The sequence below is a fragment of the Homarus americanus genome, unplaced genomic scaffold, assembly GCF_018991925.1.
Source record: "Homarus americanus isolate GMGI-L3 unplaced genomic scaffold, GMGI_Hamer_2.0 scaffold33468, whole genome shotgun sequence".
NCBI classification, from domain to species: Eukaryota; Metazoa; Arthropoda; class Malacostraca; order Decapoda; family Nephropidae; genus Homarus; species Homarus americanus.
The window spans coordinates 8,336,033-8,452,427 of record NW_024714177.1 but is presented as its reverse complement, the minus strand read 5'-3'; the positions used below and the strand labels follow the sequence as shown (position 1 = coordinate 8,452,427).

Below are 116,395 nucleotides of genomic sequence, written 5' to 3'. Positions count from 1 at the left end.
ATCTAAACACAAATACGCTAATGTTTTGTTTGCTGGTGTTATTGTGCACATATAAATGTACGTTTTTTTCTGAGGAACAGCAAGGAACCTCCGGGGTTACGTTACGTTACGTTATTAGGTTAGTCATGGGTGGCAGTTTGTTGACCAATGGGTTTCCCGATTGTACAATCCGCGGTTGTCCACTTAAAAATTACCGGAACCTTAATGTTGCGGGATTTAGCTATATACTGTATTCTGAAACGTCTCGCCGCCTAGCCTAGCCTAGCCTCGCCCGCCCGACTCGGCCCTCCCGGCTCCTCGCCCTGCCTTTTGCTCCTGCCTAGCCTCGCCCCGCCCGGCTCCCTACAACACCTCGCCTCCCCCGGCTCCCTACCTCGCCTAGCCTCGCCCGGCTGCCTACCTCCTTGATTCCTCACTCATGGGCTCACTCACCTCAGCGATTCCTACCTCGCCTCACCTCGCCCGGCTCCCTACCTCCCACCTCACCTGGCTCCCTACCTCCTCGCCCGGCTTCTTCCTCCACCTCCACTTCGCCCGGCTCCTCGCCTCCCCGCCTCGCCAGGCTCCCCTACCTCACCTCCCACCTCGCCCCGGCTCCCCTACCTCACCTCTTGGCTCCTGCCTCCACCTCACCCCACACCCGGCTCCCCCTCACCTCCCACCACGCCCGGCTCCTACCTCCCCTCACCCGGCTCCCCTCCACCTCCACCACGCCCGGCTCCCTACCTCTCCCACCTCCCACCACGCCAGCTCCCTACCTCCCTCACCTCCTTGTCCCCTACCTCACCTCCCCTTGGCTCCCTACCTCACCTCACCCACGCCCAGCTCCCTACCTCCTCACCCGGCTCCCTACCTCACCTCCCCTACGCCCGCTCCCCTACCTCCCACCTCCTGCCCGGCTCCCCACCTCCCCCTCCCACCACGCCCGGCTCCCTACCTCACCTCACCACGCCCGGCTCCCTACCTCACCTCACCACGCCCGGCTCCCTACCTCACCTCACCACGCCCGGCTCCCTACCTCGCCTCGCCCGGCTCCCTGCCTCGCCCCGCCCGGCTCCCTGCCTCGCCCCGCCCGGCTCCCTACCTCGCCTCGCCCGGTTAGAACCCTTAATAAATTGTTTCAACTCCCAGAAATCGTAGCTAAAGAGTAACCAAAGAACTAGCCATTAAAAAATACATATTAATTCCGCAAAAAAATACTTATATTTGTTAAATCTAGTCAATGCGGCGCAGTTTTCAATGGTGAATACAGTGGTGGTGATGAACGTTTGGGGAACTACGTAGTTATTGAGTTATGACCACCCGGCTCCCCCATAAGTGTGTTGGGCTTCGAAGCAATAAATAAAAATTAAATAAAACCGTAATCTAACCCAATCTGGTCATTGTACTCACTTACTGGTTAATTATTACCTAAATACTGATGAACGGTTTACGCTCGTTACTCACTACCGGCTCATAGTTTAGGCTCGTTTGTCAGGACTCATTTGGCGGTATATTTGCCTAAAACATTAAGAAATTACTGGTTAGACGTTAGAGAGCCACTTAATATAATACTAAACCATATTAATGTATTTGTTGAAGCTGCAAAGTAGGTACCATGGGCCTTAGAGCCCAGTGAAACTTGGGGATACGACCCTATGAGGCAAGTGAACTGTAACAACCGGCCGGCAGGTTTTTTACTTAAATCAGCATTTATTACGCCATAATTAAGTATATTAAACACTACTCAAAAGAATAACCATTTCTCTTGGCCATTTTGACTGTAGGATGTCGGGCAAAAAATGTACACGTATATAAAGGAGACTAGAGGAGCGGTGCTTACCTGCCTGTCAGCTGCAGTCAGTGAGTGGCGAGTGGTCGGTGAGGAAAGAGACGGAGGTGAGTTAGTCGAGGCCTTTTATAGGAAGGTTCAGAGTGACGTCACAGAGCTTCATTGAATCATTTTTTTTGCTTCATTGAATCATTTTTTTGCTTCATTGAAGCATTTGAAGCTTCGAACCTGTATATACGTTAAAATACGTAAAAACGTCAAATTTGTGGCCCGATTTCACTTTTCATTAACTTTAAGGGTATAATACAACGTAAATAGTGTCCCAGAAGGAAAATCAGACCCCCCTGTGCCCCTAAAGCCTACTTACTGAAGTACTTTTGGGGTAACTATTATATTTAATCACAGAAAACGGAGCAGGGGTAACTATTATATTTAATCACAGAAACGGAGCAGGGGTAACTATTATATTTAATCACACAAAACGGAGCAGGGGTAACTATTATATTTAATCAGTGTTCAGTCGCAGCCAATATATTAAATATTGACCTCATACATAATTTTTATAATTTTTCTATTAAATTTGTTTATATCTTGACAGTCTCGGTCTGTCCTTCACTGCCGACAACAGTATTGAAGTAGTTAGGTTGGTTGGTGATAGTGAGATGAACGCATTAGCTCAGAGGTTAAGAGTACTGCTTACTGTTCATGGTGGTCATATACTCCTATTGGTATTATTTTTGGTTATGTGTGTATTCTTAGCCCTTATCAGCCGCTTTAACAAGAGTTTTATTGTGTATATAATGTGCTTTATTTATTAACAGCTTTTAGGAGTATTACAATATTGAAAACGATCGTATTTTTATTATTATTAACAAGTCATTATTTTATGCTGTCAGTCCATTAATTTACATATGACGTCTCAGTAAGGTTAAACTGGAACAATTTCAACAGTTTTATTGATCTTTATTGGGAATTTATCACATGTTCAGGAAAAATACATCATGGATACTAGAGTTGAACACTTGGAGGCTTTATTAATACATTACACCATAAAACAAGAGAAACAATATTTGTAATACAATAAAGTACACATTAGGGTATGAACTACACATACAAGAATATTATATAGTACATAATGTAATAGACCTAAGAGGGTGACACAAGAAGCCAGAAGAAATCTGCGGTCAGGTTGTATTAGGGTGATTAATCTAAAGTTTGTTCACTGAAATTTTAATGAGTGGTGCTTACCTGCCTGTCAGCTGCAGTCAGTGAGTGGCGAGTGGTCGGTGAGGAAAGAGACGAAGGTGAGTTAGTCGAGGCCTTTTATGAAGGTTCAGAGTGACGTCACGAAGCTTCATTGAAGCATTTTTTGCTTCATTAATATTGCGAAGCATTTAGCTTCGAACTTGTATATACGTTAAAATACGTAAACGTCAAATTTTAGGCCCGATTTCACTTTTCATTAACTTTAAGGGATAATACAACGAAACAGTGTCCCAGAAGGAAAAGCAGAAACTGTGCAAAAAGCCTACTTTCTGAAGTAGTTTTTGGGGTAACTATTATATTTAATCACAGAAACGGAGCAGGGTAACTATTATATTTAATCACAAAATGGAGGGGTAACTATTATATTTAATCACACAAAACGGAGCAGGGGTAACTATTATATTTAATCAGTGTTCAGTCGCAGCCACTATATTAAATATTGACCTCATAGATAATTTTTCTATTCAACTTGTTTATATGTGTCTGGTCTGTCCTTCACTGCCGCCAACAGTAGTGAAGTAGTTAGGTTGGTTGGTGATACAGAGATGAACCATTAGCTCAGAGGTTAAGAGTACTGCTTACTGTTCATGGTGGTCATATACCCTATTGGTATTATTTCTGGTTATGTGTATTCTAGCCTTATCAGCATTTTAACAAGAGTTTTATTGTGTATATAATGTGCTTTATTTCTTAACAGCTTTTAGAGAATTACAATATTGACGGATCGTATTTTATTATTTATTAACAATGTCCTTATTTTATGCTGTCAGTCCATTAATTTACATATGACGTCTCAAAAAGGTTAAACAGGGACAATTTCAACAGTTTATTGATCTTTATTGGGAATTTATCACATGTTCAGGAAAAATACATCATGGATACTAGAGTTGAGCACTTGGAGGCTTTATTAATACATTCCACCATAAAACAAGAGAAACAATATTTGTAATACAATAAAGTACACATTAGGGGTGAACTACACATTCAAGAATTATAGTACTAGTAATGTAGTAGACCATGAGGGGTGACAAGATGTCTGAGCGGGGTCAGGTTGTATGAGGGTGATTAATCTAAAGTTTATTCACTGAAATTTTAATATTTAGAAAAATTTTTTTTTAACAAAAACGAAGCTACTGTAGTTTGTGGTTCAGAGCTGGAGCTACTGGAGTATGTGCTCTACAGAGCTGGTGCTACTGTGGTTGTGGCTGAGCTGAGCCACTGTAGTATGTGCTCTACAGAGCTGGAGCTGTAGTATGTGGTCTACAGAGCTGGAGCTACTGTATGTGGTCTACAGAGCTGGTGAGTATGTGGTCTACAGGTGTAGTATGTGGTCTACAGAGTGATGGTAGATGTAGCCTCCTCTCATCTGGTGTGGTGGTGATGTAGCCTCCTGTCATCTGGTGTGATAGCCTCCTGTCATCTGGTGTGGTGCCTCAGTCACCTGGTGTTGATGGTGTTAATGTAGCTTCCCTGTCATCTGCGGTGATGTAGCCTCAGTCATCTGGTGTTGTGGTGGTGATGTAGCCCTCAGTCATCTGGTGTTGTAGATGGTGATGTGGACTCAGTCATCTGGTGTTGGTGGTGATGTAGCCTCTCATCTGGTGGTGGTGGTGATGTAGCCTCCTGTCATCTGGGTGGTGGTGGTGGTGGTGGTGTAGCCCTCTCAGTCATCTAAAAGGGTGGTGGTGGTGTAGCCTTCTGTCATCTGGTGTTGGTGATGTAGCCTGTCATCTGGTGGTGGTGGTGGTGATATAACCTTCTGTTATCTGGGTGGCATGAAGCCTCCTGTCATCTGGTGGTGGTGGTATTGTAGCCTGAGCTTCACCCAGTTGATGGTGGTAATGTAGCCTCAGTCATCTGGTGGTGGTGATGGTGATGTAGCCTCCTGTCATCTGGTGGTAGGTGATGTAGCCTGGTTATCTAGTGGTGGTGGTGGTAATGTAGCCTCCAGGCAACTGCCTTGCAGATGTATTTTCTGTCATCTGGTGTTGGTGGTGAAGTAGCCTCTAAATGTTTTGGGACAGGTGATATAGCCTTCTGTCATCTGGTGGTGGTGGTGATGTAGCCTCTGTCATCTGGTGGTGGTGGTGATGTAGCCTCTGTCATCAGTCTGTCCCTTGCTCTTCACTTCTGTAAGGTTAGATGATATAAATAGTTATATAGATTTAATGATGAATACAGTTGATAGATTCACAGACTTAATAATTGGCAAAGCCAACAGATGCTTATTTACAGCAGGGTCCTTTGCTTAGGCTAGGTCTCTAATCAGTAATAGCATGTCAACAGGAGAAATAGAGAAAGTTTTCTGATCAATTTAACAAGCATTACATTGCACTTGGACTAACTGAGGTTGGCAGATCACTTCAACATTATATATTTTGTGGTTAATACAGAAACATCTTCATCTGTTATGTATTTTTTACTTTTAGCTATGAATTGTTTTACACTATTAATGGTTTTGATGTACTGTAGTTTGGTAGCTTGTTTTAGTCTTTTATAGCTGTGAAGAAGAAAGTGTTTTTTGCTTGAATGTAAACACCAGGTACGGTATACCACAAAATTATGTTCCCTCCCTCTAGTGCCTGCCGGTTCATATCCCTAATCCTTACAAAATTTGGTGTTAAATAGTCTGGCCACAGTTTGTTGAATATCTAATAAGAGCGATTCAGACTCAGTTGCTTCACTCTATCTGTCACACTTAACATTTTCAGTGATTGAAGAACTCTGAGACCAATATGATCTCTTGCATTCATGTCAAGAATAAACCTCGCTGCCTTGTTTTAAATAATTTTTAATTTGACTTTTAGCTTCTGTGTTAAGGCAGAGTGTAGTGATGATCAGGAATAGTCTAAGTGACTTTGTAGAGTGCCAAGCAAAGTTGCTATGAGCATCAGCTGAGACATATGGCATTTCCATAAACAAATTGTTTATCCTAACATTGGTTTTACTTATTATATCATCTACAATTTATTCTCCAAATGAAGAAAGTCAAGAGGAAATCCAAGGTATTTCACTGAGTTTACAGATGAGATGGGTTCATTCCCACATTGTAGTAAAACTCCCCAAAGTCGGACTCAGTCTGAATTACCAGTGCACATGCCGAGTTGTAATTGGCAGCGTGGCGCAACACCAGTCTCTCACCAGCTGCCAGATAATGTGATGGCATCCAGCCAGTGCTGGATTTAGGCACAAGGTAAGTAAGCTACAGCTTAGGTCCTCACATTATGAGAGCCCTCTAAATATGTTTGAGATACAGTAGGTAAAAATTATTGTTATGAATCAAATTGCCCTGACTTAAATAGTAACTTATTTCATTTGCAGGTCACAAAATTCAGTCTAATAATGTTTATAATTTTAAAGTACTGTATAATTTGGAAACCTTATTAATTAGTTTTTCAATTCACCCATTCACTGACTCATGTTAGCTGTGTGGCAGTTGATTGCTGCCTAGATGCAGTAAATTTTGTTGTTGTTGTGTAATAAATACTGTATATACTTTCTTCTCTGCCTCTACAAAACCCTGGGCAATACTCAAATTATTCTTGAATCCTGACTCTACAGTACCAAAAAATCTTCTGACACTAAACTAGGTGGGAAGCACATGCAAAGGCTACTTCAGCCATAGGCCCATAGGTGAGTTATACAGTAATTCAATTATTTACTGTACTGTAATGATGCTTTTACTCATGTCCACACTACTGTACTAATGCCAGCGAAGAGGGTGAAACAAGAAGAAAGATGATATTCTTCTTGCGAAAACTGAGGAACTGGAATGTGTGTTCATGTTCAGTGGTTAGATCATTTCCACAAACCAACAAGACCCTACAGGATCCACAGATTGGCCTTAGCACATGTACAAAGCCATACACATTGCTCAGTGAGCAATGTGTATGGGGTACATCAATTCCAACACTTAGACACAATTGTTTTGAAACAGTCTTTCCCGTCCTTAAGACTGCCCCCATGTACAGCCTTAAAAACGTATCATAATGGTTAATAGAGTGTCAGAAGGAACATACAGTTCACCTCTGTTTATTTCTTTTCTCCATGTTTTGGTCATGGATGTGCAGTCGGTGACTTTCTGGCCTAAGTGAGGGTATTTCACGCAAAACTTTCCTACAATATAGCCACCAACGTACCTAAGAGCTTCCTCTTCTGTGACTAAATCTATTGCTTTACCTGCATTTTTGTCAGGATTTATACACTCTCCTAGGTTTTCATTAAACTCATCACTTAACTCTTTTTCTACTTCTTTGCCAATATCCAAGTCTTTGAAACAGTGATTAGTTATATAGAGTTCTACTGCCAGCTCTGTCATTGAAATGTGTACCTTTATGCTTGTAGAGAAAACTAAGAAAATAAATAATACTATAAATAAAAGATATATATAATTAAATAAAAGGTTGTAGCCTCTTTTAAGATACTTACAATAATGATAAGAACATCTGTGGAAAAAAATTAACGAAATCGAACAACTTCTGGTGGTAACAATGTTCTCATAAATTATCCAAGATATACTTATAATACATACTGTATAGTCTCACCATTTTATCCGTGGTAATATTCTAACACTGGTCATGTATAAACAAAAGGATGCTATGTGTTGCTAAGGGAGCTGTCAGCATTACAAATGACTAATGTTTATACACTGAACTTCAAATAAATTCACCCTGGATTCATCATATTTATAAGCTGTATAGGTCGTCTAAGATATCCATGAAGGTCTTCCATTGGACATTAATGAATCCTTAAATACCAATGGAGGTGTGTATGTTTTTGCATTCACAATGATTCGTTCACTAAAAATGTCCTCCATTACAGGAATATATGTGGGTGAGGGACTGGGCACGATGGGAGGATTGTCTAAGGAACAGGGGCCCCCAACCATTATTTTGCACAGGGGCTCTCGGAAACTAGACCTGGCCCTGGTGGGATATCAGTGTGTCGTGGTGATACAACTAATGGGATGTCATTGTCGTGGCAATACAACTAGGTAAACGGCGCACATTTCTCGTATCGATATTATTAATCATTATCAAGACATTCCTGCAATGCATGAACAAAATCGATAAGGCCTTTCAGGTGGTTTACGTCTTCTACACCTTTACCTTGACTTATCATTCTTTTACTCCCATCAATAATTAATCAATTCCTAACATACTACTTCTTACACATACCTGTACTTACCACAGCCATCTTTGATAGACTACAGAAAGGGTTAACAGTTTTTCAGCATTTCTCTCTGGTAAGCTGGTATTGTTATCTGCAAATAAAGATGCTTTATTAGTTATGGTCATAATACTGATAATGCCAAACAAAATTAATTACAATAAACAGATTTATTTAAACATCCTTGATAGGCACACTTAGAATCACTTCAGAATCAAAATATTTTCAACCTTAAATTTTCATTCATATAAGCTCTGATAACATGTACATTTTAAAAAAGTACTGTAGCTGATAAGGAAAATGTAAGATATGCCTGCTGCTGGGACAACTGTGCCAACAAAATGTCCACTGACTGTATTGATCTGGAATAAAGTGGCTGCTACTTAACATACCGCATGTTTGACACATTTAACAAAGAAAGTAAGAAAAAAAAACAAAACAAAGACAGTAGACAAAGTTTACAAACAGCCAGACAACACTCGCCTTTGTAGACACGCGCCACAGCAGTATACAGGTATTGGCTTATTCATTAACTATGACACTACCAGCGCCATCACACTCATTATTGTATCATCTTGCTGTAAGAGAGAGAGAAAGAGTGAGACAGTGAAAAGAGAAAGAGAGAGAGAGAGAAGGGAGAGAGAGAGAAGGAATAGAAGTCGGAGTAAACTGCCATGTTCGGTATTTCACACTGAACAACAGTATAAACATAGTAGACCTCGTTACATACTGACCATACCTGCCGTATCTTGGTGGAAATGTGCAAACCCTTTCTCGAGTTATTTTTGCGAGACACACAGACAGGAACGAAAACAAAGTTTCGGACAGGATAATTATGATATACCTGTCTCTGGTCCAGCTACTGTATGCTTGACATGTGGAGACAGGAATGTGAGAAGAACCTCCAGTAGTGTATTTTAATTGGTAATATCACTAATATTTTTAATTACAATGATTAGTATTACTAACCTATTATATTTTTTACAATATAGTCATCAATAACTTGAAGTGAATCACAAAAGTGATTATGTTAATAACTTGCTATCGTCTACTTCTCTCCTTGCTCTGTTTCTCCATTTATTTTCTATGTACAATATTTATGGCTGTCTCTATTCTACATCAGTTATATTAATATACATGTGACATGTGTACTGTATCCTGTATCTGTGCAGCCCTTGAAGGCTCTTACTGCTGGGGGTGGGGGAAAGAAACTCTTACTTGAAAAATAAGTTTAATTACATAAGTCTTACAAAGGATAAGAAGTAACTTGAAAACGAGAGCACTTGACAGCATTTGTTTGTTTGTCAGAGAACAGAACACGGGTGTACACACTGTGTACAATGTGTATAGCTGGTGACAATAATCAAAGTTACTATTATTTACACAAGTATTGGAGATCCAGCTCCTTCCATCACATACACCTACTGGTGGACGCTAAACAAGTTGTCCAACACTTGTATTTGTAAACGTGTGCCACTAGGCGCAGTGCACATTACACACTTATACCATTAACATCTGCAGCTGGACACTTTAATAAGTGCATATGACATACTTCCAATCATAACAACTGCAGATGGACACTCAAGTCCAGCTGACACACTGATTGGCTGGTACAGTATAACAGGATAAACTTACGATAAAACTGAACACTCAAGATACCTTCCCTATCACAGCTAAATTCTTAGAAATCAATACAAGGGAACGATAAATATACGACAATACCTCCTCTTAAAAAATCTGGTCTAAAAATTAAATATTATTATTATCCACAAAACACATCCCTGACTTAGCATCTCTGTCTCACCTGTGTGTTCACAGAAAGCTTTTTTTAATATAACATAAATAGATTTTAACATTAACAAATTAACACTAGAAAATTTTCCGATCTACAATAGGAAATATTCTAAATACATAGATATACTCAGGTGCGTATAACTCTGTGGATCCAGTCGGAAAACATGGCAATGTTAGTATAGACTCCAGGGAGGTGCCGGCGAGCACATCCAATACCCCAGCTGACCAGACCGATCAGGTGACGACGACCTCCAGTCATGAGGGTAAGTGGACTACCAGAGTCCCCCTGGGTGTCCAAGAAAATAGGTTATGCATTATATAGAAAACAAGAAATTAATAGGTTATGAATTATATGGAAAACCAAAAATAAGTAATTGCAGGAAATGCGTTATGAAGTAACTAATTAAAATAATGATCAGAACGATACAGTAAAATGACAGAACTACAAGAGGGAAAAATGAATACAGTAATAGTAAGTCATGACTATTGTACAGCACTAAATTACACCAATTTACTGATATGACTTCAAAACTAAATCAAAAGCAAGCAAGATAACCCATGAAAAATAATCTTTCCCTTATTAGTAAACTTGTTGTTGGTTAAAAACTTTTCTTATTTAACTAAGGTAGAAAATTCTGTAATATAATACTCAGTAAAACACATTAGGTAATTATCTGCTTAACATTCTTATAAATGCCAAGTTATGATCATATCCTTTGTAAAAATTATTTCTAAGAGAGAATAAATACAGTTAATTATGACTCTATGGTGATTGCGATACATGCAGTGCAATAACAAACAAACAAACAAACAAAAAGCAAAATATGAGATCAAGTGCTGGAAGTGGGTGGGTGAGTCAGTGAATGTGTGTGTGTGTGTGTGTGTGTGTGTGTGTGTGTGTGTGTGTTAAAACCAAATCTATCACCCTTATATACTGTACCACCAGGACAGTATGTCAAGATGTCACATTCAGTCTTATTAGTGATACGACTGAGGTTTTACTCGAGACATTTCTCTTTAATATATTGTACACTACCTGCTAATCCCTGTTTTTAGTAATTAGTCAGTTAAACTCTCCCTGTCTCTATCTGCCAATCTTACAATAAGGAATCATTACTTTGATGCTGACAGAGACATCTGATATAGAGTATTCGTATGGCTCCAGCTAGGTGTTGAAGTGAAAGTTATTTTGAGAACTAACTGATTCACTGTAATGACCCCCTGAAGGAGCGGATGTTGTTCAGGCCATTGCTCTAAGCATTGTCTGTTGTCAGCGACACAGTAGAAACATATATTTCACTAACTCCTATCAGCTGAAATCAAACCCTCGACCAGCGACATGGGAGTGAGAAGAGAGACCAACAGCCTTCACATCCTCGCGGGGCAGCCCTCGTACCCTTACGGGGCAGCCCTCAAACCCTCACGGGGCAGCCCTCACACCCTCACCGAGCGGTCCTCACACCCTCACGGGGCAGCCCTCACACCCTCATGGGGCAGCCCTCACACCCTCACGGGGCAGCCTTAGCACACAAGTAACTCTTTCGTTCGTAACTTATGAGTACAGTATATGTGGTAAAGTGTAATGAAAAAGTTGACATTAATGTGACTTCTTAGTGTCTAAAATCTACAAGTAATACTGATATCCACAGCATGCTCTCGGCTGTAGTAAGAGGTGCATCATGCCTGTGTTTACTGGAAGACAAGATACTGTACACTACAGGAAATCGTCATCAGGAAGCAGATAATGTGTGATGTTGTCTTCACATTGTCTCAGACCCACGATGTGGTGAACCCTAGTTATGTCTACTCCACTAAAAACATATATGTCAGTTCAGTCATATTTTTCAACATATATGATAATAGTCATCTGGGTCTTAGCATGCAGAGTTGTGTAAGCACATATATGGGCCCCCCAAGTTAGCGGATTTTTCTTCGCGGTTCTCTGTTATTCGCGGATGACACCCTAAATGTGCCCAAGAATGTCTGTGGGTAGTTTTAAAGTTGCCGTCATTTTTGCGGCTAAGACAGGGAGCCATTCGTTCTAGAAACAGTAATTTCCTTAACCTGTATTGTAAATATGTGTCTGTGTGTGTAGACACACTCACAAAACACATACAAATAAATAATAATTGGAAAATAGTCTCACAAATAATCAGAGACAAATTTATTAAAAATATGTGAGAGGATTTACCAATTATTATTTATTTGTATGTGTTTTGTGTGTATGTGTGTCTACACACACACACACACACACATATATATACAATACTACATGTATGAGAAATAATTGTCCTAAGGGCAAACACATAAAGGGAAGACAGCATACATTTCTTTGTACATAAGTAAAAAAAAATGTACCTCTCCCTCTCCCCCGGGTCCGCAAATGTTTTTCGCAGAATTGGCGATTCGCGGCCATTTTGAGAACCTAACCCTGCGAATTTGGGGGACCCCCTTATGTTAAAGTAAACGAGTCTTATCGTACCTATGTCCCAACAAACATGTTTAAGCACACACGTCTAAGGATATATATTCCTAAACTCACACACACATATCTATATGTGATAGAAAACTTGTGTCTAAGTATCCAAGTATAAGTACAGAAGCCGTGGCAAATATTCTGAAACACACACATGGCTACCGGGTAAGCACAACCATGCCCAAGAAACATAGGTCAAAGCACACAGATGTCTTGAGCACTTGCTTGTAAGCACACATAATTATGTCTTAGCACATACATATGAAATCACACATATCTTTGCATAAGTTAAAACATACACACACGTCAACACATGGACCTCAAAGCACATTTTAATGGCAATAGGAGACTTACATAAGGCTCGGGAAATAAACATCTTTAAGTCTGATGGTCCATCTGCCAGCACGCTTTTGGTCCAGTCTACGTCTACCTTCAAGAGTTTGGTTAAACAAAAGACTTCCTTCACTTATTACGAATAGATCAAAACTTAATACAGCAACTTGATCCTGCAGTACATTTTTTTTCAAGTGAGGAAACAGTCATTATTAAACTTTAAAAAACTCCAAAGCATTCGTAAGGAGTTTTCAGTTGTTTTCTTTTTATGCTTTAATATGATGATGTTAATATGTTTAATATTTTTATATCTCCAGTACAGAAAAAACAACAACAGAATTTATCATAGAAAACGTATTAACTTATTTACCAAGGCTGTGTAAATAAACCACATCTCTCTTACCAAAACTGAATAACAATATTCTGTTGATATTTTGTTGTACCTTGAGCGAGAAGATCTCAGCTGTGACATGAATACTTTAACTCTCAAACACCAGCAGCACCAGACATTTTGCTAAGGACCAATTCAGTAAATTTTTTGAGATACATTCCGAATACCTTGTCCTGTATAAGTAAAGTTTCTCTCTTAACCAGACTCCTGAAGGACTGACAGAAGTGTAAAGTAGACCAAGTAATATTTTACAGAGTGCTGAAAATTTTCACCCCAGACTTGGTCCTCCTGATTACAGTGAGGCTCTCAAGAGGAACATCTACTCGTAGTGTGTGGTCAGTATACAGATGTCTGAAGTACATGTAATGTCATAATTCGAAGATCTAAGCAAACACAAGTCGAGACACATATGCATATTTGTATTAAGATCATACATGTAAAGGCACACACACATGCAAAACATAAACATGAATATGTGCACATGCGTTAAAACACAAATGTCTGAAACTTATAGATGTCTAAGCCTATATACAGTATGCAGTAGCAAACATACAGATATATGTTCAAGATAATGGACGTTTTAGCTCATACGTATATGCATATGTGTGTAAAAGCTCAGATGTCAAAAGTACAGACGTCAAAGCCGACACATAGTTGTCTGAAAGCACGTATGTCTGAGATCAGTCGTGTGAAGTTCAGTATTCCTAGACTTTCATCTTCTCTTGTAACCAGTCCAGGTACATAGTCACGTTTGTGTACACCCCGGGCAGGTTGGTTCGTCCACACGCGATGCCCCATGACACAAGTCCAGCCAAATTGGCCTTGCCGTCTTTAATGACAGTCAGCGGTCCTCCAGAGTCACCCTGTAATGTGATTGGTCGAAGCCGGGGAAGGAAAGGAGAGTGAGATGATTTCGGCCTATTGGACCGAGATCAATAGTTTGACTAAAGGCAATTGTTGGAAGACCTTTTGGACGACTTAAGTAACCAACCAGAAAAGAATATTTTGCCAGATTTTACTACAACTGTTGGAATGTCTAGACCCGGAAAAGAGGGTAAAGGCTGGAGGTACTCATGAGGTTACTGGAAGATGTATACAGTGTAGCTGAAGAGTTTGGGAAGCCATTCAAAAGCCCAAGATATTAAAAGTAAGAAGATAATAATTTGATTGGAGGTATTTGGGAAACTTGCAAATAAGTTAAATGACAAAGTAAAGTAAAGGATGAAGAAGAGAAAATTGACCAAGACAGTGAAGCAATGAAGGAAGATGGAGGAAGATGGAGGAAGTGATGATGTGTTGTCTCTTAAATGCTCGAGATACCAGGGTGAGAATAATTGTGTTTCCTTTTAAGATTTTTCTGCTTGGAGATGGTTAGGTTAAGTGAGGTCAAGCAAACAGGAGGTTGAGTTATAGAAGGTTTAAACAGGAGGTTGAGTTATAGAAGGTTTAAACAGGAGGTTGAGTTATAGAAGGTTTAAACAAAAGGTTGAGTTATAGAAGGTTTAAACAGAAGGTTGAGTTATAGAAGGTTTAAACAGAAGGTTGAGTTATAGAAGGTTTAAACGGGAGGTTGAGTTATAGAAGGTTTAAACGGGAGGTTGAGTTATAGAAGGTTTAAACAGAAGGTTGAGTTACAGAAGGTTTAGACAGAAGGTTGAGTTATAGAAGGTTTAGACAGAAGGTTGAGTTATAGAAGGTTTAAACAAAAGGGTTAGTTATAGAAGGTTTAAACAGAAGGTTGAGTTATAGAAGGTTTAAACAGAAGGTTGAGTTATAGAAGGTTTAAACAGAAGTTGAGTTAGAAGGTTTAAACAGAGGTTGAGTTATAGAAGGTTTAAACAGAAGTTATAGTTGAGGTTGAGTTAGAAGGTTTAAACAGAAGGTTGAGTTATTGAAGGTTGAGTTATAGAAGGTTTAAACAGAGGTTGAGGTTTAAGACAGAAGGTTGAGTTATAGACAGAAGGTTGAGTTATAGAAGGTTTAAACGGGAGGTTGAGTTATAGAAGGTTTAAACAGAAGTTTGAGTTACAGAAGGTTTAGGCAGAAGGTTGAGTTATAGAAGGTTTAAACAGAAGGTTGAGTTATAGAAGGTTTAAACAGAAGGTTGAGTTATAGAAGGTTTAAACAGAAGGTTGAGTTATAGAAGGTTGAGTTATAGAAGGTTGAGTTATAGAAGGTTTAGACAGAAGGTTGAGTTATAGAAGGTTTAGACAGAAGGTTGAGTTATAGAAGGTTTAAACAGAAGGTTGAGTTATAGAAGGTTTAGACAGAAGGTTGAGTTATAGAAGGTTTAGACAGAAGGTTGAGTTATAGAAGGTTTAGACAGAAGGTTGAGTTATAGAAGGTTTAGACAGAAGGTTGAGTTATAGAAGGTTTAAACAGAAGGTTGAGTTATAGAAGGTTTAAACAGAAGGTTGAGTTATAGAAGGTTTAAACAGAAGATTATTATTTACCTTTGACTTAAAACATGGAGAAAAAACTACTACCTATTAAAAGCTTTTATCTTTATGTATATTATAACTGATTATATATCAAGACTTCTATTAATTTTTTTACGAAAACAATTTATAAACATCTACAAATTTAATCGTTTCTGTTAAATAATCAAACTAGTTAAGTAAATTAAATGAAATAAATTAATTTTATATATTTCTCAAGGAAGCTTAAGAAATAGACTAGGAGAAGGAAGATAGATAAAAGATGACCTTAAAAAATATTGAAATATATTGTCCTATCTACTAAGGTGAAATACATTTGAAGTAGACAGGAAGAGATGTTGTGTGATAAGATAAAGGAAGAGAAAACAGGGATAGAAGGTGTAATGTGATAATTGGAAGAAGAAAAAGGAAGATGGCAAGAAACAGATGAAACACGACAAGGGAAGCAAAATGGTTTTACAACAGCGACAAGAAGACAAACACGGTATAGATGTTGTGTGTTAAGATAGGAGACTATGAAGACAGGTTACAGAAAGTCAAGTCATTCAAATTCGTCATAAAGAGGAAAGAAGAAACATACTGTATTCATTCAGACAAATTTCCACCATTTAGGGAAAGACATTTTATGATCAACCAATAAGCTCATGTGACTTAACACCAGCGGACAGTGATTGGCTGAGAGTATTTCCTAACCAACCAATGAACGCTGGGGTTTATTCTATTAATAAATATTAAAATTTTATCTAATTTCTTTATCCATAAAAGTCTGAGAGGTCAAGAATATGTCTGTTGAGATAGACATCAGCTAATATGGTATTCTAACTATCTAAGTCAACGTAGTTTAGGTTAACAAATGTCTGTCTGTCTGTTTGCAAGCATGATAATACAACCTGATTGCATATTGCACTTCAACTGATATGATGTTGCAACTCTGTATATTGGCCCCTTTGTTGTTATTATTATTATTATTATTATTATTATTATTATTATTATTATTATTATTATTATTATTATTATTATTATTCCTTCCTCGACAAGTGTGACGCCATTACTACACATTGCTATACAGAAAAACAAAAACACTTCATATTCAGCTCTTTTTTTGACAGAGTTACAAACACCAATCAGTAGTAGTGTTTGCTGTACACAAGCTAACAAAACACATAGAAGCTGCTGTAAACACTAGCTTAACTACTCATTTACATACTGTATATACAAAGACTATTGGAGAGCTATTTACATGAATACACGTGTCTGGGAGTTTTAAAGCTTGAGTTATTTACATTATAATTCACTCCTTTCGTTATTAATCATCGTATTATCTACTATACATCTACACTTACACTCTACACCACCCATCTCTATCCTGTACTACCCATCTACACCCAGTTACACTCCTCTACACTATCTACACCTACTCACACCCACCTACACCCCTGTACACTCACCTGAACCAACCTACACACATCTACAACCTCCTACACCTACCTAAACACACCTACACCAACTTAAACTCTCCTACACCCACCTTAATTATCCACCACCCCCAAACATACCTGACAGCTGTCCTTCCCACCGTTCTCGTAGCCAGCGCAGAGGAATACATCGTGAATCGTCTCCCGTCGTCCTGCCGCCTTGAACCACGACTGACACACGTCGTTTCTCAGGACCTCTACCTCAACCTCCTGCAGTACCTCCGGGGTCTGTGATATACCTGAAGGACACACGAAGGAGGTGTGAGGAAGGAGGAGAGACAAGGGGTGAGTAGAGAGACCAGAGGGGGGGGATGAGGAGAGAGAGAGAAGACACATAGAGGGGGGTAAGGAGGAGAGAGACATAGAGGGGGTCATAGAGGGGGGTGAGGAGAGAGAGGGGGGTCAGGATATAGAGATAGAGAGAAGGGGTGAGGAGAAAGGCAGAGGAATGACAAGAGGAAGGAGAGGGTGAGGAATTAAGGGGGGGGGGGGAGGAGGAGGGAGGGAGGGAGAGAGGGAGGAGGAAGAAGAGGGAAGGAGGAAGAGATATCAGGAGGGAGGGAGGTAAGGAAGAAGGGAGGGAGGTAAGGAAGGAGGGAGGGAGGGAAAAGGAAGGAGGGAGAAGAAACATCAGAAAGAAGGAGGAAGGGAAGTCAGGAAGGAGGAAGGAAAGAAGAGAAATGCTAGGAAAAAGGAGGTAGAGAGGAATAAAGGAGGAGCCATGAAAGAGGAAGATAAGAAAATAGGAAGATGGTCCAGGGAAAAAAATAGAAAGAATTAAAGAAAGAAAGAAAGAAAGAAAGAAGTGGAATAAGAGGGGGAATAGGAAAATACAGATGGAAGGAAATAAAAGAAAGTAAAAAGGGGGTTTGGAAGGATGTGGGAAGGAAGGAAGGAAGTGCAAGAAGGGAAAATAAAGTAGAAAGCCAGCGAAATACAGACAGACAGACAGACAGACAGACAGACAGACAGACAGACAGGCAGGCAGACACAGTAACACAAGTAGAAAAAAAATTCAAATAGTAATAACATTACTTACACAATTATACAAGAAATAGACAAATTAAAACATACATGACCTGATTTTGCCTTGTGTATAAGGTATGGCATCTGTATGACAGGTGTAACGTGTGTCTGGCAGGTGTAACGTGTGTATGACAGATATAACGCGTCTGGCAGGCATACCGTGTGTATGACAGGTGTAACGTGTGTATGACAGGTGTAACGTGTGTATGAGAGGTGTAACGTGTGTATGACAGGTGTAACGTGTGTAGGGCAGGTGTAACGTGTGTAGGGCAGGTGTAACGTGTGTATGACAGGTGTAACGTGTGTAGGGCAGGTGTAACGTGTGTAGGGCAGGTGTAACGTGTGTATGACAGGTGTAACGTGTGTATGACAGGTGTAACGTGTATGATGGTGTAACGTGTGTAGGGTGGTGTAACGTGTGTAGGTGCACGTGTGTAGGGTGTAACGTGTGTAGGGGCAGGTGTAACGTGTGTGTGTGTGGGGCAGGTGTAACGTGTAGGCAGGTGTAACGTGTGGCATGACAGGTGTAACGTGTGTAGGGGGCAGGTGTAACGTGTGTAGGGCAGGTATGTGTGCGTATGACAGGTGTAACGTGTATGACAGGTGTAACGTGTGTATGACAGGTGTAACGTGTATGACAGATATAACGCGTCTGACAGGCATACCGTGTGTGGCGACAGGTGTAACGTGTGTATGACAGGTGTAACGTGTGTATGACAGGTGTAACGTGTGTATGACAGGTGTAACGTGTGTATGACAGGTGTAACGTGTGTATGACAGGTGTAACGTGTGTATGACAGGTGTAACGTGTGTATGACAGATATAACGCGTCTGACAGGCATACCGTGTGTATGACAGGTGTAACGTGTGTATGACAGGTGTAACGTGTGTATGACAGGTGTAACGTGTGTATGACAGGTATAACGTGTGTATGACAGGTACAACGTGTATGACAGGTGTAACGTGTGTATGACAGGTGTAACGTGTGTATGACAGGTATAACGCGTGTATGACAGGTGGCCAACGTGTATGACAGGTATAACGCGTGTATGACAGGTATAACGCGTATGACAGGCCAACGTGTGGGCGATGGTATAACGTGTATAACAGGCATGGTCATATGGCCTGGGAGTACCTAGAGCCTGGAGTACCTAGGCGTGGAGTACCTAGAACCAGGAGTACTTAGGCGGGAGTACCCAGCCTTTGAGTACCTAGAGTTCGTGGAGTACCTAGGCCTGGAGTACCCAGAGCCTGGAGTACCTAGAGCCTTGAGTGCATTTGTAGAGCCTGGAGTACCTAGAGCCTGAGCACGAGCCTGGCACTAGGGGCTCTGGGAGTAACACCTGGGAGTACCTAGAGCCTGGAGTACTAGGCCTGAGTACTTAGGGCCTGGAGTACCTAGGGGCCTGGAGTACCTAGGCCTGGAGTACCTAGGGGCCTGAGTACCTAGGGGCCTGAGTACCTAGGGCCTGGAGTACCCAAGGCCTGAGCAACGAGCCCTGAGCACCCAGAGCCCGGGGAGTACCCAGAGCCTGAGTACTGAGAGCCTGGAGTACCTAGAGCCTGAGTACCTAGGGCCTGGAGTACCATGGCCTGGAGTACCTAGGGGCTTGGGAGCACCTAGGGCGTGAGCACCTGGGAGCCTGGAGTGGCCCAGGGGCCTGGAGTACCTAGGCCTGGAGGCCTAGGCCTGAGTACCTAGGCCTGGAGTACCTATGGCCTGGGAGCACCTGGCTGGAGTACCTAGGGCTTGGAGTACCTAGGCCTGGAGTACCCAGGGCCTGGAGTACCTATGGCCTGGAGCAGCCTAGGGGCTTGAGTACCTAGGGCCTGGAGTACCTATGGCCTGGGAGTACCTAGGCTGGAGTACCTAGGGCCTGGAGTACCTAGGGCCTGGAGTACCTAGGGCCTGGAGTACCTAGGGCCTGGAGTACCTAGGGCCTGGAGTACCTAGGGCCTGGAGTACCTAGGGCCTGGAGTGAGGTCGAATTCTGTATGTTACATAATAGTACTTGTCTCAGTTATCATATTACGTAGTTCATTACGAGATCATTAATGGCCTCAAGTCCTTTAACCCCTCAGTGATCTAGTTACAATGCAGGTGGTGAGACTATCTCCCCTCCCACCACACACGGGCGGGCGGGCGGGCGGGCGGGCACGCACGCACGCGCTCATGCGCGCGCGCGCGCGCGCACACACACACACACACACCCTTGGGTGATATGCCAATGTGAAGTTACTGTATACCTTCATCTGGTCTCATCTCCTATTCATGTTGTTTCTCTCCCTCTAGCAAGTGTGACCTCTACCGTCCAAGCGATCCTTACCTCCATGACATCATTTCAGTGACGACAACCTTCTGTCTAAGTAGCTCTTCTGTCCAAGACAATTCTGTCCAAGGCATCAATCTTTTCATGACTCCCAGCTGAAGGACAGTGACCGTGGGTAAACGACCCAATGTACAAATACCCTTTTGTCCAGAACTTCCTATTGTTCAAGACAAACCTATTGACAGGAACTGACCGTGGTTGAGACGTCCCCAGCCCGTGACGGTGCCATAGTCCCCGACGAAGCTTTCTCCCTGCTGGGGTAGACACACTGGGATGATGTGCTCCTTGAATTTGACCGTCCTCTTCACCTTCACCAGAGCCACGTCGTTCCGGAAGTCGGCCGCCTGGTAATTCGGATGGACCTCTTTCCTCGCCACCTCGAAGTCCTCGTGCGGTAGTCTTTCATTCTGCTTGTGTACGTTCCACTCTCCAAGGCGCACCTTCATGCTGCTGATTGGCGTTCTGTGGAAGGTGGAAAAGACTTAGTGGAGACTTAAAATGAAGCACCGAGAGCCTGGGAAGGGGCCTTTAAGAGACATGGATGATGCCTTTAAGGACTGTTAATGGTTGTTAAGTAGTTGGAAATGGACCTCTTGGGCGGAATAGGATGTTTTTAGCGTGGAAGGAACGTTTAGGATCTGGAGAGGGCCGTTTGGTACTGGGATGGGGCGCTTACAGCATGGGAAGGATGCGTATCCAAACCAGCATAGAAATATACAGCTGGAAAAGATTGACTCTTATTAGTTCTCTTCAGTGACCATCCGTCAAGGTGAGTGGCGCCATGCCGAGTGATGAATGTTTTTAATCAATACCTCTGTCAGTAACGATAGTATGTAATGTACATCACGCGAGTCATCCATGTTACGTCACGCTCCTAAAGTGACGTTGCCGTGTCATGCATTAGGGTGAATAATGTCGCATCATAGCTCACGATAAGTAGGTCGTGGTATATAACAGATATCTCCTGGAGTGGGGAGGGAAGGAGAGGAAGTACAGGGTAACGGAACTTAACACGCAAAAAAAAAACCCAAGAGATACTATTCTCTAATAACCTAAAGGAGAAACTAATGCATTTTGCTGAAGAACAAGAGGCACGTTCAGAAACCAGGAAGCATTAGTACTCACGTGGCGACGCAGTGGGCAGCGGTGATGACCCAGTGCTCGTTGACAAGAGCTCCGCCACAGGCTATACGCTTACTGAGGAATGATTCTTTGATGATGGCCACCTGCCATGGGTGAGTTCCGAATGCCGTGTCGCTTCCTCCGACGATCCTGTTAGTCCTGGCGTAAGTTTCCCCGCACCCTGCAAGACACATGGGAGATTTAGACAAAGGTGTGGGGGCGTGGTGTGGGCGGAGTCAGGGGCTGTGTGCAGAGTCAGGGCTCAGGAACAATAGGGGAGTTAGATATGCGGTGTAGCCAAGTGATGGAGGTGTTGTAGGCAAAATAAAAATAAAAGCAATAAACATGAGCTCAGCCATGGGTTGTAGGCAGAGACAGGTGGTAGTGGGTGGAGGTAGACGGTGTGGGTGAAGGTACATTACGTGGTGTGGGCGCAGCCAGGGGTCGTGGTCAAGGGGTGCGACAAGGAGGTAGTCAGGGTATAGAATGCATGACCTTCGACAGTGGTTGGTGGCTTATGTATGTGACCTTTGACCTAAACAACATCATTGACCTTCAATGCACTACTGACGTCAGTCAACTCAATGACTCCAGCAACATCAAGACGTAAGCACGCGACCTGTGGCCTTCACAGCGTATGAAACACTTAATATTCACACATCACGCATTATACAATTTGCTGCTAGAGAGAAATTTCGCATAATATTGCATTCGAGGTCATGAGAGTATACATATATATATATATATATATATATATATATATATATATATATATATATATATATATATATATATATATATATATATATATATATATATATATATATATATATATATATATATATTTATATTTATATATATTAGGGTGGTCCAAAACTATATGGTAAAAAATATAAGTAGTAATATATTGCCTCCAGAAGCCTTAAAATTGTCCATTTGGTTCATAGATAAGGTCTATAAAATTTTATCCATATTCATTAACATTTAGAGGTCAATCCATTTTGCATATTATACTTGTAGTGTAGGACTGAATTTTCTTGTCCGCATGATACAGTCTTAATATACACAACACATTATATTGGGTATATTTCAATGTATATAGCCTAGTTGCCTATTTGGAAAGGGCAAAGAGTCAAGTATTGAGTCATAGGGACTGACAATGACAGGTTGAAACAGGAAACACAGACAAGGGTTACCATTAATCAGATGAAGTTACTTATTTCATTTATATCTCATCAGTTCTACAATTATTTCATTATCAATCTAAATAGTATATTTTGCTGAATAAAGACAATGTGTTTATAATGTGTTTATCTAGCCCCGAAAAATCCTTATTACGTACTAAATGGAAAAAAGAGGACATTGGATTGACCTCTAAATATGCTTTAAATGATCCAATTTTTTTCTGGGATGCATTTTGTACCTAATGGACAAAAATAAACCTTGTGGAGAAAACGTATACAAATATGTGATATTTTGGACCACCCTAATATATATATATATATATATATATATATATATATATATATATATATATATATATATATATATATATATATATATATATATATATATATATATATATATATATATATATATGACGTGCTCGTATATATGCAATTAATACTCACAAAACAAATGTAAGAGAATACAGTATTAAGGAACCGATCACGTCAACATGACCATCATGTTAGTGGGTGACATCACTCAACTCTGGAAGGTGTTGACTGATTCATTTAAAACTTGACTGAGATATATTAGTCGCCCTCTCTGCCCCTCTCCTCTGCACACACGATCCAATTAATCACTTTAAACCAGAAGACTGAAAACTTTCGAGGTTGTATCGCGTATTCGAGTTCTTCCTTGCGAGGCATACAGTATACTGTACGTGGAGTCTACGATCGTTTAATTTATCTTTTTGGTATTTAGTTTTTATTCCCATCGTTTAGTTCCCGCTTGACTCTGCGTTACTAAAAAGTAGTACGATAAACGTTTGACGAGTCGGAGAAAAACAACATTGTGTAAAAGTGAAAGTTATAAACAAGTCATCCGGTCGAGCGGCAGGTGGAAAGTGAACCACTCACCTACTGCTGCTCCCCCTCCCTCACCCCGGGCTTCACCCCCTCTTTCACACTTCCCTCTCCTTTCTCTCCTCCCTCACACTTCCCGCTTTTTTCCTCACTCCTCCCTCTCTACCTCTCCCCGGGCTTCACCCCCTCTTTCACACTTCCCCCTCCTTTCTCTCCTCCCTCACACTTCCCCCTTTTTTCCTCACTCCTCCCTCTCTACCTCTCCCCGGGCCTCACCCCCTCCCTTTCTCTCACTACTTCCCTCACCCATCCCTCCCTTACCTCTTCCTCTCAATCTTTTCCTTTCTCAACCCTTTCCTCCCGCATACCTAGATCCCTTTCTCCCTCTTCACTCTCTCCCCCTCTCTCTCCTTCATATCCCAGATTCTCTCGTACCCCTTTCCCTCCCATTCCCCCCACTCTTTTCTTTGCACCTCTTCCTCCATTCTTTCCCACAACCCTTTCTCCCTCTTTACTCCCTTTCTTACCCTCCTCCTTCCATATCCACAGTTTACCTCCTACCCCTCCCTCCCTCCCACTGTTCCGTTGACACACCACCATCCCACTTCGTTCTTTTCCTCACATCCTTCCTTCCTCTCCTATTTTCCCTCACATTCCTCATTTCCTCTCCAGACTTCACTCCACCCCCCCGTCTCCCCTCGTCCTTCTCCCCTACAAGCCTCTCCCTAGTTTTCAACCCCTCTAATCTCGCCCACTTCCCTTTACTCTCTTCACCCCAACAATTCTTCTACTTCCCTCCTTCACCCTTCAACCATCCCGCGAAGAAGAATAGAAAGTGTCAGAGAAACAGAGGAGGACCCAGGAACGGGGCTCTTACCCTGGTGGACGCCGGGTGACACATTCTCTCTCTCTCTCTCTCTCTCTCTTTCTCTTGTCAAGAATATTACAAGAACCAAGGACGCTCCCGGTGACACATTTCAGACAAAACAGCCGCAGTGTGATGGGAAATACAGTTACTGTAATACATTCTTCACCAAGGATGCTTCTTTCAGTGTAATTATACACGTGGCCTCGGTGGGACACTGTTGTCTGTGTTCAAGTTAGTACAACTCTATATATCACTATTTAGAGCTCAAGGTTGTGCTGCATCCACATTCAATTACGATTTTGTCGACGTCTACTTTATGTATGTATGTATGTATGTATGTATGTATGTATGTATGTATACGGTATTATCTCCCTTGTGTGTGTGTGTGTGTGTGTCACACCTTTCTCTTTACAAAAATATATCACAAAATACCAAGGTCAATTTTCTCCTCAAGATCTGGCAGGTGGCGGAAGAACTTGTCTCACGTTTAAGGGAACATCCGCTGAAAGTTTGAACCAGAAGAACACATTGACCATGACCTTGTGTGTAGAGAGGAGGGGGAGGTTCTCACAGCCAATAGGACGGCGACACACAGCTGGATGTGATCAATTCTGGAATCACCTGAAGATTTACGTTCCCCAGCTTATTCCACCTCATGATTGAACTACCCCATAACGTTACCTGTGGGGTGTTAGGTTAGGTTATTTTAGCCTTAGGGTGTGTATTTATCAGGTAAAATAAGCAAGGGTCTCTAATATTCACGTGCTCCCGACACACACACACACACACACACACACACCTGAATGTGATAAAATTTGTACCTGAGAATTGACAGGTGTGAACGTAAACAGCACTTACGTTGAAGTGATCCAGAGGAGACAGACGTTACCACAGGAGCCAACAGAGGAGAGAAGAACGGAGAAGTGAATGAGAATAGAAGAAAAATGAATAAGAGGAAAATAGATGAGAGGATCCAGGTCGTAAGATGGCATCAAGGAGGGAGAGAAAGTAAGTTGGTGTGGTACGGTAGTAAAAGAGACAGACAGACAGAGAGAAGATAAGGAGAGAAAAAGACAGAGACAGAAAGAGGAAAGCAGCATAGTAAGAGATAGAGGAAGAAGTAACAGGAAAAAAAAGAGAAGGAAGAGAGACAGGAATGAAGGGTGGGAAGGAAGTAGGATGTACGATATTTTGTTGTCATCACTCTATGAAGGTGAAATATATTGTATACATCAGCTATTTCATATGCAGGGACCATTAACATATATCCTGGTTGTTTCCTATACATCAATGTTTCCTATATGTACGAGTATCTGAGAGTCACGGATGTTTCCTAACGCTCACAATAGCACCAATTACACACACACACACACACACACACACACACACGAGAGACGCCTCTTTATTTACGCACCAGTTACGTCATCAACAGCTAGGCTCTGTTAACCATGCGTATTGTTATCAAAAATAAAGAGGTCAAGGTGGATAACGAGAGAGAGAGAGAGAGAGACTCTTCACAACTCGCCACCACAGACAACACTGAACCATTAAAACAGAGGTGGACAATTACCTTCAGGAACGCCGCGACTATTGGAAGACTGACCACTGAACTGCAATATACATATCCTTCGAATACTTATACAACATCTAAGTCTTGCTTAAGGGTTACTGGGTTCTGTAGTGATTTCTGTATGATGTTATTACAGCACTTCAACAACAACTAAGGTCTTTAAGCGAGTTACTAGTTTTCTGATGGTTCAAACAGCGAAGCAATAACACCATGTACTTAATAATACAAATAATGGTGGCATCCGGAAACCTTTGTTCGTATGTGTTAAAAATTGGAGGATGTTTATTTATTACGAAGTTATTAATTTCCCCCATTATCGTGAGGCCCAGAATGAGTTACGGTGCAGTTACAGTGAGTCAGCGATACGGTACAGTTACAGTGAATCAGCGATACGGTACAGTTACAGCGAGTCAGCGATACGGTACAGTTACAGCGAGTCAGCGATACGGTACAGTTACAGTGAATCAGCGATACGGTACAGTTACAGCGAGTCAGCGATACGGTACAGTTACAGCGAGTCAGCGATACGGTACAGTTACAGCGAGTCAGCGATACGGTACAGTTACAGCGAGTCAGCGATACGGTACAGTTACAGCGAGTCAGCGATACGGTACAGTTACAGCGAGTCAGCGATACGGTACAGTTACAGTGAGTCAGCGATACGGTACAGTTACAGCGAGTCAATGATACGGTACAGTTACAGTAAATCAGCGAAGATTAACCACACTAGCCTAACCTAGACAAGCCTAACCTAACCAAATCTAACTTTACGTAATTTACTTTAACCTAACCCCATAAGTAGCACTGGGTAAATTAAGCCAAGGGTTTAATCATCAAGTGATCCAAGTAATTAATGTATAATTCAGACGTAATCCAGGTTATTGTATACTGCAATTTAATTCTTTCGGGTAATCTCTCACAAGGAACGTAAAACGATAACAATTGGCACTCCGTTATAACAATTGACACACACCTTTATGACAATTGACACTCCGTTATAACAATTGACACATCTTTATGACAATTGGCACTCGTTATTAGACTGTATAATGATAAAACTGACACTGTTCGATGCTAAGTGACACTAATAGATTCTCGCACTACAACGAAAAGTCTCTTAACATCCATGACGCTGAGAAAATAAGTGTTTACGTCCGAGCTGACCAGTGAGTTCGTACGTACATAACGCCCACACACACACACACACACACACACACACTTCCTCGTTCCAGTTTCCTCCTCACTCTCACGCCCAACGATGACATCATATATCTCTGCTCGAACACAAATGATTCTCCCCCCCCCCTCTTTCTCTCTCTCTTTTTCTGGGTCTTTTAAACCTGGTGTTCCTCCCACGCCCACTGTGACAGTTTCTCTCTTTTTAGCCAAGCTAATTCATATAATGATGCTTATCGGTGTAACGGTAGGTGGGGTGGAGTGAGTGTGTGTGTGTGTGTGTGTGTGTGTGTGTGTGTGTGTGTGTGTGTTTCACTGACCATAACAGTAATGACCCACATTAGCGAATGAACAAAAAGAAAATATACCTTGCGGGAAATACAACGTCACTGTTAAAACAAAGAATCGGGCAAATATCTCCTGGAGGCTATGTGGTACAACGGCAACACGAGCAACTCTCACCATGGTGTCCTGGGTTCCAGGTCCAGCTGGGGATACGTATGAGAAGGGTACTCCAGTTTCCTCCTCTACTAACACTGGGTAATAAAGTCTGTAACGAATAAACAAAAACTAGACCAACCGCCAGAACGGCGAGTAAACTGATAAATAGTGAAATAATAAGTTAAAATTCTTATATTAAAATAGGAAAATTATCCCAGGACAAAATTCCAACGTATAAAATCACACACGATTACTTCCCTCCCACTGGAGAAATAAAAACCACCGCCTCAAGGTTCTCTGAGTCGTAGGTAACGACTCGGAGAACGCAAAACGCAAAATATCACTTCAAATTACGAGCGTGACCGAACCTTCAACGCCGTGAATGCGTATATTTGTAACGCAAAAAATCCCGTCAGGGTAGAAGCCTTCAACGCCATCACTCCACCAGCCAAAAGACGCCTGAACCTTCAACACGAGTTTATTCTACAGGAATCCTTTTAAAATCACCAGCTTGACCATACCTTCACCGCTGTTGCTCTGTGTTGGTAGTCTGATTACCACTAATTCCACCACATCATCATCATCTCAGTGCACCGGCTTGACTCGTACACCTTATCGTCATTACCATTAACGATGTAACACGTCCAGAGTCAACGACGACAGAACCTAACTCACGTGGATGTAACTTGAGGATGCAACATTACATTCTCATGATTCATCTACAGGTGATGATGAGAGTGTGTCTGTAGGCTCTTGATTGCAACACCCACGTAAATGACACCACCTTATTTTCCCATGAAAAATTAATATCAGTCGCCAGAAGTCACTATTCGGTACTACACAAGAGTCTCGGTGTGTAGGTTGGTGTTAAGTTACAACAACTCGGGAAGAAAAAGTCTATATTATTTTGGGTGAACAGTTTTGTAGCCACTGACAGTCCTTGTCCTTGTTAAGTCTAGCGTCTCACACCTGACAGTCGTCGCGGTAAAGAACTTTTTCGTGGAGAGTGAAGGTGACGGACTCCACTGAGGCACTGACTGTCCTTCAGGTCGAGTGAGTGTATCCTTCCCAACACCTATCCTTCGTCACGCTGCCTGAGAGAGTGCTCTGGATTTTCTCGGTGGTTACTGGAGCTGTGCTCATCTAAAGGACACCAGAGATCTAAATATCATCGTAAACAACGCTTCAGCAGACGACGAGACAATAGTCAATGTTTCCACACAGTACCTGACAACAGCGAGGCGTCATAGACACTGCTCATGTGGACTTGTTTATCTCACTCCATCGAGGTTTATTGTGCTCCAGTTATACCAAATAAACCACCAAGAACATCAAGTGAAAGTCCCAGTTATCGAAGCTTCCCTATACGTAAGAGATTAGGTAACGATTCAACGAGGTACTGAGAGGTTGTATGCGGGAGGAGTGAAGTAACTTGACAGGTGTACCATATACAGTAAGTGCACCCGCCAGGCAGCGGCACGTGTGGGTGTAGGTCCTTCCCTCTCTACACTGCTGTTAAATAATACACCCAAAATAACACCACCTCACTCCTCCGCCAACCCTCACTATTGGTGAAAAACTAGAAAAAACAACTCGGTAAAATGACATTAATTTTTAGTAACATCAAAAGAAACTCGATAATTATTAGTCATACACGAGCCAGACTGCAGCCAGAGGAAAAGCGAACGAGACTCACAAAAAAATAATTATCCGGTATAAGCTAAATTTTTTGGGTGTTAAAACGACTCAAAGGAGAGAGAGCAAGAATGGCGGCGCGAGCATAACGATGGTGTGTTAAGTTAACAAATTATAGTGCTTGAGGATGGTGTCGACGCTTACCGTACAGTGTTAGCGATCACTTACAGGAGTTTCTTTCGTGAACAACTGAAATATACCCCCAATAATATACAGAGATGGATTTCATGAATAAACTTTAGCGTAAAACTGACGTGAGGTGAGCGGCGAGGACCCCTGAGAGACGGGCGGCAGTACGGTAAGATGCCTCATAATACCCGCGGCAGCTGGACCAGGTGGTCAGGGAGAAGAAGACAGTGAGAGAGAGAGAGAGGGAGGAGGGAGAGGGGGGGGCACAGGAGGAGGAGGGGGGGGGGAGGTTGCTTAACACTGTATTGCCTCTGGGTAAACAAGGGTGAAAGTGTTCTTAACAACCCCCTATTTATCTTCTCCAGCATCGAGTCGTGCAACTTTTAATATCACTACTATATATATATATATATATATATATATATATATATATATATATATATATATATATACTGTATACATGTGTGTGTGTGTGTGTGTGTCCCTATGCAATGTATTCGTATACAGTATAAAGTGAGGAGACTCAGTATTGTACATGAAAGAAAATTTAGCCTGTCTCCACTACGAAATTATTGTACCTGTACTTCTAATTATCTGGTAGTAGGTATTAGGCAGCTACCAAACAGGGAACATGACACACACAGAACTATACAGGGTACGTGACACACACACAGAACTATACAGGGTACGTGACACACACACAGAACTATACAGGGAACATGACACACAAAATTCTGCAGGTGCACATGACACACACACAAGAACTATACAGGGTGCAATGACACACACACACAGAACTATACAGGGGTACATGACACACCTGAAACTATACAGGGTGCGTGACACACACAGAACTATACAGGGGTGCATGATACACACACAGAGACTATGGGGAACATTTTACACACACAGGAACTATGCAGAGACATGACTTTTTACACACACACATAACTATACAGGAACATGACACACCACACAGAACATACAGGGGTGCATGACACACACACACAGAACATGCAGAGACATGACACACACACACACACATAACTATACAGAGACATGACACACACACAGAACTATACAGAATTTTGTGACACACACACAGAACTATACAGGTTTTTGAGCTATGGGGTGCATTTTTGAGAATGTAAGGGTACATGACACACACAGGAACTATCTGGGGTGCATTTTTACACACACACATAACTATACAGGGAACATGACACACACACACAGAACTATGGGGTGCATGACACACACACCAGAACTACAGGGTACACTGACACACACACACACACACATAACTATACAGGACATGGCCCACACAAGAACTTCATGCAGGTGCATGACACACACAGGGGTGCATGACACACACACAGACTATACAAGTTACATGGACACACACACACACACACATAACTATACAGAGATTTTGTGACACACACAGAGACTATACAAGATTACACTTGACACCACACACACAACTATACAGAATTTTTCAGCACACACACACAACTATCAGTTTTTGTGACACACAGAACATAGAGAGTTGCAGAGGGTGCATGACACACACACACACACACCCTTAACTATACAGGGAACATGACACACACACAGAACTATGCAGATTTGCATGACACACACACACACACACACACCAGAACTATACCAGGGGAACATGACACACACACACACACACACAGAACTATACGGGGAACATGACACACACACAGAGACTATGCAGAACTTGGCGACACACTGAGAGACATACAGGGAACATGACACACACACAAGTTTAACAAGTTGCATGACACACAGAACACACACCAGGGACATGACACACACACAGACTGTGGGGAACATGACACAGAGACTATACAGGGGAACATGACACCGGAACATACAGGGAACATGACACACACACAGAACTATACAGGGTACATGACACACACTACAGAACTATACAGGGTACATGACACACACACAGAACTATACAGAATTGCATGACACACACACACACACACACATAACTATGGGAACATGACACACACAGAACTATACAGGGTACATAACCCTACACAGAATATACAGGGAACATGACACACACAGAACTATACAGGAACATGACACACACACACAGAACTATACAGAACATGCCCACTGGAGACTATACAGAACATGACACACACAGAACTATACAGGGTGCATGACACACACACACAGAACTACACAGAGACATGACACACACAGAACTATGCAGGAACATGACTTTTGCCCCTGGAACCTTAGGGAACATGTTTTTACACAGACATACAGGGGACTCTGACACACACACAGAACTATACAGAGACGCAACACACACTACAGAACTATGCAGAGACATGACACACCAGACTATACAATTTGTGACCACACACACAGAACTGTCTACAGAATTGCGTGACACAGAACTATACAGGGCATTTTTGAACTATACAGGAACATGACACACCTGAGAACTATGCAGGAACACAGCACACACAGGGCCTTACAGGGTGCAGAACTATACAGGGTGTGACACACTGAGAACATACAGGGGTGCATGACACTGTGAACTATACAGGGAACATGACACAGACTACAGGGAACATGACACACAGAACTAACTGCAGGGGAACATGACACACACAGACCTGGGGTGTGACACACTGAGACTATGCAGGGAACATTTTGCAAAACTATGGGGGAACATGACACACACAGAGACTACAGAGACATGACACACAGAACTATACAGGGAACATAGCACACACAAGAACTATACAGGGGAACATGACACACACACAGAACTATACAGAGACATGACACACACACAGAACTATGCAGGAACATGACACACACACAGGTATACAGGGAACATGACACACACACAGAACTATACAGAGATTGCCTTGACACTGAGACTATACAGGGAACATGACACACACACAGAGACTGTCCCCAGAGACATGACACACACACAAGTTATATGAGAGACATGCTGGGTGCATGACACACAGAACCTTGGGGTTGTGACACACACCAGGAACTATATACAGAACATGACACACACACACACACACACACACACACACACACATAAGCTTCTCCCTGTGCTCCAAGTCTGTTCCAAGCTGTTTGTCCTTCACTCCTTATTATGATTTCCACTGTCCAAGGAGGTGACAGGGGAAAAATTTTCCACATGGCGCAATGGCAGGAACCTGTCCGACCTGGCCAGGTGGAAGTAACTAACTACTGTAGTAACAATCAACAGCACTAAACACACTTATTAAATTTAATCCCATATTTCCTCATTTCTTCCTTATTTCCAGATTATGAAGAAGTTAAATCGTATCAACTTAAAAAAAAAAAATCACTTTTCTTCTCTATGTTACGTATAATTAGACCACAAACGCCTCCATATTATATTAACTTACATAATCAACACCTTACTGTATCGCCAGGTAAACATGACACCTGTAACGTACAAACATCACAGGAACACACAAGACTTGAGATGGATATAGAAGCGTTTGAAAGCCTAGCAACTCTACCTGTAATGTATCGCGTCCTCAACTATCAACTTGTGTTAAAGAGCTTATTACATTGTTATTGTTAGGTAATACAAGTTATAATTACTCTCGTGACGGCTATTAGGATTACTATCAGTGCGCGTTAAAATCTCCAATGTCGTAAAACACAAACCGGATGTCGATTATGCGATGTGCTAATGTATCACACTTAGCTGAACGGAATAATACACGGGTGATAAAATAAACTAGAGAGAGAGAGAGAGAGAGAGAGAGAGAGAGAGAGAGAGAGAGAGGAGATGAAAATATTACGCAATATGAGATCAATGTTGGTAAATAGAAAGTGTTTGGTTTTTTACGAAATTAAAACGGAAATGCCATCTTAAGGTTGTCGGAGGCATGAGAGTGACTACACACCTCTCTCTCTCTCTCCCTCTCTCTAACCAAGTGCCTTTCACATAGGCCATCTGAGAGACGTATACGTTACACCTCATGTAAGCGAAACTTGCATTGTGTAACCTAAACACTAAATAGAATGTACATAAGAAAGTATTATTGACATATATGACTCAACGAAACACGACTTGTATCCCATAAACAAATGAATACGTAAACAGTCATTTGTTTTTGTGTGTGAAATGACTGTGTTTTGTTTCTGTTTTGTATTTCGCTGCTTGGTTTTCTATACATGACTATATACGGTATCTCGTCTCTATTAACCATATCTCGTCTAACCTAACCTAAAACTAACCAACACCTTCACTACCTGCTTCCACTCCCTCCTACGCGAATGAATGTCAACTGCGGGCAATATGACTCGTCCATCTGCACCACATTCACTTTTCTTGTTACTATAATTTTACCTCCCCACCCCACCCCCTTCCCCTCCCCCCCTCCCATTATTTTTAAAAGTGCAGTCAAAATTTCCCTAACGTTATGACATGTGGTTGAGTTCTAGTGATACTTAACTAGTATTTTTTTTAATTTAATTTCGGCTCCTGACGGATTGAATTCTAGAAGCTCTGCAATTACCTTCAACTTTTTGCTCTCTCTGACTCTCTCTACTGTACCCCTCCTCAATTATTTACCTTTCTCTCACTCCTATCTCTAAAACATTTCCTCCGCCTCATGTGATTGTTATCCACTTTTTTCTCTCTCTCTTATAAACGACTCTGTAAATGAAAGTCCAGAGAATTCACACCTACGATCACTTGACACTTACAACTTAACCACTTGACACTTACAACTTAACCACTTGACACTTACGATCACTTAATCACTTTCTCAAGACATTGTCGAACCTACATTAACAAAGGCTTCACACTTACGACAATTCCTACTCAACTGGCCGTAAGATTTTAATATATTTAGCGACAATTGTAAGTGTGTAATTATGACACCGTATTATTCGTTACATATATATACTGCCATAGTGACCCTGTTAGATGCGTCGGATTTTTGAGTCATTAGTAAAGCATAACTAGAGGTAAATAGAGTTAAACTAATCAAAAATACCCTAATCTAACCTACCTTACATTGTCCTAACCTAACTTCACCTAACCTAACCAACCCCGTCCTCACTTACCCTAATCTAAACCAACCTGTCCTGTCCTGTCCTGTCCTAACCTAACCTAAACTAAACTAACCTAACCTATTTAACCTAAGAACATTCCACATAGCTCGTAACACTGTTAATAACAACAGAATAATATCAGGGATAATGTATTATTGCGTTACACCTACACCTATTGTCACAGCGTGTAGATGGGCGTTGCTCTTACGTCACGGGCGAGCGGGGGGGGGACTGTGCTAATAACACCAGTTGAGTAACGATGGTAACGTTTGTGCCACCGAGGACGTCACGCCGAGATATTTACCAACAAACGCGTTCACTGTTACAGAGATATGAGCCTTACCTGACGCTGTAACGGAGCCTTATAAGTGTTACACCCTATAACTAACTCACTTTACCTATGGCACAGAGGTCACGGCCAAGATGGCGTCGGATATACACTGAGACCTTACGATGTTTATTATTATTAGTACTAGTTGAGTTACCCAGGTGGAGGGACAGTACCTGACCCTCCCCTAAGCCACCCGCACCTCCCTACCAAACTTTAACTCGTAAAAAATGTGGAACTGCATAAGGAACGAACACACACACACACACACACACACACACACACACACACACACACACTACTCACTACCTAGATACTTTAGTTGTTGAGTTTGTACTTACGATGTCATCTATTCTAAGGTTAAAAATGATAATTCCGTCTAAAAAAATCAGCTGGGGGCACTGCACACACACACACACACACACACACACACACACACACACACACACACAAGATCACTCAACGGAGGTATGAACAAAGTCAAGGAAGCCGAGGCTGTGGTCCGTATGCACATCATTAAATAAAACTATAAAACATATGAAATACATTAAAACATGAAATAAAAATAAAACACAGGAAATATAGATAAAACCATATTATGGAAAACATTAACTAATATCTAGAGTAAACAATGAGAATCACTGTCACGTGCAAACAGCTGTTAACGTGTAAGTTATACGAAGAGTAAAATGGACAGGAGTGAGGTACAGTGGTAAGTGAGAGAGGTACATTGGTAGGTGAGAGAGGTATAATGGTAAGTGAGAGAGGTACAGTGGTACGTGAGAGGTACTAAAACATAAGGTACAGAGGTATAGCAAAGTCAAGGCCGTGTATCCTAGGAAGACAACATAGGAAAGTGATTCATCTACTGTACTGTACGGTGCATCGACTAAACTACTGTTGTGTGTTGATGTGAGCTGACAACTACTGTGTGTATGTGTGCTGACGCCTCGTGTGCTTTTGTGAAGTAATAAATGCTGCGTGGGCTAAAAAAAATACTTCGTAGGCTGACTCATAATGCGTGGGCTGACAACTGTTGTGAGGGCTGACTAATACTGAAATATCACTTCAATGCAACACTGACCAAAGCTCAGGTGCAGTATCTCAAAATATTGGAGGACAGAGATGCAAGTTTATCTCCAATAGGGCAGTCTAAAAAACCTAGTGCCTCTATAGCTGCAGTGCCTATAACTGCAGTGTCTCTAGCTGCAGTGCCTCTAGTTACAGTGTCTCTAGCTGCAGGGCCTATAGTTATAGTGTCTCTAGCTGCAGTGCCTCTAGTTACAGTGTCTCTAGCTGTAGTGCCTCGAGTTACAGTGTCTCTAGCTGCAGTGCCTCTAGTTACAGTGTCTCTAGCTGCAGTGCCTATAGTTAGTGTCTCTAGCTGCAGTGCCTATAGTTATAGTGTCTCTAGCTGCAGTGCCTCTAGTTACAGTGTCTCTAGCTGTAGTGCCTCGAGTTACAGTGTCTCTAGCTGCAGGGCCTATAGTTACAGTGTCTTTAGCTGCAGGGCCTATAGTTACAGTGTCTTTAGTTGCAGTGCCTCTGAACTGCCTCAAACTGAACTACCTCTACACACAATGCCTTACGGTTGGCTACTCATGTGGTACAGGCGGCCTAAATCAACAGGTGTTCTTATGTGTATTTCTAAAGCAATTTATGTGCACAGGTGCTCTCATTGCCACACTCCTCCGTGTTATTAGACGGGAAATAAAAGCTTTGTTGAGGATTTCTCCATCATGTGTAGACAAGCAGGGAGGAGGAGGAGGGCGGCTATGGGTGGGTGGGTGGGTGGGTGGGTGGGTGGGTGGAGTGGGTGGGTGGAGGTGGAGTGGGTGGAGATGAGTGAGTGTGTGTGTGTGTGAGATGATGTGTGTGTGTGTGGTGGAGCGCGCGGTGCCAGTTGCCGAGATTATAGTGTGGATACCAGGGTTCGATACCTCATTTTCTTTCTCACTGTGATTTGTGTTTGTTATGCCTTTTTACATGATTTATCAAGTTGTATATTTTCAAAATTTTTTTCCTAGTTCATTACACTGTTTGGATTTAATCTTTCTTATTCATTTCCTGGAATGTTATACAATTTTCTTTTTAATTTTCTGTGATTTTCCTGATTTATTAGATTTTTTCTCTAAGTTGAAATATTGTTTTATTCTCCTTAGTCCCTTCTTCTTCACTAGTTCTCCAGTTTCATTGATCCTTCTTTTATTTCTCCTACTTTATCACTATATTAAATAATTTCTTCATTTTATGGTCACTTTACACAGTTCTTTGGCGTTATTTCTATATTCTTCAGTTTTTTCTCACTACTGTTCGTCTAACTTTCCATAAACATTAGATCAAATACGTCATTCATTCTTCTTCATTTTTTACAGCCATGGTAAATCACTTATTATCTTCACTTCTAAACTACCAATTACTGTAAATCACTTCACATTCACTATCAGGGTCAGCACAAAGAGAATGTCCAGTTTTAACACAATCCTTTAAAATCTGGGGGGGAATCTTGACCATTTATACAAAATCCATCAAAAAAAAATCTGAGAGAGAGAGAGAGAGAATATGGATTTACAAGTGAGGGACTATGGTAGGACACTCATCCACCTCCCTCACTCATCCACCTCCCCACTCATCCACCTCCCCACTCATCCACCTCCCCCACTCATCCACATACATATTCCACCTCCCCTCATCCACCTCCCCCACTCATCCCACCTCCCCCTCATCCATCTCCCTCACTCATCCACCTCCCCCCACTCATCCACTCTCGCTCATCACCTCCCCACTCATCCTCCCCCACTCATCCACCTCCCCTCTCCCCTCACTCATCACCTCCCCCACTCATCCACCTCCCCACTCATCTCCCCATATCTCTAGGGGAAACAGGACTAGGAAATAAATGAGAGCTTTGATTATTAAATTTACAGTTAGGCGGGGGAGGTAGAGGTCAGGTGGGGGTGGAGTAGAAAGGTGGGTAAAATTGAGTAAATGAGTAGTGGTGAGTAGTAGAGGTTGGTGGTGGCAGACTAGATGCAATAACTGGGATGGTGGGATCAGAGGGAATGGTAGCTAGATAGAGCGGGTCGTGACACAGCAACAGCCGCCCCCGCTTTTGGGTGTGGTAACGCAGGCAGCTGAGAGCACACAGATCAAATCACATGTTGTAACGCTAATGGTGTGAAAATGTTGTGACTCGCTGAGATTATTGTCGTGGGGGCTTGTGACGTTTATAGAGGGAGGGTCGGGGTGGTGGTCCTCCTCCAACCCCTCCCACTCTTCCTCCAACCCCCTCCTCCTCCTCCTGACCAACCCCTCCTCCTCCTCCTGACCAACCCCTCCTCCTCCTCCTGACCAACCCCTCCTCCTCCTCTAGCAGTGTATAGGATAGGTGCTTTAACGACGCAAATAAGGCTAGTTAGAGTACAGGTGATTTGAGCAGAAGCAACTATAGACAAATTTTGGAGGGATAATCTACTATGTACAGAAGGTAAAGAGGAACTTGAATTAATACACACACACACACACACACACACACACACACACACACACACACACGAGGGAAAAACAATATAAACTACTAATAATAACACTAAGAGCAATAAAAAGAGAGAAAGAGAAAACAGAAATTAGTGTAAAAATAAAAAATATACTCGAAAAAAAACCAGATAAAATAATAAAATAGAAAACAAAATGCAACCATAATAAACAAACAAACAAACAAACAAATAAACAAACAAACAAACATCAAACAAACACCAAACAAAGACAAAACACAAGACAAAGAAATTACCTGGGAATTGGACTTTTCTCAAACCTTTTAAAAAACAATTAACTCTTTCATAACACTATAAACTCCTAACTGTAAACTCATAACTGTAAACTCCTAACTGTAAACTCCTAACTGTAAACTCCTAACTGTAAACTCCTAACTGTAAACTCCTTACTGTAAACTCCTAACTGTAAACTCATAACAGTAAACTCACATCTGTAAACTCCTAACAGTAAACTCCTAACTGTAAACTCCTAACTGTAAACTCCTAACTGTAAACTCCTAACTGTAAACTCCTAACTGTAAACTCCTAACTGTAAACTCCTAACTGTAAACTCCTAACTGTAAACTCCTAACTGTAAACTCCTAACTGTAAACTCCATACTGTAAACTCCATACTGTAAACTCCTTACTGTAAACTCCTTACTGTAAACGCCTAACTGTAAACTCATAACTGTAAACTCCTAACTGTAAACTCCTAACTGTAAACTCCTAACTGTAAACTCCTAACTGTAAACTCCTAACTGTAAACTCAGAACTGTAAACTCAGAACTGTAAACTCAGAACTGTAAACTCAGAACTGTAAACTCAACTGTAAACTCCTAACTGTAAACTCCTAACTGTAAACTCCTAACTGTAAACTCAGAACTGTAAACTCAGAACTGTAAACTCAGAACTGTAAACTCAGAACTGTAAACTCAGAACTGTAAACTCAGAACTGTAAACTCAGAACTGTAAACTCCTAACTGTAAACTCCTAACTGTAAACTCCTAACTGTAAACTCATAACTGTAAACTCATAACTGTAAACTCAGAACTGTAAAGTCATAATTGTCAACTCTAACTGTAAATTGATAACTGTAGACCCATGTAATTGTCTTCCCTGCCAAGTCACTATTCTGAGGCAACACAACCTATAGGTACAGTATGTACTAAAATCTGGGTACTGTACTAAAATCTGGGTACTGTACTAGAATCTGGGTACTGTACTAAAATATGGGTACTGTACTAGAATCTGGGTACTGTACTAGAATCTGGGTACTGTACTAAAATCTGGGTACTGTACTAAAATCTGGGTACTGTACTAAAATCTGGGTACTGTATTAGAATCTGGGTACTGTATTAGAATCTGGGACTGTACTAAAATCTGGGTACTGTACTAAAATCTGTGAATTCGCTTAATTTAACCTCCACTTATACAATCTCACTTTACCTCCACTTATAAAACCCCACTTTTCTTCCACTTATAAAACCCCACTTTACCTCCACTTATAAAACCCCACTTTACCTCCACTTATAAAACCCCACTTTACCTCCACTTATAAAACCTCCCTTTACCTCCACTTATAAAACCTCACGATAAACAACAGATGGTGACTCCAGTGGTAAAGGTTGAGTGGAGGAGGAAGAGGGGAAGGAGGGTGTGTATTCGCCCAAGGCCGTGTCACTAGCGTTTAATGACAGGGTGTTCCGTGCTGCTTATACCGTGTCGCCTTTGACATCACGTTTAGAATTCCTTCTGTGTCATGGCATACACATTGTCTCGCCACAGAGCACACAGCAGACACGGAGCAGACATTGAGAGGATAGTGGTGTAAGGATAAGGAGAAACAGACACGGAGCAGACACTCAAAGGATAGTGGTGTAAGGATAAGGGGAAGCAGACACGGAGCAGACACGGAGAGGATAGTGGTGTAAGGATAAGGAGAAGCAGACACGGAGCAGACAGCAGCAGACATTGAGAGGATAGTGGTGTAAGGGTAAGGAGAAACAGACAGCAGACACTGAGAGGATAGTGGTGTAAGGATAAGGAGAAGCAGACACGGAGCAGACAGCAGACACGGAGCAGACATTGAGAGGATAGTGGTGTAAGGATAAGGGGAAGCAGACACGGAGCAGACAGCAGACACTGAGAGGATAGTGGTGTAAGGATAAGGAGAAGCAGACACGGAGCAGACAGCAGACACGGTGCAGACACTGAGAGGTTAGTAGTGTAAGGATAGGAGGAAACAGAGACGGAAGGAAGCTAACTGATGAACCTATCCTTAAAGCTAACACCAAGCCAGAAAGCTAACGTTTGACTGATTGGAGAGGGGATTGGTTATTGCGTCTGATGGGAAGGAGTTTATCTTATGTAAATCAATGATATAAGATTCACACAATTATCAGGAGAGAGAGAGAGAGAGAGAAAGGAGAAGAAAGGAGAAGAAAGGGAGCAAGAGAGAAAGAGGAAGAAAGGGAGCAAGAAAGAGAGAGAGAAAGAGGAAGTGAGAGAGAGAGAGAGAGAGAGACCAGGCGATAAAGTAGGAAAAAGAGAAAGCGTAAGAGGAGAAGCAGATAAACAATGAGAATAATATTAACATAAACAAAGAGGAATGAGGAAGTATGAACAAGATGTAGCAGATGACAAGATAATGCAGGAGAGAGCGTGAGAACATTGTCAGTGGCAATCAATACTCAACACACACACACACACTTCATGATAACAAATTAAGAAGAAATTATAGAAGGGAAATACTGGAAATTATAATATATCTTTGAAGAATTAGTTATCTTTGTATTGCGGAACACTTCACATTATAATCGATTCTGATTATTTGATATTCAGAATACATATAATGGTTTCCACACACTGGCCACACGTCACGAGGCACAATATTGTCTGGATTTCCGGGAGTGGAAAACCCAAGTCGATGTTATGGGTCATTTACTTGCCAACTCAAGTAATTTGGGGGAATACTCTGGTTTTACATTTGTTTTTCATTTTTACGCAACACGCTTTTCAGGAATCTTCTCAACACTCAGATTAACACAGTGTTACCATGAGGTGTGTGCTGGCCCATTGTTCGATGAGTCTGAACTAATATTTCATTCATTCAGGTGCAAAATATCGTTTAGGTTTTGCTATTGTCAATGTTGCAACACATCTATTGTTCTTATCTTATGAAGTAATTCAGTATTGTTTCATACATTCACACGAGTGCCAACACACTCTTACTTTCTTGTAAATTATTAGAGCAATCAAAACCACCTCTTATGAGACGTCTCTTACACGAACACTATTACTGGCCGCCACCATGAACACCACACTCACGTAAAACTGATTTTTTTTCTCACTTATCACAGGCACATCTGTTCTGTATTTGGTAGATCGTCAGGCAAAACAATTTTTCAAAAACTTCTCCATCATAGTTAAACAAATGGATTAAAACCTTGGTACAATTCTTCCACTGTTTTCCACACCATAATCTCAGCTGTGCAAACACGCGCTATGAAGCATCAACAACAATAAGGGTGGATGTGACACACTGGTGATGATGGACGAGGCGACACACTTTCCGTACCCGGTGGAATAACAGCCGACTCGGAAGATCCCGTCGATAAAAACGGCGGACGAGGGCCACTAGATCCTGGCCGAGCAAAGTCGTGAGGTCGATTGTCGAACGAGTCAAAGTTATTAGGGCGGTTATTAAACGTATTGTGAGGCCTTTTGTTGAAAGTATTGAATTCATCGTCAAAGTTGTGGTCAGGTCTCGTGCTCTCTGGTCGACGGAAAGGTGGTTGTGGTCTGTGAGGCGGCCTCTGGGGTCTACCGTGAGGTCTGTGTGGTCTGAGGATCGAGGAAGGTCTGTGTGTGTGAGGAAAAAAGTTATCGTCGTCATGATCAAAGTCAGAATCAAACTGTGGGGGTCTAGGGAGGTCAAAAGGTCTGCTGCTTTGGTGGTGGTGGTTGAAGGAGCTGGGGCGGCTGCTGACATCACCGAAGAACTGGTGGTGACCTGATAAGGGTGAAGGGTGGGTCAGCGGGGGTGTGAAGAAGGAGTTTGTGACCCGTACCAAGAAAAGGCCTGTCAGTGAGGACAGTCGGCAGCGCTATAGGCCCATCCTTCCCTCGCTACACTACACAGGGAGGAGCTGGTCTAGCCTCCTGCTCACACTCAGGCGTTTTAGTGGTACTGGCCTCAGGGTCTACCTGCTAGATTTTTCAAGTCTTATCTTCTAAAATTTAAGTGTGTCTTAAGACTACCTTCTTAATTATCTAGTGAGGGAAGAGTGTAGCCTGATGGTACTTGTGCGCGATAAGAAGTAGATTATCAGTGCATCTTATGATGCACTCATTAAGTTACTCAAGGGGTATGTGTCTTGTAAGTGTTCGTGCCTCTTAAAATATTACTTACGTGTTTCGTATTTATTTCTGGCTTGTAAGTACAGGGTGATCAAAAAGTCCCTGTGCACCTTTAATAACTGACTACATAGTTGCACTTATCAGACCTACCTTTACTGTAAGTAGAACAATACATTGTGAAGTATTGCGGGGACTTTTGGATCACCCTGTATTTGTGCACCTCAAGGTTGTCCAATAAATTATGGCACCATCTAAGGCGAGATATTCCGCTTGACTGTATATATCTGACGTCTACGATACAGCCTTTAGAATGTTCCTCCTTACAGATGTGATACTGAAAACTACTGTATACGACTAACATTATGTAGCGACATCCTCTATTGGGTAATGGAATGGAGGAGTATTGTGGTTAAAATATTACTCAGTTGAATTACGTTAATATCATGAGAGAAATAGTGTTGGTCAGACTGAACATACAGACACAATAGTTCTTAATGATTATAAGTTGTATTTTTCTGAAACTAAAACTTGGTGAACTGGGATAATAACCTCTAGAAGTTGAACACCAAGTTAAAAAAACAAACCCACAAACATCACTGAATCTTCGGAAACTCTGAAAAATCAAATACCATAAAAACAGAGACTAATCACAACATTTCAGTTCATCTCTCTGGTACCACTAAACTTATTGTTAATATGCCAGAGGAAACGAACCTATATATTTCTTTAAGGTGTTCCAGTGTTTAAGACAGGGTGGTGATGTAGGAGTGGTGGGAGTGAAGAGAACAACAGAACTTAATAGCGTAGACAGAGGCATCGATCATCATTATAAACTAACACGGGCGTCTGTTACCTCCAATAAAAGAAAGATACAGACATCCATGAAGTACAGTATAAAGAATAAGTCGTCAGTCATTCTACTTAGTGGCAGGCCTTGAGGATAGTGTTCTAAGAGTGAATAGCCCTCATAACATCAAACTAACAACGCTAAAGGAGTATAAAACATTATAGAGTGCATCAGTTTATAAATACAAGGTTAGATCAGGACCAACAGATGCGGCAGAATGACTCATGACTCACACATCAACACGACACAACATGGCTCCTACTCACCGACGTCGTTACCGATGGCTCCCAGGTTCTCGTCCACAGAATCAATCTTGTTCCGGGGGACACAACACGTCCAGATCATTCCCCCGGAGCACAGGTCCATGGGCTTCGAACCCTGGAATACGCAGGAGACGGAGAGGCCGCAGTCATACTGGTTGCTTTTGTACCAACAGTTCTGTGGTATAGCTGTTGGATGAGAGGTAGAAGGCTGTTAGTTATTGTAGGTGACTGTGTGTTGGTGGGGTGGGGGGGTGGTGTTGGTGGGGGTGGTGCTATTGGTGGGGTGTTGGTGGGGGTGGTGGTGGTGTTGTGGGGTGGTGCTGCTGGTGGGGGTGGGGGTGGTGGGGGTGGTGGTGTTGGTGGGGTGGTGGTGTTGGGGGGGTGGGGGTGTTGGGGGGTGGGGGTGTTGGGGGTGGTGTGGGGGGGTGGGGGGTGTTGGGTGGTGTGGGTGGGGGGTGTTGGGGTGGTGGGGGTGTTGGGGTGGTGGGGTGTTGGGAGGTGGGGGGGTGTTGGGGGGGATGGGGTGGTGTTGGGGGGGTGGGTGTGGGGGTGGGGGTTGGGGGGGTGGGGTGGTGGGGGTGGGGTGGTGTGGGGGATGGGGGTTGGGGGTGGGGTGGTGGGGGTGGTATGGGGGGGGGGGTGGTTTGTGTTGGTGGGGGTGTTGGTGGGGTGGTGGGGGTGGTGGTGTTGGGGGGTGTGGTAGGGGTGGTATGGGGGTGGGGGTAGGGGGGTGTTGGTGGTGGTGTTGGGGGGTGGTGGTATGGGGGGTGGGGTGGGGTGGGGCAGGGTGGTGGTGTTGGTGGGGGGTGTTGGGGGGTGGGGGTGTTGGGGGGTGGTATGGGGGTGTTGGTGGTGGTGTTGGGGGGGTGGTATGGGGGTGGTGGTGTTGGTGGGGTGGGGGGTGTGTGGGGGTGGGGTGGTGTTGGTGGTGGTGTTGGTGGGGGTGTTGGTGGTAGGTAGTGTATGGTGTGAGTCAGGTGCTGAGTTGGTTGGTTGTGTAATTCCCGTTCCAAGAGACTTGGTCACTGTAACGTGTGAACCTTGGGGCTACACCAACATTACGCTCGCCTTAACTTTATCAAAAAATTCCCCACACAATCATATGTGGGGTTAAGCTTACACCTGTCATACTACCGAGAACATATGACACAGAGTACACCACTAAGGTCAGTAACACACTTGTTCACACCTCCGTTACTGTTGTGTTGTTTGGAGCCAGACGAATGCGAGTCGTTCATTATTATAGTATATAAGAGTCTCAGGTCGACATTACTGTGGAGGGGAGCGTTGCCTTCAGACTCGTGAATAAACTGGAAGTCCGGAGATCCTATGGAGATGGAGGAGTCCGTAGGATGACTTATCTCAACTTGGACGTCACCAAAGGGACCTGGAGGAAGATCCTCGTTATCCGTTAATACTGTACCAGGACTCACGCCGGAGTTCGTCTCGCCATAGAAGTCTTCCGGGAACTTCTGCTGAGGGTTAGGAGTCGCCCGCGAGAGACTGATCATAAGAAGGTAAGTTGATACCACCAGACGCTTCATGATCACGTGTGTGGGGAGGGGGAGCACAGAAAGGGTTCAGAAAAGCAACGCTAAAACCCACTGTTGCATTTCTTGTTGACGCCACGAGGCGGAAAATAAAGTGAGTGGAGGTACTAAAGGGTCTGTCTATTCTGGACTGCTGATCCGCATATTCAGCCGAGACCTGCAACAGAACGTTCGCACAATTATAAAAGCCACATACGATCACTGTGATGTTCAGACGTCAAAAGTTACTGCCTGCCACTCAAAGGTTGTATCTTGTGACTTTAGTCTTAAATTATTCGAGTTTGAGTCTAGTAGGGATATTATGAACACTGAAATAAGTACAATGAAAGCAAAAGTATTATCGGAACTTTCCGGGTAACTTAAGTTCCATCAAAGTTTCAGCTCGTCAGGGACAACATGATGCTGAAAACATCAAGGAACGCGAGAGTATCCTGAATATTGTAAACCTCGAGCGAATCAAATTTCAGTGCATAAGTGAAACTAAAACGTTGGACACTTGAGAAAAGTTACAAGAAAAACGAAAGCTGTTCCAGACGACGAGGGTCCTCCTCCACCTTCCAAGGCTCCTCAGCATCAGATATGCAATGAATACTTGAATCAGAAGTTATAACTTGAGAGAAAGACTCGCATCCAGTGTCTGTGTAAGGTCTCGTGGACGTCGGGTGCGGGGCGAGGTGGATGAGGTGTTGTCACCTCGGTGGCTGGACGCTTGTGACTGAGCCAGGCAGGAGTCAGGCACCCACACCCTCCTACCGCTAGTTGCCACCACGTTCACTACACCACATAATATTACATCATGTCTCCAATATTTCTCAAGGTTGTCTTGCTCTTTTTTGTGTGTTTTTGGGTGTAGAAATGATCGTCTAGAAATTGAATAACGCTGTTGCGACAACAAATATGAGCATTTATCAGGTTATACCTGGTGTTAAAGAGCAGCAGTAGAGAGCACAGCATACGGGGTAGACAACACAACTTTCACTTGCTACAATGGACTCACTTGGCCGCCCAGCACGGTTGCCCTACCTCAATGCGTACTACCGCTAACACTTTTTGAGGGTAGCTGCACCTCATTAACGGTTCCGCACAATAAACACATTTCACTCTCGTTTACCAACACAGAAACAAGTGCACATCGTAAGCCTTAATTAATGGTTATTGAGCTAGATTGTACGACTCATTTCAAGTAATAGTTTAGTTCTCACCAGCTTATTACACATGATAAATGCTACCTTTGGCGTTAGGTTAGATTAGTGTTAAGGTTAATAATCAGGTCATCCCAATAATATTAATCGCGGGTATTGGCTGTTGTGACACGTTACACAAGTTACCTCAAGTAATGTATACAGTTCACAGAGTAACACTGTATCACCGTCAGTGTTGTCATCTCCACCATTATACTGTTGTAACATACTATAAAAAATACCCCAGTTATAATACGCTTATTGGAGTACATAAGAACATAAGAAAATAAGGAGTCTGCAATTGGCCGGTTGGCCTGTGCATGGCACCTCCTGTGGAGAGTTACTACCACTCTCTATCATCCATGAATCTATCTAGCCTCCTTTTGAAACTTTCCAGAGTTCCCGAACTTACTACAAAGTTGCTAAGCTTGTTCCACTCGTCCACCACCCTATTTGTGAACCAGTTTCTTCCTATCTCCCTCCTAAAACCTAAACTTATCCAACTGAACCGTTGCTCCGAGTCCTATCCTGCTCGGATATTATAAGAACTTTATCTATATCCCTTTATTGATTCATTTCACCCACTTAAATATTTCTATCATATCTCCCCGCACTCTTCGTCTTTCTAGGGAATGCAAGTTAAGTTTCTTTAACCTATCCTGATAAGGAAGGTTTCTAAGTCCCCGAATCATTTTTGTTATTCTTCGCTGCACCGACTCTAGTGAATTTATATCCATTCTATAATAGGGGCACCAGAACTGAACCGCATAATCGAGGTGCGGCCTGACTAGCGCAAGATATAGTTGCAATAAGACCTCTGCATTCTTGTTACTTACACTTCTAGATAAAAAACCCAATACTCTGTTTGCCTTATTTCGAACATTAACGCACTATTTTCTAGGCCGTAGGTCCGGGCTTACAAGTACCCCTAGGTCTCTTTCACAAGTCGACTTCTCTAGGTTGATGTTGTTAAGGCTGTACATTATCAGTATTTGTTCTTCAATATTAAGTACTTACTTGCTGGTGTTGAATTTCATTTGCCATTTTCGGACCACCCTGCAGTTTATTTAGATCCTCCTGTAATGCATTGCATCCTGCCCTGAATTAATCTGCCGCCCTATTTTGGTGTCATCCATAAACTTGCTTATGTCACTGCTGATCCCAATATCTAGATCGTTTATGTAGATTATGAACAAGATTGGACCTAGTACTGACCCCTGGGGAACCCCACTGGTTACACGGCCCCACTCAGATTTAACACCATCTACGCTGACCCTCTGCGTTCTATCGGTGAGCCATGATTTTATCCAATTTATAACTTTCCCCTCGATACCATGATTTAATTATTTACCTACTGTAATTTTTCTGTATGGTATATTTTGTTCTTGTGCTTTATGTAGTATACTAGTGAATATATTATAGTCATAATCAATTGTTGGCATCTATGACCTCACCCCTTCCTACTGGGGACTGACTGTACTCCTGTATGACTACCACTGTATCAATATATCACCTGTAACACTGTATTCCTGCATAACTACCACTATCAATATTCTCTTCCATAACACTGTATTCCTGTATGACTACCACTGTATCAATATATCACCTGTAACACTGTATTCCTGTATAACTACCACTGTATCAATATATCACCCGTAACACTGTATTCCATAACTACCACTGTATCAATATATACCCCGTAACACTGTATTCATGTATGACTACCACTGTATTAATATATCACCCAACAACACTGTATTTCTGTATGACTACCACTGTATCAATATATCACCCGTAACACTGTATTCCTGTATGACTACCACTGTATCAATATATCACCCGTAACACTGTATTCACATGACTACCACTGTATTAATATATCACCCATAACACTGTATTCCTGTATGACTACCACTGTATCTATATATCACCCGTAACACTGTATTCCTGTATAACTACCACTGTATCAATATATCACCCGTAACACTGTATTCCTGTATGACTACCACTGTATTAATATATCACCCATAACACTGTATTCCTGTATAACTACCACTGTATCAATATATCACCCGTAACACTGTATTCCTGTATGACTACCACTGTATCAATATATCACCCGTAACACTGTATTCCTGTATAACTACCACTGTATCAATATATCACCCGTAACACTGTATTCCTGTATGACTACCACTGTATCAATATATCACCCGTAACACTGTATGACTACCACTGTATTTTCGTGTTTATTATCTCTCCATGACTCAGGTGTGCAGTTGTTCCGGTAGAAAGTGGTTTAGGAGTGGGGGATAAACCCGACCTCCAGTTTTCAAGGACATATTCTAAACACACCCCAGACGAAAGTACCACAGGATTCAAATACCATTGTGTCAGCTGGGGTATTGTTCTCGTGTTGACAGCCACATATTGTGTCACCCATACATGAGAATACGACCACGTCCAAGAGGCATAATACCGGGAGAGAAAGTGTGGACTCGTGTGTGTGTGTGAGATATCCCTCACTTACGCCTTCAGTATATGATAGTAGAAAATAATATTGCACAGTATGGAAGAAAATAATCTATCCCTCTCCTCACACAACATTTCTTTTCCTCTTTCTCTTCCCTCTTGGTTACTTAAGTTACTGAGTTGTTTCTTAATGCATTTGAGACTTTCACAGAGAGAGAGATCAAAGGAATTCTAGCAAAAGTTTGTCTTCTTCAGTGTGTGTCGGCGACAGATTTAGGCTGCCCTCACTCACAGCTGGAGGTTGTTTTGGGGGGAAAGCAAATCTACTCCTGAGAGTTTTCTGAGTTCGTGAAACTTACTATTATCCTCCTTCTTAAAATGGACCATGCAAAGGTTAACCCCCTAGCTTACGTCACTTTAAATCTAAGCTTCTAACCTAAATAACCTAATCTAAAGTAGCCTTACCTAACGTAACATGGTAACCCAACCCAAAGTAGCCTAGCCTAGCCCTTGGTAGAGAGTCAGGGTATTTAATCATCAGGTGAAATAAAGAAATAAGGTGAGAATGAGTTAAAAACCTAATTGTTCCCTTCAAATTCCACCACCTTGAAGAGCTGTAGCCAAGTAAGAGTGAAAGTAGCATAGTATGGTGGTGGTGGTGGTGATGTGGTGGTAGTGGTGGTGGTTGGCCCTAGTGAGGCAACTAAAACCATCCATCACCCATCATCCTTAAAAAAACCTAAGTGAGTGAATCAGAAAGAGAGACAGACAGAAAGAGAGAGAGACAGACAGACAGAGACAGAGATAAAGACAGACAGAGACAGAGATAAAGACAGACAGAAAGTAACAAAAAAGAAGTGAACAGGAAACTTGTGGCTAAATGAGTCAAATGTACTTTCCATCCTCATATATACAGTATGTATTGTGAGCCCCACACCATCCCCGGCATCCTTGTAGTGCAGAGACGGTGAGGTGATGAGGCTTTAATGGGTGTTTGTCTTACTCACCACCGGGAGGATCATTATAATGTTTACTCACCACCGGGAGGATCATTATAATGTTTACTCACCACCGGGAGGATCATTATAATGTTTACTCACCACCGGGAGGATCATTATAATGTTTACTCACCACCGGGAGGATCATTATAATGTTTACTCACCACCGGGAGATCATTATAATGTTTACTCCTACCAGGAGGATCATTATAATGTTCTCACCACCGGGAGATCATTATAATGTTTACTCACCAGGAGGATCATTATAATGTTTACTCACCACCGGAGATCATTATAATGTTTACTCACCAGGAGGATCATTATAATGTTTACTCACCACCGGGAGGATCATTATAATGTTTACTCACCACCGGGAGGATCATTATAATGTTTATGACCAGTAATGAACGGGTTTCGATCAAAAGCTAGTTTACCTCGGTACTTCACACGAGAAGCCATTCTGAATGTTAGTTTTTGTTAATGTTTCTTAATTACTTGTTATCATTTTTGGTTATTATTTTGTAATGTTGTGAGATGACCCAGCCTTATCCCCGTCACCAAGACATATATTAAATCTCCATGACTCGACCAGCTACAGACAGACAGATAGACAGACAGACAGAGACAGACAGAAAAATCGCTGTCATGCTCCATCGGAATTGGTTGGTGGGGGTTATGGTTGTATCACGTAACTACAGGGGTGGGGGCAGATGGGAAGGGTGGAGGAGGGAGGTGAGTGGGGTATGGGTGGGTGGAGAGAGGGAGAGATGGAGGAGTGGGGAATATGGGTGAAGGGGAAGGTCCATTTTGGGGGCAGGGATCGTGTTAGTGTACAGAAAGTGAAAGGAACGAGAGAGAGAGAGAGAGAGACAGAGAGAGTCGTACGGTTGGAAGAAAGGGGTCGAAGGTGAGGTGGTGAGAGAGTGAATGGAGGATGGCCAAGAGGATATACTGGTGCTAATGCTGGTATTTCCTGGTGGAGAGAGAGAGAGAATGAACAGATAGGGGAATAACAGTGCCGTATGAACAAAAATGGCGTTGAGGGGGGTGGGCGGACAAAGTGTGAATGTGAGTGTATGGATAGGCATTTGCTGATTACGTAATACTTGTTTCTCTATGACGTCACAGTACAATTATTTTGGCCTCTAACGTTACTGTACAATTTGTTTACCTATGACGTCACATATCGCCACTCCTTATTGTTCTCTCGTAGTTAAACACACGGCGAACAGTGACGCACGCATTACCTAACAGTGACACGCATTACCTAACAGTGACGCGCATTACCTACTGACTTACTAACGTGACCGCTTACTACGTGACGCGATTACCTAACAGTGACGCACGCATTACCTAACAGTGACGCAACCAAAGCCGTCAAATAACGGGAATCAACATAAATGAAACAGAATAACAATGGATGTCAACAGTCGTGAGTCAGCAGAATAACACATTAACATACAGGTTATTTTGCGCGCGAAGGAAGAGATATCCACGTGTTTACATAGATTTAATGCCGGGGATGGATAATGTTGATCACGTGGTGTGTGTGTGTGTGTTTTAAATAAGTCAGACGTCCACAGCCAACTTCCTGAAGCAGTGACCTGAATCTTTGCCCCTCCCGTTTATCTCACCTGAAAATTAACCACCCTAACGCTAACCTAACGTAAACCTGACGTTAACCCTTAACCTAACCTGTTGACCTAACGCTAACCTGACCTGACCTAACGCTAACCTAACGTAACCTAACGCTAACGTAACGCTAACCTGACGTTAACCTAACCTGACGCTGACCTGACCTAACGCTAACCTGACCTGACCTAACGCTAACCTAACGTAACCTAACCGATGATATAAATACCCAGCAGCTGGCGCAATACATTCTGAGAAACCATAGTTTGCGTCCTGCACCAGCGTGTCCTACATCTGGCGTCCTGCACCACCAACAGTGTCCTACATCTGGCGTCCTGCCACCAACACAGTGTTACCATCTGGCGTCCTGCACCACCAACAGTGTCCTACATCTGGCGTCCTGCACCACCAACAGTGTCCCATCTGGCGTCCTGCACCACCAACAGTGTCATCTGGCGTCCTGCACCACCAACAGTGTCCTACATCTGGCGTCCTGCACCACCAACAGTGTCCTACATCTGGCGTCCTGCACCACCAGCACAGTGTCCTACATCAGGCGTCTACCACCAACACAGTGTCACCATCTGGCGTCCTGCACCACCAACAGTGTCATCTGGCGTCCTGCACCACCAACAGTGTCCTACATCTGGCGTCCTGCACCACCAACAGTGTCACCATCTGGCGTCCTGCACCACCAACAGTGTCACCATCTGGCGTCCTGCACCAGCACTGTCACCATCTGGCGTCCTGCACCGCACACAGTGTCCACCATCTGGCGTCCTGCACCAACACAGTGTCCTACATCTGGCGTCCTGCCACCAACACAGTGTCTACATCTGGCGTCCTGCACCACCAACACAGTGTCTACATCTGGCGTCCTGCACCACCAACAGTGTCTACATCTGGCGTCCTGCACCACCAACAGTGTCTACATCTGGCGTCCTGCACCACCAACACAGTGTCTATCTGGCGTCCTGCACCAACACAGTGTCATCTGGCGTCCTGCCAACAGTGTCCTACATCTGGCGTCCTGCACCACCAACAGTGTCTGGCGTCCTGCACCACCAACAGTGTCTACATCCGTCCTGCACCACCAACAGTGTCACCATCTGGCGTCCTGCACCACCAACAGTGTCCTACATCTGGCGTCCTGCACCACCAACAGTGTCCTACATCTGGCGTCCTGCACCACCAACACAGTGTCCTACATCAGGCGTCCTGCACCATCAACACAGTGTCCTACATCTGGCGTCCTGCACCACCAACACAGTGTCCTACATCTGGCGTCCTACCCCATACAGTTTTCAGCGGTAGAAACCGTTATTTCTCATCACCAAGAGAGAGAGAGAGAGAGAGAGAGAGAGAGAGATTTACCAGAAACAAACTGATATGAGGAGTCATTTTATGGTGGCTAAACGTGAGGTGGTGGTGGTGGAGAAGGTGAGGTGGTGGTGAACTAGTATTGGTGGTAGTGACCGAGAGAGTGTGGTAGTGGTGGTGAACCAAGGGCGCCTCCAGGAGGATGTCCTGGGGGTCTGGACCTCTCCCTTTTCATCAGAAAATTCCAATACTTTTTTCTTTAATGTAGAATTGTACTCAGGCATTTTTGTATAGTAAAAAGTAACAGACTATTGACATCAGAATATCTCCTAATATCACGTGCACATGGTTTCAAAATGGCCTCAAAATGCTCGCTTTGAGCACCATGTCCCCCCCTCACCCCCCCCAAAAAAAAAAAAAATAAAATAAATTCTTGGACCCTCCCCCTTTTGATATTCCTGGATCCTCCCCTGTGAACTAGTGCTGGTAGTGGTAAACGAGGGATTGTGGTGGTGAACGACAGGTAGAATGACAAGTTCTTGTTGTGGTCACGCCAGCCATACCAGTAACTAGGGGAAACTTTATCACTGAGGTGTTAACATCATGCTGGTCGGTGAGGGAATGTTCAGGTGTTCCAGAGGTTAAAATCAACTTGGTAATTACTGTTCACGGTGTGTGTGTGTGTGTGTGTGTGGTGTGTCCCAACATCTAAACGCCTCGTATATTCATTAAAATAAATAAAACCTACGGTCTTAACACGCTACTTTACAGCTCCAGAGATCAAACCTACGGGATAGTGACTTCCCTGTTCACACCTAACCTAAACTATTCTAACCTAACCTAAACACACACACACACAGTCCAAATGTCAGAAGCAGACAAACACAGACAGACAGACAGACAGACAGACAGGGCCGGATTTACCAATAGGCCAAGTGTGCCATTGGCCTAGGGCCCACCGGTATATGGGGGCCCACTGAAACCAATTTGTCGCGCAGCGTGCCAGCGTATAACCTTGTTTCAAGTGTACACCGAGTATTTCATTATACAATATATTCACAACCATAAGGGCCCCTGTACAATAAGTATAGGCCCACAGTGGTCTTCAACTGGTGGGCCATGGGGTGGTTCTCAGGTGGGCCACGGATTAGGCCCTATAGTAAAATGAAGAAAATAAGATAAAATAAGATAATAAAAAAAAATATACAGTATATACATTTTTTAAATGTCCGTGTCTCACCATCGATCTATCTATCTATCTATACATACATATATGCTGGAGAGAGAGGGAGAATAAAGTTCAAGAAACCTTCAGCGCCTTGACGTGTGAAGGACAGGATCGTTTCACGTTCAGTACGTGTCAGGGTTACCGTTGGTTTGCTGACAGCTCGCTCAGTCAGTCATTATCTTCTCAGCCTCAGCTCAGTGATAATTTATATTGACAACTGCCTTTCCAAACATTAGTATCTTGGTAAGAATTTTCCTTACCATCCCCATTACAAATTGTGAAGGAGAGAGGTCTTTCTCTACTCTATCTAGGGTGAAAAATCACCTGAGGTCTACCATGGGACAAACCAGATTAAACTCACTTTCATTATTATGCATTGAATGTGGCCTCCTACAATCCCTTGACATAAACAGTATCATTGACAAATTTTCCATGAAAAAAAGTAGGAAAAATTTATTTTGAAATTCACACAGTTTGCTGTACTTCATGTGCTTGCAAAATTGATTATGCATCAAGTTAATTGTATTTCTTTCATTAATCCCATATATAAGATGTACATGATATAGAACTAATTTGATTAAAAGTAATGATGTGTCACATTGTGTTGAAATTCTTATTTCTTACATTATAATATTATGATATTATGTAATATTTGATGACATTTGGCCATTGCAAAATAATTACAGTAATATATATATATATATATATATATATATATATATATATATATATATATATATATATATATATATATATACATATATATATATAGAAACATGCAAACATTTCTATAAATTTGGGGGCCCACTGATGAGTTGGCCTGGGGCCCACAAGTAGGTAAATCCGGCCCTGCAGACATACATGGATAGATAGACAGACAGACCGGAGGGTTTCCTACCATCCTTAATGGATCAAAATAAACACTTACGCTGTATTTGGTCAGGATTTTCAATGATTCGTATTTTAAGTTAGGTTAGGTTTCAGTCACAGTGACATTCTGGTGCCACTGTAGTCGACAGGTTTGATTCATTGGTAAGGTAAGATAGGGTATAGTCTGGACCACCGACTCGTGAAAAGGAACAACTTTAAAACAAATTTCTAAAGAAATGCGGTAAATTTACAGTTTCATCCACAACTACTGCTCGACCATATTTTTTCCCCATGATATTTGGTGATTCATTCGAATTTGACCTTTATTTCCATCAGAACTGAGTCGCTTTGGGATTATCATCCCCCAAACAACATGACCTAACCAACCAAAGTAACCTACCTAACCTTACCTAACTTCCTAGCCGTCACCGCTATATTAAACAGAAAGTACTTATTTTGATATCTGGTACTAAAAAAAGCAACTTTGTTGAAACATCATTATGTAATTTTAATTTTTTTGTGGACGTGAGATTATGCTCAGACCGAACAGATCAGCTGTGAACTAACAGACGACACACGGTGACTGCAGATTTACATTAATTTGCGACGGAAGTGGTATTACAAAAAGTTGTTCCTATTGACAAAATACAACTAATGATAAACATAAAATTGGGTAAAGGTGTAAAATAGTGCTAACACCAGAAGTTTTTGTTGGTTTTCTTTATTTTTGGTATACTTATTGTTTTGATGATTTTATGTATATTAAAAAAACGATAACTTTCAAGTATAATACAGTAGGCTCTCGCCAATAACGACTTCCACAATAACGTTTTCGACAATAACGGTAAGTTACAATAGGTACCCATTTTCGATAATAACGTCTGGATTCTCTTGAATAACGGAAATTTCGCGGAAAGCGTCCAAGCGCATCAATGATAGAGCTTGTTTGCCGCCGTGTTGATGACGTAGTTGTCCACTCCCCCTCACTCTCACTCTCACACACGTTCAGTGGAATACAACGCTGCGCCCACGTGCGAGATTTTCGCCTCCATAACCAGTGGTTGTTAGGGTCGGTGATCAATAATGGCTTCCGCAATTTTGCCTATGGGGACTAGGGGAGGTGGTGGAGGGAGTGATTTGCCACATGAATGACTGGGAACTTTTAAAGTGAGGAAATTGAACTGTCCTGAGTCTACAGTGCGAAATATTAAGAGGAACTTAGCGGGGACCAAGAAGAGTATTGCGCTGGCTAAAAATATTTCGGTAGTGATGGAAATGCGAGGCGAGCTATGAATGATAAAGGCAATAGAAACAGGTTGTTAGTGATAACAGAGCAAATTCTTGTGAAATGGTTAGCTTGTAGAATGAAAGACAGTGCAAGTGTTAGCGGCCCTCAGATACGGAACAACCATCACACCAAGCACCTCAAAAACTCCCCCAAGCTAAGTGTTATATTACTCAAACTCTTTATTTTGATGATTGAATAGCAATTCTTTTTATTTCAGCTCACAAAAAGTGTTAGGAGGGCTTCAAGGGGAAAAAATGGGTGAAATTCTTGTGGCGGCGGCTCCAGTAAACCCATTTTACATGTATTTTAATGTCACACAAATAACGTTTTCGCTACTAACGGTGTTTTTCAGGCACCTATTAAACGTTATTGGTGAGAGCCTACTGTATTAAGTATTTTATATTTTTTCTTTTATTTTCTCTTTCCCGCTTCACAGTTCTCCTCCCGGCGCCATTTTTTTGTTTTGTTTACCTCGCTTAATCCCTCTTCAAGAGACGTTTCCTATAAATGACGGTGAACGTCTTCACGAATTTCTCCTCGCCATTGCTGATGTATGTCAACCTCAATATTAAGGTAAGTTGTTTAACACGATAATGCATAGAACTTAATAAAACCTGACCTAACATACCCAACTTATGGGTATGTTAGGTCAGGTTCTATTAGGTTCTATGTATCGTCGTTTCCATTTCTGTGTTTAATATCATGCTATTAGCGTGTAGATTTTTTTTTACCAAATCAACAAACAAATTTTGGTGTTAGAGCTATTCTACACCTTTACCCAAAATTGCTCTTAAGTGAGTTGTGGCTGAAACTGCAATACCGAAAAAAAATAATCTCTTACCTTTAGAATGTATTAAGAAATTGGGGGATTTTCAGCTGTTTTTCTCGATGTTTTTTGTTGTTAACCCGGATCTACGTGTACGCACTAGCTCCCTCCGACGACATTATTTATGTTCATGTCAGCGCTAAAAGACAAAAGTTTCATACACATTAACGCTTAGGTTCCATAAAAAAAAATCACCAACAGTATTGGAGCATATTTGTAAGGTTCGTTATAATTTAATTTTAATATTAATAATTTAGCAACAAATAACACGTCTTTACAATTTTAAGATTTTGCACTAAACGTTTCATCGCACCCACGAACGGTTCCCAACTTCCCAGTGACGATGATTTACCGTAGAAAAGATAAACCAACCTACCCTAACCTAACCTGCCTATCTTTAGTTGGAAGTGCATTATTTTTGGGTTAGGCAAAGAAAGTTAGGGTGTTATTTTGTTATCTTACCTTTTTTCAACAGGAATGTAAACATGGCGCCATTGTGAGCATTGACTGTACTCTCACAAAAACTAAGGAAAACAAAAGTAACAAAGGCGCAGTTCCAGTCCTTTCTTCTTATCCTAAACACAAGAAGTAATAAAGACGTTTTATTCTAAAACTTTTTCCCTAAAGGTGTTCCTTCTAACGAGTCGGTATTCTATAGACTATAAACGGGTAAGGTGTGTGTGTAGTTCTGCAACACCTTCACATCATAACAGTGGATCATGGCCATTATTTTCCTCACACAAATCAGGACTGCCATTGGAGAGTTGGAGAATTAATAAAATGATTTTCAACAGCCGGAACTAGGAAGTAACACCATATAGATGTGTCCGACCGTGTGCCTGTCCTCTCATGTGTATTACAATCACTATCGCCATATATCACTCAGACCTTGTTATCTGTGTTAATGTTGTTTTCTTCTATAAAGTATAATATTTATTTTACCAATGCTTTTCACTTTATTTCTTTGCATCTGTTACTTCTTGATTGTGTTCGTAAGCAAGTTTTGAGGACACTATTACGGTGTATATCGTCTGCAGGTAACCTCGTAACATCCACACAGGTCTGTAACACCGTGAGAACTAAAAGCTGGAACAATCTTGAACTGGAATTGTTACACTCTGACCCGCGTAAATATTATCATATCCTCCGTAACTTATAATGAGTAGATGCATTTCATCATGATTCCAACACTTGTTCAACAACTTTCCATCACAAAGGAAGGAGAGGGAAGACCAGAACAGTGAACGTATACAGTACGTACCTTGACAGGCTGGGTTGTAGTAACATTGGAGAAACGAGTGGGAGACCAGCAGGAAGACGATCGCTAGTGTGAACACCACCAACATGACCCACACACTCCTCCCTCGTGATCACACTCCTCCACGCCCTCGTGCTCACACTCCCCGTGATTCACATTTTAAAACTCCAGGTCCTAGAACACCATCACACTCCTCCCATAACTTGATGACTGCTGGTGTTGTGCTACCTGTTTCCACGTCCCGACTCCCGTGAACCTTTTGACCGAAACATTTTGACTCTGAAGCCCGAACAGTTTCAACTCGAATATATTATTATTTTTCTATTTCTGTTTGAAGCGGAAGAAATATTCAAATCTGTCCGATGTACGTGCTCATGTACCGCTAAGACTCTTATTCTGGAAATCTCTGGATCAAGGAAAAGCGCCAAGAGACTGAAAATACAGGAAGGGTACGAAATCGTCATGTGTACCTGTGACTAGCGGGGTACCACAGGGCACTGGGCCCGTTGTTGTTTGTTTGTTTCTTTAATGACATGCCAGAAGCTATACACTCCTCCATGAAAATGTTTTCGGACGATGATAAGTTATTTAAGGAAATTAAGAACGAAAGAGACTGTGAAGAGCTGCAGAAAGATCTCTATGAGCTTCAAGAATGGTCGAGGAAATGGCTGCTAAGATTCAATGTCACGAAGTACAAGAGGATGCACCTGGGTCGCACCAATAGTAAGGAGGCGTATCACATGTCCCAACAGGACAAAGAGACTGCATTAATTGAGACCGAATGTGAAAAGGACGTGGGTGTTGTGTATGTCGGCAATGAACTTAAGTTCTCGGGCCACTGTAAGAAGGAGGTGAATCAGGCAACGAAACTAGTAGGTCTTATAAGAAGGTCGTTTAGATATCTGGATGATCCGTCACTCTTCACGATCTTCAAGAGTGAGGTGTTTCCCTGTCTGGAGTATTTTCACCCCGTCTGGTCCCCGAGGTATGCTAGCTAGAGACTCAAATGATTGGAAATGTCCAAAGGAGGGCCACCAGACTGGTGCCTGCACTTTGGCACCTCGGCTACCCAGAGAGATTGGAGCGCCTGCAACTACCTAGCTTATACTACAGACGGGCGAGGGGAGACCTAATCGAAGTGTATAAACATCTCAGGGGGCACTACTCGGTCGAATGTACATATCTGCAGCTGGCGGACGTCCGCCCCACAAAGGGTTGTGGGGTACGTTATGTTTGGTGTTCACACTCAGGATGGGATGGAGAAAGGAAACTCACAATGTGCTCTCTGTATACATGTTGTATTGGATGTACAATGCAGCTTGGTGCTGGGAAGTGGCAGCGTGGTTACAAGCGTGATGTAGAGAGAGCTGGTTGGTGAGGGTGCTCAGAGGAGGACCAGCTTGTGGGTCGCCATGCTCGCCGGCGGGAGCGAGGGCCGCCAGGCAAGAGCGGAGGAGGTGGTGTTGCTTGCTGGGTGGTGTAGGTAGAAAGAGCGAGGTCCCCACGAGGTCAGGTCTTATATAGCGGAGGTAGGCGTGGCTTAATAGTTGACCTCCGTCATGTAAGGCGGCGCTGGTTGACCTAGACCACGAGGCATACACTGGGGAATTCGAGGGGGTCGGCTACTCAGCGACAAACAGCGTTTGTAGGGGAGAAATCCACTACAGGGTCACAGCTCAAGGTTGAAGAAGCCACAATTCCAGAAAACTGTGAGGGGTAACTTTTTTGGAGTGAGAATTGTGAACTCTTGGAACAATCTGCCAGAAAGTGTTGTGACGGCACCGAGTGTGAGCTCATTTAATGGCAGACTTGACCAATAATGGAGCAGGTTCCGATATATTCAGGAGCCAGTGCATGCCCAGTATCTGCCAATATCTGCCAACAGTGCGTATCAGAGACGTGACCGACCGCCCAAGCGTCTAACGAGCCGATCAGTGGCGAAGAGAAAATAGTAAAAGTAATGTATACAACCATGGAAACCTTACTTCTAGGACAACCTAATATCCCTAGACAAGGTGGACCACAGAGCGACGAAGATGAATCCAAAACTATGTTGTCTCCATTGCCGCATTAGCATGCGGGTCTTAGGACTAACAACTTTGAAACAAGACATTATAGGACAGATCCCACAGAGACTTTCAAATAATTTTGAAACAAATGGAAAACATTAACCCAGCTTCAAGCTCACTAACATACCAGGCAGGGCGAATATAAGGAAATATATGTTCAAGAGGGTGGTAGAGCTATGGAACAGCCTACCAGCAGAGCCACCTCCTAAGTAAATAAGGTCTATAACTTCGTCGATTTTAAAATTTTCAATATATGTAACGATTTTGTAGTAAGAGAAATCGTTCAGTTTGCCACCTCCAATTTATTCATAAAATTACATCTTCCGTCCACGAATACATATGTAAAAAAAATACTTTTTAATATAATTTTATCATAATCGGAAATATAATATTAAAAAAAGAGGCAGGAAATATTGTTTTCAACTCTGTAAACATCTACACAAGGATGTGCATAACAACTAATAGAAAACGAAAGATGTTCCTCTTAAAAGAGAACGAAAATTATGGTAGAGGGATGACTAGTTCATTCTAGAAAATTTGGATTCCAGTATTTGTATATTTAGTGACGTCATTTGAATGTATTTTGTTCACAGGATCTACTCCTAAGTATTCAGATCAACACATAAATTATTAATAAGTGTCATAGTTAAGAACAGTAGTGGCTTCACAACAAACTATACAATATATCGGCAGCAATGAGAATATACTTTGATTTACCTTGCCGTAGGGTTGTCTCGTGTGTGTAAAACTTGGTAGCTTGGCAGTGATATGTAGCCTCAGTGGTACGATATTTCTGTTGTGCCATTGAACGTTCCAATTTTGTTTTCATATATTTATATGGAAGTGGCTATATAAGGATCGTTCTGCGGCTAAAACAAAAAGGCTACATACAGAACATGATATCATGACATTTCATGACTTGAATATGGCGTACAAAAAATTTTGTTTCGAAACTACGCAAAATCTTGTGAGATTACCAAATATAAAAGCCAAATGTCCTACAGTATAGTTACCCTCATGATATAAGTATTGTTTTCTATAAAAATGCTGTCAATCGTTTTCTATTAGTAATGACGCGCACACTAGTGTAGATATTTACAGTTGAAAATAATACAGTACTTTGTCCTTACTTTTCTTTCAAGCACTTCCCGTCCTTCGTCCCCCCACGTCTATCTATTCCTCCCTTCTCTCTATTCTTCTTTATCTCATATCCCTCTCCCTCCCCTGATCTCTTCCTCCTGTTCTCTCTCCCCCCCTTCCTCCTTTTCCCCCCCAATCCGTTCCCAAAATCACATTTCCTTGGTCTTGAGAAGTGTTGACCATGAGGGTAATGACGTCTCCTCCTTTTACCCATTTATCCATACCAACACTTCCAGTTACAGTGACACAATTTATACTGTCACTGTTGCCCCCTAAAGAGCGTCAGTTCCACAACAGCTGTTAGGTCACCATGAGAAATAAAAAGGTCAGGGACAAAGGTTACGGCGAGGTTAAGGCAAAAATATACGTAATGTTTCTCTGACCTCTTGTTCACTGTGTCAGTGTTTGAGGCACTGAAATAGCTATGGATAGAATATGGTCTTTGCATAATTGTGCTTTACGGCCAAGGTGTGTGGTAGTCATTATTGAGAGAAATAAAAAACACACAGCGTATTAGGAGAAGAAAGAAGGCATCTCCACAACAGGAAGAGCGGAGTAACTTACCAGGAATGGTGTTGGTCACCCTTACACTCCCAGTGACTTGCACATTGCAGGCACACATGCCGGTGGATTCGGTGTTACATGGACTGCATAGTTTAAACTTTACTTCTTAGTTTAAACTTAACTTAAATTCCTATTATGTCTCCCTCTGTTACTTGTATTCAACACTGGTTGTGAAAATATACAATGATCACAGGAGGAAAAAATTAAGTTTCGCCTGTTTACACCCATGAACAAAATAAAAACACAACACACTATAAAGATATATAAAGTTCTCAACTTACCGTACCAACCACCTGACTTGTGCTGCCAACAGTTATTTACTTACCGAAAGGATTGATCAAGAAATCAAAAATCCCTCTGGTCTGTGTGATGTTGGGTTTGGCAGAAGTGGTGGTGGTCGTAGCTGTGGTGGTCGTAGCTGTGGTGGTAGTGGTGGTGGCAGCGGTGGTGGTGGTGGTGATGGCGGCGGTGGTGATGTCGGTGGTGGCGGCGGCGGTGGTGGTGATCGCGCTAAAACTGGGGAGGGTGGTGCTGGCCACAGAGTGTGGCTGAACCTTTGTATAACCCTCGCCAGCAATATGGTTACCTGGTTCCTTGTCTATAGCATTGTCCTGCAGGAGTGCGTTCATGAGGAGGACAAGAGCCTTGTGAGATATCTCATTGTCGGCCACATCTGTACAGAAAAAAATGGTGCAACCAGTGAGCCAGAGAAACAGAGAAGATGAATAGCAAGGACGGGTAGGTAACACATCATCTTCTGCCTCCAGATTTATTTTCTGCTCTGTTATGTAAGAGATCCTAGGCAGAGGTTCTCAAACGCTAGTACAGGAATGCCCTTCCACTTAACTGGGGATGTGAAAACTCCTCTTGGTCCAGTACAGTTTCTAGTCATGTTTGGTCGTCGACAAGTCAGTCAGACGAGTTCTCACATCCTGCGCTTGTGGAAAAACTTAACTGAAGAAAACTTGAATGGTGACACTACCTAAGGATCCGGCAGTGAAGAAGATGTGTGTGTGTTAAGAGTGTCAGGGTCAACCTCAGTCAGAGGTGTTGGGGTCTAGGAGTGTCAGGTATGAGCTACAGTCAAGCGAAGAGCGAGTGACTGGAGGCAACTATACACCTCCTTGTGATAAAACTTTGCTTCATATGTAGAAATGTGTTGAGTAAATAATATGATACACTTCAGAACTCAGCGACAGCAAATATATGAAGGATAATAATATATAATGCAGGGTAGTGATACATGAAATAAGACTGAAGACAGCTATAAGATCAGTCATAATAGAAATATATAACACTGCTACAAGTAAAAGACTGAATATAAGATTAAAATAATAAGTACAAAAGATTAAAGTCAGGTCGCAATGGAACTAATTACTTAACAGGTAAATATGTGGCACTCTTACGGACATGCTGTTATTGGCCATAAGCAGAGTTGTACGACTGAATGACAGTTGTACAATAATTAGTATCTCACAGAAAATTTATTTACAGTACATGAGATGAGAAATCATATTTTTTTACAATAGTTGAACCTTTTTATTTACAGCAATCAAAGAAAACGTTGCTTACTCCCTCAACACTGAACAGTCTTGGTAGTTAAGAAGAGTCAGTCGTTTAGGATCTATTGACCATAAATTCAAAACCACGCGAACACACATACAGTACAGACACGCGCACAAACATACTGTACATACAAGGTAGGTAGCAAGGATAAGATACTATTTTTAGTCCTTAGTAGGTAGTAGGCAGCTACCAAACAGGGAGGTACTACCGCCTGGGGAGATATTGGAAGCATAATGTGTTGTCTAATGGTAGACCCTGCTGCCATATGGCATCACCAAAATTGTGACCAAGTCCCAGGTTGCTGATCTGACTTTCTGCCTCATTTACACACAATTGCAGGGTCTCAATTGTTTCTCTTACTTTGACAACACAACATATATCGTTTATCACTCTTGATCTGTTATATTTTTCCATTTCTGTATTTATATATTTTTATGGTGCAATTTGCCCCCAGGCCCCGATGTGGGTCGGTGACCTGTGCCCGGGTGGCTAATCCCCATTAAAATAAAATACACACGTGTGAGCACATACAGGCACACAGATACAGATATCAGGAGAATTATGCCAAGCCAATCTTTCAGTAATATCAATCTGTAAGTCTTTATGTTATTAACCCTAAACTGTATACAGTATTCCAATTTATTGTTAAAAATCTGCTTCCAAGTTAAATATAAAAGACACAAAATTAATTGTAATTGAAGTTAGATATTAATATGGCATATTTTTATGAGTTAGTGCTTAGTTTCCAATTTCCTACAAACATATAAAGCATAGAAACTCTTGTAAAACACACACACACACACACACACACACACACACACACACACACACACACTGTACAGATTAATATTCGTACATAATACATACAACCTTACCCTTGTCATAAAATATTCCTATTAATGTAAAGTTGAAGTGGTCAGTACTTACTTGTCATCATGCTTCAGCTGTCTGTCTGTCTATCTGTCTGTCTTAGTTCGTTCATGCAGTCACACTCAAGAGGCTACAAGAGAGATAGTTGTTTACAGGTGAAAGTTTAATTAGTGGATTCATTGTCAGGTGAATGAGAGGCTGGAGAAGACAATCAACATTTATACAAGATAGAAATATTTATAGATCACCTGAAGATTAGACACACCTGTCCATTTTACCTGAATAATTCCGTTACCTAGACAGATTTAAGTTAGGTTAGGTTAGGTCAGACCAGGGTAGCTTAGGTTAGATTGAGCTAAATTTGTTTTAGGTCAGGCTAGGCTAAGTTAGGTTAGTTTAGGTCAGGTAATGTTAAGTCAGATCTTATCAGCTAAAGTTAGGTGAGGTTAGGTTAGGCCATGTTGTATTAGGTTAAGTTAGGCAATGCTAAACAAAATTAGGTTAACTTAGGTTAGGTTAGGTAAGGTTTGGTTACGTTTGGTTAGGTTAAGTTAGATCAGGTTAGTTTAGGTTCTTGTCGTTCTCGTTCCTCCTGTGTGCAGCCCCGAGAGACAGGTTATGGTGACATGCAGCCGCGGGATCGAATATCCTGATATCAACGAAGGCTCGCTGGCCCCACGTCCAGAATGCTCGAGCACTGACGTCCACACAGGCTTCGTTGGTTATGTTGGCAGTCCTGTGATGGAGATTCTTACCGTCCAATGGAAGGCGGATCGGTCGTGGCAGATTTCCTTCAGCATATTCGCTGTGAACATCCCTTCCATGCCTCATGCATACGAAGCCACGCCGCCCTTCTTACACAAAATGGCGTGGTCGATACCGTAGGATGAGCCACACACGTATTGGGTGGGGAAACCTTCGACTGGCCTGCCGTACATTAGAGCAATGGCGTCTGTAAATTCTTGTTTGCTAAGGCTGAAACCTTTTGCTCTTATCGGTGACGTTGTTAGTCAGCATTAGGCTCCCACCTCCTGCGCTACAGCTACTTGTTCCTCAAGTTCACACAGTTGTTGCATCAGTTGCTGAAGCTTTTCACTTTGGGTGTGCTGCCGTTCTGTTGTAATTGAAAGTCAAATCTTGTGTAATTCGTTGGTGTCCACCTCGCTTGCTACATTTTGAGCTACTATGTGCTCAGTGAGGGCTGCCGTGATCTTGACAGAGTTCTGATGGTCTGTGGCAGCAAGGTCCTCTGGATTAATAATTCCCATTCCACCCGTCTCGGTGTGGTTAGGTGGTTGCTTTTCACTAGTCTTGGAATAAAAGCGACCCTGATGGTTTCTTCCAGAGGGTGGAGGAGAGGTCCGACATCAGGGATAGTGCACATCTGGTAGTTCCAGCGAATCTTGACTCTGTGAGTGACTGCTAGAAACGCTGCATGTTGCTCAGTTTTAGCAATATCACCCACTCATTTACCTTTCCTGTTACGTACCTGATCTGGAAATCATTCGTGCCGATTGCCGCACCTAGGTGTCTTTGACCGTCCTTACTTATTTTGAACTCACTTTCGTTGAACACCTTTATAGCCCGGTCGTAGTATTCTGGTTTCAAAATGAGGAAGGACTTTCTGGCATTTGGGTAGTGCCCTATTTGTGGACCATGTGATGTTACCAGGTCCCACCACTTTCTGATGTCCTCCACTTTTCCAACTCATGTTAAGTCATTGGCATATGCTCCTTGCTTGACCTTGGTTATTTCATAGTTTGTTGTGTGTTGAGCACGGATAGGCTTTATGTATACATACATTGCCATGGCGACTGAATCCCCCTCCGTAGACTGTCTGGTGGTATCTCCTCTTAGGGCCTTAATGAAGCTGGTTTTATAGAGGTCTGTCGGGTTCCTGTAGGAGTTTTCAACATACATTACAAAGCTTAGACACTTGATCTTGATGTTGTGCCGTGTAGCCTTGTGGTTGATTATGTTGAAAGCATTGGAGGCGTTTATCAGGAGTACAGCCTCACAATCACGCAGCTCAAATATCTTTCTCGTGGCGTGAATAGCAGCTTCTTCCCCAGCAAGTTCCCTGATGTTGCCTTGCAGGGGCGGCGGCGGTGGCATTGCAGAGATCACTTGCTGCGTCGCCAAACTTGTTAATGTTGAGGATGACTCTCCATCCATCTGCATCCTGTTATTTTCTCGAACATAACTGCGTTTGGAGGGACATAATCACTCTGGAACTTGATGACTTCTTCTTCACTTGCGGAGAGGTGTTTATCCTTCAGTAGCTGTAAGGTCTCTCTGAGTCTGTTTATTGGCAGCCCACAGCCGGAAGATTCCTCTGCGAGAGATCTTACCACCGAGGACACTTTTCCGGCACTCATTTTATTACGAAACTTTCTGGCAGCATCCTCAGTGACTTGCTTTCCGCCACCCGAAAATTTCAGTCTCTCCTGTAGTGTTCTTGCTTCACTTAGATCATCAAGATCACCATTCTGCCACATTGACAGACTTTTCTAATCACTGTTGCCACATTTTCCATACACTTACTCCTTGCGTGTGTTCTCTGGCAGAATAGATGGTGATTACTGCAGGTATATTTTGAGCTATTGGGGCCAGGGAGCTCTCGTGAGTGTAATTATGTATGAGGCGAGTCATCTCCCTGATCATTTCTTTGGTGGCCCCACATTTAGGTGGCTCGAAGAGGTTATTTGGGGACCACCGGACAACTTTTGAGTAGGCATCTGTGACCCACGCCTCTGCCTCTTCCCCCGTTATGCCTTTCCATGGTGTTGACTGTGTGTCATTCTCATCGTGTATATTTCCTCTGTTTGAGGCAGTGTTTCTTGACTCTTTATTTTCAGACTGAGTAGACTTACTGCCGGTGTTGTCAGGGCAGTATCCACTGTGTCTTCCCATGACGGATCCCTGCCCAGGGGAAGCACGCTATACATCTACGGATTTCTCACACATTCACAGTTTATGCAATTTTGGTTCAGGTTAGGTTAAATGAGGTTCGGTTCAGTGTGATTTTCTTTTTTTTTTTGCAGTTTCCAGCTGGATAACCTAACCTATACACAACATTAACGACATAAAATGGAAAATTTTCTTTGATATTTTACAGGTTGCTGGATTTGACACATTGTATATCATACAGTGTATATACAAGGAGTGTATCTAACTCTTCTTTGCTCCTCTTGAAATAGTTTATAAGTTTAGGGAAGAATGATGCTGTCGTCAACAACGGAAATAACATCAAACATTTCGACACACACAAACACGCACAGTGGGAGGAGGAAACGGGAAGGCAGAGGGTCGAGACATGCACCGCCACCATGCAGTAACAGTAAGGGCGACATTAACTAACTCACCTTGCACGATGATGGGCTAAACTCTCTCTACTTACACCTTTCTGTCCCTTGAGTTTTGGAAGGATGAAATGTACTTTAAGAAATCTGAAAAGTCACTGAACTTGAGCTTACCGAGATATGAAATAAAAGGACGAAGATAATATTGTTAACATGTAAAAAGGATAGACTTGTTGAATGGTTTTTTATTTATTTTTCTTCGTGTAATTTTCTTATTTTCTTTTTCAGTACTTCATTCCTTCATACATGTCCCCTAGGCACAAGAAATTCATGATGGTACTTATCTCTGCTTTAAGTTGCACTTACCGGTTCCACATAAAGACTTGGTCCAAATTTCAGCTCAATTCACTACTCACTACGCTCAGCCGGCGGTGAGTTAGTCAACAACACACCGCGCCCAGCCAGTATGGGTTTAATAATCACTGCACAACACGTAACACCCACCTGGGACGATGGCCCGAGCCACGTCGAACACGTTGAGTGCTCGACCCATATCAACGCTTCTGAAGGCTGCGTTGAGCCGCCTGGAGTCCCTCATGCCCTCGTCCAGAGCCCGGTACACGCGAGTGTAGTTAGAAAAGTTTTCATTGTTCCCTAGATCAAGGAACCGAGAATTAATCCGCCGAGTTGAGGCCGAGGAGGTCGAGCTGGGACAGGAAGCCAAGAAAATCACAAAAAGGAAGGACTGCGTGCCCCTGAGGAGCCACCACTGGGAAGCAGCAGGTCTGGAGAGTGAAGGAGGTGCTGGCGCCATTTGTGACTGCACACTACACGAGCTCCTGTAGGATAAGTCTTCCCCTTTCTGACTTCTCCCGTGGCGAGTCATTACTCAGTTGGTGCCAGACAACTGCTCTCTGCAAGTAAAAGAGAAGAAAGTTACTTAATAGTGCTGCCGATGGTACAAGTGAAACTGTTGTTAGTATGTGGTGACGATAGTGGGTGTATGCTGTTGAGAATGAACGCTATCTTTCGACTCGCTAAAGAACTGTACTTGTTTTATATTGTACTGACATCTTTTTCACAACACTAAATTATTATTGGCAATCAACGCTCGATATTAACGTCCTCATCTGTCAGCCGGAAATTATACTAATTTTCAGTGCTAAGAGTCATATTTTGATGAAGGTGAAAACCAGCCATAAACTTTCTAAATTACCATTATCAAGCTATAATGACTAAGTATTGGAGGGAATTCTCACTACTGTACATCTCAACTCTCTGAGGCCAAAGGAAAGTTAGTAAAGTAAGCTCCGATGACGGAGAAACCGCCGTGCTGTTGTAGCCGAGGTTAATATTCCGGGAGGGTGGTGATGGTCCACTAGGGAGAGTTGATGTGAAAGTGAGAGATAGTGCTCTTCTCGTGTGTTCGTATTTATTGATTTCATTTACATAAATGTTCATGCATTATTATTATTATTATTATTATTATTATTATTATTATTATTATTACCAACAGCATTAGCGTTATCATTAGAAACAATATAAATTTGCATAATAAAAATATTATGAACATTACTTCATTTTCTATGAATGCAAAATGAATTTTCCGTTTGTGTGATGGTTTTCCCTTATATATATATATATATATATATATATATATATATATATATATATATATATATATATATATATATATATATATATATATATATATATATATATATATATATATATATATATATATATATAGGGTTGCCATATCTGAACATTAAAAAAAGAGGACGCTCCCGAAGACATCCTCCCCCCCGCCCGGCACACACAGGCTAATATACAACATACATGGTATAGAAATCTTTAAAAAAAAATAAAAAATTGCCTTTGCTTAAGGCTCAACATCTTTATTCCCTTAGCTGCAGTCTTCTTCCCCCACTGTGTGTGTGACTTGATGTGCCCATGCATACTTTTCTGTAGATCGGATCTTTTTTCAGTATTGGCTGATTGCTCTTTAGAAAGGTATAGAAGTCACTGCAAGGTGTTTCTCGGAAGTTGTACTGTACAGTCAGAATGCCTTTCATTGTTTCAACACTCAATTTGTTCCTTTCCTTTGTCCATTGACTTTGCATCAGTGAAAAAACCCTTTCTACATTTGCATTGTGAGATGATATAGCAAAGAAGAATTGTGCAATTCTTAGCAATTCTTAGTGGCATTCAATGTTCTTTGATTTTTCAAAGTATCTGGTCCACTTTTTATGTGTTGGCAGATTACTAAATTCTTCATCACTCTTGTAATTTTCCACAAACTGCTTCAGGTTACTAACTTGGTCAAAACACTTCACATCATCAACTTCTACCCCCTTATCAATCAAATATTTGACAGCTAAGTTGACAACACCATACAGGCGTACAAGTGACTTATCAGCTGACAAAAAATGAACGAGATCTCTACGGTTTCCACTCTCTCTCTCTCTCTCTCTCTCTCTCTCTCTCTCTCGTCATCACAATTTCATGTTTTTTTCCGTGGAGAAAATGATGGAAACTGAAATTCCGGACTTTTCAAGAATTTTAAAAATTCCTTCCGGATGAAGATTTCGAGACCTAAATGGAGGACATGTCCGGGAAAATACGGACGTATGGCAACCCTACATATATAGTCGTCGTCGCTGCACCATTAACGGGGCCAGTCACTGCTCTTGGCGTAAGACGATGCGTCAGTTGACCACCAACGGTTTTCACTCTCCAAGTCATTAATAAAGAGGGAAAGTTCAACAGCAGCCTTCTATCGACTTTCTGTAGTGAGTCACTGGGAGAGCCTGACTCTCCCTGCTTGCCGACCAGTGTTTACGTAAAGAGTTACGCCTCGTCAAGCACCAACAAAGATACACTTTCCCCTCTCCTACTGTACATGTTAGACCAGTCAGGTAGGTGCGATGAGAGAGAGAGAGAAATACACCTAACCCCGATCAAAAAGAGGATAATTAATGCAGGGTAAAAAGTATTTATTATTCCGCCGATAAGACTGGGATGAAGGCTATGTCCGTCGTTAACACCAGTAAGCTACACGGGTTTTGTATGTCTCAGTAACTAGTGATGTATTTCCGCCAGACATATAATATCTCTCATTATATACTAAGGTGTGAACAATGTTGTAACGTTTTGTCGGCAATTTCTCTCACAGTTTTATCTTTGGTTTGAGTAATTGACTTTAATTTTATAGGGGTTGCGCTGTGGGGGAAGGTGTTTGGAGGAGTGGGGGAGGTGGGGAAGGTTCATAGATAAAAGATATGGCAACATGGTCGACCAGACGCACCAACAACTAAGAGGAAGTGCAGCATCGCTTGGATCGTACTAGGGCGTGGCTTTGGCTTCATCCTGTTGTCCATGCCCGACCCAACAAAACTAGATACAAACCAAATCACCGGTGTGACAGCGCTGACGGACAGAAAATCCAGTTCAGTTCAGTTCCTCCTTGTGTCAGAGTTTTATATATCATAATTACTCTAGTCACGAGAGTTATTACTGACCTTGTTTTCGCTGAAAGATCTTAGTTGTCGACGTGCAGTAAAACATTTTAACATCAACTTTGTGTTACATTGCTTCGGACCCAAGCGGTGACGGGCAGCAAATCAAGACAATTTAACTCAACTTAATTCACCCTTGTGTTAATTCCTTTGAAAAAGCTCTTCGAGACGAAACGCCACAAGCAAAGTTGTCTTTCTGACCCTGTGTTTCCTTTATTACCACCTAACCAACCATTTGGAGACAAGTAAGTGATATATACACAGGTGGTCTAGTGAGTTACACACCCACACGTGTCACAGATTTTACACCCTGATTTTTTCAACTAAAGTTTTAATTGTGAAATGACAGCCTGAAACTCTCTAGGTCAGTGTCGTAACTCTTTATGTCATGCAATGAATATAAATTACCTGTAGCCAACGGTGAGTTAAATTTGCTAAATGGATTGAGCAAATTTAAACTTAACAGGTAATCGGGTAAGTCAACAGAGTGTTTGGACACAATGTTTGCCAATATTTCAGCAGTCTTTAAACAACAGTTTCGTTAAATACATATTGTAGTCAGTATCTAAATTCCTTCAACTGATCCGATACATTTACATAATGTACTAAATGATATGTTAAGTATTTTTTATAAATTTAAAAGCGATGAACAATGGGGAGAGAGAGAGAGAGAGAGAGAGAGATAACCACGTCCTGAGAACACTAGTCAAGTTTTAATTATCTTCTATCATCTTCATTATTTGCTTTAAACTTCGTCCACAAGAACCTGGTAAAATATCTTAGTGAATAAATGGTACAAATGTATAGTTAAGTCTACAATAAATGGTCAATACATTATGTACGAGCAGAAGACAGGAACCGCTTCGTCTATTTACATGTGTGTGTGTGTCATAGAAACGAACTAATTGAGTGGGCGTTCTTGCTCAACCCAGTCCCACGTATCCCCCCACCCCCACCTCTCTCTCTCTCTCCCTTGATGCGTACGAAGTGAGACAGTAGAGAGAAGAATACGGTTAAAATGGTAGAGAAAGACAGAGAGAGAAAAAGGAATGAGTGGATAGATGGATTGAGAGAATGGAGTGAGTGAATACATGAGGTGTGTGTGTGTATGTGTGTGTGTATGTGTGTGTGTGTGTGTATGTGTGTGTGTATGTGTGTTAGAGAGAGAGATTGATAGAGGGGAGGAATGATAGATGAACGATGCATGTACAGGGTATGTGTAGAGTGTTTGTGTACCTGTGTGGGGTGTTGTTTGTTTATGGTGTTTGTATGTCTGTGCGGGGTGTTTGTTAGTGTGTTGCATTCGTTATTGATTTTCGCAGTTGTATGCCCCTTGCCGTCATTCATATATACAAAAATACTAACAATATGGACCATGATCTGCTTATACAGCGGATATGAGAACAATTGTGCACATTACGCTACATACATTATATTAGGCAGAATGGTAGTTTATTACATAAAAAAAAACTGGGTACGGAACCACATCAAAATATACCGCTAACAAAACTTCTTTTCAAAAAAATAAAAATAGCCTCCATTTTTCTGGGTTTTTTTTAGGCAACTATGTATCCAAAATATCCAATTACTAATATCAGGCAGAATAAGTGAAATAAATAGGCAACTAAGTGGGAAATCTATCATTAAGTCCTCCTTGATATGCTACCTTCCTGGTATACTGTAACAATGGTGATTTGGTTGGGGAATATTGGCAATGACTACCTTTCCTCGTTAAGAGTTGTTGTCTGGCATCATTAACAGTCAGCTGGTCACTGGTGCTGTACATGAGCACAATGAATAGCTCTATTATAGCCAGATCTGCAGATAAAATGTCCCCAGGTGTGCTAGAAAGAGATTTGAAGACATTCGTTACATCATGACAAGTTTGCCATACATTCCAAGAAGTCTTCTAGTCAAAACCACTGAAAGATGAGACAGCGCCACAGCCTGTAAAGCTGTGGAAGAAGGGAAGGCACTCTGCCTGCAGTTTCCACACCAAGCTGCTGCAGGCGATTAGTTTATAACTTTGTGAGTACTGCTAAGTTCAGATTGTGTGCAGTCTTCCAAGTTCGTCTGTGTAGACATACTCAGTGCATACTGAGAGAGAGAGAGAGAGAGAGAGAGAGAGAGAGAGAGAGAGAGAGAATGGTCAGTGGTTGACATAATATACTTGTCTTAACTACCAAACAATTTTCTTTTTGTGTCCTTTATATTCTTTTACGTTTATTTGGTCGTTTATTTTTTTTAATGAATTAAAGTAAAGTAGAAGTAAAAGAAAAAAGACGATAATTAGTTAAAGAAATAAAAGAAAATTAGATATATATTTCACGTGTGTCTGTCAGGTAAATAAAGATCATTAACACCTATCTGTACACTTTCTCGTGCCTCTAATCACCTGAGGGAGGGAGTGGGAGTGGGAGGTAGAGGTCGTGGAGTTGGAGGCTTCTTCCTCTAAAACAGTGTTATGGCTCTTAAGTGGCCGCGCCCGTTCAGTAAGTCATGGTCTCCGTCTTATATTACATAGAGACAACCGAGGAAGGAAGGAAGGAAGGAAGGAGGTAAAGAAGGAAATGTGGGAAGAGGAGAGGAGAGGGAAGGGAAGAGGAAATGTGGGGAAGAGGAGATGGGGAATTGGAGAATGTTAGGGGAGGTGGAAAGGAAGGATAATGAGAGAGAGGAGGAAGGAGATAGGAGGAGGAAGATTTATTCTCTCTCTCTCTCTCTCTCTCTTTCTCTCTCTCCTTTATCATTCGCCTAATTCCTTGTTTTGCCTCCCTTATCACATTCACTTCGGGTGGATTGATTCAGTGGTTCGAGTTGAGGATCGTAACACCAACACTGTCTCACTTTTTTTTTCTTTCTATAGCAAATATCTCAATCTGCAGTCCGAAAAAAATATTCTGTAATTAATCCCGAAAGAAATATACAACTGATCTTTCATAAGTTTCGAAGATAATTTTATAGAAGCTTCAAAACAAAACAACAAAAGACAACTGAAACTCCGAAGCACCGAAGTAACTAGACAAACCTTCAAAAAATATACCAGGAAAAAAAAAGAGCCTCAAAATGGATCTGCCTCGAGACATCATGAGCACTGTACCCGAAGCTCAGAATTTTGGAGAGAAAAAGAAAATATAGTAAGTGGCCCCATAACTTGTGTGTGTGTGTGTGTTACAGAGAGGTGGAGATGGGATGGGGTCGGGGAGGGGAGGGGAGGGTAGGGTAGGTCAGGAAGGAGGGGTTAAGAGAGGTCAGGGGGATGGAGGAGGAGAAGGTGGGGAGGGGGAGGAGGGGGATGACCTCACCCTGACCCGTCTTCACCCTCCCAAGCCTGTCATCTCGTGTATGAAGTGGGTGATTCGAGACTCGGCCAGACACATTTCACCCATGAGGGAGTGGGGGTGGAGGGGGAGAGGATGACTGAATGAGTGGGAGAAGGGGAAGGAAGAGAGGAGGAGGGAGGGAATGAGTGGGAAGGGGTGAGGGAAGGGAGGGTAAGAGGGGGGGGGGGACTAGATTTGAAACGTTGCCTTTTCTCACCACAAAATAAGTTCGATACTTAATGAACTTTTCTGTCAAGGGAAATAAACTTAGGGAAAATACTGTCTGGCAACCCGTCTCTGGACACTGCTACCACCTCCGATTTTTACACGTATTTTAACAGATTTTTCCCACATATTTTCCACATATTTTTACGCGTATTTTAACACAAATTCTAGCACATATTTTTACGCGTATTTTAACATGTAAATTTACTCACATTTTGCACATATTTTCGAACGAATTCATAAACGAATTTCGACACACATTAACATATATTAAAGGGGCTAAAATTGTTTATCCTTACACGTAAGAAGAAATGACAAACTGAAGTGAAAAATGAAGAAATGAAGTAAATAAAGGTAATGAAGACAATGAAGTAAATTATGATAAAAGTGAAAAAAATAATGACAAGATTCATTGAGTTTATTAATGAAGTTGGTAGTTGTCAGCTCGGTATTAATTAAGGAATTTTATTGTATATTGTCCTCCCTTCCACACATACTGCCTCCCTTCCACACATACTCCTCACATACTCCCTCCCTTCCACACATCACATAGCCTCCCTTCCACACATACTCCTCACATACTGCCTCCCTTCCACACATACTGCCTCCCTTCCACACATACTCCCTCCCTTTCACACATACTGCCTCCCTTCCACACATACTCCTCACATACTGCCTCCCTTCCACACATACTCCCTCCCATTTGACCTGACGTCAGTAGTTAAGGCAGAGGGCTATTGGTTGTAATGCTGGGTAGGGGAGGTGGCAGGGATTAGGGGAAAAAATTGAAGGAAACTAAGAGATTGACAGTATCCGGGCTCAACCAGGTAAGCTGAGGTTACAATACCCTCCGGGAAGCTCCACATTGTCTCACTGTTCAGTCCCCAAAACTTCTTCCATCAATAGTTCATTAACGGTGTATGTAAGTTCCACCATGTTTTCCACTACAACGGTACAGCAAAGTATATTTTTTTACCATTAAACTTATTATTTTATTGTCTAATCATCACTACATATAACACCACTCATCATCACTACATATAACACCACCCATCATCACTACATATAACAACATCCATCATCACTACATATAACAACATCCATCATCACTACATATAACACCATCCATCATCACTACATATAACAACATCCATCATCACTACATATAACACCATCCACCATCACTACATATAACAACATCCATCATCACTACATATCCATCCATCATCACTACATATAACACCATCCATCATCACTACATATAACACCATCCATCATCACTACATATAAATCATCCATCATCACCATATAACACCATCCACCATCACTACATATCCACTCATCATCACTACATATAACACCACCATCATCACTACATATAACAACATCCATCATCACTACATATAACAACATCCATCATCACTACATATAACAACATCCATCATCACTACATATAACACCATCCATCATCACTACATATAACAACATCCATCATCACTACATATAACACCATCCACCATCACTACATATAACACCATCCATCATCACTACATATAACACCATCCACCATCACTACATAAAACACCATCCATCATCACTACATATAACACCATCCATCATCACTACATATAACACCATCCATCATCACTACATATAACACCATCCATCTTCAGATCGGTAAAGTAGTTTCCGAGATTCTCGTGCGGACACACAAACAAATAAACACAGACATACTTCTTGTTTTACATATATATAGATAAATGTGTGTATTTTTACAGTAGCCATTGTTCCAAGGAAGGGGTGACGACCTCTAGCCAGGTTCTTGTGGAGCTGGCTGAGCAACTTATCTTTTGTTTTAATAAGAGTGGAAGGAAGGGGAAAGAAGACAAGTGTTGGAGAGGCCAAGGATAGTGTCCTGTGGTCACTCTCATCTTTTTAATGAAACATTTTTACTGTGGGAATTTTACGTTAATAAGCATCTTATCTTTTAGTAAATATATAGATGACTAACATACGTACAGTCTAGTTCTCATAATGATTGAATAGGCTGTGTTAATTACATAAACAATCTTCAGGTAAGTTTAAGAATTTATTGATCTTTTACATTTATTTTACATATAAGAATTTTCTAAAAAAAAAATGAAGAATTTACTGACGGTGTTTGTTAAGTATTCAGTCGTTAATAAAAGCAGTGGGTTAATACAATGGTAGAAGATGGTGTTACAGCTACAGGAGGAGACGCTGTACCCGTGTTCCTATCTTATCTACCATGGTTAACCTGATCTCTCACTCCCCCCCCCTTTTCTCTTTTTTGTTTGCAGAGCTTCCTAAAAAAAATTTTGTGAATTGTCGGTGCGGGCTTAGGTGGTCACTCAGACGGTCTTGAGGCGTTTGTTTCCTTTTTCTTGAGCAGGTGATAGTGGGCGTTTTAGGGTAGGCTTTTGTTGTGGGCGGAGATGTTCATATATGGACAACCTAAAGGAACAGTCCTCCAATTCGGAAGGCAGTCCAGCCTCTTTAAGCATAACTTGGGCCAGACTGAACGCCTTCTCATCCGACTGTGGTCCCATATAAGTTATGAATAAATCTGCCAAGTAAGCGGAGGGTACTTTTGGGTGGTCGGCGGCGTATGACATGAATGCCAAGGAGTAAAACATGCATGAATTGACTCCGTATCCCTGGAGTTTGCAATGAGTGTAGTGAAGGATGGCATGCGGCTGAATTCTGTCCACTGCCTCTCTGACATGTGGGAGGATACCGGCATTTTCACTATCGAAATAGCTGAATTCGCCGTCTTCGCCTCGCCAAAGAGCTGTTGCGTGAGTGGCCATATCTTTTGGGAATGGAACCCCTGGGGCCCAAGGTTATAGTCCATGCACAGCGACGAACAGAAAGACACCTTGTCCAGGGTTTAGAGCGAAGTTTTAGTAATCATGGGCGGTAGTCATAGTGCAGCAACGCCCTACGGCTCTCTTGGTGGCACAGAGGAGCTGTAGAAATTCTCTGAAGGTCAGTATCCTTTTTCTGCTCCAGCCCGGGATAGTACTCGCGGACAATTTTCACCTCACCATTGCCCATTTTGCACTATTTTAGCTCAAGCTTTCCTAACATTTGCCTCATCAAATTAAAATATCGAGAGTTTCTTCAAAAGTGTCCAATTATAAGTACCCTCAACATATAGTGAAGAGCTTTGTAGTGTAGTGAACATACAGTAGTGTAGATCATGGTGTAGTAGATACACAGTAGTGTAGATAAGTGGAGTGGATATAGTGTACACGAGTGTAGTGGATATAGTGTAGATGATAGTGTAGTGGATATAGTGTAGATGATAGTGTAGTGGATATAGCGTAGATGATAGTGTAGTGGATATAGTGTAGATGATAGTGTAGTGGATATAGTGTAGATGATAGTGTAGTGGATATAGTGTAGATGATAGTGTAGTGGATATAGTGTAGATGATAGTGTAGTGGATATAGCATAGATGATAGTGTAGTGGATATAGTGTAGATGATAGTGTAGTGGGTATAGTGTAGATGATAGTGTAGTGGATATAGTGTAGATGATAGTGTAGTGGATATAGCGTAGTGGATATAGTGTAGATGATAGTGTAGTGGATATAGTGTAGATGATAGTGTAGTGGATATAGCATAGATGATAGTGTAGTGGATATAGTGTAGATGATAGTGTAGTGGATATAGTGTAGATGATAGTGTAGTGGATATAGCATAGATGATAGTGTAGTGGATATAGTGTAGATGATAGTGTAGTGGATATAGTGTAGATGATAGTGTAGTGGATGCAGTGTAGATGATAGTGTAGTGGATATAGTGTAGATGATAGTGTAGTGGATATAGTACTGGATATAGTAGATGATAGTGTAGTGGATATAGTGTAGATGATAGTGTAGTGGATATAGTGTAGATGATAGTGTAGTGGATATAGCATAGATGATAGTGTAGTGGATATAGTGTAGATGATAGTGTAGTGGATATAGCGTAGATGATAGTGTAGTGGATATAGTGTAGATGATAGTGTAGTGGATATAGTGTAGATGATAGTGTAGTGGATATAGTGTAGATGATAGTGTAGTGGATATAGTGTAGATGATAGTGAGCTGATAGTGTAGTGGATATAGTGTAGATGATAGTGTAGTGGAGATGATAGTGTAGTGGATATAGTGTAGATGATAGTGTAGTGGATATAGTGTAGATGATAGTGTAGTGGATATAGTATAAATGATAGTGTAGTGGATATAGTGTAGATGATAGTGTAGTGGATATAGTGTAGATGATAGTGTAGTGGATATAGTGTAGATGATAGTGTAGTGGATATAGTGTAGATGATAGTGTAGTGGATATAGCATAGATGATAGTGTAGTGGATATAGTGTAGATGATAGTGTAGTGGATATAGCGTAGATGGTAGTGTAGTGGATATAGTGTAGATGATAGTGTAGTGGATATAGTGTAGATGATAGTGTAGTGGATATAGTGTAGATAATAGTGTAGTGAATATAGTGTAGATGATATTGTAGTGGATATAATGTAGATGATAGTGTAGTTGATATAGTGTAGATGATAGTGTAGTGGATAGTGTAGATGATAGTGTAGTGGATATAGTGGAGCTGATAGTGTAGTGGATATAGTGTAGCTGATAGTGTAGTGGATATAGTGTAGAAGATAGTGTAGTGGATATAGTGTAGATGATAGTGTAGTGGATATAGTGTAGATGATAGTGTAGTGGATATAGTGTAGATGATAGTGTAGTGGATATAGTGTATATGATAGTGTAGTGGATATAGTGTAGATTATAGTGTAGTGGATATAGTGTAGAAGATAGTGTAGTGGATATAGTGTAGATGATAGTGTAGTGGATATAGTGTAGAAGATAGTGTAGTGGATATAGTGTAGAAGATAGTGTAGTGGATATAGTGTAGATGATAGTGTAGTGGATATAGTGTAGATGATAGTGTAGTGGATATAGTGTAGATGATAGTGTAGTGGATATAGTGTAGATGATAGTGTAGTGGATATAGTGTACATGATAGTGTAGTGGATATAGCATAGATGATAGTGTAGTGGATATAGTGTAGATGATAGTGTAGTGGATATAGTGTAGATGATAGTGTAGTGGATATAGTGTAGATGATAGTGTAGTGGATATAGTGTAGATGATAGTGTAGTGGATATAGTGTAGATGATTGTGTAGTGGATATAGTGTAGATGATAGTGTAGTGGATATAGTGTAGATGATAGTGTAGTGGATATAGTGTAGATGATAGTGTAGTGGATATAGTGTAGATGATTGTGTAGTGTATATAGTGTAGATGATAGTGTAGTGGATATAGTGCAGATGATAGTGTAGTGGATATAGTGTAGATGTTAGTGTAGTGGATATAGTTTAGATGATAGTGTAGTGGATATAGTGTAGATGATAGTGTAGTGAATATAGTGGAGATGATAGTGTAGTGGATAGTGTGTAGATGATACTGTAGTGGATATAGTGTAGATGATAGTGTAGTGGATATAGTGTAGATGATAGTGTAGTGGATATAGTGTAGATGATAGTGTACTGGATATAGTGTAGATGATTGTGTAGTGGATATAGTGTAGATGATAGTGTAGTGGATATAGTGTAGATGATAGTGTAGTGGATATAGTGTAGATGTTAGTGTAGTGGATATAGTGTAGATGATAGTGTAGTGGATATAGTGTAGATTTTAGTGTAGTGGATATAGTGTAGATGATAGTGTAGTGGATATAGTGTAGATGATAGTGTAGTGGATATAGCGTAGATGATAGTGTAGTGGATATAGTGTAGATGATAGTGTAGTGGATATAGTGTAGATGATAGTGTAGTGGATATAGTATAGATGATAGTGTAGTGGATATAGTGTAGATGATAGTGTAGTGGATATAGTGTAGATGATAGTGTAGTGGATATAGTGTAGTGGATATAGTGTAGATGATAGTGTAGTGGATATAGTAAAGATGATAGTGTAGTGGATATAGTGTAGATGATAGTGTAGTGGATATAGTGTAGAAGATAGTGTAGTGGATATAGTGTAGATAATAGTGTAGTGGATATAGTGTAGATGATAGTGTAGTGGATATAGTGTAGATGATAGTGTAGTGGATATAGTGTAGATGATAGTGTAGTGGATATAGTGTAGATGATAGTGTAGTGGATATAGTATACATGATAGTGTAGTGGATATAGTGTAGATGATAGTGTAGTGGATATAGTGTAGATGATAGTGTAGTGGATATAGCGTAGATGATAGTGTAGTGGATATAGTGTAGATTATAGTGTAGTGGATATAGTGTATATGATAGTGTAGTGGATATAGTGTAGATTATAGTGTAGTGGATATAGTGTAGATTTTGGTGTAGTGGATATAGTGTAGATTTTGGTGTAGTGGATATAGTGTAGATGATAGTGTAGTGGATATAGTGTAGATGATAGTGTAGTGGATATAGTGTAGATGATAGTGTAGTGGATATAGTGTAGATGATAGTGTAGTAGATATAGTGTAGATGATAGTGTAGTGGATATAGTGTAGATGATAGTGTAGTGGATATAGTGTAGATGATAGTGTAGTGGATATAGCGTAGATGGTACTGTAGTGGATATAGTGTAGATGATAGTGTAGTGGATATAGTGCAGATGATAGTGTAGTGGATATAGTGTAGATGATAGTGTAGTGGATATAGTGTAGATTTTAGTGTAGTGAATATAGTGTAGATGATAGTGTAGTGGATATAGTGTAGATGTTAGTGTAGTGGATATAGTGTAGTCTGTAGATGATAGTGTAGTGGATATAGTGTAGATGATAGTATAGATGAAAGTGTAGTAGATACAGTGTAGATAATAGTGTAGATAACAATTTAGTGGATGTAGTGTAGATTAGTGTACCGAAGGAGGTAACCCGCTTACTACTACTTGAACACGGATTTCGCTACTCATTTCTTTACCTGTCCTAATTATAACCTATATCACCTGTTTATTTATACAACAATATTTAATTACAAAAAAAAAATCCCCCCTGTTTTGCTGTTAAAATAATATCAAACAAAATAAAACTAAGTTGAATAATGATCCCTCACCATTGGACACCTTTTATGAAGACCTGTGTGTTATTCATGATCACTTTTCCAGAACGGTTCCAATGTTCTTGTTTTTTTCTTCTGATATATTATACTAAATAAAGAGGATAAATTAAGGGCTTGAGTTGATCTTATATAAAGTTAATGTACACACACACACACACACACACACACCAGGCCAGTTCCAAGAAATTCAGTAGTAATACTGAGGAGAGCAACTCACAACACTGTCACTAGATTGTAAATAGACCAAACACCATGCCAAGAACTAGGGGGAGGGGGAGGGGGGAGATAAGAGGGAGTTTAGAGGGGGAGAGGGAGGGTCAAGGAGAGGCGTTGGAGAAGAGGTAGGAGGAGAGAATGGGAGGGGGAATAGAGAGGGGGGTACTGTACGTAGGATGGGGGAGGGGAGACGAGGGGAAGGCGGAAATGTCAGGAGAAAAATGTGTCTCAGAAGAATGTGTGTGTGTGTGTGTGTGTGTGTGTGTATGAGTGTGTACATGTCTGTGTGTATACATATAAAAACCCCTGTATAGATGACGTCCCATACACATATCTATACCAACAGATAACTACAATAAAAATAGCAATACACCAAACACCTCAGTTAGGGGTATTCAAAAACAACCCTTAACACCCTCCAACATACACCCAGGTAAAGCACTTTCTTGTCCCAGGTATCACACGTGGTTTCAATTTTCTGTCAACACATAAACGTATTTATTTGTTTATATCTCAGGTCCAGATAAACACAGGGGGGAATTTTTTGAAGTTGTCAGGGGGATTTTTTGAAGTTGTCAGGGGATTTTTTTAATTTGTCAGGGGGATTTTTTGAATTTGTGAAGGGGATTTTTATGAAGCTGTCAGAGGGATTTTTCTTTAACCTGTCAGGGGGATTTTTATGAAGTTGTCAGGGGGATTTTTCTTTAACCTGTCAGGGGGATTTTTAACCTGCCAGGGGGGGGGGGGTTAAACTTCCAGGGGGATGTTTCGTTTAATTAATCTAGTTCAACCGGTCATTTGTTTTAAGTCAATGTCATTACTGAGTTGATAATCCGTGTCTAATGTTTGTTTCCACACAGGTGCTGACAAACATGAACTCCATTGGTAATGTTAATGTTTTTTTTTTCTCTCGTAATAATTCAACATTCGTCGCCTCAAGAACAGATAGACACTGAGTGATTAGGTGTCTATGATGCGGGGAATAATCTGGTGATTAGTTCATCTGTATTTATCGACTTTGAAGAAATATATACACAATATCTGTTTATAAATAGGTAAAAATATATAATAATAGGTATACGTTTACTGTCATACATACATACATACATACATTACACATATTTACATACATACATACATACATACACACACACACATTTGGCGGTGTTCAGTATATTCGGTTCATTATCAAGTTCCATTGAACAGTGTGGCGTTGTGAACATTGTCGAGGGTGTAAAGAAAACTTCTCTTTTATTTCTCATACAAACAAACACAAAAGTGACGGCCAAACGTTTAAGGGGTTAGGTGTGTGTGTGTGTGTGTGTGTGTGTGTGTGTGTGTGTGTGTGTGTGTGTGTGTGTGTGTGTGTGTGTGTGTGTGTGTGTGTGTGTGTGTGTTTGTGTCAACACCTCTAACCTAACCTAACCTAACCTAACCTAACCTATACTAGTGAGAGTGTGTGTTTGTCTAGCCACGACCTTGAGATAGGAAAACAGTAGCTGGGAAAAAGTTGTTTATATGCCAGCTTCTCTTGTTTACAAACACATAGTAACGGTGAATAGTTGAACCACGCAAGTAAGTGTTTGTGTGTGTGTGTGTGTGTGTGTGTGTGTGTGTGTGTGTGTGTGTGTGTGTGTGTGTGTGTGTGTGTGTGTGTGTGTTGTGTATGTGTGTGTATGTTTGTATGTGTGAGTGTGTTTATGTGTGTGTGTGTGTGTGTGTGTGTGTGATATTATAAATAAAACACAAGACCCTAACCTAGCCTAACTTTACCTAACCTAACATTTAATGATAGTGAATTGTGGGTAATAACATCAAGTGGCATTCAATGATGCCACGAGACAGGTACAGGCATCAGAAGGTGACAAGAACAGGCTCTTTAAAATACCCGGGCATGAGGTGTTGGCAGGTGTGAGCCTGTGGTGCCAGGGTGCCAGACGAGGCCAGATGGGTGGCACTGAAGGACCTCCTCTCCATATGGTGCCGAGGTGGGGTGAGGTGGGTGGTGGGATGAGGTGGGTGGTGGGATGAGGTGGGTGGTGGGGTGAGGGGGGTGGTGGGGAGAAGAGGGGTTGAGAAGAGGGGTGGGGTGAGGTGGGTGGTGGGGAGAAGAGGGGTGGGGTGAGGTGGGTATTGAGGAGAGAGAGAGACAGTGAAGTGGGGAGCTAAAACAACGCTTCACTCCAACAGCTAAAACAACATCATTAGTAACAAACAAGGTAATTCACTCTCTCCTAACGACCTAACCACTGGTCATAAGCTGTTACTGATGGTCTTTTCAATACAATATACAGTACAACAGTCTGCTAAGTATATCCGCTGACGGCTGATACAAGGCTGATTTTATAGCTACTGACAGCTGATACAAGACTGATATTATATCTCTGACAGCTGACAAAAGGTTGACCTCACATCAACTGACAGAGCTAACACCAATCTGACTTTAAATCCACTGACAGCTGACACCAAGCAACAAAGTCTTCAGGTCGTCATTGGTGGGGAGGTTATGGTTGAACTTCGTACGGTGAGGGAGAGTGAGGGAGAGAGAGGGGAGTGAGGGAGAGAGAGGGGAGTGAGGGAGAGAGGGGGGGAGTGAGAGGGAGTGAGGGAGAGTGAGGGAGAGTGCGGGCTGTTTTATCGAACCTCAAAGAATTTGTATCTCTTTTGGGGATCCTGTTTTTTATTTCATTCATCCACCTCAGTCTCTGCCTTCACCTGGCCTTCCTACCCTAACCTTTGCCCATTAATATTTCTATTATTGCTGTTTCTTCATCCCTAATTATAAGACCAAAGTATCTCATTTTCTTTTTCTGTACATTTCAGGTATATCTCTTGAAATTTTTGTTAACCTTCGTATTTTTTTCACTTGTTTTCCAGTCAGTGGAACTTATTTAACATTCGCCTATAACACCACATTTTAAAGGCCAGTAACCTCTTTTTGGTGTCTGCTGAAAGTATCCACGCTTCTGACCCATACAACAGTCCTCACCATATACAGCAGTCTTTTACTCAAATGTGAAGTTAATATCCCTTTTTATTAAGTGTTTTACTTGACCTGTTCATGTAATGATTTCTTTCGCACATCTACCATCACAGCTTATGTTACTTCCCAAATACACAAACATTTTACACTTGTTTGAGTTCCCTGTTGTCTGCCATAATTTTTATTTTAGGATTTATTTCCAATTTGGAAACAAACATTACTTTCGTATTTACAGCATTAACTCTTAACCCATCTTACTAATATTTTTTCATTAATCTGTTAACCTCTTCACTATCCGTGATAATAGTAGTGTCATCTGCATAGAGTATATTTGATATTACTTCAACAACAACAACAAGTTAATAAAGAAATAACAGGGTCATATAGACATAGCATCGCACGGTTTGTCACTGGGCGTGGAGGTACAATAAGTAACACACGCCTGGTGTGTTGCTTTCCTGGGGTGGTCTAGTTGTTCATTGAGTCGAAACGCCTCCGCTGGCGACAGAATCCATTGCGTGAACTCCCCCTCGAGCGAACAGCCTCTGCCCTTCACAGTCTTACTCAATCTTGTTTCAGCTGACGATCATAAATCAGCGTTTGTTAACTAAAGACTATGTTCAGAATTAATTAGCAATAGAACGTTGCAATTTTTACTGTTTCTAATTCTGACTGTTACCACTGACTGTTTCACTGACTGTTACCGCTCTGACTGTTACTACTCTGACTGTACCAACGACTGTTACCACGCTCACTCTATCACTATCAGTTACCACTCTCTGTCACCACTCTGACCGTTACCACTGTTATTACTCTGGCTGGATCACTGACTGTTACTACTGTTATCGTTCTGACTGTGCCACTCTGACAGTTACTAGTGTTACCACTCTGACTGTTATTACTGTTATCACGCTGACTGTTACTACTACAGTATTACCACTCAATCACCTGATGACAGTTAGCGTCAGTGTGTGCCTGGTTCTTACCATCTGAGCGAGTGAGGGAGAGAGTGAGTAAGGCAGTGAGGGAGAGAGGGAGTGAGGGAGAGAAGGATGGAGGGAGAGAGGGAGTACGACAGTGAGGGAGGGAGGGAGTACCTAGCAGAAAGGTGACCGGTGGGTGAGTCGAATAGCTCAGGTGGACACAGTAAGTTATTCCACAACACAGTACAGCACCACTATAGCGTCAACAGGATTCACCATTTCCTTTTCCCACTGCTCTTTACTCTCGTCTCGTCCTTCTTAGGGAAACAAGGAAATAAATATACTGGGTCAATGTAGGCGGAGGTGATAATACAACGAAGACAAAACATATCACAGCAACCATGACAAGGGAATTCTCGCACTTGTCCACTGTCGTAACGCCATTCTTCTTATGGTCGACTACGGTAAGGAAACAGTACTGGAGACTCGCCTCAATGAGAGTGCAATATTAGCACTTTCATCCCCCCTCCTTTTGAATGTGGTGGTCAGCTGACACATATAGATCGCGGAAGTTATGGAAGAATTAGGAAATAGTTCTGCAACCTAATCTATCGCCATCTGAGGAACCTATGGAGAACACCTAACTCCTCCCTACCTACCTACCAGTGTTATGAAATAATAGTAATAAATTAAAATAGCAATACAAATAATATTTATGATGATATTAATAACAACACTCATAATAATATCAAAATTTATATTATTATTATTACTATTATTATTATTTGTAGCAGTAGTAGTAGTAGTAGTAGTAGTAGTTGAAGGAAGTAGTAGTAGTACAATAGATTGATGGATAAATAGACAAAGAGAGAGAGAGAGAATGAAAGAGAAAACAAAAGCCTCGAGTAGAACGCATGCCGGAGAACAGGAGAAAGTTAACATCAACACACCAGCAACGTCAGCATCTCAGTTATTGCCGAATAACAGAGGGTTACCTACTTTTTTACATCTTAAATCTCCAGCTAACATAATTGAAAGAGTTATTCTCTATACACCTCATGCACGCTAATACCCCCTGAGCTGCTGGTATACTATCGGATTATTCGATCGTTATTAAATGCCTTAGTCCAGCAGTCAAAGCCATAAAGTGGTCGGGTACCCCTTCCCCCAGTAGAACAAACACAACTACTGTTTTCAAAGGGGTTATAAGTAAGAAGTAAGAAAATGATGGTTGTGGTAATTTTCCGTGACCATTTGTGTGACCGTCCATAGCCTCATTAGCAACTGGCTAAAAGAAGCATTTAATCTATGTTTTTTTATAACAGAAAAGGACATCTAAAAGAGAAAGCACTTGCGATTTACCTAGAATTAAGCTTGTAAGAAAGAACCCATAGATAATGCCATTATTGATACACTATTCTTCAAATTTACAAGTTAGAAACTGTATTTTTCTGATTTCAACTGCACTTATTATCAAGTATATTTTAAACCTCTTTACAACAGGTTGTTCATTCAGAGGGTTACAGGCTAATGCTAGCGGAAGCACGGAAGATACTGTGATTAATAACTGTGATAGCATTATGAAATTTCAACTCTGCTGAGTGTCTAGTTGAACGACGTTATCAGTCTTGAAGCTTTTGGGAACCTCACCAACGATCATCAACACGAACACTTGCAGACATGCAAATGACACTAACGTCAGACACGGAAGAAAAATTTTGTGTTCCTCAGTAGTATTGTTTCTTCGCCTGCTGGCTGTATCACAGACGCGTGACATCAAAATCAAAGCAGTCTTGCAGTATGATGCTTCTGTGTGTGTGTGTGTGTGTCTGTTCTTGTGTTTGTTTACATTAAGATCGTGCTCATTTTCAAGGAAGTCGTTCAGCCAGCCAGATCACCACTCAGCACACACCCAGCATAAACAAAGACTTCATAATTCCACTTAATACATGCAATTAAAGACAGTTAACTATTTCCTCTATATAGAAAGCGTGTCAGTGGTCCACCCCCTGGCCTGGCCTACAACACGGAGAATACTAAACAAACAGGACTTCCCGCTGACGTCATTTTCTAAACGATTTTTCGACTTAGTGATGTTTGTTTTCCGCTATGGTACACCGCCACCCTTTAGTGATGAGTGAGTTTGATCAACAATGGTTGTATAAGCATATCTTCTCCGTTTGTGACGTCAGGCCCCTTCCTCCCACTCTCTCTCTATCTCCTCCTTTTCCCACCCTTCCTTCCTCTCTCCTTTTTCTCTCCACCCTTCCTATCACTCCTACTCTTCACCTCTCCATCCTTTCCTCCCTAACCCTTTCACTGCTTCCCTCCCCACCTCTCTCACTCCTTCCCAGCCCCCTTCTCTCCCTCCCCCTCGTGAAGGTATCTGAGTACCATACACGCATTCGAGTATCTGTATTCTTTCCGTATATCAAGAGTATAAAAATGTGCCTTCCTTCGCGTGTGTTGCAGCTGTACCTGCACTTCAAAAGCTTTCAATTAATCTTTCAACCCAATTAGGCAACCTTTAGAACACGATCACAATTGCGCGGCCTTCATCTACATGCGTGTTCCATGTATGTGTGTGTGTGTGCTGGATCTCACGACGTTCAACCACAACGACTAACACAGAGTCTCTCTGACACTTTCCAAACACAATGCATTCCGCTTGTTCCTCCACCACCTTTTGTCCCTGCCAACACTTTAGTATCCAGCCACCAACTTTCTATCACATGACCAAAATACTTCACCTACCGCATGACCAACTAAGGGGGGGAGGGGGGGATATATCTACATAATCACTCCATGGGAACGCAAAATAGACTCTCGACTAAGGATGCGGAGAGACTAAGTATGTAGAGAAAGAGGAAGGGTGTTAACGCGGAGGAGAGTTCAGTGATGTAATAAGATCAACAATGTCCATCCTACTGACTGGACAGTACAGGAGATTTGTATAATAATAGAACACGTTAACCATGACCAATGGGTGGACCCCAACACACGCTATGACTCACCTACACAAGCCCTGACACAGCCTAACAAAGAAGTCGACTGTTCTTTTTTTTTTTACGTAAACGAACACGAGCTATTGGTAACACTCTTCATGCTTTAATTTCAGATACCAAAGTGTCAACCCAAGGTGCCAGACATGTATTAGGGTCACGTATGTGTATTAGAGCCACGTATATATGTATTATGGCCATGTATATATGTACAGTATTAGGGCCACGTATGGAAGGAGCCGAGGTAGAGATATTCAACCCACGTCAGGTTCAGATATTATAATTTTTATATAATCAATTGCTAATGATAATACTACTACTACTACTACTAATAATAATAATAATGATAATAATATTAATACTAATCTCATCATCTTTGTAATTATTATTATTATTATTATTATTATTATTATTATTATTATTATTATTATTATTAAAAACGAAAACTTTTACATATTTGGGACAGGAGATAGTGTACCACCATCTCTTAGGCCACCTGCACCTCCATCCCATATTTTAACTCCCTATCTTCAAATTTATTAAAGAACGTAATGAACACACACACACACACACACACAAACACACACACACACACATACATATACATACATACATACATACATACATACATACATACATACATACATACATACATACATACACACACATACATACATACATACATACATACATACATACATACATACATACATACACACACACGCACACACACACACACACGTAAGGAATTTATAATACTGTAACATACTGAATATATACATTTCTCTCTCTCTCTCTCTCTCTCTCTCTCTCTCTCTCTGTAGTGGGATCAGGAAAAGGTCTAACTCGTTAAGCCATGCTGTCATTTCCTTTGACCACGACACCATGACGTCAGAAGAAAAGGGCGCCTATGTTTCACCGAGACTCTACCATAACCACACTTTAAGTAAACCTCATGACACAGTACCTTCATGACACAGTACCCTCGTGACACAGTACCCTTATGACACAGCACCCTCATGACACAGTACCCTCATGACACAGTACACTCATGACACAGCACCCCCATGACACATTACCCTCCTGACACAGTACTTTCATGACACAGTACCCTCATGACACAGTACCCTCATGACATAGTACCCTCATGACACAGTACCCTCATGACACAGTACCCTCATGACACAGTACCCTCATAACACAGTACCCTCATGACATAGTACCCCATGACACAGTACCCTCATGACACAGTACCCTCATGACACAGTACCTTCATGACACAGTACCCTCATGACACAGTACCTTCATGACACAGTGACACAGTACCCTCATGACATAATTACCCTCATGACATACCCTCATGACACAGTACACTCTGACACAGTACCCTCATGCCACAGTACCCCATGACACACACTCATGACACAGTACCCTCATGCCCACAATACCTTCATGACACAGTACACTCATGACACAGTACCCTCATGACACAGTACCTTCATGACACAATACCTTCATGACACAGTACACTCATGACACAGTACCCTCATGACACAGTACACTCATGACACAGTACACTCATGACACAGAACCCTCATGACACAGTACAATCATGACACAGTAACCTCATGACACAATACCCTCATGACACAGTACCTTCATGACACAGTACCTTCATGACACAGTACACTCATGAAAGAATATCCATCTTCGTCCAGTTCACATATAAGGGGCCTTTTTATTGCGCTGATGACTGACATACACTTGCACTTATTAAGGTACATACGCTTGCACTTATTAAGGTACATACACTTGCACTTATTAAGGTACATACACTTGCACTTGTTAAGGTTGTCACACGTGAAGGAGGGTCTGCGGAAGGACAAAACAATAACTCGAGTCCAGATGATGTCGACGATGTCTTTGGAGGAAGATGTGACGATGATGAAGAAAATTGTACCGCCATACTATAGATTTTTCAAATGAATCTGAGGACGACCCCGAGGACGACCCCGAGGACGACTCCGAGGGCGGGTCGACCTCGTAGAAGGCGTAGTGGACAGCGAAGCCTTAGCTTATATCACCTGCTGATTAATTAACCACCTTAATGTAACCAATTCTAGCAATATGTAACCTAACATGACATAAACATAACCTACCCCCAGGGTGCTTAAGCATCAGGTGAAATTAGTTAAAAGGGCTAATCTTCAGGTGATCCAAAAATACATACACCGTCATACTAACTAGTAATGTACTGTACTAAGTGTACTAGCCCACACGACAAGTTAGTGAGAGTAGACCATTAGGAATAGTTTTTGTCTTCAACGAACGATCTTACAATCCTAATCTCAGGAACACACACACACACACACACACACTAATTGTGAACAATATGGTAAACACGAAAACAAAAATGTGTTTGTCTACACTTTCTACGGCGTAAGAGTTCTCAGAAGTGGTCATTGTTGGGTGTTCAATAGTAAAATTACCATACAGGTCCATTTTCACTTTCAGTATGAGTTGTTTTCTGCAGCAGGTACTGAAGTTTTGTTCGGTTTCAGTTAGAAGTCCGGAAAGTGAATGAAAACGAGTGAATTCATAAATTAATATATTTTTTAAAGTCTCTCTCTCTCTCTCAACTAAAGTCTTGAACACACACAATGTTTACTTTTATTACTCCCTCTATTCGAAATGTTTATAAAGTACTGTGGGTTATAATGGTTCAGATGGTAGGTAATAATGACCGGGTATGCACTCGCTCCCCCCAAAAATATCTTTACGATTTTGTGTGAGATAAGATGACACAGCAGACGAAACATTTTGACAACCCTACCGAGACAACAGGAGCCGCAGCGTTCATTTTTAAACCTATCGGACCCCTCTGTAAAGATACCTTCTGGAGCTAGTTACACCTCCCCTACCTCTTAAGGACTCCCTGTTATGATAATGTTAACACCTGGTAATGAACGATCCATTCATTTTGATATTGTTCTTTATCCTCTGAATATTTCGTTTTTCGTTTCTTTTTAGCTTCACAACTTAGTCTCAGATTCTCATAGCAAGGCAGGCGAGAAACAAGTGACACACGACACTCACTGTAAACACTGTGATGTATGTACGTATGTATGATGTAATGTATTATGTAGGATGTACTGTATATTATGTATTATGCACGATGTATGTTGTGTTTGGTGTATGATAATGGCAGAATTTTACATGTTTAAATTCCAATGTATTAGATATTTCTCGCCCACCCCTTAACTCACCAAGTCTTAATAACTAGAAGAGTGAACATTATAATAGCCGTCATATATACCACTAACTGGCACCTCCGGGTCGAGTTGCCATTACAGTTAACTTTCTATAATCTTACTTTCGTGTACGTCTTGTGGGACCGGATGTTAAGCCACGGGTGGAGTACAGTACAACCATACATACAATACAGCCGAGAGTACAACCAAGAATAAATTACGACCGAGAGTACAGTACAACCAAATGTGAAGCCAAGAGTATAGCACAACCATGAGTACAATGCAACCCAAAGTAAAACACAATCAAGAGTACAGACCAACAAAGAGTACAGTACAACCAAGAACACAGTACATATGTCAATTTTCTTTCACTTGAATCTACTCGAAATTTTTTGGGAAGAATTTGTGAACTAAATAAGTTTATCACGACACTCACTTTCTCTTCATCATTTCCCCACAGCTTCAGAGAACTAAACGAGTCACCGTCGAGGGTTAAGTGGACACTGTACGAGAACTTGGGCTGACGATCAACGCCGGGATTTTAAAAGAGTTGTATGTCAAATATTTCCCTTAAAAAGAGATATAAGAACACATTTGATTACCCAACTAAAAGAACGATACAAAGTTATATGCCTCATTGAAACTCTAGTTTTAGGAAAGGAAACATTTTTTTTTTTAGGGGGGGGGCTTTATCCGTAAAATAAGGCGTTTGGAGTATTTAAATTCGAATATTATTTTATTCATTATGGTACTAACTAACGTATGCTGGAGTCTTTCATGGCAATTCCTGTACTTCATATTCTGATTATTTTTAAGTACAGTTTCTGAGTAGGATATTAGTGTTAAATGTAAGAATATTTTCTCAGCGTCCTGTACCGGGTGAATATAGTTTCGTGCGTCTGGTAAAGGGGTTGGACCACTGGACCAACAACAATGGTGTCGGTCAAGTTCCTTTTTCTAACTTTCTCTTTTTCTGGTGTCGCTTTCATCCGCTACTGCCTGCCTGGAACACTTTTTATTATTATTATTTGTTATTTTTCTTTTTTGTAGAGGGGATGATTTGTATATTTTTTATTAACCTGAGACGGTGGTGATAACTTTTTATTTTTGTCTCTCTCTCTCTCCCCCTCTTTGTAATACAGAAGGGTGAGAGAGAGATAAGAGTGGGACTTTCTCTCCGTATACTAAGATCTGCTATCCTACCTCATCTTTTAAATCCTTACCTTTCTTATAAGATATTCCGGTGTAAAGGGGTCGCCTGTGAGCTGGGTGTCGACTGTGTGTTACAGTTTCATATCATGGCTCGTTTGTAGGTCTAGTTTTATGGGGCAGGAGCTATATAGTGTGGCTTTTTTACGTTTGTCTGTCTGTCCTTCTAAATTCTGCCTGAGCGTAGCATTTAAAAATTATCCCCTTACTTATATCACCTTAAGATGACCCATCCTATCGCTAACCTAACTTGAAATAATCTGGGGAACTAATCTTGAGGTGATCCATAATTTTTCTTATTGACGGAGGGAAAATAACGTAATAATCTTTTCGACAAATTCTGTCCCTCGGCGATGGCTGATAAAATTCTTATAATCTCTTAACATAAATATCCCAAAAAATATCAATAGAATTAATTAGAAGATACAGCTGGATTATATAAACATCAGCACAGGCAACCACCACTTTCGGCCGAAATAGCCTAAAGGCGAAGTGGCCAGCAATCCCCAAGCCTACTACTAACCACCAGCACCTGTCGTGCCCCTCCAGTCTATGAGTTGCCTTTGTAAGCGTAAGCCACACCAGGTGTTAGAAACCTCAAGACAGCGCGTAAAATGGTGAGGGTGTAAGGCACAAGGAAAGTGTAGAAAGTGAGAAGAAAAAACTGACGTAACAAGTAAAAATCCTCAACATATACTTTCTCCTTACATACCTTCATTACATTATACAGAGTGCCTCTTTAAGTTCCAAACAGTTTCGTGTTTTTCCTTACTCGAGTCAAGAGGTACTGTATGTTCTTACCAGCATCCTTCCAAGAATAATGAACAAGGAAAATGTGATAATTTCCCCAGTCCCGCTCTACCTTGTCTTAGTCATCACCTTGCTACTAAGTAATCAACAAGCGCTACCAACGATACTACACATTTCTACCTGACTTATTCATCTTGTAAAAAATATTGTATAAATGTTTTGATTATGTAATTTACTTTGATATATAAATGAACATTATTATTATTATTATTATTATTATTATTATTATTATTATTATTACTGTTGTTGTTATTATTATTATTATTATTATTATTATTACTGTTGTTGTTGTTATTATTATTATTATTATGTGATCTGTTTCAGTTAATATTTCATCGCCCTGAGCAGTAGATGATATTATTGTAGTTCGTATCTTTTAAAGTTAAAGCAAAAAAGAAAAAGAAAATCTAGACTCGTGTGAATCATTCCATTAAGCTCTAGAAGGAATAGAGAACTACACAACCCAAACATTTCCTTAAAAGCAGCAGGAGACATCGCTGCCACCATCATCTGGCAGAAACAGGTGTGCTCAGGTCCACCGGCAGATGTTATTGCATCAGTCACCTGTCGCATTTACCTGATTTCTGCTAAGAGTATTCTCCTTCCTTGATATTCCCATTAATTATTATTTCAAATACCTATCACTCCTGACAGCTATCATTACTCCTGACAGCTATCATCACTCCTGACAGCTATCAGCACTCCCGACAGCTATCATCACTCCTGACAGCTATCACTCTAGACAACTATCATCACTCCTGACAGCTATCAGCACTCCTGACAGCAATTATCACTCCTGACAGCTATCATTACTCCTGGCAGCTATCACTCCTGACAACTATCATTACTCCTCACAGCTATCATCACTCCTGACAGCTACCATCACTCCCGACAGCTATCATCATTCCCGACAGCTATCATCACTCCTGACAGCTACCATCACTCCTGACAGCTATCATTACTCCTGACAGCTATCACTCCTTACAGTTATCACTCCTGACAGACATCACTCCTGACAGACATCACTCCTGACAGACATCACTCCTGACAGACATCATTCCTGACAGATGTTGCAGTTTCCGGTTACCTGCGGTAGCACTAATTAGAGGTGAACTGGAAGCAACATTCATAAATGTTTATGGGATAAGTCTTGAAACCCAAATGGTCTTTCCTCTATCTATTAAGAAAATAAACTATCCCACATTAACTGGGATATCACCGTAATTAATGCTATGAGCTGTGAGTGTTAATAATGCACGAAGCTTGGGTACAGTATATCTAGCTTCTTAGAGCACACATCTCAATGGCTCAGAGACGGGAGTTGAACTGGCGATAGCCGGCTACTTAATTGATGACTGCGGTCAAGGTGAGAGGGCACAGTGGGAATTCACTAGCTGTCACATGTCCATTTGATGACTACTCACGGCTCATAGGAAAGTTACTGTAGGTGATGTAATTATATAAACCTAATGTATGTAAACCACATTTATATAAGTATTACTGTCTGTTAGACAGGGGCTAATACATTGCTCCATGCTCGGCCACCACCCTCCGAGTTCAATGAGGAGTAAACTAACTACATAGTATAACATAACACCTATGGATGCCTATCCATGTTATAAAAGATAAAATATGCTGTAGTTAAACTGAGGAATCTATAGCCGGGGGTTGAGAGTCTGAATTCCTAGCCTTAAATGCCTTACGTGTCAGGGCTGTAACATGTACAATTGCATCTTTCGAAGAGACATGTCTGTAATATCAAATCATACATAAAATTGATAAAATGAGACTGAAAACTGGTACAACAAAACTGTGAATCACAAAAACCCAAAGAAAAATAATATCTTCAAATGAATGGGTTTGTGTTTCATTGTCAGACACTAAATTGAGTTTGTTTGCTGGAAGCAATATTAACATTTAAAGAATAAAGATATCAGATCTGAAGTTAAACTTAAATTAAAGGCAAAATAAAATGATGGGCTGGCAAGGTTATGACTGCACTACTGGTGAGTTCACAATAGCCTGAAGCCATATAATAAAATATTAACCTTGAACTATGAAGTACTTACCACCATCCTGGTATAGTAAAACGACACTGGATTGGTCAAGAAAAATATCACACGGTATGAAGAAGTACAGTAGGCTCTCGCCAATAACGACTTCCACAATAACGTTTTCGACAATAACGGTAAATTACAATAGGTACCCATTTTCGATAATAACGTCTGGATTCTCTTGAATAACGGAAATTTCGCGGGAAGCGTCTGAGAGCATCAATGATAGCATTTGTTTGCCGCCGTGTTGATGACGTAGTTGTCCACTCCCCGTCACTCTCACTCACGCTCAGTGGAATACAGCGCTGCGCCCACGTGTGAGATTTTCGCCACTATAACCAGTGGTTGTTAGGGTCGGTGATCAATAATGGCTAACGCATTTTTGCCTGTGGGGGCTAGGGGAGGTGGTGGAGAGAGTGATTTGCCACCTGAATGACTGGGAACTTTTAAGGTGAGGAAATTGAACTGTCCTGAGTCTACAGTGCGAAATATTAAGAGGAACTTACAGGAGACCAAGAAGAGTATTGTGCTGGCTAAAAATATTTCGGTAGTGATGGAAATGTGAGGCGAGCTACGAATGATAAAGGCGATAGAAACAGGTTGTTAGTGATAATAGAGCATTTTCTAGTGAAATGGTTATCTTGTAGAATGAAAGACAGTGCAAGTGTTAGAGGCCCTCAGATACGGAAAAATCATCACACCAAGCACCTCAAAAACTAAGTGTTATATTACTCAAACTCTTTATTTTGATGATTGAATAGCAATTCTTTTTATTTCAGCTAACAAAAAGTGTTAGGAGGGCTTCAAGGGGAAAAAATGGGTGAAATTCTTGCGGCAGCAGCACCAATAAACCCTTTTACATGTATTTTAATGTCACACAAATAACGTTTTCACTAATAACGGTGTTTTTCAGGCACCTATTAAACGTTATTGGTGAGAGACTACTGTAGATGTATAAATACATTGTGTAAGTGCTGTGCGGGCAGTCGTTTGTATGAGTTGCCAGTTCGCATATTCCTTCTGTAGCAGGAATAAACGCGAATGCGTAGGCAGGACACACAAACAAATATAGATATGACGATTTACACTGTGACGTCACCTTAGGAATAGCTATTACTAAAACAAATGAGAAATGATCAGGCACTAATATTGTTCAGTTTGTTTATCCAGGGTCACAAGTGTGTCATTACATGTATCGGGAAAGGTTCCATGTGTCATGTGGTGAGAACATTGGACTGTGAATAACAATAGAAGTACAGTATGCGGTAGCATTGCTTCTAGTTAAAAGAGAAAAAAAATCACAGAATTGCAGCATGCAAATTTGGGGTTAAATAAAGAGTGTGTACAAGCAAGAGGTGGGCATCCACGCGTCTTAAACCTGTGTTAATTAAACCAGCAATGAGCTTGTCATTGGTATTAATATTCTTCAATGAGCTTGTCACTGGCATTGTTTGTTCTATGCCTATGCCATAAACAATATATTAGGGTGATTTGCCCGTGGACCTATTGATCGACCCGTTAATAGAGGTTGCGACTTGAGGTAACCCATCCTACCATGCATTGTGCATTGGATTTACAAGATGACAAAGAATCGTAAGGATTTACGATTCGTTCTTTCGACGAGGCTATTTGCCCTTGGATGATAAGCTGTGATGAAGCTTTGTTGGGCGCTCACTGAAGAGGCTTGATTTGTAGAGTGCTCGCTGTGGAGGCTTGATTTGTAGAGTGCTCGCTGTGGAGGCTTGATTTGTAGAGTGCTCACTGTGGGGGCTTGATTTGTAGAGTGCTCGCTGTGGAGGCTTGATTTGTAGAGTGCTCGCTGTGGAGGCTTGATTTGTAGAGTGCTCACTGTGGAGGCTTGATTTGTAGTGTTCGCAATGGATGCCTGATTTGTAGGATGCCGTATTGCAGACATATTTGTGCTAAAAGTTGACTCTTGAACTCTAATCCGTTGTCGGAGAGAAGAACCTTGGGCGTAGTAATAAAGCATGAAATGCATAACTAGGGCGTAAGCCACAGATTCGGTTGATTTATCCTGCAGTGGGATTAAAATCACAAATCTAGATAAATGATCGACACACACCAGTACATATGAGGATTCTTGGTGACTCCTCGGAAGTTGAACAAGTCAGTGGCAACTGTGTCAAACGGATTTTCCGGTGTAGGATATTTGAACATTGGCGCAGTGGGAAAAGTAGTTCCCTTGTGTTGCACACACAATAACACTTAGCAATGTGTTGCTCTATGTCTCTTTTCATTGTATTAAAAAATATATATATTTCCGCAAGGCATTTGTCACGCCTGGGATGGCCTGTTTGAGGTGCGTTGTGGTACAACGTTGATACCTTTGCACGAAGTGTATCAGGTACGACAATTTGCGTAACAATACCCTAAGCTGTCCGTTTGGAGCGATGGAGTATGTCCTGTCGTAGTTCAGATTGACTGAACAGAAGAGGTAACTTAAGTAGAACAGCCTCCTCCCCCCGATTCTAGAGCAAAAATGACTGTAGACCACTCCTGACAGCTATCACTCCTGACAGCTATCACACCTGACAGCTATCACTGTACAGAGATGAAATACTGTGGCGTGTGACATTCCAAATGTTTCCTTATGCATTCGTGGAACGCGTGTTACGTCACGAGGCTGTTTGCTCAGGACAGTTGTGACCCTCGACGAGCCTACAGTATATAAGCCTTTCTCTCTTGCTCTGCCCGTCAGTGGACCGATAAGAGCTCGCTGCCGCTTATAAATATTCTTCTTTACAAGACTTAGTGTGGTTTAGTGTGACCTTTGTGTTTTCTTTTACAATATTATTCTGTCATTTGTAAAGGAGATGCAAAGCGTTGTGAAGTTGTTTTTATAAGCGTTTATTTGTTTATATTACTATATTTCTCTTGTGCAGGTATATCATACATTAAGGGACCTCAAGGTATAACCTCCGCCCCCCAACATTGTAACCCCCCCTCAAGCATCTACCATCACATCGGAAGGTAAGATTGTTCAAAGTCTAGTTTAATATATCGGTATAATATTACAAAGATGTATTATTGTATTAACTACGTTACACTCCACTCCAGCAAGTTGCCTAACATTACACTGCGTGGAGAGGGAATATTTTTTTCTTATAAAATCGCTTACAGCCAGACCGTACAGGCTAGCAAAATTATAAAACCACCTGCCAAAACGTACTGTACCTTCCATACTGCAGCACCACCCACTATTACACACACACACACACACGCACATACAGCCTGAAGAAGAGCAAGCATGTGTGATATTCTATTGACGTGCTGACGTAAGACCATACAGTAGGTTTCTATGGCATTCTCTACAGTTCTTCATTCCCCTCCCCCACCCTCCCGAGGAAGGATACTACTTTACACCACTTTAACCTCTTCACCACTGATGTCCCGTTGTCAATGGCGTATAGAGTGACGGGGACATGCACCCCCCCCCCCCTCACCTTTGCTTCTACCCTCAACTCATTGAACCGAACGCAAACCTGTTCGCGAGGACGTAAGTATTTGGAAATTAATTCAAGTCTATGGTCAGGGGGGAAAGCCTCCAACAGAACAGAAATTTCCACCAGAATAATATTTCTCCACTGTACAAATTGCACAATGTTATTTATTTTTTCACTCACAAAACTCAGTACAGTGTTGCTAGAGGTAAAGTACTGAAGCTTCCCTCACCGGATCCACGTACGGCAGTGTAGAGAATGATACATGTGCAGGTCCTCGACCAGCTAGCTCGCCCCTTGCTTACACAGCTACAGTGGATGGAAATAAAATAATGTCCCTCTCTTCAAATCTTGCCCCCCCCCCCCTCCTTTTCCGGAAACTTATATACACCACTGCTCGTTGGGACATTTAATAAGCTTCCTTACTGTTGGTACGACCCAGGTGCGTGCTCTTGCATTTCGCAACGTTGAATCTTAAAAGCCATTCCTTTGACCACTCTTGAAGCTGACAGATCTTTCTGTAGCTCTTCACAGCCCGTTTGGTTCCTAATATCCCTGAATATCTTGTCATCGTCCGCGATCATTTGTGTGGAGGAGTGTACAGGTATAGCTTCTGTCATGTCGTTTATGAAACAAACAAACAACAACGGGCCAAGTACACTGCCCTGTAGTACCCTACTTGTCACGCATGACGATTTAAGTACAGGGAAGAACTGTACCTAATTCAAACTCTCGAGCCTCAAGCATTTCCTGGTGTACCCACTTCATAAACATTTTGAACCTTGAAGTCACATATCACAAACAGACTGATATTTAATCGGTAAATATCTGTTGAGTAGCAGTCTTTACCCACACTGGAGGTTGTACAGAGTGTCTCAGAAAAAAAATGTATACAAACCGCCTTTCACAGTTCCTCATTTTTTATGTACAAGATCTTTCACAAGTCAGGACATGGTTGTTGCGAAATCTCCATGAAAATCTGTTAGGCAATCTGGATAATATTTTTGGAGACACCTTTAACCACTGCTCGCCACCAACCACTCCTCGTCACCAACCACTGCACGCCAGCAACCACTGCTCGCCACCATCCACTACTCGTCACTAACCACTAATCGTCACTAACCACTGCCCGCCAATAACCACTGCTCGCCACCAACCACTACTCGTCACCAGCCACTAATCGTCACTAACCACTGCTCATTACCAACTACTGCTCGCCACAAGCCACTATTCGCCACTAACCACTGCTCGCCACCAACCACTGCTCGCCACCAACCACTGCTCATCACCAACCATTTTTCACTACCAACCACTGCTCGCCACCAACCACTGCTCGCCACTAACCACTGCTCGCCACCAACCACTGCTCATTACACAACCAATGCTCACCACCATCCACTGTTGTCACCAGCCACTGCTCATCACCAACCACTGCTCATCACCAACCACTGCTCACCACAAACCACTGCTCACCACCACTGTTCATCACGAATCATTGCTCGCCACCAACCACTGCTCACCACTAACCATTGCTCACCACTAACCACTGATCACCACTAACCACTGCTCACCACTAACTATTGCTTACCACCAACCACTGTTGCCACCAGCTACTGCTCGCCACCAACCACTACTCACCACCAACTACTGCTTGCCACTAACCACTACTCACCACTAATCACTGCTTGCCACCAACCACTCTTTGTCACCAGCCACTTCTTGCCACCAAGCGAAACAGTATTGGTAACAAGTAAATGGAACAACAAAACATTCCATGTACAAAGTCATCGAAAAAAAGTTTGCCCAAATTTAAATAAAATTGCCCATTTATAATCTGGTCATTCTTTTTCGATGACCTGCATGGTGTATTCTATTTTCGAAGCAGTATTGACACAGGTAAACATAGCTATTAACATTACACATTAATTATGAAAGCTACTTCGAAATCCTCTCGAACTCAGGTGTGTAGTTTTCCTTATCAAAAGCTAAGAGAAAAGACTTTAATTTTCTAATCCATAATTGTTAAGTTTAGCTATCCAGTCTATTATTCTCTTGTCATTATAACTTGTCTTTCGAAGCAGCTTCCCTTATCACCAAAGAAATTTTGATCACTTACCTCTGGCGCGCTGTAATGAGTTTGTCACTTAGACAGAAATAGCACGAACAAAAAGTAATACCAGTTTTACTTTTCCTTTTAAATTGTAAATATTTACGTATATATGGAGTTCACTTTCACCTTTCACGTTCAACAGCACATAAATGAACACACACTGTATATCAAGCTTCAACACCAATAGCTCAGATCAAATGAGCAGCAGCCTATGTCACTGAGGGTGAGAGTGTTGACCGAGAGCTCTGAGAGAAACCTAAGAGAGAAACAGAGCTATCACACGCCGTACACACCGCCACGCTGCGACTGGTACCTTCCAGGGGCCCCACCGCCACCACCAGTAGGTGTCGGCAGCGCTGGTGAAAGCTACAGAGCCAACCGTCCTCCTTCCCCTCCTCCTCCCCACAACCTTCACCTTCAAGAGAGCTTCTCTTACTCCCAGGTACTATAACTGTATCTTCTCCTCCTTCACCCCTTTCTTCTTGCGGTGTGTGCCCTGGTATATCCTGGTGAGTCTTGTCGTGTCCTGATGCTCGGTCATAAAACATGTCCTGGCCCTGCTCTCTTACATCGTCATTTCATACAATCTTTTCAACTTGAAGGAGATGAATTAATAATGGGTGTCACAGGTCGGCGGCAGCATGGGTGAAAAGTTTCCATGGCTTTCCTATTACGGCTCATGAATACACACGCACCGTTCTCGCTGGTGAAAGTGGGAGGAAAGTGGAGGAGGAGGCTCGACTCCCTCAAGTGTGATGATCTTGTTTGACCAGCACGCTGTGTCCACAAGTATTCCCACTGTGCCTGCAGGTATTCCTACTGTGCCCGCAAGTATACTCCCGTTGTGACTGTGAGGTGCACCCGTGAGTCCACCCATTGTGTACGCGAGTTTTCTTGTTGTGTCATTAATGTGATAACATTCTTACTCTGGTGAGCCTTCATGTTGTGTCAGTTGACTGGTGACACCCCTTAAGGCCTCAGATAATCGTAAGACATTTATTTTCCCCTTAAAAGATAAGACAGTACCCGTCCTTCAAATTCTCGTTCAGGATTAAAAAAATAAATAAATAAAATAATTCCTCGTAACTATGGGGGTCATATGATACGAATTTAGTCCCAAATTCTCACAATATTGTAAATTTGTAAGAATACTTGTAGATGAGTCACATGATTACTGTATTTAGTTATTTTCTGATGTGTTTTTTGTGACACGGATAAGCTGAAACGAATAAGCTTAACATAATTAACCTAAACACAAACGAGCTTAACACGAGAAAGTTCAACACGAATAAGCTTAATGGGGCTTATTTTTTTTAATTTCCTCTATAGCCAAAGAAAATTAATTATCTTTGCAATCAAAGTTTAAATCTTAATCAGGGATGGAACTGTGGTAAGAGTACATAGGAAAACACAGTAATACCCTGGACCTAAAGTATATAGGAGTGCTACAAATACATAACAGTACTGTATATAATCGTACAGAGTGGTATATAAGAGTACACATGAGTACATAGAAATATATACAAGTGTATATGAGTACACAGCGGTACATACAAATATATAGATGTACACATGCGTACACAGGGAACGAGAGAATGAAGGGGGGCGGGAATTAACAGCAATATCATTAGGAAAAATACTGCTATACATGTAGGGTAAGCCTTATATAGGTCATTGAAATCAACAGACGGCAGCGTATATACTAAGTGGCATTCTAAAGCCTGGGGAAAGTGATTCAACGCTTATGAAAGACCGAAGGATTGAGGGGGAGAGGAAGAAAAAGAGGGAAAGGAGAGACAGAGAGAGAGAGATAGGGGAGGGAGGAGGTAGGAAAGGGAGAGAGAGAGAGAGAGAGGAAAGGGGAAGAGAAAGGAGAGAAACACAGAGGGGGAGGAAGGAAAGAACGAGAGATATATAGGGGAGGGAGGATGGAGAAAGGAGGGAAAGAGAGAGAGAGAGAGAGTCGTATGTCAACAATGGACCCATGAATCACTTTACCAATGTCTTCCAACATTTCCTGTTTGTGCTAGCGAAAGTATGACCCCCCCCCCCCTCCTTTGCCCTCCGAACCTCCCTCCCTTGACAAACCTGAAACACCTTAAGTGATGCATTCTTTGTGTACGAACCTCTGTCCTGTATGGCAGTGAAGAGTGACATTACCCACATGAATCTGACCGACGTATATGTATGTATGTATATGTGTATGTGTGTATGTGTGCATATGTGTATATATATATGTACATGTATATGTGTATGTATATGTGTATATGTATATATGTGTATGTGTGTGTACATATATGTATATGTACTGTCAATGAATATGATGCATATCTTTGTGTACGAACCTCTGTCCTGCATGGCAGTGAACAGTGACATTACCCATATGAATCTGACCTCTATACATTTATAGCTGTTAATGAATATGATGTATTTCTTTGTGTATGAACCTCTGTCCTGCGTGGCAGTGAGAAGTGATACCACCCTCAGTGTCAAGACCTGACTGAATTACTCAGAATAGGCAAACTGTACTACAAGCTCTGCCAATAAATTTGTTAAACTAAAAAAAAGGGGGTGAGACGAGGCTTCGAATCGCTTGAGATGAGCTGCCATCTAGTTTTAAGTCTCCGAATTACTAAAGTAATCGAGGCTGCTCTTTGTCTCTGCATGTGGCAGTATGCAACTAAAAATCTCTATTCAGTGACTGATATAATATCACGCGTTTTAACTTAGGCGCACTACACTTGCCTGGCTAGAGAAGAAAATTTACTTTCCGTATATTAAGAAGATAGTTTTATATTCAACATTCAAATCATATATTTACTTGATTTATGCGGAATATACCTGCCGTCCGTCATCTGGTGAACGAGTCACTGTTGTCTTGGATATAATAGAGGCTGGGATGGTCGTTGAATACCAGCCGATACGTCATTTGAGATACAATTAATGCAAGGTATTATCTTACAACTAGGTTGGTGGTCTCGATGCTTAACACATACGGCGTTTTATCTCAAGGACAATATCACATGATATCACTGATTAATTGTTCGATGATTTATAATTAAAGAATACCGAACTAGACAGTCTATATTAAACAGCATTACTGATCATTTGGTGACACGAGGCATTTGATGTACTGAAAGGCAGGCAGCTGTGGATCACCCTACACCTACCATAGCATCCTTCACGTATTGGCTACATCCCATGAGGCATATTATTTCTTCATTACACACTTACAATACATACATTTATTTTTTACGCTTTTGTGATGTTGCACATGTGTATTTATTGTTCTCTAACCCCGTATTATTATGTAAATGAAACCACGTAATGCAATATAAAATTCTCTCGGTCTGTTGATGCAGAGTACCATGTAATTATTGTAAATGGTCATCAGGACAGACGTTTTCATATTAAACGTCTGGGTGTAGTAGTGTGTCCCGGTGAGTGTTAGAGAAGCAGAAGGATTAGGACAGTATATAAAAAAACTACTTATTTAATATACAGAAAGTAAATAATATTTTTCTAAACAAATAGATATAGTGTGCCCAAGATAAAACATTGAATTGGTTTTTTAATTGCATACTCCCCCGCAAAGGCAGCGCAGCCTAGATTGCTTTCGTAGTTCGGAGACCCTAAACTAGATGGCAGCTCACCTCATGCGATTCGAAACCTCGCCCCAGCCCTTAGGTTTATCAGGTCTACCGGGTTTGCTATGGGACTTTTCTGTTTGCGACTGCACGCTTGTGTCTGTCTTCTCTATATTACAAAAAAAAAAAAAAATTAAAGCCATTTCATACTCATCCACAGCCCCTTCACTGGTCCATTCACATGCACTCATTCCCTGCAGTACTAAACATTCATGTCGGGTTTTTTCCTAATGTTTTTTTTCTTTAGCCCTCTACGGGGGTTAAAAATCTATGCCAATACAGGGTTTCCATACACGATTACCCTAAAAAAAAATATGCTCTCATGTTTTAATCTTCTAAGTAAAATTTGGGATCGATTGTTAAAATATTGAGAAAGAGCAAAATTGGTTTTACTGAATATGTAGACTAGTTACAAATATATATATCGGATGTGGAAGTAAGAATGGTATACTGAAGTCAGTTTTATGATGTAGGTGAAAAAACAACATTGTAATAATTCACTTACTTGACTCGCTCCAGAGGCTGTCACCTATGGAGAGGTTACTGACCTCTCATCTCACAAGAGTGTACAGTATAGGATAGGTTGCGTTTTCAGCTTCATGATTATTTTTGCAATTCAGTAAATATATTGAGATTTATAGTCATATGTGTTAATGTTATTATATTCTGTTACTGGACATGTTCCACTCTCGCATCTATATAGAGCACTCTAGTTTTTCTAAGTACAGCGTAACCTGTACTCAACGTCCACACACACAGTCACAATATGATAGCATAGGTTTCTATTGTCAGGTCAGCGTAATGTTAGATGTTAACATTACCATAATCTCAACGATAACAGGTGACCAAGATCCCTATTTAAAATACCAAATATCTGTGGTGTCAAGAGAGCATTACGAATATACCAGCCGTTCGTGATACCACATGTTCCGGGTATCAGTTCTTTACGATTATAAGGATCTTATTGTACGCTTTAGCACACGCCTACAATAATAATGAGACAGGGAAGCACACACCACGGTTACACCGAGTAAGACACTTCTCCACAACTGAGCCAGGCTGGTACTGTACATCACCCAGCGTTGAACGGACAAATCGTACACTTGTTACCAACACTTTTTAACTCTCATGCTGCTCCTAATTATGTCTCCTTATCATAATTGCAAACTATAGGGCAGTAAGTCCAAATGAAAAGATAAACAAACAAACGAGCAAAAATTAAACATCGAAAAAGAGTAGCAGAATAAAAAGGATAGGTGTGAACTTAAATTCCGCTAAACTTTGTGAAGTGGCAGTGTACCGTTGTTCGGTTCTGCTCGAGCTGCCGCAAGAGTATTACACACCGTCTTCGTCGTCATCGTCGTCTGCAGAGTTCATAGTTCTGCTAGCGACTTGATAGAGCTCATGTATGTGACCTGCCCTGCTCTCTGGTGTGTCAAAACGATGAAGTAAATGAACACTTCTTATTAACAGTTTTCGGTGCTTTCAGAATAAGCCACCTGCTCCTAATTCACCATAACGCAAATAAACAACTGGTGGTAAAAGTACCAGCGACAGACAAAGCAATAGCGACAACAAGTAGTTATCATTTCTTATATGATAATAACGTCCAAATTATTAACAAGATTAAACCGTATGTTAAGATTTCACTGTACCAATTACGCCTTCAGTTGCCGGTACAAAGTGCAGCACGTGTAGGCATCAGGTTGTGACTTCACGTTATGTTGACCCGCGGCGCCGTGACAACTGATAAGCCCCATACACTCTAACTGCTAATATGTGGTGCGCCAATGATGATGATTTCTTCTCGTTGTGAAATGCTCGGAAGTCTATACTGCACAGGAGAATCACTCAACTTATACAAGCTGATCGAAAAGTCTCTGTGCACCTCAAATGTTTATTTATTTTATTTTTTAAACTATTATTTATCATATCACCACTTGTCAGCTAACTAGTCGTTCGAGCGGTTGGCTTGTTCTTTGTTACTTTGTTATGAAATTTCTTTGTTCATTGTTAATACAGAATGAAACGGAGTACCCAGAGGAAACCTTCGATGTTTGGTAAGGTCACACTGGATAACACGGGCCAAGTAGTAGGACTCTAACCCATGACAGTCGTGAGAGATAACGTTACCTCTACCGCCAACACCAATGATAAAGTTTATTTTATGTCACACTATATTGTTACAAGTACAACAAGGTAAAATACCCATATGCTTAACCACTGCAGGAACTTTTCCATCACAATGTAGCTACAACAATAAATAATAAAAAAATAATAATAAAAGTATAGAAGCAGTTAATGTAGTTATATTCTTACTGCTGTGTCATCTACTCATCCATCCAAAATTTTTGCAACAAATAGAGTTGGTCAACAGTAATCACTTCAAGTACTCTACAGGGTTAGGTATCACCTGAAGATTAACCACTCCAGCATATTTCACCTGATGATTAAACACCCCTCACCTATCACCCCTTCGGTGATGAGTGAGGTTAGCAACAGGTGAAATAAGCTGGGGGACCAAATCTTCAAGTATTCCAGGTTAGGATATAAATTACTGAACATCAATATCTCACGTCGTATCAACCTAAATACGATTAAAAATGTAAAAAAAAAACATTAAGTTTATGAGAACCTAATGCTATACTCTTTATAATTACATACTGTAGTCAAATTCTCAGTAATCGTTAACTAATAAGATGACAATACTTCATAGCATCTGTTCATTGCCACAGTGATATTATTAAACTACTGCACGTAATATTAACCTCGTCCTATACATACAATGCTAGCACTAGTAGACTGTTTTATTTGAGTCACCTTATTAGACACCCCTGAAGTTTATTACCTGAGGATTTAACACCCCTAACTCTAACTTAACTCCCTCCAGGTAGCGTTAGGACGTTTAATCATCAGGTAAAATAAGTGGGGAGGGGGTGGCTAATCGTAAGGTACTGTCTTCATATTCCGTGGAGAGACAACTAACGGGATTCTCATTTTCTGTTGTAGGAGCGAGGAAATGTCCGTAAATAGTAACCCGCTACACAACATCTGTTCAGTGTGGGTGGACAGGCGGAGACCTCTCCAGCTTGGTTCCTGCCACCCTCTGTCATTACGCCTTGCTCTCTGTGAACTGTTTTTACCGTGTTGAATGTTCTGTACCTGTATTTGTATATGTCCTTGTACATTTACCTGAACATGTGCAGTACGTTTATTTGTACTTGTACAGCCAACAAAGAAGTATCGAGTCCCCAGGTTCCGCTGGAATAGAAAATGAGCGATAAATTCAGACAAATTCATGTATAGATTGGGTTGGTACCTCCGACTATGGTATACATTATGAAATTCGAATATGGAGTGGGGGGGGGGCTCATTCAATGATTCAAAGACGACCTCTGGTAGGTTGCACACGAGGCCATATAAACCGTCCACAAGCACCCACACAGGATGGAAGGACGAGACAGGAACACCGAAATTTTAAAGGAAACATGAGATGCAATTATCGCTCTTCACAACAAGGGTAGACCTAAGCAACCCTGAGGTGGCTCGCCAGATTGGTGTGGGGAAGCCAACAGTAGCGAGGTGGATAAGGCGCTATGACGCTTTGGCGCATCCATGGACCTGCCCTGAGTAGGTCGCCCTGGTGTCCCAACTCCGTAACAGAATAACGCACAACGCAAATAATTCATTACATAATTATGAAGCACCCAATCCATTTTCTATGATACTAAACACACGTATCAGTACCTATAGGTCAACAGCAGTGTCACAACGGCGTAGTCATGTTTATACCACTAATATCAGTATCATTGAAATACTATGATTATGCTGAAGTCACTAGCGTAGCTAGGGAGGGGGCGGTGGGCAACAGGTCTGCTCATCACCCATATCTGCAGCTACTGGAGACGTTAATCCTTCCCTTTGTATCGGCGGCAAGTTAATCCTTGTCGTGTCTGACCTAACACCTGACCCACATCATCACGGCCACGTCATGAGCTACGTACACCCTTGCTATGCGCCCCCCCCCCGCCACACACAACCTGTAACCTGTTGAGGATTAAGGAAACAACTTCAAACAAGTACGCCAGTGAGCTCATGTGGTGTGGGTCAGGTGTTAGGTCAGACACGACGAGGATTAACTTGCCGCCGATACAAAGGGAAGAATTAACGTCTCCAGTAGCTGCAAAACCATGCAGTCTCGGGTCATATCAGTTCATGTACAGCCGACCAATCCACCAGTTACAAGCAATTCACTTCAGTTCTCCACAAGTCTCCATCGTGACAAGACGAGGGGAGGCTAGACGACTTTTAAGTTCTCTTGTGTTTTCGATCCAGTTATTTACTTCGTTGGAAGACATAATACTATAAGGTAAGAAATATTAAAGTATTGGTTAAAAAATATTGATGTGACTTTTGCTGCGGTACTGAGATTAAATATTAAGATTTTGTTTCACAGCATTGCGATTTTATACTAAGACACTATCCTCACTGGGGTACAGACAAAAGCCCCCCCGACAAAAGCCACCCAGACAAAAGCCCCCCAGACGAAAGCCACCCAGACAAAAGCCCCCTACTTTGATCGGGGTGGCTTTTGTCTGACAACAGTAAGGCAAACTATTTAATATATATATATATATATATATATATATATATATATATATATATATATATATATATATATATATATATATATATATATATATATATATATATATATATATATATATATATATATATATATATATATATATATATATATATATATATATAAAGAGTGCAATATATGTATTTTTGTGGGGTATAACCAAGTAGGGGGTGCTATTATGTAATAATGTGTGACGTACGTGTGTGTGTGTGTGTGTGTGTGTGTAATAATAATAATAATAATAATAATAATAATAATAATAGTAATAATAATAATAATAATAATAATAATAATAATAATAATAATAATAATAATAAACGGTTTATTAATAGAGTTGCAACCGGTGGCTGAAAATATACAAGCTCACATGTGATTTAGACATAATAATATACGTTCAATACATTTACAGGGCTGTACAGTACATAAATCAGGAGCTATTTATTATTTTAACGATCGATGGGATGGTGCTATTCTTATATCTATCAGTGCAAGCTCTTATGGGCTGAATTTTGTTGTAGTGGCGGACTGCGCGAGGTGGGAGGGGGACTGCAGGTGGTAGTAGGTGGCAATGACGAGGATGGTGCAGTAATCCACTACCAAACCTTGCTAGTGCGTGGTGGTGGAGGTCACTGTGTGTGTGTGTGAAATTTACCACATGTGCCAGCTAGTAACATATTTTTTATAAGCACATATTGCAAATGTATCCGAATATGTATTCACGTGTTAATGACCCGTATATGTTTTACACATAACTAAGTTATATACATATTGGCACACACTAGATAAGGAATTATCGTGTAATACAATTATGATAACACTACCATCAGGCCTACCTATCATAACTTAATTGTGAGAAGAATATAGCTGATGAAACACGCTGTATAAGCTTAAGGTATTGGAAGATGGTTTGACACAGCGCTGACCCACATTATGATCTCAGAAGAGGTTATAAGAAATAAATTGTCAAAGCTAAAGGTTCATAAGAGTCCCGGCCCTGACATGCTGCATCCCAGAGTACTAAGAGAGTTGAGCAACGAGCTTACTGAGCCCCTGAAGATTTTGTTCTGTAGATGCCTGGATGAGCAATAGGTCCCCAGTGATTGGAAAATGGCTTATGTTAGTCCTATCTTCAAGAAAGGCGATCGTCATTCCACGAATAACTATAGACAGGTGAGCCTAACCAGCATAGTGTGTAAAGAACTTGGGAGCATTATAAGAGATGCCATGATGGAACATCTACTACGAAACAACTTTGAAAATGATTGCCAACACGGTTTTATGCCGGGGTGCTCCTGCTTAACATAATTACTCAAGGTACTGGATATTTGGACCCATATTTTGGAACAGGGTGGTAATATCGACAATATTTACCCAAATTTTGCCAAGGCTTTCGACAGTGTACCCCACGAAAGGCTGAAAATTAAACTGGAAGGGTACGGGATTCGGGGAAATGTCCTAGCGTGGATCGGAGACTTTCTACATGACCGCAAGCAGTGTGGTGATTAATGGCACGAAATCATCATCCGTACCTGTCACAAGTGGGGTACCACAGGGCAGTGTATTGGGCCTGCTGTTGTTTGTTTGTTTCATAAATGACATGGCTGACGTACACTCCTCCATACAAATGTTTACCGATGACACCAAGTTATTTCGGGAAATCAAGAACCAAGCGGACTGTGAAGAGCTGCAGAAGGACCTCTGTGGGCTTCAAGAATGGTCGAAGAAATGGCTGCTGAGATTCAATGTCACGAAGTGTAAGAGGATGCACCTGGGGCGTACCAACGGTAAAGAGGCGTATCATATGTCCCAACGGGATGAGGAGACTGCACTATTTAAGACTGAATGTGAGAAGGACCTAGGTGTGTATGTTGACAATGAGCTGAAGTTCTCAGGCCATTGCAAGAAGGTAAATCAGGCAAATAAATTATTGGGTCTTATAAGAAAGTCGTTCAGATATCTAGACGGTCCGTCCCTCATAATGATCTTCAAGAGTGAAGTGCTTCCCCATCTGGAGTACTGTCACCCCGTCTAGTCCCCGAGATATGCTAGGGACTGTCAGTTGGTTGAAAATGTCCAAAGGAGGGCCACCAGACTTGGGCCTGCCCTTCGGCACCTCAGCTACCCTGAGAGATTGGAGCGCCTGAACTTGCCTAGCTTATACTACAGACGAGAAAGGGGTGACCTAATTGAGGTGTATAAGCATCTCAAGGGGCACTACTCAGTCGAGTGTCCTTACTTGGAGCTGGAGGACGCTCGCCCCATAAGGGGTCACAGCTCAAGTTTGAAGAAACCGCAAGTCCAGAAAACTGTGAGGGCAAGCTTTTTCGGAGTGAGAGTTGTGAACTCTTGGAACAATCTACCAGAAAGTGTTGTGACGACACCGAGTGTGAGCTCTTTCAAGACAAGACTTGACCAACACTGGAGCAGGTTCAGGTACATTCAGGAGCCGGTGCATGCCCAGTACTTGCCAACAGTGTGTAACAGAGACGTGATCGATCGCCCAAGCAGCTAATGAGTTGATCATTTGGTGAAGAGGATAAAAGAAAAGGAAAATACTATAGGAAAGCTAACGCGTTAGCTATTCCGTGTATCTTAAAACACGTTACACTAACCTAACCTATCTTAACTGACTCACCATATCATGGAATCACCTATTTCTTACCTTATTGGCCTGGTTCTTGTTTGTTGTTGCATTCTGGGATTCTTACCCAACACCACATATGTTGGTCTTTGCGATATTTACATTCCGTCTTGCTCTTGGTACACTTTACTGAGGTTGGAAGAACACCATGCGATCGAAAAAATGTTATAGTTTCTAAGTTTTTTTTCCAAAAATTCTCAATCAGCTCCATATACTTTAAGTGACATCCATCACAGACTTCCATGGTCGGAACTAAACTTGAATTTCAAAATATGAGACCCAAAATAAAACTTGATTTTGATTGGGCCAAATATACTCTGAATTAGCAAACACGCTTTTGATTGGCTGCATGAAGTGTACGGGTACGCATGCGCGTCATGATTTATGAAGGAGATGCGAGAGACACGCAGTGTTGGGTGAGAGGCAGACGATAATGGCGGGAAATAATGGAAGAAAATAGAAATTTATTTGGAAAAGCTATCTCCGTTATTACACATTTCCGCTGGTAATGTAATAGATGAAAATTATCTTAGAATTAGACGTATTATTCGAATATGATAATAAATAAGTGGTAAGAATGAACGGTGTGTAAACGCAATAATACCCTTTCTTCTTCAGACATTATTTCTTGTGTTAGAATGTTATGCAGAATTATGTATTCAATAACGTCATTATATTTTTGTCATTTGTTCATATAGTTGGTAAAGGTTTATGAAACCAGACCACCAGAAGGAAATGTGCGATTTGGTTTAAATTTTGGGTGAATTTATAGTCTTACACCGGTCATTCTTTCGCTGTTATTAATATGTATTTCATAATGTTTAGACACTCCTAAGACATTTTTCTTTAAGATATTTCCGCCGGAAATTAAGGATAACCAAGATATTAATTTTTCAATATTATTAGATTTGCTCAGTCACAAGTGTCGCCATTTGTTGTTTACGTCTGGCGCAGAAGCTCTGACCACCCCTCACCCAGTGCTCCTTACCTCCGTCTTCGCTTCTTAAGCGTCTACTGCACATGCGCAGGGACTGGTGTGGGAGTTTCTAACAAGGACTATAATAAGAAAGACAGGAAAGCAAGACAAAAACCGCGTAAGTCACATAGCATATAGTTGGACGCAGGATCAACAGGTGATGTTAGTGTGCAAGGCGAGGGTCGTCTGAACGTCGTCTGTCAGGGGTCCGCAACCTTCCTTTTTCTGACCGTATGTGGTCGGGAATTGTTATACATGCGGCCGGCTGAACGACGCTCAAAATTCAGGTTATGCAGCCGGAAGTTTTAACCTCGAGCATGGGGTTCGTGCGACATGCTGGTGGATGTTGACAGCTGCCGCTCCACTACAAACCATGACGTCATCCCGGGCTTGATCCACGGTGAGTGCTACCTAGTTTTCTTTGCACAGCCCCAATTATTGGCGAGTTTTATACATAATAACATTATAAATTAATCTTAAGTATATGTAGAACAAGGTACAGTAGTTTATAAAACACTGAATTATTTAGTCGTAATGTAGAAGAAAAGAGAGTGTGTTATCGCAACTCGTCTGTTGCTACCTCAAAACTGCATCAACTGATCGCTGCTAGGCTACGCCCACCACCGTAGATATTTCAGATAACTGCACTGGAATTACGATGGCCATATACATTTTTATAACAAACATGAGGGGATTTGTGCATACATCACATCTGTGTACAGGGGCATACCCAGGCTTCTGGTATGGGGGTTTCCCAGATTGTCCGAATGTAAATATATATAGGGCGAGCGCAGTAAACCCATACAGCTGGGGGGTTCAAAGGGGGGCGCTGTAAGCTCCCCCGAGAAAAATTTGAAATTTGATAAATTTCAGAGACTTTTTGAGGCCATATGTGATGGCTATTAGATTATTTGAAAAGATAATCAAGGGGTGATTTAGAGTGAGAGTAAACATTCAATGTCATAACAGCAATAATTAGGGATACGCATAGACAACATATGAAGATAATGTAAACTGAAACGTCGATAGCGTAGCGGGTATTCATATAGTATTTTGTGTTTCCCCGACTATTTCTACATCCTATAAATGTCACGAATATACAATATTTGGAATACATCGTTAAAAAGCTAATATTCTTAATATTCAACACAGTAAATGATTGATAATAAATTGTCAGCAATAATTAGGGATTCCCAAATTATTGCTGACAACTTATTATTAAACCTCATTTACTGTGTTGAATATTAATAATATTAGATTTTAAACGGTGTATTAAAAAAATGTACATTCGTGACATAGGATGTAGAAATATAAGCAGGACTAAAGTTTTGGGATTCTAATGTTTCTCAATATTCAACACAGTAAATGATGATTTAGGCACAAAAAATATAAATAGTCGGTAAGGTGAACTATATCGACATCTTGTCATACATCATTTACGAAAAAAATGTCCAACCGTCTGACTTACGCATAATTACAGCTAGACCCCGACTTACGATGGGGTTAGGGACCCAAATCCAGGTAGTAAGTCCGAATGGTCGTAAGTCCGACATAGATAAAAAAATAAAAATAAAAAAATAAATAAATAAAAAATCTACTATGAAATACAGTACAGTAAAAGTAATAAATAATGTGGAATGGATACAGTACAGTGAAAGTACTAAATAATGAGGAATGGATACAGTGTGACTGAGCACTTACCTTTAATGTAGTCAGCTGAATGCACATGGGGCCCCCATAATTTTGTAATTATACATGGAGAATACATTAACTGGAAACGTTTCGGTATAGAAAATACGTGTCATTTGAAAAAAAATAAATAAAAAAATAAATAAATAAATGGTCACAACTGCGGTGATCGTAAGTCCCGACGGTCGTAAGTCCAAGCAGTCGTAAGTCAGGGACTACCTGTAATAGATATTTGTACTTGCGTTGTGGGCATTTCAATGCAGAAGTGACATTTACATCGTCACACTGTAGTTTATGTTTCACTGGGATGCTGGCAGTTGCACTAGATTCAGTGTTGGTGGATGATGATGTACCCAGAGTCTCCTTGGCGACGTCTCTGGCTGGGCTTGACGGCTTTGACTGTATGCCAGTTGGGCGCATAAAATTGCGAATATCCATCGTGGACTAGATACAAAGCAAACACACTATACACGCACGGGAATATCACGATAATGTAAGAGTGCGCATGTGTTGT

General features: G+C 41.4%; 1 protein-coding gene across 5 annotated transcripts; it reads right to left on the bottom strand.

Moving 5' to 3' along the window:
• Positions 1-9,424: 9,424 nt before the first annotated feature.
• On the bottom strand, positions 9,425-106,985 carry LOC121877850 (serine proteinase stubble-like). 5 transcript variants are annotated; one of them, XM_042383765.1, is made up of 8 exons: positions 106,436-106,985; positions 68,592-69,001; positions 43,957-44,139; positions 42,062-42,496; positions 21,595-21,772; positions 20,663-20,931; positions 17,195-17,352; positions 9,425-10,286 (listed from the first exon to the last, which is right to left on the bottom strand). In XM_042383765.1, the coding sequence occupies exons 2-8, from the start codon at positions 68,971-68,973 to the stop codon at positions 10,128-10,130; spliced, it is 1,764 nt and encodes a 587-aa protein (XP_042239699.1). In that variant the 5' UTR covers positions 68,974-69,001; positions 106,436-106,985; the 3' UTR covers positions 9,425-10,127. The 5 variants fall into 5 exon arrangements, with proteins under 5 accessions (XP_042239699.1, XP_042239693.1, XP_042239728.1 ...); XM_042383759.1 differs by lacking the exon at positions 106,436-106,985 and adding an exon at positions 102,290-102,606; XM_042383774.1 differs by lacking the exons at positions 9,425-10,286; positions 106,436-106,985 and adding exons at positions 12,299-14,063; positions 102,290-102,607.
• Positions 106,986-116,395: the final 9,410 nt, after the last annotated feature.

Excerpts from the sequence above, each read along its gene's own strand:
- LOC121877850 (XM_042383765.1), bottom strand. The coding sequence starts at position 68,973 with ATGACTCGCCACGGGAGAAGTCAGAAAGGGGAAGACTTATCCTACAGG. Across the intron at positions 17,353-20,662 it reads CTGGGGACGTCTCAACCACG|GTATATCACAGACCCCGGAG; the intron begins GTCAGTTCCTGT and ends TGTGTCCTTCAG. Across the intron at positions 10,287-17,194 it reads GTGGGAAGGACAGCTGTCAG|GGGGACTCTGGTAGTCCACT; the intron begins GTATGTTTGGGG and ends TTGGACACCCAG.